General features: G+C 37.4%; 3 protein-coding genes across 11 annotated transcripts in view; 1 reads left to right on the forward strand and 2 right to left on the reverse strand.

Annotated features, from left to right (window-relative positions):
* The window catches only part of LOC132142252 (long-chain-fatty-acid--CoA ligase 1-like), a 15,949-nt gene extending 4,829 nt beyond the window's left edge, over window positions 1-11,120 (forward strand). The window contains exons 7-21 of one of the 2 annotated variants that reach the window (XM_059551980.1): window positions 1,901-2,076; window positions 2,217-2,249; window positions 2,381-2,432; window positions 2,840-2,913; window positions 3,425-3,502; window positions 4,031-4,165; window positions 4,272-4,406; window positions 6,466-6,561; window positions 6,655-6,727; window positions 6,826-6,914; window positions 7,056-7,172; window positions 8,169-8,312; window positions 8,524-8,625; window positions 8,805-8,876; window positions 9,706-11,120. In XM_059551980.1, the coding sequence (XP_059407963.1) occupies window positions 1,901-2,076; window positions 2,217-2,249; window positions 2,381-2,432; window positions 2,840-2,913; window positions 3,425-3,502; window positions 4,031-4,165; window positions 4,272-4,406; window positions 6,466-6,561; window positions 6,655-6,727; window positions 6,826-6,914; window positions 7,056-7,172; window positions 8,169-8,312; window positions 8,524-8,625; window positions 8,805-8,876; window positions 9,706-9,846 (1,517 nt within the window). In that variant the 3' untranslated portion in view covers window positions 9,847-11,120. Of the gene's footprint in view, window positions 1-1,900; window positions 2,077-2,216; window positions 2,250-2,380; window positions 2,433-2,839; window positions 2,914-3,294; window positions 3,373-3,424; window positions 3,503-4,030; window positions 4,166-4,271; window positions 4,407-6,465; window positions 6,562-6,654; window positions 6,728-6,825; window positions 6,915-7,055; window positions 7,173-8,168; window positions 8,313-8,523; window positions 8,626-8,804; window positions 8,877-9,705 lie in introns of both variants that reach the window. The other variant, XM_059551979.1, reaches the window with a different exon arrangement.
* A 3,117-nt stretch (window positions 11,121-14,237) lies between these two features.
* LOC132142253 (caspase-3-like) lies at window positions 14,238-18,377 on the reverse strand. Its single transcript, XM_059551981.1, has 8 exons — window positions 18,236-18,377; window positions 17,678-17,766; window positions 17,530-17,593; window positions 17,026-17,168; window positions 16,091-16,219; window positions 15,734-15,909; window positions 15,487-15,595; window positions 14,238-15,085 (listed from the first exon to the last, which is right to left on the reverse strand). Exons 3-8 carry the CDS (start codon window positions 17,571-17,573, stop codon window positions 14,856-14,858), a joined length of 831 nt encoding a protein of 276 aa, XP_059407964.1. The 5' UTR covers window positions 17,574-17,593; window positions 17,678-17,766; window positions 18,236-18,377; the 3' UTR covers window positions 14,238-14,855.
* A 4,343-nt stretch (window positions 18,378-22,720) lies between these two features.
* On the reverse strand, window positions 22,721-110,347 carry LOC132142254 (protocadherin Fat 1-like). Of its 8 annotated transcripts, XR_009434035.1 has the most exons (31): window positions 110,137-110,347; window positions 103,808-107,091; window positions 87,382-87,696; window positions 67,222-67,283; window positions 61,262-61,591; window positions 60,376-60,586; window positions 59,953-60,021; window positions 58,913-59,052; window positions 50,308-50,583; window positions 49,826-50,036; window positions 44,978-49,051; window positions 44,143-44,339; window positions 43,533-43,686; window positions 40,692-40,925; window positions 39,000-39,389; window positions 38,548-38,762; window positions 37,990-38,127; window positions 37,755-37,898; window positions 36,661-36,858; window positions 34,798-35,620; window positions 34,582-34,713; window positions 33,893-34,050; window positions 32,247-32,703; window positions 32,004-32,157; window positions 31,233-31,343; window positions 29,887-30,521; window positions 29,632-29,769; window positions 28,419-28,479; window positions 26,021-26,080; window positions 25,533-25,568; window positions 24,347-24,390 (listed from the first exon to the last, which is right to left on the reverse strand). XR_009434035.1 is itself a non-coding variant. In XM_059551988.1 (30 exons), the coding sequence occupies exons 2-30, from the start codon at window positions 107,064-107,066 to the stop codon at window positions 23,714-23,716; spliced, it is 13,998 nt and encodes a 4,665-aa protein (XP_059407971.1). In that variant the 5' UTR covers window positions 107,067-107,091; window positions 108,712-108,822; the 3' UTR covers window positions 22,721-23,713. The 8 variants fall into 8 exon arrangements, 6 of the variants coding, with proteins under 6 accessions (XP_059407971.1, XP_059407965.1, XP_059407966.1 ...); XM_059551988.1 differs by lacking the exons at window positions 28,419-28,479; window positions 110,137-110,347 and adding an exon at window positions 108,712-108,822 and having other exon boundaries at window positions 22,721-24,390; XR_009434036.1 differs by lacking the exon at window positions 25,533-25,568 and having other exon boundaries at window positions 24,313-24,390.
* Between the last annotated feature and the right edge of the window lie 33,832 nt (window positions 110,348-144,179).

Here is a 144,179-nt window from a genome sequence, read left to right on the forward strand (position 1 = left end):
TTTCAATTTTAACAACGTGTTATTAAATATTGGAATACCTAATGAAGCCCTAATTTAAAGTGCGAACGAACAATAAAGAATCAAAACACTTTCAAACAATATCTAGGCTATGTTGTCATCCAGATTGAAATGTAAAACATTTGTTTTGAAAATAAATAGCCTATTAAGTCTAAATATCTATGTATTTGGCACTGTGATGAACAACAACGCAAATCCTCAAATCTTAATGGCTATTTAAATACATTTTAGAACGTAGTGCAGCTGCTTTATTGATGGGTCTGCAAGGTAACGGCTACATTTTCTGCAGTTTAGCGCCGTCTCCTGTCAGAGAGTGAACGTGCTTTCATTCAGCGCATCTCACATGTTCCCTCGTGTGCTTCTCATGCATGCTTGTTTACATCAGAGTGCACACACTTCTTCAGCAATACAGTGGTATGAAAAAGTATTCTTAAAATGTATTCTAAATTCAAAATAATTAGTAATATATAATTATTCACAGTATTTAGAAGTGCCCACGATAACAATATTGTCCATATTCATTATCGTGATATATCGCATTACCGGCACATGTCTCATTGTTCCTGGTCTTGGTGGGCTAGGTCAACTGCACGCTGCTGCTGCTGTACATCAAGTATGGACTTTGCCAATAGCATGTATGATATGCTGCCCATAGCAGATCTAGACAGGTGGAGCTGGGGGAGGTGGAGGGTTTCAAAGGAACTAGCACGCTGCAGGACCAGCTAACAGCGAACACTGAACCAGACCTGTTTAAAGTGCCCCTATTATGCCATTTTTAAGGTTGTTAATATTTTTTTATGAATCTCCTAAAACTGGTTTTCATGCATGCAAGGTTAAAAACATGTTAGTTTTATAAAAAATAAATGATTTAATTTTACTGTGTGAAGCAGTTCAAAGAATCAGTCTCTCTAAATCCTTCCTTTCCGTGAGCCATCACTGCTGTGAATGGTCAGATGGTGCAGTCCTTTGTGATTGGTCTACTGTGTACACTGCACGTCGGATATGAAACGCTCATTGCCATGACGGAATGGAGACTTGTCAATACATAGAAAAGTTGGTATCGATGGTACCTTACCAATTTGAGCCGGAGTCTGATGATGACACGGTTGAACTGGCTGATCGACAAGAGACTGATTCGCAAGCACGACTTGAGCAGGATGTTTCTCAGTTGTAAGTGTCAAGTGTTAATAACTTTGTGGTAATACTAAGAAAAATTTACTCACAGTGTAGGATACAGCGTCTTCTCGAAATTATGTTAACCACACAGAAATTTGACTGTGTTTGTGAGCAGGCAAGATGGCAGCGTAGAACATGGGCAGACTTTATGCAAATATGTTACTTTGTGTTGTACAGACGTAACAGAATCAGAATTCCTGATGACCTGTGTAGGCGATTGCGAGCAGACCTTTTTTTTTTTTGATAGATGATAACTTTATTTACTGTGCACTGTGATGTCGGCTTCACAACTATCTGAACATAAACAGATAGTTTGTTCACATAAAGCTACATGACACACTTCATTTAAGGTTATATTCGAAAAGGCATAATGGGGCACTTTAAGTGATCTGATTTCAGAATCAGCAGAGGCCAATCGGCTTGAAATGTACAATCAATACACAATGTGATTGCAAGCCATTTGCATGTTAAGGACGTTTCAGTCTGCACCATTTAGGCTGAACTTTATATTACAGTTAAATGTAAAAACTTTGAATAAAATTAATTAAATAATTGTACAATACTTCATAATAAATCACATTAATTAATTAATTACCAAAACTATTTTTCATTTCACTTGAAGATTTGAATGAAGTTGAAAATTGTGTTGACTTTCGTGTTGTTGAAATTATGAGAAATTTGTTATGAGTAACAGCCTCTGTTGTAGCCACCATCTCCACTGTGATCTGTGACCTCCCGGAGAAGGCTCGTCTGATCCTGGACTGTGTGTCTGGCCGCAAGCACAGTGTCACAACCATAGTGATCATGGGGAACTTTGACAGTGAATTGACTGCACAAGCACAACAGAAAGGCATTGAGGTCCTAAGCCTCAAGGAGCTGGAGGTTTGATTACACACACACACACACACACACACACACACACACACACACACACACACACACACACTTAGACACCCTTGGTAAGCAGTGATCCCATTAATCTTGTATTTGTGCTGTACTAAATGAAGTCTTTGTTTTGGCAGGCTATTGGGAAAGCTAACCACCAGACTCCCATTGTGAGTAAAACTGAACAGTGTATTGATTTACAGACTTATAACTGTGAATAATGATTAATTTTATTTGAATGCTTTATTACTAGTTTTCTACTTCATGGCGACAAGTCCTCATTTTGATTTTTTATTTCTAGCCTCCTAAGCCAGAGGACCTGGCACTGATTTGCTTCACAAGTGGAACTACAGGTAAAAGTGTTTATATACTGTACATATTTAACTGTGATGAATCTCAGAACTATTTTGTAGTTAACACATTAATGCATTCTAATCCTTCTTAATGAAAGAACAAAACTATGCACAAATGTGGCTTCAATAATGATTGAGTGTTTGATTTGTTTTCGAGAAATGTATAAGTTTGATTCATGAACAAATCATTCAGACTGGTTTTATGAACTTGATCTACTGAATGTGCCAAGGAAAACTAGGGTGAATTTCAAGATTTTTTGTGAATAACTACTATTCCTTTATAAGAAATAGAATGCTTTAGATGACTTTTTTTGACAACCATAGTCTTGATTAATTATAATTTTTTTAACTTTCTTTCAGATGTCCAACTCAGAAAATAAATGTATAATTTCTTTTTTTTTCTACAGGATGTCCAAAGGGAGCAATGATCACACATGGAAACGTTGTTTCCAATTGTTCCGCTTTCATTAAAGTTACAGAGGTAAGTCAAGAGATTTTCACTTATTTATCCTTTAATATGTATTGTTGAAAATTTATTTTCTCGTTTGTTAGCCACTTTGGATAAAAGCATTTGCTAAATTAATATATGTAAAATGTACATGAACTATAATGTATAATTATAATGTCTTTCTTGGGAAACAAAAATCACAGCCAGTGAGATCTCAAATGGCAGATCAGATCTGTGCAGTGTTTAGGAGCATGTACCGTCATTTTGCCAGTTAATTAAGTGGATTTTTTTATTTTTGTCTTTCTGTTATGTTCACCTCTTATTGTGCCTCAATTTCTCATTTAATTGTCTGTTTCCTGTTCCTTCCTCCCTCGTTTCCTGTGTATTGATATGTTTGTATATATGTGTGATTAGGGGATGCTGAAACTTGGTCCTCAAGATGTTCTAATCTCCTTCTTACCGCTAGCACACATGTTTCAAAGGGTAGTAGAGGTACGCTGTGTTTCACACTGCACGTGTGTGTGTGTGTGTGTGTGTTTTACAGGTTCACTGCATGCTTAACCAGACAGACATTCACATTTCTTACCTACCACTAGCACACATGTTTGAGAGAGTGGTTGAGGTATGTATTATGCATGCACACTTTTACAGTCTTTAAAAAATAGTTTAATATATTTTCTATGCAGCTTGTAAAAAAGCTCATTTAGTTAATTTTTAACGGATGTTTTGGTTAAAGGAATAGTTCACCCATAAAATAATATTGGTTGAAAACTTACCCTCAGGCCATTCAAGATGTAGATGAGTTTGCTCAGTGGATCCTCTGCAGTGAATGGGTGCCGTCAGAACGAGAGTCCAAACAGCTGATAAAAACGTGTTTGCAATAAGCAAGTGCAAATTATTGTGATGTTTTTATCAGCTGTTTGACCTATTATTCTGACTGCACCCATACACTGCAGATGATCTACTGAGGAAGCGGTTTAATGCTAATTTCTCCAAATCTGTTCCGAAGAAGAAAAAAACTCTAAATTTGGATGGCCTGAGTGTGAATACATTTTCAGAATAGATTTCTTGACTGCATCTGTGGCTACAGAATATATATATTAATTTGCATTATATTCTTGTTGTATAAATGTGTTTGTTTTGTGTTTAGGGTGTGCTTCTGGTCCAGGGGGCCAGGATTGGATATTTTCAGGGTGATATCCGTCTACTGATGGATGATTTGAAGACTCTTAAGCCCACTGTATTCCCTGTAGTGCCCAGATTACTCAACCGCATGTTTGATAAGGTACTTCTGTTTATTTACACACACATAAACTGTTTGCATTTATGTTTCAGCTTAAATTCATTCAGTGACCTTTGCTCATTATACATTCATACATGTTTGCATTAAGATCTTTGGACAGGCGAACACTCCTCTCAAAAGATGGCTGCTGGATTTTGCGACCAGTAGGAAAGAGGCGGAGCTTAAAAGTGGAGTTGTGAGGAAGGATAGCATGTGGGATAAACTGATCTTCAGCAAAGTGCAGGTAACCAGATGAAACAGAGAAAGAGTGTGTTAGAGCTCAAGGACAGAACGATCAGACGAAACCATAGAGAACCTATAAAGACTATGTTGCCTAGCAACACACAAATTCAAAAATACTCCACATCCAACTATCTAACATTTATACAGCAAAGAATAAAAGCCTCATAAAGGCTCATTCACACCAAGGACGATAACTATAACTGTAGTTTTAATGATCATTCTGATTCTATGAGAAAATGGAAGTCCACACCACAGCCATAGCAATACTGATGCAAAGGAAAGATTTTGTTTGAATGATTTTTTAGCAAAATTTTACTTAAAGCATTTATTTATAATGCATTACAACACACATTATGAATACCTTTATAAAGCATTATACATAAAGGTTTTAAGTAAAATGTTTTAATGCATAATGTGTTTAAATGCATTATACTTTCTAACAATGAATAATAATCAATAGATAAGTATTATAATGTATTATAACTGTGGTTACAGTTATTGATCAGATCATACATGCATTTTAAGATGCATTACAAATCATAATTAATGCATTAAAAGTAATATTGTTTATAGTTATCTTTATAAATATTGTTAGTAATTGCAGTTTTTTCATTATTTTCAAAAAGGCTCCTATGCTCACTAAGGCTGCATTTATTTAATCAGGAATAAACTAATATTATGAAATATTACAAGTGAAAATAACTGTATGTATATATATATATATATATATATATACAGTGTTGGGGGTAATGCATTACAAGTAACGCGAGTTACGTAATCAGATTACTTTTTTCAAGTAACTAGTAAAGTAACGCATTACTTTTTAATTTACAAGAAAATATCTGAGTTACTTTTTCAAAAAAGTAACGCAGTTACTTTGTATTCCCATTTTTTGACTGACAAGCCTCCTGTTCCCATATTGGGAGAAATCGGAAGTATGGAGGCGTTGTGTGCGCTGTGTGAACATGTTACTGTAGTTCTAGACTAAATGTGAATGTGCATTAATTCATCCCACTCACAAAAAAACAAAAAACAAAACAGGTTTAGTATTCATCAAAATTAATCAAAACAGTGAAATGCAAACTCAGAATATGACGCAAACCTGCAAATAACTAAATATATTAAATAACACAAATGTATCTATTCCCATTTTATTAACAGTGTCTTGGCTGCTGACCTTTAATGATCCAGTTCAACCATACTAATAATTAAAAAATGACTTTAGATAAACTAACAATTGTGCTTCATTGTTTTTTTTTATTGCTGAAGAGTGTTGAACCTTCTTCTCCTGTGTTCTACTGTACAGACGTGAATTTACTTTTCCTTCAGCCTGAGGTTTATTCATTACACTTTTTGGTGTGAAAGGGCTTTTACATTTGCTATAAATAGAACTTCTTATATTAAAAACAATCAAGCCCTGCTCATATTTAAAAAGTAACTTGAAAGTAACGCAAAAGTAATGTAACACATTACTTTCCATTAAAAGTAACTAAGTAACGTATTTAGTTACTTTTTTAGGGAGTAACGCAATATTGTAAGGCATTACTTTTAAAAGTAACTTTCCCCAACACTGTATATATATATATATATATATATATATATATATATATATATATATATATATATATATATATATATATATATATATATATATATATATTCAGTGTCACGTGATCCTTCAGAAATCATTTTAACATACTATGGTGCTCAAATAATATTTCATATTACCAATGTTAAAAACCATTGTGCTGCTTATTATTTTTGTGAAAACTGATACATTGTTATGTAGTATTCTTTGATGAATAGAAAGTTCAATAGAACAACGTTTATTTGAAATACATTTAATAATTCCACAATATTGAGCCTTGTTATGAATAGACTGTATGAGTTCTTCTGCTTATGTCACATCTACAATGTTTGCTCAGAACTGTCTGCATATAAAATGCTGCTATTAAATAATTTAACTCTATAACCTTTTTTGTATCTAAACTGTGCATGTACATTCAAACTGCTACAGTACTATAACATAACTAAAGTGACTCCTGTGACTCCCCCTACAGGCCAGTTTGGGTGGACGTGTGAGGTTCATGATCACAGGAGCCGCTCCTGTCTCTCCCACCGTCCTCACCTTCCTGCGAGCAGCGCTGGGCTGCCAGGTACACAAATACACAGAGACCACCGTTCTACTGCTACCAGTATTCGCATAACTGGTTTTAAGGGTACTGTTTTTCATAATATATTTTTGGTAGTTTTATGAGGGTTATGGGCAGACAGAGTGTACGGCAGGCTGCACTATGTCACTTCCTGGAGATTGGACAGCAGGTAAGATGATGTGCAAGTGTTAACACATAGAACAAACAGATAGACCTTAAGTAATGTATAAACGTTCTGTAACAAACTCTCTTGGTCTCTGTACTCAGGTCATGTGGGAGCACCGCTGCCCTGTAACTTCGTTAAACTATTGGATGTGCCTGAGATGAATTATTTTGCAGCAAATGGAGAGGGAGAGGTGTGTCACCAGTTACATTATTAAATTTTGAAGGAGTGTTCTGGGTTTAAAACAAGTTGAGCTCTATTGACAGCATTTGTGGCGAATCTTAATGTTGTACCTCTCAGTTGACTGGTGTGGGGGTGTGTGTGTCTTTCACAGGTGTGTGTAAAAGGCTCAAATGTGTTTCAAGGTTACCTGAAGGACCCAGAGCAGACCTCAGAGGCCTTAGATAAAGATGGCTGGCTGCATACTGGAGACATCGGCAAATGGCTCCCGGTAAATTCCATATCTGCACATAGCACTTCTGTGCATTATTTATATATTATTTTTCAGAACAATTTGTCAGCTGATGAACAAACACACTGACAGCCATCTGCCTGAAGTATTTGAGATGCAATACTGCAATACTCTTTCTATGGCAGTTTTAAATGCCTCCACACTGCCCACAAGTTTGCTGCATTAGTGCGCACCTCTGTTTGATCGCGTCATGTCATTGCTCGGTACAATTTATTTAGTCTTTCTGCTTATTCGACCGAACACCGAAAGTTTTTTGTTGTTGTTGTTGCTATTTTCGGTCTAATAATTTCAGCTGCCCAATATTCGGCGCATCCCTAGTAGCCTAAATACATCAGTGCGTCGCTATATAATTGTCACAGTATAACACTTTTTTTTTATCATGGAAAAATGTATACCATTATTGTCGTGGATGGTATGATATGGCACACCCCTAGTACACAATCACCCTATAATGATAAAAATCCACCCAATGTTCTTAAGGGAATGCGTCCCTGATCTACCTAAATGCATTTATGTTCACGCAAATCATTCGTGGTCCAGCTTCACCAACAGAAAAAGTTAGTATGTTTTTTTTTTTAATCTTTGTAAATCGCCTTTCCTAATATTGTGCTAATAAGCAAGTTTCACGATGAATGCGGCTAAAGTAAACTGTCCCTCAGAGAGCTGCTCGGAAGAAAGGGGCGGGGTCAGCAGAGCTCATTAACATTTAAAGGAAAAGTCTACAAAACGGCTTGCTCTGAAAAGAGCTGTTTTTGACAGGGTAAAAAGTTTTTTTTTTACACTACCATTGAGAAATTTTAACCAAACTATGTGACAGACTTCATCAAGACTCTGAAGAATCATATCAACTTGTAGAAAATGGGCATCTGATGACCCCTTTAATATTTTGAAGTTAATTGCTTGTGTTTTAAGATAACCAAACCCTTGCACCTTCTTCTTTATTTAATCAGTGAAGTTGAGTATGTATTGTTTTAGAATGGGGCTCTGAAGATTATAGACAGGAAGAAACACATCTTCAAGCTGGCTCAGGGTGAATACATTGCTCCAGAGAAGATTGAGAACATCTACATCCGCAGTGACCCTGTGGCTCAGGTCTTTGTTCATGGAGACAGTCTGCAGGTGAGAGACAGGACTGAATGAGAGTCCTGCACGCCGGTGGGTGAACCATTAATATAAGATGTAATGGGTCAAACATTGCAGGACTCTGGCCTTATGTCACTTCTACACTGCAGTGAATCAGAGCGTGTGGATGTGGTTTGGTGGGTCAGAGGATAGTATATTTGTGCGTTTGTGTTATAAATGAGAGTTAACGTATCCTGTGTCTTTGTAGGCATGTTTAGTGGGTATTGTGGTTCCTGATCCAGACTTTCTGCCAGGATGGGCAAAGAGAAGAAGCATTGTGGGCTCCTACACTGAAATGTGCAAAAGCAAGGTAAAACACTTACACAGAAAAAAAAAATGAAAGCTCTGGATTCAAGCTGTTTTATAGTTGATGACAATGGTTCATTTTTTTATTTGTTGGTGAAAGCATTAGGACTATGAATGATCTGTAGTGTTTGAATGACATGTGCCATCCTTGAAGAACTGATGTCTGATTTTGTGTTTAAACAGGAACTGAAAAATGCCATCCTAGAGGATATCATTCAGCTGGGCAAGGAAGCCGGACTGAAGTCCTTTGAACAGGTGAATCCAATGAACACAATTCTTTTACACAAGGATTTTAACCAGGGTCTGGGAATCCTTGGTTGTCCATTAATTACTGTATGTCTGCTAACTCACAAATAACACACAACATTTTTATTTAGCATATATCAAAATGTATTTCTAAATATAAATAATAAGAAATAATTTCTAAATAATTTGTGCAATAACCTTTTTAAATAATTACATTACCAAAAATTAAAAATAAAAACCTTCATGCCATTTAGTTACTTTTATTACTTCTATACAGAATACAAATATTAAAAACATAAGTGTAGCATAATGTAAGTTATGTACATTATGTATTGTAATTGTTGCCGTTCATCAAATTTCTTTTTTAAATTAATTTTATTGTCGAAAAGAGATATTAACAAGCTTAAGAATGCACTCTTTAAAATAACGATTAAAATAATGTTACATGTAAACATATTACTATATTAATATAATAATATATTAATGTTAAATTGTCTCTGTTGGACTATAAAATTAAGTTAATTTAGAAATTGGGTCAACACTAGTTTAGCATAATGTAATACAAATATTATTTGTTTAATTTTATTTTAAAATTAATATTACTACTAATAGTATAATTGTCATAAATATATAATTATCTAATAGTATAACTTGAGATCTACAGAAAGATTAATTAAATATAATAGCATAATTATTATAAATATTTTGAGTACCGAAATAATATAGTTAATGTTAAAATTATTATTGTTCTAAATAGTTAATGTGAAAAGTTTTTTCCTGAGTCAGGACATTTTGATGACCTGTGTACAAGAATGACTGTGTGTGTGTGTGTGTGTAGGTGAGAGACATTGCCCTGCACGTGGAAATGTTCTCTGTTCAGAATGGACTCCTCACGCCAACACTGAAAGCAAAGAGAACCGAGCTGAGAAAACACTTCAGACAGCAGATAGACCAGCTCTACGCTAAAATCAAAATGTGATCTACTACAGAAAGAGTGTGAGAGAGAGACACCCTGTCTACACGGAGAGGGACCTAGAACACCCCAAACATGCATACTTAAAGTGTGGGTGATGATTATGAAGGACGTGCTCCGGTTCTGTCATGCTGTCCCATGGTGAGCTGAGGACCACTGCGGCTGGTACTTTTTTCATTTCTATCACTTGGAGGTGCTACAGTAGTCTCTCAGACAAGATGAAGTGCGGTCCCACCAGCGAAGCACATGCCAAACATTTCATGAGCCCTGCTATTCATATGTGCTGACAATTGGAAGTGAACCACACCAGTGCCTTAGGCCAGTGAATGCCTTGAGTGTAATAACCCAGAACACAACCTGCAAGATAATATAAAACAAAACGAAATATGCCAAAAAGGTTAATCATGTACAGATATTTTCCTTAACACTTATTTGAAATAGTGTGGTTTTCATTTAACTTCTGTAAATGGATATTTGTTAGTGGTCGACCAATATTGGGTTTTGACAGCCGATCCTGATGCCGATATCTTGGAAATCAGGGGGACCGATATAAAGCCGATATAATATATATATTTTTATTAATATTTAAGAAATGTGAAATAATTTGACAATGGATTAAAAAAATAAATGAGCAATATAAACATACTTTAGATGACAAAGTATTTTTCACAAATACATAAATATTTACTAAAAAAATATAATTAAAAAGGAAGTTAACACTGTAACCAACAGGACACTCAGTATTCTGGGAATTTGTGTGCATTGGGAATCATATTTTTCCAATAAAGCCAGGTTAACACTCATTTTACATACAGCACACAGAGATAATGATATGAATATGACAGTGGGCAAATGCATAAAGCGCAGCATAATTTAAAATCACGAGTTTAAAGTTTAAAGTATTCGATTCACACGGACCGACCATCACACAGATAACACGTGATCATGCTGGATAAATATACACACTTTACAAGATCTCACAGCTGGATTCGACTAAGTTTGCAAGGTTTGTGAAATTCTAATGTTCATTAAGCCATTCAAGATTTATTAAATTATATAAATGCGAATTTGCTTCCCAGCTAACAGGGAACGCTCCCAGAACATTCACTAACGTTCTTTAAAAGTTGTATAAATGTTAGTACAAAACGTTATTAAAATAATGTTTTTGGAACGTTCTTATAAGGTTGTTATTGTTCTTGTAACGTTGATAGAAAACTTTCTTAGAACAACGTTCTAGGAACATCTTTAGGACGTTATTTGTACTTGATGAATGTTCTTATAAGGTTGCTAGACAACGTTCTTAGAACAACGTTCTCGGAATGTCTGTAGGACGTTATTTGTACTTGATGAATGTTCTTATACGTTCTTATAACGTTGTTATTGTTCTTGTAAGGTTGATAGAAAATGTTCTTAGAACAATGTTCTCGGAACGTCTTAAGGACGTTATTTGTAGACCGGACAGTTCCCACAGTGTTTCACCCCACACACAAATTCATATAGAAGTTTTCAATAATAAAAAGTTCATATGATAGTTTATATTTAGCTATGAAGCTATAGTTTATTGTCTTAAATATGAAACAAAATATTAAAGTCCCTCTGTAGTGAAAATCAAGTTTTTATGCTGTTTATTTGTCTTTTTGGTTTTAAATATTGCTACGTCACAATCCAATAACCAATCACATCTAAGAATCAATTCCTATCATTAGCATGCCAATACCAGCATACAAGCACAAAACTAAAAATAAATTATAGCAAAAAAGAAAAAAAAAAACATTAAGCTGTTGTTTAATGTGAATTTGGATACAATATTTGACTATAGGGTTTTTTTTTTTTTTTTTTACATGATATGAAATTTTCACCAGTCTGTTCAATGTGTTAATGAGATTTTTGAGAGTGATTATCTTTAATAATTCAGATACCTGTTGAAATGCACGTGTAATTATATGCTTGCTCGGATCTGGAATGTTGTGTTAATAAACATTATGTTGAAAGAGAATGTTGCAACATTGCTAACCTGAAAATAACATTTTATTAAGCTACACTTTGTAATGTTCAAGTGAAAGTTTATACAATTTTATTTTTAATAAAAATTAAGTGGAAAGAACATTGTAGGAACATTATGCTAAGCATATGTAACAGGTCGAATATGTATTTCCACTTGCTAAAGTTATTTTCATGTATGGCCCTTTAATTGCACTCTCCGCCCAGATCTGGTAGAATTATGAACTGGTTCCGGTAGAGTCATTTAGACTCGCGCCAGTCGAGAGTAAGAATGGCCGCGGTGAGTGAGTGCTCCGTGTATTAAATATATTTGAGTAATTATATAACCATTTTAGGGGATAATACTGAGTTATACGTGTGTTTAGAAGTATGTTGTATGATTTGGGTTTGTGTCACTGTTATATGTATTGTAATATCAAGTTTAATGTTCACTTCCAATAGAATGCACGAGGGTGATTGCTGAAACTGATCACCGCTGTTGTATATTCACTGTCAACAGGTACAGACCAGTTTCAAATATGTTATTAATTGCTGTTTATTATGTAGTAGTTTATGTAAAAGAGTCATTTAGACTCGCGCCAGTCGAGAGTAAGAATGGCCGCGAATGCACGAGGGTGATTGCTGAAACTGATCACCGCTGTTGTATATTCACTGTCAACAGAATAAACATCTTAAAGTGCGATTTGCTGTCCATCTGATCTCAACACAACACAACGCAGAGACAACACTGTTACACATAAAATAAAGTTCCAACATGTTTAAATGAAAATTAGGTTGCAAATAGTTTGCAGGAAACTTATGCTGACCATACTGTAAAATAACGTTCTAGCAGTGTTAAGCAAACTGGATATTTTAACGTTATTGGAACATTCTAAATAAACGTTCATAGAATGTTATATTTTTTTATGAAATTTAGGTTTCAAGAATGTTGTAGGAACGTTATGCTGACCATATATTAACATTCTGGGAATGTTAAGCAAACTGGACATTTCAACATTTTGGGAACGTTCTAAATAAACATTCTTAGAACGTTATTTTTTTTTTTTAAATATAGGTTTCAGTTATGTTGGAATGTTGTAGGAACGTTATGCTGACCATAAAATAACGTTCTGGGGACGTTAAACAAACTGGACATTTCCACATTTTTGGAACGTTCAAAATAACGTTCCCACAACCAAAAGGGAACGTTTGGAAAATGTTCTCAGAACACAAATTTGTTAGCTGGGATTATTGCTGACGGCAAACAAGAAAGTATTATGTTTGCCTTTCTATTACTAATAATATAAAAGCAATCATTATAATAGTATAAATTTCAGTATAAATTAATTCCTTTGTTTACCATTCTATCTGTTTATTAGACTTCTATCTTCTATCCGTATTAGACAGAAATGTTAACGACTGTAAATGAATGAGAGTGTGAGTGTGTTCAGGCACTGCTGTTCTCGGAGTCGGCGCTGTCAAAATAAAAGTCCTTGAACACATCGGCCAAGCGGAAAAACTTATCGGTCGACCACTAATATTTATCAGTGTTTACTATTTAAATCTATATTCTTTATTGTGAGTCACGATGCTTTTGTCATGATAATATACAAATGGTATGGTTATGTTTGACATCTGGACTTTTTCTATATTTAAATAATTTATTTTCACTGAAATTGACAGGGGAATGAATCACAAATTGGTTCTTGTGATTACTCAGATTCTCCTAACAGCACTTAGAAATCTTGGTACATCTCAAATGTGCCTCTCTTCTGGAGATTAACGCTTGTATATAGATTATCTATTTATGTTTGTACATCTTTAATGTATTCATGTAAATTGTGCACACAATTTTTGTAGCATGTGGGTGTTGAAGAGAAAAATAAACTGATGGCATTGTCTTTTAATAGTATTCCTATTCATTAATGATCCTAATGTCATATATATATATATATATATATATAAATCTGGTTCATATACCACAGAATAGCCAAGACAGTGGGAATGATCTTGAAATGGGTTAGAACAGCGTAAAATCAAGTTGAGTTTGTAAGATAAAAACTAAAAAAAAATACAAAAGACATTAGTAATCTACAATTCACAAGAAAATTTTGAGTTGCTGTATAAAAAGGCTACTTTGTTGCCCAGTAATTCTGGAACAGTGTTGTAAATACAACTTAACCACTGATTTTGGCGGTGTTATGCAATTCTTCCCACATAAGGACATATAGATGTTTTGGTGGGTGAGGACGAGTCTTAACTTTTATAAAGAATATCTCTTTGGATTGGAGACTATAGTCTTTGGAACTATACAGATCTTCATTTTGCACCAAGAGATTGTAACACTCCAAAGAGAAAGGAAAACTTTGCATCATATGACCCCTTTAAACCCATAGACTTCAACTTCAATCCATAGCTGTCAATGCATATACAAGGTTTTATTTCAGTGGGAATGCACCAGATGCAACTGATACCGTCGACAGTTTAACTTGATTTAACCCCAAGTAGGTCTGTAAAAATGCATTATTTTGTCTTAATGAAAACCAACACATGACATTTCAGAATTGATATCAAAATCTGTTAACATAGTTCTGATTGTTGTTTTTTGCTTTTCATATTTAAATAGGCACACTGGCTCTTCCTCAGTTAGATGAATCTCAGATCTTACCGATTTAATGCCCAACTCTGATTCGCTTTCAACAGTCAGACTAGTGCAATAGCCTATTAAAGTCCCTGATTACTGTAATTCAAAAAATCCTAATTGGACTGCCACTGGTGATTGTTCATAATTAGATTTTGATTAGAAACCCAGACGCAAAAGACAAGAAAAACAGTATATAGTCACAATAACAAAAACCTGAGCACCTATATTCACATATAATGTTTAAAATGCCAATGAGAACTGCAGTAACAGTCCTGAGACTGAGCATGTCCAGCTAATGCTCCTGTGAAAAAAACTCAACCCTAGATCAGTACATTATAGCTGTGATATTTCCATAAAAAGCTGGAAAAGCTCTAACAGGTCCCTTGTCCCTTCAAGCAGTGAAGTACATCTCTTTGGTGAGCATTGAGACAATGCAGGGGATTTGTTTCTTGGCATCAAAGCCAGGCAGGTTGGAGGTCGACTCAAAGTCGAGTGCCACTTTATGATTGACCCTGGTCATGATCTGCATGAGCTCGAGTTCTTTGCCATACTTTGTTATCATTTCACAAAGAGACTGAATGAACCAAGATCCAGTCATGGTGTTTCTCCAAGAGTAGTAACCTGACAGAGGAAAAAAAAGCCATTAGGAAAAAGACTCCATGTACTGACAAATGAACTGACAGTCCTAAAAAATAAATACTATCAGTAGCCACATTTATACACAAAAATACACCTGTACAATTAATTTTATTTAATAATAAAAACAATATTATTACAATTTTAAATAACAGTTTTCTATGTCAGCAGATATTTCAAATGTAATTTATTCATTTCATGCGAAGCTGAATTTTCAGCATCTTTCATTTAATGAACGATTTTAATGTGTTCTTGACAATCAAAAATTGATTGCTTTCAAGAAAAAAAAAATCTTAGTGGCTTTAAACTTTTATTACATTCACTGTTTGTGAATATTGTATCCGATACTCACAGGAAGTGTTTGTCTGGTTAGTTTGTGTCTGTACCTGATACAGTAGAGTACGCATAGAGGAAGTCCGCCTCCACAGGGATCCTTATAGATTTATCCACGCTGTCAGTCTCCACACCAGGATCCAGTTCTGTACCTCTACAAGCCTAGAAAAAACCTAGCCTTCATAAATCTCGAGCGAAAACAAGTACTTCAAGTAACAAACCTCACACTCTCATCTGTTCACACACACACACACACACACACACACACACACAAGAGGACAGCAGACATTGGGGATGTACCTGTATGAAGAAAAGTTTAGGCTTTCCCACTAGTGATGGGCAGCGGTCTCCTCTGAACAGGCTAGTTAACTGTTTGAGCTCCACAGACGTATCAGTGCCGAAAAACACCCCCTCATCTCCATGACTGAGCATCACACACACTAATGAAGCACAGTGGCTGTGGTCACCACGGGCAACTGTGATCAAATAACAAACAGCCATGAATAAAAAAAAAACTGTATAATTCTGTAAAAAATGTATAATAACTCAGTGTCATTTTGTAATATTTCAGCTGCAACGCCAACAGGTCTGAGAGCTAAGAGATGGGATATAATGATTTGTTTTTGAAGAATCTGTGCAGAGTTGAATATGTCATACCTGCTGTTAAAACCTGTTTAATCTGCGCAACTGTCTGGTCATTGTAGACTTTCACAGTGTATCCGAGCTTTCCAAACACATTCATTACATTTCCTGCATCTACGTCAGTGCCATTGCGTTGGTTCATGCCTGAACGAGGTGAAGAACAAATAACCACATGAATGTACAAAGCATGATTTTTATTTTTGGTTCTTTTCAAAATTCTTTAAATATTTTCATATATATCATATACATATATAATATTCATATTATATATATCATATATATTATATACATATATAATATTTAGTAGAGTTATATAGCATTATTCTGTTTAACGTCACCAGTAGCATTTATTAATATCAATTTTATTTATTTTGTTTAACCCTCATATTGTTTTCTTGTCATTTTGACCCAGAGAGGATTTTCTTGCACCCACAAATGCTAGGTAATGTTAAAACTTACTGACTCACATATGGTATAATAACCTTTTTTGTCCGTCTTTGTACTTTTTCCCTCCACACTGTTACACTTGAGGTGTTCCCAGTCAAAAATTCTACAAAATTGTAACAATTTCTCATGCTACATTATGAATAAATCTTTGGATGCAATCTTTGTTTTATTAACTTGTTTTCTGTCAGTTAGCACAGGTTTTGTATAAAACTGAAAATGCTTAGATGCATAAGATCAGATCAGTGAGGTCTACCACCAATCAGTTCCAAAAAATACAAATAAAAACCTGTGCAGGAACACCAAATTAGGTAGAGGCTTTTCTGGCCACTGAACAATTATAGGCCATAACATCAAAATAAACAATCACCTTCATGTTTGTCAGTGAGATTTCCAATAACTGTACATTCCTACTAAAGAATCTATTCACGAGGTAAATGCATTTCAACAACTGCGAACTGACATTCTTCACAAAAACAACTCCAACAGCAAAAAACAAGTGTTACCTGTGCTCCGATCAAAGTTCTTGTTGTTAATGATGATGCAGTGGCCAATGCTGGGGTAGTTCAGGCTGTATCTGAAGGCATGTGACTGAGCTTTAGCATCAACCTCCATGCGCTGCAGTCCGGATGCCCCACCCTCAGCAGCACTGGACAAACATTACTGAACTCTGTTTAATACTGTTAATGCCATTACACAGATTCACGTAGGACTCTTCTCTTTAGTCCCATTTATACTTGATTCATTTAGAACCTGTAATGTTTATGAAAAATCATGGACTAAACACATAAATAATAATAATAATGATCATAGAAAAAATATAGGTTTAATTAAACCCTTCACGTTAATAAACATAAATGCTATAATAAAACAAGCAGCAACATGTAAGTCTATATATTTTAACACCATAGTAACAAAAAGAAAATAAAGTGTTAGTGAATTCAATGCTGTTTTTAAACTGTCAATCACTTCCTAAAGCTGCCCAGCAACAGTCGTCATGATCATCTTACTCTTGAGTCTCCTCGCGCCGCGCGTCCACGCAGTCTCCGTTCATCTCCAAACGTTTAAAGATCACTTTAAAGGATAAAAAAAAGGTTTCTTCTCCAAAGGGAGCGGATGGAAATCTAACTGGAGGCGTATAATGGGTTAGTTATTAACCGGCCCTCGGCAGAATGATCACTGCACTCGCAAGCCGGATGGATTTTCTTTGTTGAGTGTTGACTCGCACACGACCAGCCAATGAGAAGCTGCGCGAGATGGAGAAAAAAACACATGGAAAAAATGCATATCAACTTGCAAAGTCAAAACAAGCAAGATTTCTCTTACAGCGGTAGATAATTCACACAATGGCTGTGGGCCAAAACCTAGTGAACCGTCTTTCTAGACAGCGTGTTTCAAACGTGCGCGTTCACAAAGCGCCCAACTGGACTGTAACGTTATAACATTAGGTTTTAAAATACTGCCTTTTTGGTGAAGGTCAAGTTCCGTGTGCCCTCTAATAACAATACATTTGAGAAATTGCAATGTCTGTTTAATAGATTTAAACTACTCAGCTGCACATGGGAATCCCCCCAAAAAATTAAAGATATGAAGACGTGTTTGTATGTATGGGGTTTCTTTGTCTGCTTTTCAATGTTGAACGGATAACAAGTGAATATTGACTAAAACACAACAGCTAAAACTTAGATGTAAGAAAACAATAAAGTAGACGCTTACCAAAGTCCAGTGTTATTTGGAGCGTGTAATGTAGAAGATTCCGACGACCAAGCGGCTGCTCAGCATCTAGGTCTAGGAAGTGCGCTCAGACTACAGCTCTTTCTATGTGGGATTGAACTACACTTCCCAGAAGCCTTTGCGCTACAATATCTCCATCTGCTGGATAGATGGCTTCTTACACAAACATTCTGCCGCTTGAATACGTTCAGGATCCTCTGCGCTAAGAGTCAGCTCACAAGCCTTTATCAGCTATGTGCTAAACAACCATTTTAAATGTTTACATTATCTTTTTTTTAATAATATAAAATGTCATAAAACACAACCCTGACTTTTCATTTATATATATATATATATATATATATATATATATATATATATATATATATATATATATATATAGGCCTATATATACATGCCAAAGCCTTATGAGCATTGTCAAGCAAAATCAAGAATTTGAGTAAACTTCACAAGGAATGCACTGAGGCCGGGGTCAAGGCATCAAGAGCCACCACACACAGAAGTATCAAGGAATTTGGCTACAGTTGTCGTATTCCTCTTGTTACGCCACTCCTGAACCACAGACAACGTCAGAGGCGTCTTACCTGGGATAAGGAGAAGAAGAACTGGACTGTTACCCAGTGGTCCAAAGTCCTCTTTTCAGATGAGAGCAAGTTTTGTATTTTATTTGGAAACCAATGTCCTAGAGTCTGGAGGAAGTGTGGAGAAGCTCGTAGTCCAAGTTGCTTGAGGTCCAGTGTTAAGTTTCCACAGTCTGTGATGATTTGGGGTGCAATGTCATCTGCTGGTGTTGGTCACTGCAACCGTTTACCAAGAAATTTTGGAGCACTTCTTGCTTTCTTCTGCTGACCAGCTTTTTGAAGATGCTGATTTCATTTTCCAGCAGGATTTGTCACCTGCACACACTGCCAAAAGCACCAAAAGTTGGTTAAATGACCATGGTGTTGGTGTGCTTGACTGGCCAGTAAGCACCAGACCTGAACACCAGAGAGAATCTATGAGCTATTGTCAAGAGGAAAATGAGAAACAAGACCAAAAAATGCAGATGAGCTGAAGGCCATTGTCAAAGAAAGCTGGACTTCCAAACCACCTCAGCAGTGCCAAAAACTGATCACCTCCATGCCACGCTGAATTGAGGCAGTAATTAAAGCAAAAGGAGCCCTATACCAAGTATTGAGTACATGGACAGCAAATGAACATACTTTCCAGAAGGCCAACAATTCAATAAAAATGTTTAATTTTATTTATTTTTTTAATTCAGTGTATCAGTCACTCCTATCTTCCTTCTCTGCTAATGTCTCCACTGCTAAAATGACATACTACCATAACAAAATTAAACCTCAACCCATCTCTTTTAGAGAACTACAGACCAGTTTCCCTTCTTCCTTTCATTGCAAAAACACTTGAACGAGCTTTCAAGTTTTTTCAAGTTTTTCACAAGAACGAGTTTCATAAACATTTCTCACACACAACAACCTCCTTGACAGCAACCAATCTGGCTTCAGAAGTGGACATTCAACTGGGACTGCCTTGCTCTCAGTTGTTGAAGCTCTAAGACTGGCAAGAGCGGAATCCAAATCTTCAGTACTTATCCTGCTTGATCTGTCCGCTGCTTTTGACACGGTTAACCACCAGATCCTCCTATCAACCCCTACTGGCAAAAGTTATCTCAGGAACTACACTTCAATGGTTTGAGTCTTACCTATCAGATAGGTCCTTCAAAGTATCTTGGAGAGGTGAGGTGTCCAAGTCACAACATCTAACTACTGGGGTGCCTCAGGGCTCAGTTCTTGGACCACTTCTCTTCTCTGTCTACATGGCATCATTAGGTTCTGTCATTCAGAAACATGGCTTTTCATACCACTGCTATGCTGATGACACTCAACTCTTTCTCTCATTCCATCCTGATGATCCGACGGTAGCTATTTGCATCTCAGCTTGTCTAAAAGACATTTCTTCCTGGATGATGGACCATCACCTTCAACTCAACCTTGCCAAGACAGAACTGCTTGTGATTCCAGCAAACCCATCGTTTCATCACAATTTCACCATCAAGTTAGGCACATCAACCATAACTCCTTCAAAAACAGCTAGAAGCCTTGGAGTTATGATTGATGATCAGCTGACTTTCTCATTGCTAAAACTGTCCGATCCTGCAGATTTGCTTTATTCAACATCAAGAAGATCAAGCCCTTTCTTTCGGAACATGCTGCACAACTCCTTGTTCAAGCTCTTGTTCTGTCCAGGCTGGACTATTGCAATGCCCTCTTGGCAGGTCTTCCAGCCAATTCTATCAAACCTTTACAATTAATTCAGAACGCAGCAGCAAGATTAATTTTTAATGAGCCAATAAGAATACATGTCACACCTCTGTTTATCAATTTGCACTGGCTTCCAATAGCTGCTCGCATAAAATTAAAGGCATTGATGTTTGCCTACAAAACTACCACTGGCTCTGCACCCATTTACCTAAATTTGTTACTTCAGACTTATGTGCCCTCTAGAAGCTAGTGTTCTGCAAGTGAATGTCGCTTGATTGTGCCATCCCAAAGAAGCACAAAGTCACTGTTATTGACCTCCAGTGGCGGCTGGTGAAAAATATGTTAGGTGGGGCTGTCATATTCGGTTATTTTAAATAGCTTGGCCTTGGTAACCATGGGACACCAGGTCTTATAGCATTGTGGCTCCCAGGTTGTGGAATGCTTTTGCTCAAGACGTCTGTCAAGCATTCACCCTTTTCTCCTTCAAAACCTTTTTTTTTTTGTCTGAATATTACTCTTTAGCTCAGAATCTTTAAATTTTACCTTATTATTAATGTTTATGTTACTTGCTTGAATCTTTAACCTAACTTTGTAACTGAACTCTAGCGCCCTCTATTGGCCAGCCGCCCCTGATGACCTCCCCAACTCAATTCGAGTCCTTAGCCATCTTCAAGAATCGGCTTAAAACACATCTCTTCCATCTTTATTTTACCCTCTAACTTTAACACTCACTATTCTAATTCTATTCTTAAAAGAAAATCTAACTACCTTTCTAATCTTTTTGTATTCTATTTTCTTTTCATTTATTATGCAATTGTGTGTATATATGAATTTATGTACAGTATATATGTGTGTATACTATTCTTTTTCTATTCCATCTGTTTTCTTTTTATTTATTATATTATTATTTAAATCCCATGCTAGGTGTACTATGTGTTAACCTAACGGAGACTTGTTATAGCACTTATATAGCATTGCTCTTTTTGTTGATTTTGATTGCTTCCACTGTCCTCATTTGTAAGTAACTTTGGATAAAACCGTCTGCTAAATGAATAAATGTAAATGTAATGTAATGTAATTGATCTTATGAAGTATTCTAATTTGTGAGATCGTGAATTGGTGGGTTTTTGTTAAATGTGAGCCAAAATCATCACAATTAAAACAACCAAACACTTAAACTACTTCAGTCTGTGTGCATTGAATTTAATACACAAGTTTCACAATTTGAGTTGAATTACTGAAATGAACTTTTCCACTACATTCTAATTTATTAATATTCATCTGTATATGATTACAAAAAAATATTGAGCTTTGATTTCCTTTACCATTTGCAAAGCCTACAAGATATTGCTAATGTCAAACAAGCTTTTGTCTTATTTAGACAAAGAATAAGTCTCTTAAATAAGAACAGCACTTTTAATGTACTATAAGTTATGCTTATAGTAGGCTTAATGCAGTCTGTAGAGTATCATTGTAAAGAGATTTTTACCAACACTTCTTTATTTTCTGATATAGTGTATGATGGTTTTACAATTATAAACATTTTACTAATAATCAACAATTTATTAACTGTCCCCTTATCTCTAATAAACTATGGAGATCTGTTTAGATTTCATTTAATCAGTGGTCTGATTCTCTTGCTTATGTTCAGGCATTTTACTTGTGGTAAATTATTTTTTTGGGAAATGTGCCTAGACAATTTGTGCGACTAACACACTTTATAGGATTTTAGCATAGCAGTACAACTTGCAGAATGTTTCAGCATCTTAAAAAAAGCAGATTATTCATGGATCCTTTATATCATATATATATATATATATATATACATATATATATATATATATATATATATATATATATATATATATATATATATATATATATATATTTTTTTTTTTATGAAATTAAAACAATATCATCATGGAGCTGTTAAAATTCATAGAAAATTTAGTAATCCATGATTAAGGGTCCCTAAAGAACATTCAGACTGTTTGTATCTGTTGTTTCAGACGGTTGCTTTCACTTTCAGACAGGAATAATGCATCTAAACTGCTATCAACACAGCATTTACTCTAATCACAGATCAACACATTCAAGCATTGATCTCCCTTTATAAAAGTGAAGTATTTCAAGTTGAATATCTTAATTGTTCTGCCTAATTGTCTTTGTGTGTATGAAAAGTAAATAAATGCAAGCAAGACAAATACCCATTTTAGAGAATAATTTATTGCCAGTAGTAAAGCAGTTAAGCTAGTGGCAGTATTTAATAAAAATCATGAATCAAGACCATAGCATTGCTCACACACACACACAGACCCTGAAAAAGTCACATGTCTGTGAATAATCTCGCACTATAAATATATTGGGTCCCATTTTCATGGTCAAAAAATAAAGATGTTCCAAAGTCACAATTTACAATTAACAAAACAAAAAAAAGAAAAGAAAAGAAAACATAACACATTACAAGAATATGCAGACATCCTTTCAGAATTGATTACGTGTTGTGATAATCACACATTCACTTCCTTGACATTATTATTTTATTATTATTATTATTTTCTGCTCTTTTCTCTGCTTTTGAATGGACATACAGTAAGGCTGATAATGACACACCATTTGAGTTGGTATACTACTTTTTCCTGTCTTTCTTTTCTGAAAAAAAAGCAAAAAATATCTACAAAGACCTAGTAAAACCTTGAAATCAAAACTGTACATTAAAATTTACATTACAAATGAATGAGGATTTGTATAAAAAATCTGTTTGCATGGTTATATCTATACAAATACAGATCACCTTGATGCTTGAAATTATGCTTTTCTCCCATTATCCAGAACAATCTATCAGTTATATTTTTTGTGTAAATTGTACATCTCAGTATGATCTTGTGCATGATGATCAACATACTATTTAATGGCACAGCCAAGTCTAATGTTCTCCCCAATACTGTTAAATAATTATAATATTAATAACAGCCCACATGAGCTACTGGAGAGAACTCATGTTTAAGCACATCTTTTCAAAACCGCTCTTGAGTGAGATACAGATGTATACAATGTGTGCGTTTGGATGTTTGGCATTTACTTTAAGTGTAAGACTACGTTTGTGTACCGTGTGTGTGGTGTGGTTATGGTTTGAACACACAGTCAGTCTCCTGCAGCAGGGTTTCATTTAGGCACTTTTGATATTCTGGATCCAGTGTCAGACTTCAGTATGCTGCTGCTGCTGTTGAGAGTCCAGCGGCGGTATGATGAGCCTCTGAAACTGCGCTCTCTCCTCCTCTCCACCACTCTCATAATCGCTCATCATCACTTCTGACTCCTCGCAGCAGGCAGACATGTCCGAGCAGGACGCCGTGGACGTGTACAGCGAGAGCGACATGTTATCGGCAACGGGGAGATCGAAGTCGCGGCCATAGCCCAGCGGGAAGCCTCTGTGCCGGTATCCTCCGGTGGAGGATGATGTGATGGTGCTGGTGGGGTTGGTCTGAGGTTCGGTGTCTGATGAGTAATGGTGGTGGGGTAGGAACTGGGTGAGGCTGTAGAGTTGGGGTATGGGTGGGCGCTGGCGTACTCCAGATCCTCCAGGACTAGAGGAGGCGCTGTTTAGCGATCGCGTGGTGGGCTGCAATGTGTCATAGCGATCCCCGTACTCCGGCACGGGTGGAGGAGGGGGCAAGTCATCGTGGGAAGGAAAGTCATCGGGTGGAGGAGGGAAGTCACTTTCAATGTCGTATCCGCCGGGATAGTAGTCCGTGTCCAACAGGGCGGGGTCACTGTAAATGGTGGGTTGGGCCTTCACTACTTCATACAGAGGAAACTCCTGGATTCCAGGAAGCTGAACACTTGGCATCCAGTCAGATGTGTCCCAATGATAGCCTGTCGGACAAAAATAACAGTGAGCACCAGTGACAGGCCGCAATACAAAAAAAAAAAAAAGTTGGGGTGTACAAAATGTTGGGGTATACAAAAAAAATAAGAAGGGCTGGGGTCAATGTCAATTCAACTTCAGAGAGGTCCATTTTAGTAAAAAAAAAAAAAATGGCATTGATAACCCGCTATGCTTAACATTAATGCAGTATAGAAATTAGAAGTTCAGCAGGAAATTATTGAAATGTTGGCAGCCATAATTCCTTCTTATAACGCTTCTGTCATTATTTGCTATATTTGACAACTTTTATTACACTAACGTTAACTGACATTATGAAGACTTTTTTATTTACAATAACATGCACTGATGTATTACTGACAATACAATGAATTCACAATAAAATAAAAAATATTATTATTAATGATTAAATTCAATAAAATTGAAACATTGCTAATTGTTTTTTTTTGTTTGTTTGTTTTTTTGCGCAAGCTGGGATAATGTGCAGGGTTTTCTTGTTTCTGTATTAAATAATAATAATGAAATAATGAATATAACAAATACACTATAATGTTAATAATGTTGACTTCCAGATGAAAATCTTCCAATGCAAATGTTTTTCGTCAAATGTTAATTTCTTCTGTGCACTAACTGAAGTTGAATTGTCTTCTACCCTTCATAAACCACACAGTTAACACCAGCCAGGTCATTTAAAACCAGCATGCAATGTCAGTATCACACCAACACAATGCAGATCATTCAGAGTGCACACAAATACACACCACACGTGTAGATAAACAGTAACTCAGAATGTGTCTATTGTTTGTAGAATTTACAAAATATGACAATACATTCAAAGATTACGTTATATTATTAGGGAGGGTGTTTTAAGGTTATGTTTATTGTGTAGTATGAGGGAATTCCAGGGAGACAATACAAAGTTTAACTGGGACACCAAAAAACTTTTTGTGACAAAAAGTGCACAATATGCACTTATTTCTAACGCTACCAAAAGAAGTGAGTTGATTTGATACTCTTTTTGTCACAGATTTTGTGGACATGCAGAGTTTTGTTATATTGAAGGGGTAACCAAGCCAAAATGCAATCAAATGGAAAGGCATCAGACAAACTGTACAAAATAAAAATAAATCACCTCTTGGGTTCTTGTGTTCATGAGCCGAGAATGACTCTTTAGATAAAAAGCATACAGAATTGCATAGAAAAGAGAGAAAGAGAAAAAATGTCAAATAATAGGAGACCAAAGAACACTGAAATGAAAGAGTGCAGAACAAGATGGATACAAATGTAAGAGCCAAAAAGTTATGAGACGATTTTCATGCCATTTGCTTGCACAGAAACATTTCATATCGCAGCACAGTGGGAAGGTGAAATCAGTCTTGGTAAGACTACAATTTTCCATCTCAAATTAGCTGAACGATCATGTGCCACTGAAATCAAATGAAGCACCTGATTGGCTAATGAGGCATTTGATCGAATTTTTCAAGATGTGAACAGTCATTTTTAATTTCTTTGTCTTTCTAGATGAGATATGGGTGAAGAAAATGGCATTTTGCAGACCTAATAATTACCCAGCAAACACTAACGACACAGATAATCAGCAATGAAGCAGCAAAAGAATACCTTCTTTCTCCACCGAGTCAACAACAGAGCTGACAAGGTGGATAACTGTCACTAGGGAGGCTTGTAAGAAAGGCAGATAAGAGAAATCTAACATTAATTTTTCAAGTAAACATGACAGGAAAGAAACACTTGAAGTCAAGATTATAAGAGAGAGAAGAAACCGACAGCAGCGTTTCTCACGATGAGACATTGCATTCTGACATCTGACAAAACTGATGGATTGGAATTGATTTACTGGCACCATAAGAACAACAGATAATAACAGGTTTTATGGGGTTTTGGTTTCTGACAAGGGTGTGATCTGAGGGATGGGTTAATGGCAGGGGATTGGGTTGTGTCGGTAAGGCACACGTCTAGGTTGAGCTCTGGTGGAGGACGGTGGGAGTGACGCTGACGCTGTGCTCATGATTACACACATTCACAGAGAGATGGAAGGAAGGATCAGGAACATTCTCAAAGATAAAAGAGAACAAAGACACTCTCTAGCCCCAAACCAAAACGAGCAGGTGGAGAAAAATTAAAGAAGCTGAGGAATATGCGGATACATGGCCATAAGAAAATACGGAAAATCCATTTAAAATAATGCATTGGTGTTCAGAGGTTCAGTGGGGGAGTTGTTCGTTCAAGGTCAGGGGTTGAAAAGGTCAAATGAGGGTCAAGAGTCAATGGTTAGATGACTGTAGTCCCTTTCACATGACTTATGTCAGGATATTTTAAAAACTGGATAGCAAGATTAGACATTATGTGCTCTTGCATTCAAAAACAGTTGAATGAAGCACAGCAATAGAATTTTAGACAAGGTTTAAAAAGTAGATTTTTGAATTTGGACAGTTATTGTTTTTCTGATGGTTATAGTGGCAAGGCTTAAATATACTTAAAATATTCTTAAATATATTTCATTTAGGAAACGGATTATTATCATTTTTTGTAATTAAAATGAAGCTTAATTTTTTTTTATAATAATACTAATAATAATAATAATAATAAATATATAAATACTAAAACGAACATTAAATAATAATGCTAAATAGGAATATGCTACTTAAAAACTAAAATTAATGAATTTATTTTTTTTTTTTACTAAAATGAAACAAATATTCAAAATATTAAAGAAATGATATAAATAAAACTTAAATAAACACTGTCATCCTGAGGGATCACTAGTTTCATTGCATTTCTCAACGCAAGCATCATTTGTTGTTTTGTTCGGCCAATAACTAACAAACAATAACAAAATAACATTATATCGCATGAGTGATGTTATACACACATCGAGCGCAGCGTTAGTTCAGTCAGGCCACGGAGGCAAGGCTGTGAACAGCTGATGCGGTCAGCTGTCAAATCGCTCCAATCACCACCTCTCTTCTATTAGACACGGGACATATATATACGTGGCACTACAGCTCGGTAAGTATGCTCAATGGCTCGCAACCCTCCCTCTCCATTATAAGCATGAGCACACTACTGCGCACTTTCTGGCTGTCGTCTTGTTTGTTTCAGATCATTAAGGCTTCCAAAAATCTTAACTGGCATGGACCTCACTGCGGAGAGACACCCATCTTCATAACCAGGCTACAGGATAGACGTCCCACTGCCACATCTACATGATTATCACCGTTTGCTTTAAAGACTTTATTAAAAGTCTTAATTGTTATGTATTTCTAAATTCATGGTTCCAGGGGGTTAATGTTTAAGCTCTTGTATGTTAAATTAACCTGGGAGCAAGAACCCTCCATAAGGAACCACAACGCCAAAGATAAATTGTGTTCAATAAACTCGAGTAAACTTGACAAAGTGGTTCCTGTCTGAACTTTAACTAGATTCACACCGGATCAGATTCTCTTTTATCTTGTTTATATGCCTCAATAATGATATCATCCTACAAACTGTCCAGTAACCTTTTGCTTCAAAAGGTCAGCAGCAAAAGGTTCAAAGCTGAAACTGTAATTTAAGCACTCTTACAGGTTTTGAAAACGCTGCCACGAGTCATGTGAAAGGGCCTTCAGATACAGTAATCAGGATCAACAGAAATGTTGTGCTGCATGTGCTGGAGACCCATCATGTGTACTTCTCATACCCTGCTTTTACACTCTGAGCTGATGTCTTCAACCATCCATTGGCTTCATTAAGAGACACAAAGAAATGAAAAGGAAAAAAAGGAAGAGAAGAGATCCAAAATATGAATTTCACACAGAGAATTAATAAAGATACGATATAGGTCATTCTCAGATGTTGGCTTGAACTGATGAAAAACTTATGAGAAGCTGCTCTCAGCAAAGGCAAAAGAAAAAGACGAGGGGGCTTAGAGGGTAGACATGCTTCCTTCTTTTATGCATTGAGAATTTCACAGGGCCTTTAGTGATCGCTTCCTTCCACCAATTGGCGAGTGTTCACTTACGAGCAGGCCTCTATTTAAAACCTTGCTCTGTGTCTGTGGTGAGATTTGATCCAAATGGGTGCTGAAGCCCCAGTGCAGCAATAAGGAAGAGAGAGAGAAATGACATAACACATGACCCAAAAACATAACACCCTTTACACTTAGTTACATCAGTAAAATAAAAACAGAGTTAGCAGATCAGAAAAAAAACCCTTATGAAAACACAATAAATTATATAGGGGTCCTTCAACTGAAAAAGAGCATGCAAGACATTTAGACTATGTTTGGAATAGAATATTCCACACTATGTATACTGTGCAGTAGTATGTAGTATGCTAAATGAAAAGAAATAATATCAGATACTGTTTTTATCTATGAGATGATAACTGAACATCACTCTAACTTAAGAAAAAAACTCTGTCTTATGTTAACATCCTTGACTGTAAAAAGTGGCATAAAAAGAACGATTTAAACAGTTTTATAGTTCTGATAAGGTTGATAAGAGATCCATCTAAATATATTTCACGAGTTTGCACTTATATATAATCTGATTGAGCAAAAGGTATGCATATTTGGAGTGCTGTCTGAGGGGAGGGCTCTGAGCTCGGAATTTAGCTTGAACCCAGAGAACTCCCCATATGCCCAAGCTGGGATATGAATAGATAGGAATGAGGAGTAGGGGTGGAGGAGGGATGCCGGAAAACTGTAGTGGGACAGAGGTAAACTGGCTGTATATATATTTACTATTGTGATAATTTAGGTAATTATCTGAATGTGGTGTTCTTGATCTTTAATAAAACATTATTTGAATATACTGTATATACAGTATATATATATATATATGTTACATATTTATTGTTTGCAGTTGTAGCCGATACTGTCCATACTAATGCAGCACTCCTGTTTGATGTTTTCTTTTTTTGATCTATTTCTTCGCAATTATTGTTTTTTATTAATATAGACAGCATTTGTTGTCTACTGTCTGTGTGTATCACAGAATGCAGTACACTAGGTGGTTCCATTCCAAATATAGCCTTTTTTGTCTACTAAATAAGCTGTATTCTTTCCATAATATTTTTATTTATTTATTTGGTTTACAGAGAAACATACAGTATAAATAATTCTGAAATCTGAAAAAAAGCACAAGAATGTCTGACAAGTATATCTGGCTGGTTATGATCTTTGAGTCATTTATAAGATGAGTAAAAGCAAATGCATTCTGTTCCATACATACCATTGTCGTCACATGACTCGGACTGGAAGGAGCTGAGAGAGTGGACCTCAGACATGCTGCCTCTGGTGTTGTAAGGGTGACAGGCACTGTCCTCCACCGGCTTCTTATTTAGACACGGGTCCAAGTCCACCACTTTAGCTGTGAGGGGAAGAAAACAGTCACACAAACTTTCACTCACCCACAGAGCCCATTCAATATACTGTCTTAAAAGTCACACGCAGGAGACTTGGATTGCAGATGGGACTCTGTACATACCATCATAGTCGTAATCCCAGCTGGGCTTCTGTATGGAGTCGCTATCGGACACTGAGTTGGAGGGTGGGGGGGGAGGCAGGTTAGGTGCTACACTACAGACAGCCACTGTCTTCCTGTGCCCATGCACCGAATCAGGGTTGAACGTGCTGAATTCTGGGTGCTCTGGTATGGCTGAGCCCTCAAATGAGTTGCGGTCCAGATTGTTGCGGGAGTCGCTTGGAATGCTGGGAGTGTAGGAGATGGGCCGTACAGGGACCTGTGGTGGGATGTCAGAGTAGATGTTCTTGTTGAGTTTGGAGTCAAAGTACGGCCGCTGGAGGAAGGCATGCGGGGCTCCTGTGCTTATGCGGAACTTGTCGTCATCGTCAGATTTGGATTTTGAGCGCCGGCAAATGCGCTTGCGAACCACAATGAACAGTACGACGATAAAAAAGATGATGGCAACGAAGACGACGATTCCGATTACTTCCTCCAGGCCGATGTTCCAAGTGGTGGAGACAAGTTGGCTGGGAGGAAATTCACAATGCCGCCCGCTGTAGCCCATGGAGCAGTTACAGTTGAAGGAGCCGTACGTGTTCTGGCAGTGACCATTGACACAAGGGTTCTTCAGACACTCATCTACATCAATGAGGCACCTAAACTCACACACACACACACACACACACACACACACACACACACACACACACACACACACACACACACACACACACACACACACACACACACACACACACACACATAAACATGTACTGTAATTACAGAGCTGCACACTCAACCTACACTATCATTCAAAAGTTTGAAGCTTTTTCATGTTATTTGAAAGAAGTCTCTTTTGCTTGCCAAGGTTGCATTTACTTGACCATAAATTGAGTAGAAACAGTAATATTATGCATTATTGCATTATGACAATTCGAAATAAGTGTTTTCTTTTTTTATTGTAAAATGTGATTAATTGAATTTACTGCAAAAATTTCAGTAGCCCATAACACCTCAGAAATCATTCTAACATGCTGATTTGGTGCTCAAGAAACTTTTTTTTATACATATATACAATTATCAATATCGATGACATTGCTGCTTAACATTCTTAGGAAACGGTAGTTAATTTTTTTTTCAGGATTTTTCAATGAACAGAAAGTACAAAAGAACAGTATTTATTTGAGATGGAAATATTTTAATTACAATTGAATGCATCACTGCTGAATAGAAATCTTTCATTTAAAAAACCCTCATCTAGGTACATCTCAGTCGAAGTAGCCTCTCGTAAAGAAGCTCTTCATGATGCCCATTTGATGTATCTGATTGAGTCTCACGGGTTTATTAAGACGGGTCAAAAGATGTACCTGTCTCCTTGGAAACCTGGTTCACACTCACACACGGGACCATCCAGGCTATCAATGCACTTGCCACTGTTCTTACATGGGTTATCTGTGCAGTATGGACCCAGCTGACACCTGATAGAAAATTACAAAGAGCCAAAATGTCATTCAGAAACTTCACAAACACACAACTTCAGATAAACTTTAAATAAGACAAACTGTGTTTGGATAGTTTTTAATTGCAGTAGAAATTTCTCAAAGAGAATCTTACTGGATTAAATCTGATTATCAATCACATAATCTTCCAAAGCTTCTGATTAAATTTCCAATTTACTAGGAATTACTGAGAATGCCGCATGGATTTCTGAAGTATTTTTTTTTTTAGTTTGAGTCAGATCATGCATATTAATGGAGTTCAATTAAGGAAAATATTGACGGAGCTTGAATTTTGATTTGGCTACATATCTGGACTATACACGATGTCATTAAAATGGAGAAAGAACAAATTAAATTAAATATCAAACTTAAAAAAAAAAATCAGACAAACAGAGGAACAGGATGCAATGCTATGGGGTCAAAGAAAAAAAATCTATTTAATTAAAAGTATTAGGAACATTTAAAATGAAAATGAAGGAAAAGTAGACATTTATCTGCTAACAGAGTCAGCAAAAAAGAAAGCACAATCACAAGTTTAGAGCAAACAAATTTTCTAAATTTAAAGCAAAGTCTCTGAACACAATACAGGTTGGTCAAGTGTCCGATAATTTCTGTGGTCACATGCACATCTGTTCTCACCGTTGCCCAGAGTACTGTCCTCTGCACTGGCAGTAGAAGATTCCTCCTTGTGGGATACATGTGCCTCCATAGAGGCAGGGGTTAGAGGCACAGGGGCTGATCGTGACTTCACAGTGAGTGCCTATGAACGCAGCGGTGCACTTACAGAAATAGCCTACAACACACATTAAAGCACAGCACATCAGTCAGTCCTATATTTGAATAAACTACAATGACAAAATTCCTCAAAAACACCATGCATACCTCCATTAGGCAGTGGTGAACATGTGCCTCCATTAGTGCAGGGGTTACTGAAGCAACCCTGGACTGGAGGAGCCAAGCTGCATCCAGGAGTCGCCTCGACCAGCTCCTCCAGGACGGAGTGAACCCCTCGAACCTCATACAGAGGTAGCTCCCTCCCGTTAAACACGATCCCCTCCAGACAACCCCGCAGCCCATTTACCACAAGTCTTCCAGAGCCGGTCGCTGGCCGTGCATGACCTCCAAAGTACATGCTGGTGTCCAGGTTGAGTGTGCGCAGAGTTCCCGGAGCAGTGCCAGATGCAGCATGGACCTGATCTAGGACCAGTCTAGCGTAGTTGCCATCTACCTCGAGAGAGACAGTGTGCCACTCTCCATCATTGACCTGGGTACTGTGCACGGACACCACACCAGGACCACTGCCGCAGTCGAACTTGTACTGCAGGCGGCCGTTCACAATCTGAAACAAACACACACAGTCTTGTCTTTCATACTGACCTTAGATTAAAATCTCAAACATCTGGAGTCAATTAAAATATTTAGTATATTAAGTCAAATCCACCTTCCCCATAGACAGTCAAAGAATTATTTACATATTATTATAAAATTTCTTAAAAATAAAACTCATAATACTTCAAACATATGTTTAAACTAATCCTCGTAAATGAAGAATTTATTATCTTTATATACATGGGACGGGTAGGTCGACGGAGGCTTCCATGTAGTTCCACCATCTTGCAAAACTATAATAGCAGAGAGGGACAAAAAGTACTAAGCCAACGCGTTTTCGGTCAGAGCCAGAAACGCAGGTGCAGAGCAGTGAGAGGCGCTTGAAACTGCACCGGCAAGTTTAAAAGTCGGGATTGCATTCTTATTATGGACCATACATATGCCGCGCCACAGGAGAAGAAAACATCGTCGCCAAAACGAAGTGCTATTAGAAGACATCCTGTCAAATCTTTTTGGTACATATCGCCTACCGTAGATGCAACGCGCATTTGAAAAAGCGAGGCGCTGGAGAGCAAAATTAGTTTGAATGCAAAATACAATTTCACCACTAGATGGGAGTAATTCCTACTTACAGTCCCTTTAAGTTGCATGTTGTATGAACAAATATATCAATGGGTGTCTCTCAAAAACCTAGTAAGCCACCTAAAATGTCTACCAAGACCATTAAAGCACATGCGATGTTTTTACAATTTTTGCACATTTTGGGCATCACAGGCATATTCTATGTCAGCACCTTTTTTTGGACTGAAATCAAGCCAAAAATGTGTGCCTATAAAAGTTATTGTCTAAGTAGACAGTTTATTAGTTATTTATAAACAGCCCAAAATATGACTCTGTGAAGTACCTCAGGTGTGATATTGTAGTAGTTAAATTCCGATAGTTAAATTGTTTTAACAGATGAAATGAGGAATGATGGCTCAGGGATAAGCAGAAACAGATTATTATAATTATTATGTAACAGCAGGGAGATGACATTTCAGTCCCAGACTCCTTTGCTCTTTCTGTCAGTTGTGTGGTTTTCCCCCACCAAATTGGAATGCATGAGAAAGAGCTCCCCTCTCTTCTCCCAGCTCCAGAATAACTCTGTTTTCTCTTCTTTTTTTTTGGAGGGATTGAGGGGGTTAAGAGCACACACTCACCTCCAGAATGCTGTAGTCTGTGCCTTTGGCGTACATGACCGTGGCATGGTTGGAGAACGTTCTCAGTCTAAGGGACAGCTTCATTTCTTCCTTATTCTCGTTCTCCATTAGCCTGTACCGTGCGTATCCATTTCCGCTGAATGTTAAGGACTGACGCTCTAGAACACAGAGAGCAAAGCAAAACTAATTATAAGTGATGCTATGATGATGTCCACAGCCAACAATATGTTTTTAATGCAGAAATACTAAATGTCTACTTCATGCACAAAATGTTAGTGTGTTTTATATATATATATATATATATATATATATATATATATATTAGGGATGGGCAAGTTAACACGTTATTATTGCGTTAATTGAATAACGCCAATAATTATTTTATCACGAGTTGATGCAGGTTTTTTTTTTATTATCTGGCTCTGAATACACATACAGACAAACCATTGGTCACAGGACTAAAATAGCAAAATCGTATTAAAAACTGAAGTATTTAAAACAATAACCTGTAAATATGACAAAATACACAACAAAAACGTTAAAATAAAAATAAAAATGTAAATAAACAAAAATTTAGAAAGTTCTCTAATTCCAAATACAATGCTAAAATAAACCTGATCATTATACACGGCTCGTTCACCTAATTTAATATATTTTTTGTCCATTGCATCACAGATGTGTGTTCATACCTGAGCACTCTTCCTGTTTTCCCTCAGGACAGATGCATTTGGATTTGGTGTGTATGGGGTCTTCTACACACTCCATGCCATCAGGACAGGGGCTTCCCTCACAGAGTGTACTCAGGACAGGACACTCAGCTCCTATAGGGACACATGAAGGGTTAAAATCACTCTAGACTGGAAGTGAAATATCTGGAATATTTTTTAGTCGTATATTTGAGTTACCTTCACAGAGACATTTGGATGTGCGCACGTGACGTGGTGTAACAAAACTAATCCTAGCCGTGCTGTAGGCCGACACTGCTCCCGTCTCCAAGGAAACTGTCTCTTGGCAGTAACTAAGAGGACAGTCCAAACCGGCACAGAGTTTCTTTACAACTCGTACAATACGGACTCCAGTCATCTCTTCGATTACCCCAACTGAGGCATTCAGCTTCCTGTACACCACTTCCTGGGGCTGGAATGGACTTCCTGACCTTTCTAAAGCTAGAAGTACTTCCAGGTCACCGGAGGCATCAGCAGCAGGTTGCAAGCTGACTAACTGCACGTCTCCGCGTCTGACTCCGGCGATATTCCGCAAAGCCCGCAAAAAGTTACGCCAATAATCTCCGATAAATTCTTCCGGCGCTATAGCAGAGAAACGCACAGCGATGGAGTTATCGAGAGCTTGTGCTGTTGCCTGCCGTATGTGAATATTGACTCGGGCATCTGCGGTAAAGCGACCATCTGTCACTGTGATGTTAAGGACGTATTGACCGGCATCCAGATTCCCACGGGCCACTAGTTTCCCATCAGCAGGGGAGACGGAGAAGAGGCCAGAGTTTTCAGAGGCGGAGGAACTTTCAGGTGCGAGGCTGTAGGTTAGAGTGTCGTAAACATCCTGATCGGTGGCGTGGATTTTACCCAGTACCCCACCTGAATATTCGTCTGTTGCTGTGGTGATAAATATGTCCAGGGGAAGAATGACAGGAGGGTAGATGCTCTCTTCGATCAAATGTACACTCACAAACGCAGTGGAGACCAATGGTGGGCGACCACTGTCTGTTACCTAGAGCAAAGGAGACAAGAGATTTAGGATTCAGAACAATTAGAAATCATTAGTTTATGATGATTTGGGGTTTGGACGTCAAATCCTCAAAGCTAATTTTAAACAATATTAATTATGATGTTTGCCTTAGCAAGCACTAGTATTCACAGAGGGAAGAATTTGAAAAAGGAGTCTTATTTGAAAACACAACTGTTTTCACACCTCTTTTGGTATATCTCACTTTACACAGAACAGCAAGCCATCATAAATGTTGTTAACTAAAACAACAGATTATTAGTCTTCTAACATATGGTGCCACATTATCAAGTCAGCTGTTTGAAGTGTAATGGAGTATTAAGGGCAGAATGTCTTTGCACGTGTTGTATGGAAAGGCTGATGATAAGTGCCAGTCACAGTCAGTAGAGAGAGCACTTGAGCCTGGATTTACTCTTGTAGCAATAGACAACTGCACAAGTTTGAGACTGGCTCATGTCGTTTACTCACTCAGTTCCTTCCTCTTTTACCAATAACTTTGCCTCCCATTTCACTAACCCTGTTGATTTCCCTGAGTTATTCTAGAAAACGGGTGTCATTTGTAGCCCTTACAAAAACACAGAAAAGTTTAGCAGTGAACAGCCTATGACTTTCTTTTGTTCTAAATGAATCAATAAGAAATTAGCTACAAAATAAATGTATTTCATTGATGATAACTCAATATATGGAAATAATAAATAATAACATGCATTTAGAGAACCACCTTATCAAAATGGAAAAGAGACCCATAGAATGACCTTCTCCTAAATAAAGGAAATTGTACACCTAAAAGAAGAGGAGACTGGGAAAGAGACTGCTGTAATTATTTTCTTAGAGTTCCTCTCCTCTGCTAAGGTTTTCATGGCTGCTCCTTCACAGTCTATTGTACATGCCAGGCCCATGTGGGGAATACTGAGCAAGCAATGCTTCACCTCAGCTCAGCTCTTCATACCTCCAGTGAAAATGGAACAAAGCTCCTACAGCTTCAGTGAGAGCTGGAGAATCAGAGGGAGAGACTGAGGTCTCACCTGAGCCTGTAGGAGGTACAACTCTTGAGTCTGGCGGCTCAGAGTTGACGCGGAGACCAGCACGCCCTGAGGACTGATTTGGAAGGCTTCGCCCTCGTTCCCACTGATGATAGAAAATGTGAAAGGAGGTCCATTGTGGGAGGCATCACGGTCAGACACGGTCAGCTGGAGAACACTGGTACCGACAGGCTGGTTCTCCTATACAACATATGCAGAACACATCAAAGGTTAATTTAGACCTACAAAATTCACACTTTTTTAACATCTTAAGGCAAATTTGGCATGTTACGCATTTTACGACAAAAACTGAGAAGCTATGATTATATTTTAGTGCCAGCAAGCACAGGCATATCTAGTGACTAATAATGAGTTTTCCTTAGAGCAATGTTTCAAAAGCCAAATGGAAACAATAATGATGGATTTCAGCGTGAAACAGTCTTTATTTCCCCTTTTACTAAGACATTTATCTATTGGTATTTGTTTGCATCATGAAACGTAGACTATAATGTTATTGCTTAATGTTGTTTTTATGCTGTTTTTGGTCAAGATAGTTGATTAGTAAACTTATGTACATTTTTCTTTAACCTTTTTATTTTTAATTTTTTACCAAATTTAGATTTTTTTTTTACACTGTTTACGTGTTATTTTTGTATTATTTATATACTATTAGGGTCTTAACTGATATTTTGAATTAGCTTATATTCTTAAATCTTCAGTTTCACTTTACTTTAAGTTTTGCTAATTGTATGTGCTTTATGTGCGTATGAATTTTATTTAAATTTTAATTTCAGTTTTGCAAACTAATTTAATGAACTAAAAAACTAAAGATTTTAAAGCTTAAGTGTTTCATGTTATTTGAGCTTTTTTCATTTAATTTTTAGTTTATTTTTAACTAACAATAACAAGACTGTCAGGCACTGTCAGTGTTTTTAAATATAAAGAATTCTGTTACTCTACGCAGCTATTTTTTAATGCAAAAAACGTGTTTTGAAATGCATCTGACTGGTGTCTAATGACCCTAAATTCCTTCGAATCAACAGGCATTGGATTATTGACAGAGAAAACACTGAATCGTCTCCTCTGAGGACTCAGACCTGTATAATGATGCTGTAGTTGGCCTGAGAGAAGAGAGGTGAGTTATCGTTTATGTCCGAGACGTCTATGTTGACTGTAGAGCTGCTGGATCGAGCCGGGCTTCCGTTGTCAGAGGCCAACACAGTCAGCGTGTAACCTGAAGTCTAAAAAAACAAACAAAACAAAATGCCATTATTAGGTTTCAGCAACAGACTACCAACGCACCTGCTACTGAGACACCTGAGTGTTTTGTACCTTCTCTCTATCGAGCTGGCGGGCCACCTTGACCTCTCCTCTAATGGGGTCGATGGTGAAAGGACTGCCTTGATTGCCATCAATGATGGAGAAGCGCACCTGATTACTGGATGGACCATCTGCATCATCAGCCATGACCTTCACACACAGAGAAACACACACCTGGTTAAGATAAAGATTGCCACGGACTCAGGTATGCAACACCCCCGCCTTTCGTCCTTCTTGCCTCGCCAGTCAGTAACTATTGGCTGAGACCCTCGTGGGAAATCAGAAGGCATGCAAGTGAAACAGAGCTGGGTATCAAAGCCTCGCTTTCACACTGACAGTTTATATTCAGCATGATAAGACATGAACATCTCTAATAAATGAGCAGAGTGTGAGCGAGATAGAAGACTGCAGATTGCTGTGGGTCGCTGAGCTTTAGTTTGACATTGGACTGTGCTTGTTTAGTGTGTGTGTTCTTTGATCTGTGTTGAAATAGGAGATGATGTAACCCAGAGACCTAAGCAGGGCACAATCAAATCAGAAGTGCTTGAGAAAGAGAAGCCGATGACTCACAGTGAGCACGGTCTTTCCCAGTTCTGCGTCTTCGCTGATCACAGTAGAGTAAATATCTTGGCTGAAGACGGGGCTGTTGTCGTTTACATCCGTCAGGTTGATGTTCACTGTGGCCATGTCGCTCAGCGGCGGCGTGCCTCCATCTGTAGCCTCCACTGTTAGATAATACTCATGGGCTGTTTCGTAGTCCAAAGGCTCGATCACGAAGACACCACCTGGGAAGAAAACGACAAAGTACTCTCTAAGAAATGAAATATTTATTTTCCAAATTATTAAATAAATATTTGGACGAACAGATAAATAAATAAATGAATGAATGAATGTATACAGTGTTAAAAGATGAGACAGGCCATGAAGTGTCTAATATGTATCCAACAGAAGTCCACTTGTAATTTAACTGGAAGTCAGTGCTGCAGGGCTCTCAATCGGTTCGTCTAAGCTGCTGTGTTTACCTGTATGGGGGTCGACGCGGAACGCTCCTCTCTCATTGCCACTGATAATTGTGTATGTAATCTCTGCTCCTGCTTCTGTGTCTCGGCTGGCTGCGTGTACCCGTAACAGCTGGGTGCCCACCGGAATGTCTTCAGTGACTGTGGCAGTGTACTCGCGGCGCTCAAACACTGGAGGGTTGTCGTTGATGTCCAAGATGGAAACACTGATGGTGGTGATGGAAGAGAGAGGCTGCGGGGACCCACGGTCTGTGGCAAAGGCACGGAGGGTGTAGAGTGACTGGAGTTCACGGTCCAGAGGACGATCCAGATGCACGATGCCGGTTTCCTCATCGATCGAGAACACACCATCAGCAGAGTCCAGCAGTGAATAGAGGATCTCTGCATTAGAACCTAAACACACACACAAAGCACAATGAGACTAATAAAGACATTTAAGATGTTATAAGTGTACACATTTATGGTCAACCCATTCCTGAAAATCTTACTGCCCCCAATTTTCTGAACAGTAGTGCAGTTATACAGTAACTGTCCTTAATTTAATGCATAACTGAAATTCTAAAACAATTTTGACCAGCTGTTGCTGTCATTCATATTACAAAAGGACAACCAATTAATAATGACTGACAACAAATCAATACATTTTGCAGATTAAGAAGCTTTCAGATCAATGGCAAAGCCTCAAACAGTTAAAATTATTTGTAAGAACTTATTATGTCTTCGTCTCATTTGCTTAACTATGACTTATAAATTCATCCTGCAAAAGATTCAATGGTGAAACCTCTGGTCCTGAGCTGCATATTAAGAAATGTGAGTGAGTGGCACTTATTGTATTGAGGAAAGCATGCGCGCACACACACACACACACACACACACACACACACACACACACACACACACACACACACACACACACACACACACACACACACACACACACACACACAACAAGATGAAGATAGAGTACACTAATCCCTCTAATGAATTTTTGAGTAAGCCTCATTTGTGGCTTGCTAGTACAATCACTCTCTCATTATAGCCAGTTAACACAATCTCTTGTGTTCTACAAAGTTTCAGTCAGACTAAATTACTGGAATGCAGCAGCTTTATGACAGTTCAGTATTATGCAAGTCTACTGATCACTGAATAAACACTTTCATATGATTATTACTCAATTAAAAAAGTGCTTTGTAAGTGCAAGTAAAAGCACGTCATAGGTGACGTTTATAGATTTTAACTAGTATTTTACCACATCAGGGATCTTCAGAAAAGCAACCAATGATCTGAAGGTTGTGACATTGATGTTGAGAAATGAGGGAAGAAGAGATTGCTTGTGTTTAGGCTAGACGGTAAGTGAAACACAATGTGTCTATTTGAGGATACAGAGTACAAAAGGATGATAAGACAGGAATCCATACAAATGGAAATCAGAGAAATTGAGTGGAAGCGAGTGAGAGAGAAAGACAGAGAGGTTTGTGTTCTTAGAACGCCATATTTGACTGATATTTGACTGTTTGACTGAGAACGCCATATGTGTGTGTTGGTTTCATCTCTAAAGTAATAACAGCACAGATGGACACGGACAGGCCATACTGTTGCAAAATTGGAGAAAATATTGGGAAACACGCTTATATGCAAATATTTGAATATATATTTAAATAAATATATCTTTGTTCTGGATACTGGAGATCTTACCTGTGTCCAGGTCTGTGGCGTACAGGCGAGCCACAGGTGTGTTTATCTCTGTGTTTTCGAACACAGTGAAAGTGTAGGGGTCAGAGGTGAATTGTGGAGCGTTGTCATTGACATCTTCGACTGTGATTTCAACCTCGGCTTCACAAAAGCGTCCGCCTCCATCCAGAGCACGCACCTTCATCTTGTGAACCTCCTCTTCTTCACGGTCCAGAGGGAGCAATGTTTTCAATTCACCTGATGAAATCAACCAATAATGAGTGTTCAAATCAATATGACTTTCCTTCATCTTTGATGACGCAAATAAAAGATATGAAACCAGAGAGATTTCTGATTTAATTTAATCCTTAATTAAATCTTTTCATCACAGTTTTTACAAGGTCTTTATGAACATTTTAAAGTGTCAAAGTTTTAGTTACATGGACTTTTTTAATTAGTGCTGCACGATTATGACAAAAATCATAATTGTCGATTATTCCCTTGAAATTTTAATTATTAATTACTATTATCACAATTTACATTGAATGATGTTTATAGCATTATTTGATGCAACTAAATGCCATATTTTTATATGAAAATAAACAAGCTGAAAACACTTAACTGAAAAACCTTTCTATAGTATTAAGCATCAAATGTTAATTATACATCGGATTGGTTTCTTTAAATTATTGAAAAAACTAAAAATATAAATGGTATCATAATGCTATACTAAAACTAAAAAAATGGAAAAACCCATGAGATAACATGTAGAAAGAAAAAAAAAACATATCTTAGGTGTGCAGAATAACATAAGCGGACTCTGAACGATTAATTGCCGCTTTGAACGATTATGTAATTGTGGGATCCATAATTGCAGTAAGTGTGCAGCCCTACTTTCAATGGATGGACAGAAATTTCTCAGGTTCCAATAAAAAAATCACTAAAAAATTTCTTGGAACAACATGAGAGTGAGTAAATAATCACAGACCTTTCATTTTTGGGTGAACAAATTATATGAATTTGTGTAAACACTAGTTTGTAGGCACACTGATGCTGCTTCCACACACACAAACAGTTCTGCTCTCTCATTCGTCATGTCTGCAAGGCTGCTTTGTATATTTATTATAGTTGTGGCTTGCTAAAACCCCCAAAATTCACTCCCCATCAATCACTCTGAACATCAGCTGGCACTGCACTAATGAACAAGACACAATCCAATTCCACTTCAAACTTATCTCATCTGTTAAATCAAGAGGACACTCTAAGAATGAGAGCAAGGGAGACAGCTCTCTTTCACGAGGAAGTGATCTGACCTAATAATTTCAGCAAGCGTAAGATATGTTCCATTGGAGTGGTCATTTTGTGTGCCAGCTGTTTGCTGTCGACCTTTGAGCTGGAGCGCATCTCAAGGAGGATGAATGCAGGGTGTCCAAAAGTTCCCCCTCGAGGAAAGCTAAAATCATCCTTGCGCTGAGAGGCTTTAAGAAATAGAAAAGATTAAAGAGGAGAGGGATGGTGAGAAATGAGAGAAATGGCAAGGGAGAAGAAAGTGCAGTCAGCATGTGGGCTGCTTGGAGAGTGAGCTGAGAAAAGAAGCAAAGGGAAAGTCACCCTCGGCACAGCAGCCGCCAGCTTTCAGGGGTCTGTTGGCTCGCATGAGAGCACACTTGGCATTGCTAACTTGCAATAATGCTCCTCTTCTTTTTCTCGATGAAACGAAGAGGAAAAAAAGTGAAGAAAATTCTCAGTGCACACCAAACCCACACAGAAGAACAGTAGCACTTCTTCAGTTTGCGAGCCAGCATTCCCTGCCTTCACACTCAACCTTATCAAAGAGCCAGTGAGTAGCGCCTTTACAATAGCTTTTGTGTTGTAGCAGTGTGACGCTGCCACAAACCCACTGTTTATTTCTGCTCTCTTTCCGCCTGGAACCAATGTTTAATTCACACAGTTGAGAGACAGTTGATTTGAGTTAATAGCTGAAGTGGGGCAACACTTGAAATGTTTTAGGGAAAAAAATTGTGTGAATGTGTTTGTGTGAATAACACAGGCAAGTAAAAAGAAAAAAGGAAAAGTACAATATTGGGAAAAGATTTCCATGGTATTCACTGTAAAACAGTCATGAAAGCCTAAGGGTGTACATCCTTCCCTGGAATTACACAAGTAATTAAATTAGAATGTATTATGGTTTTAAATAGGATGTGTGTTTGACTGTAGGCAAAAGCAAATGATGTTTTAAATGTTCAGTGTGTATGTGGCATTTATTTGTCTGGCTGTCTGGGGTGCGAAAGATTTTGGAATGTTTTAGAAATAAGTCTCTTATGCTCATCAAGGTTGCACTTATTTGATTAAAAATCTAGTAACAGCAGTAATATTAATGTGAATAAAGTGAAATAGTTTATTGAAGGAATAAAAACATTGTAATAGTAATATTAATAAAAATAGTAATAGTAAAGAGAAACATTAACAAATTTAAAATAACAGTTTTCTATGTTGTTATATTTTAAAATGTAATTTATTCCTGTGATGGCAAACCAAAATTTTCAATAGCCATTACTCTAGCCATTTTAATATGAAGATTTGGTGCTCTAAAACATTTCATATCACACATTTTCTTTCAGGATTCTTTAATGAATATAACATTCAAAAGAACCGCATTATTTGAAGTAGAAATTTACTGTTACATTCTAATTGTAGTTACTGTCACTTTTGATCAATTTAATGCTTCCTTTCTACACAGCATTCATTTCTTTACAAAAATTTTACTAACTGCAAACTTCTAAACAGTGTGTGTGTGTGTACACAGTATTTTACAACAAGTTGAATTGGCCTCTTTGACATGCACATCCAAATAGTGATGATTACCTGTCTCAGAGTCAATGCTAAAGTGCTCTGATCCGGGCCCTAGTAGCTCGTACGAGATTTGTGCATTGGAACGGATGTCGTCATCTGTGGCGGAGACCTGCAGGATCAGCCTACCAGCAGGGGAGTCCTCCGAGATGCTTTCCATATAGAATGACTGCAAAGAACAGAAAGGGAGACACGTGAAAAGCAGAAGTGACTTCACAAATGGGAAGATAAGGCCCAAAAAGAAGAGGGAAAGAAAAGTAAAGAGAAACAGTTTGGTGGTAATTGTGAAGCCAAATTGAAAAGAGGGCTAAAAGATTTTCCCTGCAGGAGTACTATTAAATTAACATTATTCAAAAAGGAACACAATAACTAAAAGAAGCACATTAGCCCTTACAAAACCCTCTCACAGTGCTAAATCACTCTCTTTGTTTCTTAAATGCTGCATTTCACATAAGGACCTTTTCAAATCCCTCCTGACATTCTCTCTTTCTCTCTAAGTCTCGTCCCATTTAGCATGCACAACGGGTAGGCAGCGCCCTCCCCTTAACTGACAAAATCAGACTACATGACATTTTGCTGCAATGCACTGCCCACACTCCCATACACACAAAACTAACATTCATACCTTCTCACAAATTGGGCTATTGTCATTGGCATCTAAGACCTTGACTTCAACCACAGCCTTGGTTGTGAAGGTCCCGTCAGTGGCCGTAATGTTCAGCAAGTAATTGTCCTTCTCCTCCCTGTCGAGAGGCTTCCGCACAGAGACCTTCCACTCGCCTTGAGTATGCTCAATGCCAAACTGTCCCAAGGGGTCTCCACCTTACGCAAGAAACGTCAGTCAAACTAATGAATGTGAACAGCAGTTGAAATTATTATTTATTTGTGTGGTTTCCTGCTGTATGTCTAGTAGCTATAGTAATGGCTCAATTTATAACTGCTTATATTTCACAAGTTATTGTGAAATATATGTGCAATGAGTACTCCACAGCATTCATGAAGTTTATCTTCTTGTTTGCTTGGACTTCCCAACATTATCACAAAGCGCCTGTGTAATTAAGTGGCAGTGTGACTTGTTATGCCAATTTCTGTCATCACTCTACGATCAGGCAAATACGAAGGGATGTAATGAGACCGTTTTCTCTGCCAGGAAGTGCTCATCTCATCTCACACTTGGCATCGTTGTTCACGTTAATTATCCCCAGAGCTGAAACATTCCCGCTTTGTTTCAAAAGCATTGTTGGGAAAATGATCCAGTTGTCTATTTATAATCTCATAGTGATATAAGTATTCTTTACATAGAAATCCTTCAGAATGTGACAATTTGATCACGTCAAGGGATATTTTGCTTTAGCTGTGAGTGGATTCCCAAAGATTATTAATTGCATGTACTATAAATTATTCCATCATAAATGAGTGAAAATAAACTGCTAAAATTAAACTGGAGGTATTAGACCTACCTGTGATAAAGTAATTGATTTGCTTGTTATTGTCCTCTGTGTCCAGGTCTGTAGTGCTAAGAATGGCTATGACTCCACCAGGTGGGTCATCTTCGCTTACTGTGCCCTTATAGATCTCTGCTGTGAACCTTGGTGGGTTGTCATTCACATCTACCACTGTGACATCCACCTTGGCTTTGGCCATCAGCTGTACTTTGTCTCCACGGTCGGTGGCTAAGACTGAAACTGTGTACTTGCTTTTCTTCTCACGGTCAAGCTCCTTTAATGTGGTAATCCATCCTGTTTCACTGTTGATGGCAAACAATTCTGCAATGTCCCTTGCCTCTTGGTTGGAATCTAGATTGTAAATCATATGACCATTAGTGCCAGAGTCCAGGTCAGTTGCCTTCACCTGTATAACAGAGGTGCCACCTGGAAGATTCTCCACAATGAAAGCTTCATAAGGGTTTGACTCAAAGAGCGGTGGATTATCATTGACGTCCTTGACCTGGATACTAATGTCCACAGAGGAGACAACTTTGTTACCATCATATTCGCTTTGTGCTTGTAGGGTTAGCAGATACCATTTGGTGCTCTCGTGGTCAAGCTTCTTCTCCAGCTTCAAAGATCCTGAGGTGGGGTCAACTACAAATACCTCATCTTGGTTGCTCTCAGGAGTATTCCCTTCCACCAGGCTGTAAAAGACTGGCTGATCACTTTCAGCTTGAATGACATCTATTTCTGAACCAAGAGGAAGATCTTCATCTATGGCAAACCTGTAGTGGGACTCTATGAACTTTGGCACTGGGACCTCAGGAGCAAGAATCCTGACATAGACTGGAATAACAGAGGACTTAGTAGGATTTCCGCCATCTTTTGCTCTTACAAGAAATGTGTAGAGTTGGTTCTCCAATCCAATGAGGCTTTCCTTTGTTACAATGACACCACTAAACTGGTGGATTTCAAAATTCTCCTCAACATTGTCTGCGTCTCCTTCAATAGAATAGGTGATGTCTGCATTACTACCTTCATCCATGTCGGACGCTGCAATCTTAAGTATGGTTGTTCCTCTTGGCATGTCGGAAGCAACATTAACTTTGTAATCAGCAGCTCTGAACTGCGGGACATTATCATTGATATCTGTTAAAATCACATTTACAGTGCAGAAGCCAACTTTTCCACCACCATCTTTAGCGATTAAAGAAATCGGAATCACTTTCTCCAGTGGGTTCTCTCGGTCAAGACTCTCCAAAGTGAAGATCTCTCCATCTTCAGAGATTGAGAACTTGTCTTTAGCAATGTCATTGACTATATGATAGGTGAGTCTTCCATATGTACCTGAGTCCTCATCTATCGCTTGAGCCTCAGCGACTAATGTTCCAACTGGTGAGTTCTCAAGAAGCTCAACCACATAATCCACCTGGTTGAAAGTAGGATTGTGAAAGTTAGCACTAATAACATTGACCTTCACAATGGCTGAACTTCTGAATACACCATCTGATACAGACACATTGATGTTGTAGAGAGACTCCATATGGGGTTTCCGGTGGTTTGATATGACTATAGCCCCATTGTTTGGATCTATAGCAAAGTTTTGTCCTTCATTTCCTGATATAATTGAGAATTCAAGTTTACCACTATCTGAGTTGTCAGCATCGGAAGCCTGAACCTGGGTGACAAAGTGGCCACGGGGTGCCAGTTCACTGACCGTAGCCTCATAGACATTCTGTGAGAACACTGGAGTGTTGTCGTTAAGGTCCGTTACATCAATTAACACCATGACCTCACTGGAAAGGGCAGGTACTCCACCATCAACTGCTCTAATCATCAGCTTATGTGAGCGTTTTCCTTCATGGTCAAGCATTTGAGTTGTCCAGATTGTGCCTGTGTCACGATCAATGCTAAAGCAATCAGAGCTCTTGTCTTTATCTTCAACAATCTGATAAAAGAGCACTTGGTTGTTACCTTTATCAGCATCTGTAGCTGAGACTTGTAATACAGATGTCCCGATTACTGACGCTTCTGAAAGACTTGCATTGTACAATTTGCTATGGAAAACAGGTGGGTTGTCATTAACATCTTCCAAGATTATGTCGACAAAGACTTCAGCTTTGGCACTGGTTAGCGAGTCGGTTGCCCTTACGCTGAGTTTATAGGCTGGGTGGGTCTCGAAATCCAAAGGCTTTACAACCTGAATGACGCCAGTATTAAAGTTGATGGAGAACTGATTGAGAGGGTCCCCTTCTGTAATTGTGTACACTATTTTAGGGCCTTCAGAGTCATTAGCCTGAATGTGTACAACAGGCATTAGTAATGGTATGTTCTCTGGGATCTCCAGACTGTAGAAGGTTTTCTCAAACACAGGCACTGCTTTGTTTACAACCATTATTGGCACTTCAACAGATGAGGAAAGAGCTGGTTCACCTCCATCTCTGGCTACAGCGGTTACTACAAATTCAGGGAAGTTAAGGGAGTCCTTCTCAAGCTTCTTTGTTAGTGAGATTTCACCATCCATGCTGATCTGAACAAACTCATTTAGCTCCTGAAGATGGTAGCTGATCTCAGCATTTCTGTCGATATCTGCATCAACCGCAGTCACTTTTGTGATGATGTGACCCACCTCAGTGTCAACTAGCACCAGTGCCTGATAGGGTAAATTGACAAACACAGGTGGGTTGTCATTAACATCCTCTATTATTACAGTCACAAGGACATGGGCTACATCAGATGACTTGTCTTCTCTGGTCACCTCCACCACAATATCAAATACAGCTTGCTCTTCTCGATCAAAGGGTGTGCCTGTAGAGGAGACTACTCCCGAAGTATGGCTTATTGTGAATCTCTTATCAGGGTTCAGAATTGTATAAAACAAAGGTTCATTGACTTGGTTTCCCACTGCAGCAATTACAGCTAAAATCTTCTTCTCTAAGGAATTTTCTGGTACAAAGACCTTGTATGATTCTTGGGTGAACCTCAGAGTACTTTCCTTATTCTCTCTGACATTTATTTTTACCAAAGCTGTTTTAGAAAACCTGCCATCAGAAACCCTTACTTTGAGCTCATACCTGCTTCTAAGCTGAGTGACATTTTGAATAGTGATAACCCCTGTGACCGGGTCCATTTTAAACTTCTCTCCAATATTGCCTTCGACAGTAGAGTAAAACAGCCTTGAATTTGGACCAGAGTCTGTATCTGTGGCATTGACAGTGATCACTTCCACTCCTTTGTAAGTTGGCACTAAGACTGTGGTTTCATATAGATCTTGGCTGAACTGAGGCGGGCAGTCATTGACATCCAGGATCTCAATAGTCACGTTAGCAGCCTTCTCTGAAAAATGACGGGGGATTCCCATGTCGTGGACTTGAACAGAAAAGCGAAACACAGATCTTTGCTCATAATCCAATTCGCTGATGGTTCTGATTGCACCAGTGCTAGAGTCGATGGCAAAGTAATTATGGGCAAAGGGCTCAACAATCTGATAGACCAGCCTAGAGTTCGCATCATGGTCAGTGTCTACAGCACGGATGACAAGTGGTGTGTTGTCTTTGGTGAGGACTACACTGTTGACTGGAGAAGACTCGCTGACCATTCCAGTGAACTCATCTTGAATAAATACAGGTGCATTATCATTCTCATCCTTCAAGTGAATCAGCAGAGTAGTGTTACTAGCCAGACCAGCCATGTTGGTTCCCTGAATGGTTAGTTTGTATGATGGAATATTCTCATAATCCAAAACCGAATGGGTCACAACGACTCCAGAGTTGGGGTTGATGTCAAATGCTCCATTCACATTTCCGTCTTTGATCTGATAGAACACTGATGATTGGCTGTTGGCTGTAACCAGACTCACAAATGCTCCAGGCCGAGCGGTTTCGCTGACTTCAGCAGAAAACTCCTTCCCTGCAAATTTAGGGATGGCATTGTCGGAAATAGTGACAGTTAAGTCAACAGAAGCAGTAGCACTAAGTGGTGGTGTGCCTTTGTCAGAAGCTTTCACAGTTAGCTCAAATCGGTTCCTGTTGCTACGGTCCAGCTCCTTTGCCACAGTGATAGTACCCAGGATAGGATCAATAGCAAATGAATTGCCCAAGTTTCCTAGGAAGGAATATGCCAAAGATGCATTAAACACTTGCTAAAAGGTTTAGATTTTACTTTCGTGAACTCTTTAGAACTCATTAATTTACACTTTCGGTTTCAAACTGCTTTAAAGACTAAATAAAAGAATAAAGGAATAAAATGGATGCACTGATTTAAAGTTAAAAATTTAATATTTTTCTTAGTATAAATGTTTGTTTTGCTTTATCTATAATGAATATTTGAGTTTGTCAATCTATATTTGACCAATCAGCTGCCTGCACGTCAATCAATCAGTATGTGATCTGAACAATGTTTGCTGTCTCGTGCCAACAAATACACACACACAGTACATTTCAATTAGCTTCTGTAATCTCAGACATTACAAATATGTGCATTCTCAAAAGGACACTTGGCGTCATATCTGTGCTATGCTCTGCTCTGTATCAAAACGCTCACACTTCAGTGGACTGAAGGACCCTTGGCTGCCACATTCAATATCTCCCACATTTTTGACTGAAGTGGCCAGCAGGGGCAGCTCCTGTGGATCTCCTAGCAATATCCCAATTAAAACAAAGATATGATAGGCTTAGAAACTTTGCCTGTTTCTACTTAGTTGCCTTTTCAATGTTTAGGCATTTCATACATCATACTGCATTTCGTTGCCTTGTGCCCACATGTGCAATGACAATAAAGTTGAATCTAATCTAATCTAATCTAATATGTATAAAATATGTAGTTTCCTGGACAAATTGGATAAAAGTCAAGAGCAATGAAATCAATCAGACGGATTACCTGACTCAATGCTATAGATGATCTCAGCATTCTGCCCTTTGTCTTTGTCAAGAGCAGAGACCTGAAGCACTGCAGAGCCGATTGCAGCAGACTCAAATACACGGCCCACATATGGTGCACCAGAGAACCAAGGTGCATTGTCATTGGTGTCCTGCACATTTATAATCACACGCACCAGGTTCCGCTTCACAGGAATGTCCTGATCTCGTACCTGCAGTGATGAGAGGATAGGAAAGGGCATATAATAAAGCAATTCTCCATAATTTCAACACTTTGATTACAAGCTTGTGTGAAACACATCCAACATTTTACATGCAAGTCCTTAGGAGATTCACCTCCATGTCTACTAAATTAAAGGGAGAACAAACTGCCAGGATAGTTTATAGTAAATGATGGCTGTCTGGCTAACATTTGTAAATCAGACAGAAAAATTGATTATACAGATGATGTTGTAAATTAGGTTGCAGACCGCATTATCTCACCATGACAGTTAAAGTATGTTGGTGCATGGTTTCGTGGTCTAGTTTCTCTGCAGTGTACAACACGCCGGTTCCAGGATCTAGTCTGAACTTGCGTAGACTGAATGGGTCAGTGCTGCTGAGGAGCGTGTAGGTTAGCTTGTTCTTCTCATCCTGGTCTGTAGCTGAAACCTGTAACACCTCTGTGTCAGGTGAGGTATCTTCAGGGACATTCACTTCATACTTGGACTTAGAGAACTGGGGACGATGATTGTTGGTGTCGATCACTTTAATAAGAACCTGTAAATACAAACAAAAATAAACAGTTTAGAAACTGCATGTGTCAGGTTAAATTTTAAGTATATTACTATAATCAGTGATAACATCATTAGTATTCCATGATGAATGAATAAAAAACCATAACATACACTAAACAAGTAAAATATCTGTCTAACAGAGATCATTGTAAATGGGGTAAGATAAACCAAGCAAGAGACTGTGTCCTAAATGTATCAATGCTCTTAAAAGATCCATTACAACACCCATAAACAAATTGACCAAGGCATGTTAAAACTCTGGAATATAACTGTTAATTTATGAAACAGAGCGGAAGATCAGTGAGACAGTTAGGACAGGCCAGTCTAACATCCATCTAGCTGTTTAATGAGGTTGGCAGGTGAGTTTATCTTTTGTTACGGTTTAGTGCAACTGATTTCCAAAAGGATGAATTAAAAACAAAACCTCACATCTCTGTATCTGTCAGATCAAATGTGTCTAAATTCATTCTCTTTAAGAAACCCCGTCCAAAGCCATCAAAGCACCGCTTTTGCAACAAACGAATCACTTTCAACAATATTTCTACACAATTACTACTATACATCAAAGGACCTGCTGTGAGCAAGGTTATGCAGAATCTGTAGGTCTCTGCTTGTTCGGGAGGACTGTAATGGCTGTGTGCAACGTTGAATGAAGTGTAATAGTTATCTATAAGTCTTGACGGAATTAATTTTTTTATGGAGATAAAGTTTAGCTTAGGATTTATGTTTTCGGGATAGGGACTCATTTGGACCCAATAATGGTGATGTGTGACATCAGATTTAACATCCAAATTCAGTCTATTTGCTGAATATCTGTCAGTTCCCACATTAAATATAATGCTGTGCTGTCTGATCAACATGATTCACCAGGCTAATTAAAAAGTACTTCTTTTAGACAGATTAGTCAATTACTAGTTGTTCAGACTACACACAGACAAGCCGATTAAAAAAATGTGCACATCATGACATTGAATTTAATTTATGCTTGCTGTCTCATACCTCAGGGGATCAGAACTCTTCTCACAGCTGCTTTGATATTGTCCTGATCAATACCAGTAATAACTCAGGCAATAATTTAAATGTCGGGTTACTTATGACTTGCATTCACCAATTAATGTTATAAAACCAACATGAATTCAAATTCATTTGAGTTGTGGCTGGTTGTGATAACATTCCATGTTGACATTTTCTTTGGTTAGGAATGATTGTATCGGGAATGCAGAAGGATGTGTTTCATTAACAGATTAAAGTCCTACAGCGAATGAAATGCCAAAGTTATTCCACTGCATACTTATGAGTGTTTTGACTTTTTAGCAATTCTCAATACACACACTTCCTGTACATAGGCTAATGCAGTAATTTAATTTATAAGCTGTCATTCTGAGACACATAAATTGTGCTCACACATTTATTGTCATCCTTTTTCCCAGGGTTGTTTTCAATATATATATATATATATATATATATATATATATATTATTTTTTTTTTTATCAAAGTAAACCATCTGTCTATTTGACTTCTGGGTGAGGATTAGTGAATAGCCAGGAAGCTCAACACTCAACACAACCAGAGCAATTGAACAGAAGTGTATAATGTGTGTGAGCATACATAAACTGGGCTCATACAATCAAACAGTTTTATAAAGCTAGGATGTAGAACAAAGAAGGTGAAATGCACTGTCTAGTTAGAGTTAGGCATGCGTGCCAGACATCAGGGGGCGCTGTTTTACATAAAACAAATAAAAGCATAGAGAAGTGGATCCACTGATTCAAAGCAGAATCCTCACAAATGGATTGGCCACATATGTGCTCCACTAGTCACATATGTTTTCAAATGACTGGTTGGGAGTGAAAGTTGGAGTATGTGGGAGGGTTTTGGTATATCACAGAGTGATAACTGAAGGAATTTATCTAGCAGCAAATGTACAAAAGTGCATTAACTAGAAAGCCTGATGCTTGGTTTCAAGAATCATTTTTGCGTACAAACATTTGAGATTCTCATATACCTTACTATATCTTTTGGCTGAGTGGCTATGCTAAGAAAGTCATATATCAATATATATCAATACATTAGAACCTTAATAATATTTCATTTCTGTGCACATAATCCTAATAGAGTTCTATTACTGAAGAAGAAGCATGTCATCTATACTGGAACTGATGATTGGTTCTTTTGCACTTTATCCACAGTTTCAGTTACAATCGTTATATGATATAGTGATACATCACTATGTGCTGAATCACAGTGTGACTATGTTTTAATATATTTTGGAATGTAATTTATTCCTGTGATGATAATGCTGAATTTTCAGTATCATTACTCCAGGCTTAAGTGTCACATAATCATTCCAATATGCAGATTTGGTGCTCAAGAAACATTTCTTATTACCACAATAGCTGAAAGGAGATTTAAAATAGATTTTTTTTAACAATGTAAAAGTCTTTACTGTCACTTTCGATCAATGTAATGCATCCTTGCGGAATAAAAGTTTTAAATTCTTACTGACCTAAAACTTACATATAAAATGTAATTCATAATAAAATAAGAAAAAAAAAAATAATAAAAAAAAAAGATGTGTTAAAATGCTGATTCACTGTAAGCTTTTGCAAAGGGTTTGAACACTTCATAAGGCATAATCACTCTCAAATTTGTTGTTTTTCACTTTGGAACATATATCTCTCAACCATGTTAGACGAATATAGCCAAAAATAACAATTTAAAACATAGCTGTTATCTACTACTTGCTCTCAGCTCAAGATTAGCCCATGTGGGTGTGAGTGTGGGTAACTGACAGCATCAGCACATCCCCTGTCCCTGAAGAACATACTTGGTTTTATAGAATGTCAAAGGTCAGAGAAGAGTAATCTTTTTTCCTTTTTTTCTCTTCTCTTGCCTACTTTCTCACACCTTACCCTGGAAACATGCCACCTGGCCCTGGCAGCCTGGCTCTTTTTTGTGTAATTGATGCCAGCACAGACAGTCAGCTGAAAGCACTGGTGTAAACAGATGAAGCTTGTAGCTTGTATTTGTTTATATCCTGCCTGCTTTTCACGATGTTTAGAAGCTTCACGACTGGGATGTAAATGTATGGGGAAAAACTCAAAGGAGCTCCACTAATGTATAACACACAGAGAAAGAAGGACAGATGGAGGGATTCGAAAGAAAGTGGTGAGTGAGGGAGTGATTATAGAAAAAAAGACCAGAGAGTGTGAATGACAGATGAAGAAGGATGCGCGTGTGAAAGACAGAAAAGGAGAAAGATGTGGAACAGAAGTGAGGCACAATAAGAGCGAGAAAAGCAGAAAGGACTCGAACACTATATGAAAATGAATCTGTGGGTGTGAATGAGATAAACATACACATACATCAGATGATCCCTAAGGGGGGCTATTCCAGAAGCTAGCAGCCTATTATTGAAGAGAAATTCCTGTTACAAACTCCAACCTCTTAGACTATGCATGCAAACGCATTTCCTCCCACACATGTACATGTGATAGACTGGTTTAAAGCATCTCAGATGCAACAACATATATATTAGTGTTGGGCGATATGGTCATTTTGCAAATCGTCATATCGTCAGCCAGTGAGATCGACGACACACGATATTATCGTGCATGGGTGTAGCAAGAGACGAGAGAGACTCTTAAGTCTCGTCATAGAATAACTATTTTGTGTTTTAAACCATGCAGGTGCACGAGAGAGAGCCTGTGGAATCACCAATAATCGAAAATATATTGCGCCTCATGACGAGACCGACGCACCGCCACAGAAACAAGAATGAGATGCATTCTAACATAACTGTGCCATTAAACTCAGTTAGTGAGGGCTCGTTTAAAATATATAGGCCATTCAGATTACTTGTTAAAGTGCAATGAAATACCTTACATCTGCAGACGATGTACGTCTGTTTGTGGATGGAGATCAGTCGATCTCTAATGCTTGACCCTAGTGGTCACCCCAATGCCTTGTTTTTCTCAATGAAGGTGGTACTTAATCACAAGCATGCACATACCTAGAAAACTCTCTTATGCAATTATGAATGCTATTTATTGGAATTAACATAATTCTTGTACCAAGTTTTGTGGCATGCATAGTTATATTACACTACTGTTCAAAGGTTTGAGGTCAGTACTGAGACTTTTATTCAGTAAAGATGCATTAAATAAAGTGTCACAGTAACATGTCACATGGGCACTGTCCACCCAGATCCCCATATTTCTTTGTATGTGACTTGTCTTAGAGAAAATAACTTTGGCACATTCGCAAACACACAAGAGTTGCCACACATTCTCTCAGAAGGCCTAAAATAGGATTACACCCAGCATACACTTTCATCACCCACTGCATTCTTTTCTTCGCTTCCAAAATAATCATAATCCCTCATTGCCTGTCTCAAATGTGGTGCTTTTGTAGAGATTGGGGTGAAAGAGAGATAAAAAAAGAGTGGAGATAAATGAAAAAAACATTGAAAATAGAGCATGGAGAAGGTCTAGCAAGCCCATGTGGAATACACATGACTTTGATTTAAACAAAGATATGCTGCTCCACAAGGAGGAGATAGCTAATCACTTCAGGAGAGGGTCACTAGACATACAAAGGCAAAAGCAGAGCCTGAATGCAGATTTGTGATTAAAAATGTGTGTTTGGTGAGTTGCAAGGGCAAACAAATTCATACAAATAAATCAAACAAATAAATAAAATCCTCTCCTTGTCAGCTGTAATCTGTTTAAGATTGTGTTTTCTTTCAAACACAACTTGATATAGTTGCAGATGTACTGGCTGGGTGACACACTGAAATTGACTTTGGCTATGAGAAGCACTTGTTAGCATCCAAATACAACAAGGTTCCAAACTCATTGGTTGGTCAATGAAGAAATCAAAGATGAAACAAGCATCAAATGGGTTGTATTACCCATCCATCTTTCTCTTGATTTGTAAAGCGAGATGAAAACCTGCAGGCGTGCATTTAATATTGTCTCTTTAATTTTAGGAGCAAATATTTGCCTGATTTGTTCGTTTGTCCTTGTTTTTTTTTTCCAGCACCTGCCTGAGAGTTTACAGAGATATTTGGAAGTGTTGAGTATAAACTGTCTTATGTCATTACTAATTAGCCAGCAAACTGAAAACTCCTGTCAGGGTGGTCTAATGTACGGAGGATGTCTGCAAAGGAAAAACAAACTGTCTCTTCCCTATTCTAGTACAGTCAGACCTGTACTGAGACACAAGCTATAGGTTCCAAAATTTAATAGGAGTTTCAGTTAGAAGGCTAGTTATATATCCATGTCATATTTCAACACAAAAAAGGAAAAATAAAGTAAGAAATTATATTTTTATTCTACTTCTATTTACTATTTTAGGATCAGATTTTTGCTCTCTGACATAATTTTAAAGGGGTCATATAATACAATTTCAATGATCCCTTTCTCTTTAGTGTGTTACAAGCTGTTTGTGAATAGACAAGATTCCTAATTTTGCAAAGACTAAAGTCTCAAACCCAAAGAGATATTCTTTATAAAAGTTAAAGACTCGTTCCCGCACTCCTAAAATGCTTCATTTAAACACGCCCCCACATGTCTATGTCACTGTGTGGGAAGATTTGCATAACACTGCCCAAATGTTCACACAAAGAAAGAAGCAGTAACTTTTATTCTTGCTGTAGCATTGTTGCTGCTGCCGCCATGTTGTGGAGATGCTGTGTGTTTCATTGTGAAAGCGAAACTACTTCATTTGGTCTTCCAAAAGAGAAATCAGTGGTTAAGTTGTATCTACAAAACTGTTCCAGAAAAGTTCAACTCAAATATTCAGATGTGTGCAATGCATTTTTCAGAAGACAAGGACTGATTAATGGGAGAGTAGCCTATAATGCTGACTAACAGCCTGTAAGTATGTTTTCATATTTAAAGGATTTGCCACTGATGATTCAAACGCAAGTTTTGAGCAGTGTAGAGTAGCGCATGTTGTTTGCAATTTCTCTGATCACAAATGCAGACATGGTTTTATGTTTACACGGCGCAATGCAACGCAACACATAAAAGACAACATGTCATAAGTTATTATAATCCATAATTATGTCCCGACTGGATGCTACAAATGCCTAGTTTGTAATGGGTTTTATTGTTTTTGTCTCGTTGCACAGGGACATGGCATTACAGTATGGTCAGTGGCGTAAAATTTCTGTCACATGCTTGAGGTATTTGGCCAAACACAAAGCACTTGATAGCTGACCAATCAGAGCAAACCTCACTTTTCAGAACGATGAGCTTTGTAAAAATCGACGCGTTTCAGAAAGACGGGGCATAGAGGAGAAACAATAATGTACAGTATGTGGAAAATAGTGAGTTTTTTTCAACCTTAAACTGCATAAACACATTTCATTACACCAAATACCCAATAGAATGTTCTTTTGGGGCGAAAAGAACCCCAAAAACTATAGGGCAAAACATGAACCACATTAGTTGTGAGAATCACCCAGAAGCTCTTGTCTGTTGTTGATTTTCAGTCTTACAAAAGATTTTAATATCAGTTTTTATTACAGGGGACGCGATCACTGATCTAGAGCCAGTTTCATGTTTCCCATCAAAGCCTCAATCGTCATAGGTCAACAAATTCAACTGAACCTCAAGCTGTTATGATTATTACAACATCAACAGGATAAACCCAACAGCAAAAGAGTCATAAACCCCAAAAATCTGTTCACAAGCAGGTCCAGACAAAACCAGGCGCAGGGCACTGAAATCTGCACTCTGTGACCCTTGAATGTGACAAATGTAACTGATTCGACTTGAAAGGTTTTAAGGCCCAACAATGGCTTCAGATTAAGCAGGGCCGGTTGAGAGACGCTTTGAAGGGCTGCAGTGCAAAGGCTCACAGTGTCATGTCACTGTCTTTATGTTTGGAAATTTCATCAATAAGAAGGAGAGTTAGTCAGATTGTGGGGGCTTCGGTTCAGGATATTCGTGGCAGTTAATTTTGCGTGCAGGAATGTACATATGTGGTGGAATCATTGGCCATAGTGGTCTGCTTGATTACAAGAGAGTTCTGACAGTGTTGCCTAAACATATCCTGGGAAGGAGGCTGGGGAGCAGGTCACAATGCGGGCTCTGTTCAAAAGAGTGAGTGCACAAACACAGCCCTCAATCAGACAGCCTCAGTGACCTCTTTAGGACCATATGCAAAGATTTACTCATGATCCAACAGGAAATCAGCACATAAACGGTGCAAGCTGTTTGGAGGCGATATAATTGATGTAGGAAAGACCAGTGGCAATGTGTTTTACAGACTACTACAAACCTACCTGCTAATTTTTCTAGTAGAAAAATAAAAAATGACATGTGCCAGAAGTAACTTTACTATTAACAAACTTATAATGACAAAGATGAGGTCATACTATTAAAGTACTATTAAATTAGAGTGTTTAGGGCAAAAGTCTAGTGATATATATGCTGTGATGTTTTAAATGGTTTAAATATTAGTTTAATCATATATAATGATCATCTGATTTATTAATAATGGTGTTCGTTTGATTTTGATAAAAAATATTTATATTTTCCATTACATTTCCGGCAACTTTAGAAAGTAGAAAAAAAAGAGCAAGTGTCATCATCTTATTTGTATCAAAAGCGAAGGTTCAAGTAAACTGACAGCGAGATTGTCAGAGAAAGAGAAAAATGAAAAAGCAGGAAGCCAGACAGCTTCATCCTCCTCAAACACTCCAGGAATGAGACAATGGAAGATTCCAGGAACCCTGGCCAAAAACTCTCTGTCCGCCAGGCCAACGAATGTCTGCCAGCATGTTGTGACGTGAGGCATTTGAAGAACATTTAGGGAACCTTCACACATTAAAAATGTCCACAATAACTGACCTAAATCTAACCAGAAAAACTTAAATCAGGTACTTTGAACAATTTTTTTTTAGAACAGCTTATGACCTGGCCCACACTGATCTTGAAAAGAATGTATCTCTAAATACCTCAAAAAAAATCATTGCAAAACATGTATTTGGATTAGGTTTAATAACTGTATTCTGTGCTCTCCCTGGACTTATCTACATCCGCATCAATAGCAAGATGTTCTGCTCCTTTTTTAATCCTAAAGGCTGTTATGAGCTTATTCAGGGAAGACCTTTGGGACCTTCAGTGCCAGTGCAGCCAAAGAAGGAAACTCAATTTGGAAAGCTGGAAATGCTTGGGTTGCTTTTCCTTGGGTTGAGACATTTTTTGCCCTTTGTAGTGATCTCAAAAAAGAAGCCCAGGCCTCTATGGTGAGCGCAGAATGCTCTGCTTCCATAACACTTCATTAGCGATTCAATTACCTGCGTGCTGACAGATCTGTTGCCATCTGTTGCGTCCACCGTCAGGTTGTAATGGGATTTCTGCTCTGCATCCAGCGCTTGGGCCACAATCACCGTCCCACTCGCCTTCCCCACCTCAAATCGACTGTCAGAATTACCACCTGTTGAGAGGAGGTTTTCACCACAACCAAAATGGACAGGAAATTAGATGGCCATCATCACAAGTTGGGCAGTTGAAGACAGGAGAGATAGAAAAAGAACTGCACAGGTGGCAAAATTTCCTCTGCTTCACACTTTTTGACAATGCCACAATAATGGCTGTCTGACATACATTCTGCCATTTCGCTGCCTTAGTGGAGGAAAATCCACAAGATTTTGTGTTCTTATGAATAAAAATATGAATTAATGACAAAATAAGAGGTTCCACAATAAAAAGAAAAAACGAAAAAGCTTTAAAAAATAAATAAATATTTGTCTGAAAAAGTATGCCAAACTACTGAGGGTTTAATTTCAAGAATTACATTCTTTTTTCTTTATTTTAGGACTTCTTTTTTTCTTTATTTTAGAATTTTAGGATATCTTGAAAGCTAATAGCTATGATTTCAGCAATTTTATGTGCATTTCATTGACTTTCATTAATTTTTGTTACACAAATGTTTCAGTCATCCTGCTCTTTTGATCTCGCCAGCAACCATTGACCAGCAAAAAAAAAAAAAAAAAAAAAAATATATATATATATATATATATATATTTATGATTATATGACCAGACATAAATATAACAATCATAAAAACACCATACATGAAAGAAAATAAGAGCACTGGGTCTTCAAAGTAAACAACACTGAGTGCATAGGCTGGCAAGGAAAACAAGCTACTCTTTATGGATCTCATTGGTTGGATGGAGACTAATTTTGAATTAACGATCTCAATGTAACTCTTTCATTGCCAGCTCATAAGCACTTAGGGAAAGAGGTTCAACACTTGGGACCTGGTGCAAACAATGTGAAACAGTCACAACAGCACGAGTACAAAAGCACATGACAGATCTGCGGCAGATACCTTCTGCGGTGCATTTCAGGTCGCAAGCCATCTGAACGATGTAAAACAGCTCTTTAGCCACCATGTCCTCTTCCAAAGCCAAGAAGAGGATCAAGGAGACAAACAAGAGGAGGAAAGCAGGAGGAGAGAAGCAGAAGAAACCAAACCATTCCAAAACCAGGAAGAGAGAAAGTAAAAGCTGTCAGTGGTTAAAAGATAAAGGGACAGGAAGAAGACGCAAACTATTAAGTCATATTATGAGAGTTCTATTGAGAAGATAAAGACAAAGATAGAGGTTATTTCATGCAAACAAACTTCCTCTAAAGAGAAAATTTCATCATCTTAGTTTGTTACAAAGACACTTTTTAGAAAGCTTCATTATTGTCAAGGCCAAACAGGTCAAACCAACACACAATAAACTCTTAAAACCTACATCCACCATACCTGTTATTTCAAACCAGACTGGTGTATCCACAGACTCTATAGTGATAACCCCGACCATGTGTGACACGGGGTCACTCTCCATGACTGAAAAGGTGTAAAATGCCTCGTCAAATGCCAGAGGGACCTCGCTCGGCTCCGGCTTGGGGATCCATTCGATATGTAGACGGCAGGTGGACGATTTCTGGGGTCGGCCATTATCTACTGCTTTAATCTGGTGGATAAATGTTGAACAGAAGACTAAGAAGATGTGTGTACAATTAAATAATACAACTGCAATATATATTACAGTGTTATTTATTAACATACCAGAATTATAATGTTTAAAAATGTATGGAACAAATCAGAGGCCATAAAATAGTAAGAACAATGGATTTAGGATCCATATGTTTGGGAACTATAATCATTTTTGCAATTCTCTTAGTGGTGCTGTTAGTGGTACCAAAATGGCAATACTCGAAGCTCAATCAGGGAGAGATACAACTGTCTGAAAACTAATAAATGTGAGAAAGACAGAACGGTACCAGAACACCTGTCACTGTGACTTTAGAAAGCGACAGATGTTAGGTGATGAAACAATGGGAGGTCTGGCAAAAAATGTCACGGGCCACATGGGCCGGTAGGAAGTTCACTTTACACTCATAAAACTCAAAGGGACATTCAGGAAAAATGTAGTGTGTGTCAAATCTGAGAGCTCAGGTTTCTACATTCCAAATCATAAAAACGGCCTCCTTAAATGCTGTAACTCAAGAAAGCAAGCAAATACATTCCCAATGAAAAGGATCCTGTTTTTCATATCTTGATATTTGCACATTTCTAATTTTTCCAAGAGTGCAATTACAAAATGACAATGACAGAATATGTGTTACAGAAATGGCTAGGTCCTCACCGTTAAGATATCATAATCTCCGGCTGAAGAAAACTTTTTAAAGGAAACCATGCCAGTTTTGGGCTCAATGAAAAACTTTCCCTGTTCATCTCCATCCTCGATGCTGTAGGAAATCTCAGCGTTTGGCCCTTCGTCTCGATCTGAGGCGATGACGCGGTACACGGGATCTCTCCTGAGGGCACGCTCTTTCTCCTGCTTTTCACGCTCTGGGAGTTTGATTTTGTAGACTTTCTCCATAAATTGTGGTTTGTTGTCATTCTCATCCAGGACTTTGACGATGACACGAACAGTGGCGGACTTCACAGGAACACCCTGATCAGATACTGTGATCTGTAAATAAGAATGCAGAATGCTAAATATTTTGTTATAAATTTGTTAATAAAAGATTACAGTTTTTTTTATAACAAACTATTATTTCACAGTTTTATACTTGAACATTTTCACTCAGAAATTGTCACAGATACAAAGTATATCCTACACCAGATGGATGGATAGATGGATAGACAGATAAATCGATTATAGTGAATTCTTCAGACCAATTAGTTGACTAGATGTTCAAACAACCCACTGAGTAGATGGTTTTGAAAATATGTACTTTTGCGCATCCCTTCTTTAAAGTTTGATTTGTTTGGATAGAAATCTTCGGGGGGCTGATAGAAAAGCATGCAATTGAGGGGGCGGAAAGATTCATTCACTCAGTTCTAGTTTTCTTCTTTCCTTTCATGTCGAATAATCCCAAAACCCAAGAGAGCTGGTGTCATAATGAACATTTTCAATTAGAGTGACAAAACGAGCGGTACTAAGAGAGGTGCACAGGACAATAATAGAACACACTCAAGAATATCTGACACAAGTGATTGAAAACCTTCATTATAGGGAGAGCTTCAATCAATCGCCATCCAGAGGTAAAGAAAAATCTCCTGTTCAGAACATGAGGGCAAGTGTTCTTATCTAAGTCAATTGGCTGACAAGACTGAAGTAATTCCCTGTGCACTCAGCTGTCAAGCAATCTTTTCAGATCCGTGCGGCAAGGTGGGAAGGGTTTCCGGAGGTGAGAACAGACTGTTATGCTTTTCTCTGTATGATTACAGATTTACATTTTTCCTAGTTAATTTTTTAATGACTTTACAACAACAAAAATATTATATTGAATGTAATAGTTAGACATTACTTGGCATCACAATGGATATGCTTTTTATATTTAAAAAAGCTATCCAATCAGATTGTGTTGCTTGCAGACTTAGAAATGAATACTTCACACATTATTCAAAAAGAACGGTAGATCAGCTTAGTTCAATTGTATTGCAAGCGCACTACAGTGACAAAAAAGAGAAGTTCACACATATGCACCAGTTCTAACAGCAAAGCACTTTTATCAACAATATGAACAGTAATAGGTACAGGAGCTGTTCCAAACGAGAAGAGACGGCAGCATTAAGCAGAGGCTGGTGGTTTGTTAAGCATATACTCATGCTCAGAAAGCTGTATCCAATCTCAGCTGGTATTCGTTAACCAGCTCATTAATTCCTCTGGATATCTTCAGTTAAATCTCTGAAAATGCCCATTAGAGGCAGCTTAATTGTACGCTGGTGCAGAAGCTGATGAATGCAAACACACACAGAGATGCAGACACACACACACGATTTCCTAATAATGAACTCAGCAGACAAGAGCAGATGAATAACAGGCCAGCACAGCATCTGTTCAACACTCTGTAAAAGCAGTCCAGCTTTTGGTGTCAACAGCGAGTAGACCTATAATGTGTATTCGTTTTCAAATCTGTCCAGTGCCATCCAACTGTTTTGGCCAAATAGATTTAACTGAACAGCTCCAACAGACCACTCTCCTGAGTTAAGCATGTTTGCATGCCTGCAGTGCACGTTTTTTTTTTAAACCTCTACCGGCCAATGGAAATAATTTAAGAAAGTTGAAATTGAATTTCCAGTTCGGTAAAAAATAGACCATGTCTGCTTTGAACATCAATTACATAACTACCCTGAGTAAAACTGTCCACAGGGTAAAAATCTAATTTGATTGCTTAAAGTTAGAGCATACCTCTCTTCAACAAGATGAAAGATTTGCAGACATTATATATTTATGCCTTGACATTGCACTAATGGTACATTTTTTATCAGTTTACGCATCTCCTGAGAAGTGAACCCATGAATTTGGGTTTGCTAGCTTCATACACTACTGCTTGAGCTACCATGATGCTAACAATCATGTTAGCAGCAGGACGAATTATAAATCATGCGGGTATGAGCAATAGTCGAGTCTCATTTGTAAATACATTTGTGCTTTTGAACAAATCTTTTATAGGAATGTTGATTTTTTATTGACTCTGAACATTTCACCATATCATTCAATAAATAGAACTGAATGAACTTGGTAACCAAATTAATTCTCATTGAACAAATGAACAAAAAAAAACAGAGGTATTTTGGACATGTTATTGGATGAGAACTGAACTGAGCTGGATGAAGATGACATCACTGAATCAATGATGAACTGACTTAAACTGAAAAATTGACTGTTTGCTATTGTCCTCTTTCTAGAGGTTAGAGAATTGAATTTAGTTTGTATTAGTTAAAAATGATGTTCCTGTTTAACACTGTTAAGCTTCTTTGACAATCTATATTCTATAAAGTGCTATATAAATAAAGGTGACTTGGCGTGTAGTTTGTTGTTAAAAACACAAGGGTCGACTGAATGATTCAGTGACTCATTACAAGCATAAAGTCTGGCTCCACATAGCAATATAACCTGCAAAAAGGCAAAGCATCGCCCTACATCCTCAGACGCTCCGGGTGTATTCCCAGAAATAAATGTAATTTCTTTGCAATTTAACATAAGTGAATCATGGACATTATTTTTCTGTTTGGTTTTGGAAGTTCAAAGAGCAACAGAACGGACTCTCCGACGTTCTGTGCATGCCTCAACATGTTCCAGATTAGCTCTCTCTCTCTGTTCTTTATTTTCTCAAATTTCACTCCCTTCCCCCTCTAGGAGCATTTGCACCCTACACCTTCCTTCCCTCCCAGCTCTTAAGTGTGTGTGAAAGTTTGCAGGGTGCTCTCCCATATATCTCTCTCACACACACACATACACACTCAAATGCCCTCACCCTGGCCCCGTATAACTGCCTCTCCCTCCCCCCAAGCATGTGCTGCCTCCAACTAACCTCTGCGAGCCCCTGAGCACCAGCTCATTCCCCTGTCTCCTGCGGTGCTATGCTCAGCAGGATTGTACTGCCCCTGGTAGAGAGACAGCCAGACTCCTGGGCAGGAGGCTGGGTGAGACAAGACCCCTGGAGGGAAGATGTCAATAAAGAACTTCCTGTTGCTGGACCCCTGACTAAACGCTGGCCAAAAACCAAAATTGCTGGGGTTGTCATGACTACTGCAGTGGGCCACCGGTGCCGTGCAGGAAAAAAAACAGTGACTGGACTGATGGTCATTTGTTTATTAGTCTTTCGCTCAGCCGGTCTATAGCTGTGCGGTAATCAAATTAAGCATGAGATCATAACAGTCCCAGAAGGTATTTAAACAGAGAAGAAGACAGTTGCTTTGAACAAGTTATGAGAAATGTATCCAAAATTCTCATTACGATCCTTCTGTTTCTATGGACTAGATATCTAACCGACTAGAGTCTGTCGAGTTTTTTCTTTTACATTTATTTTCAAATTCTTTTCGTGTTAATGTTAAATTTAGGACCGCTATAATGAACAATTTAGTGTGCCTATTGAGTTTGCCTAGGTCCTCAAAGCGATTCTATTGGCAAAAAGAATCTTTAATAAGTAGCATATTCAGTGGTTGATAACAAAATTGCTTCATGGTGCATGCCATCTGAACCGTTAACAGAATCATTAATAGTTTTTGTTGCATAGTATATAAGCAAAACTATAGAATTTGAAACAAAACATTTTGTTTATACATTTTCTTTCTGTTAGTAATCTTATGTTTCATAGGCTAACCAGTTAACACACTAGCACAACATATCGTCTGCAAACAAATCCTCTCTATCTTAATTTGAAACTAAAAGCAGACGAGGCTTTCGGTGTTAGTTGCTTATGATATGCAAACTGCTACCATATTTCTATTTATCACAAATAGTTTTACTGTCTACTGCACGGGTACTTTAATAATGAATGAATTAGAAGTCCTGCACATTCTCAGGAAATAGCTTACTTCCGCATTGAAAAAATAAGGTTAATATGCTAATGTTGAATGATACATATATATATATATATATATATATATATATTTCTTTTTTTTTGGATCAACATTATAAACAAGCAGGTCCTGGGCAGACTAAACAGGTGTACTGTAGTGTCCCCGACATCAAACTTCTTGGAAGTACTCAAGGCGAAAGTATGCATTCAGCATCATGCTATCAAGAAGCATAACAGACTGTTTCTGTACGGGTAAATTAAATGGAAACTTTGGAAGGTTTAAATGTGGTTTCAATTCAGGGCTGCCTACCAACTTTAACAAACTTTTCAAATTTTCGCTTTTCTATTTAAAAGTGCAATTAAAAGGGTAAAAGACAATGTCAGGTGAAAAGCATTCCTTGCAGCTCCTTACTCTTAATACAGCTAACATATGGCATTCAAGTCAAATGAAACTACACGCGCCACCAAACTCCAATCTCAACAGTTAAAAAAACAAAACAAACAAAAAAAGCTTTGTTAATTAAAACCCAGAGGAACAGATTTAACCTTGAGGGGCTCTTGGCACTACTGATATTTAGCTGAAATGCTGGCATTAGCTAATTACAAGCATACTGTCTATCGGTCAGCAGGCTTTGCTTTGAAGTCAAGGAGAGCTCTTCACATCACTGAGGCATGGAGAGAAGAAGAGAGGACAGACACTGGATGAGCCTATGCTGCAGGGTATACTATCCTCCCTGGTTTTATTTCCTGTCTGCACCCCTCTTGCTATCTACAATGCAATTAGTCACAGACATGGGTATGAAAGCACTGGTAAGGGCTGGTGCAAATTCAGCAAATGAAACGACATGCCACAGGCTTTGAATTGCACAATCTATAACGATAATTAAAGGAGCATTGGGGAAGAAAGGGAGCGGGTGGTAAAGAGTTATTGAGAAAGAGAAGGAGAGATTGAGAGAATCTTGCAGCTCAATTAAAATCCACAAGTATAAACTTTGGCTAGGCATGGGGATGCTTCCTGTTCTAGCCTGCCTAATCCTGAGACGGTACACTGAGAGAGAACAAAGGCAAACTCCTACATGCATATATACACACACACCTACCCTCCACACACACCGGATATCTAAATCCCCTCAGAAGCATTCTGGAGAGAATGGAGGGGGAAGAATGCAGTCCGCTCACGTGCGCAGTTTAGTTTCATGGCTTATGCCTTGGGTCTAAGCAGTCAAAGCTAAAAGTTTTTTACTCATCTGTTTTCCCCATTTTTAGGATTTTTGTCCCTTTTCTTCCAAGTAATTCCATTTAAAATAATATTCTAGGTTAAAGTTGAAACCAGAAAACAACAATAACAAAAATCGTTCAAATTACATTATATTTTACAGTATTTTATTATACACTACAGTTTGAAAATTTGGGGTCAGATGCATTAAACTGAATAAAAGTGACAGTAAATGCATTTGGAATGTTATAAAAAAAAATGTATTTCAAATGTTGTTCTTTTAAACTTTCATCAAAAATTTCTGAAAAAATGTACCATGATTTCCACAAATATTCCACAAAGTAGCACAACTGATGTCAACATTGATAAAATTATGAAATGGTTCTTGAGCATCAATATTATATTAGATTGAAAAAAGCTCAACTTTAAACCAGAACACTCCTTAGGAGTAAAAAAAAAAAAAGAACAGAAGAAAAAAATTGACCTTTTAGGACTTCTCTAAATATGAGTTTGAAGAATTGTCTGCTCTAAGGAGTGAACATGTGATCAGTGGATGCATCTGGCTGTTTTTACCTCTAGAATATGTTCATCCTGTTGTTCTCTATCCAGCTTCCGAGACGTGGTGGTGACCAAACCTGCAAACACATGAACAAAATTTAATAACCACATTAAAACTCATTACTTTAACCAAATAAAATCAAATTTCACTGCAATGGTTTGACTTGGCTAAACTAAAACTTGCAATTATAATAATTATAAAAACATTTCTTTTTAAAGACACATTTTTAGAATGTATCACACACACACACACACACATTCAGACAGACAAACACAAACAAACGTTAAATACCACAGATCCAGCTGCACAGAACTGCAGAAAAGGGCACTGTGATCGTGTCAGGACTGCTGAACAAACAACCACGCTTTAAACACACACACACACTGCTTGAAAACAGACAACACAATCCTCACACACTACCTTCAACCAAACACACAACACTCATCATAAACAGCTCCAAGCTCAGAAATGATGAGTGAAATGTCAATGCAGCCATCACTGTGTTTACTCCATATATGATTCTGTTAGTAGGTGTGTTTTTCTATGGTGGGTTTTATAAGATTTCTCTCAAGGGCTTTACATTACAGGAAAATAAGATCTGAGCACAACGGAAATCCAATTGGAAGTGAATTCAAGTGCCGAACCCAGTGAAGAGAGAATAAACAGGCAGACAGAGATCGAACAACAATGCAAATGAGCACATGTTTCTGTAAAGAGCGTCTTGATTGCAGATAATAAGCAGACTTGTGTTCCTCTGTCAGTATAATTGTACATTAGATGGGGCAGAGAGCGCAGTGGACGCTGCCAGCCCCGGCCACACGAGAGATGCCTGCCGACCGCACTGCGTCTGATTAGTGCAGAAAAAGGATTTCCGAAACCAGAAGCCATCAATGGCGCACATGCAGGCAGCAGAAATAGCCCGGCCGCAACACGCCTCCTGCTCCAGCTCAAAACTGTGTTAGGCTGCTAACCATCTCTCTCTCCTTTGCTCTTGAAGTCATACATGGGAATGAAAATAAACTCTGAATATGGGCAGACATCAAAATCTATGCACTTTACAACATTATATTAAAGGCAAAGCTACATTTATAGACCAAGAACTTGACTGGAATGGAAAAGAGCATTAAATCGGGACATTTAAAAAGGTTTTATAAGAGTTTGCAGGCATATTATGTATAGGCAACCCTCTACAGTAAATCACTTGCATATGTGACTAAATCTTCACTAAATCTTCACTCTGGGTGACTAAATGTTGATTAACATTAGCCATTGGCTTATAAATTCTTAGATTTTACCCACCAGTGTGTGTTAGAGCCAATTACAAGTTTACCACAGATATGTTTTCACTCACCGAACACTATGACTGTGTGCTTCAGAGTTTCATTCTCTGTCAAGCAATCCATATTATTTCAATTCATCTCAATGAACATGCAGCGCACATGTATTTGACATACCGTAAACCCTAGTGTGAAGGTGCATGACTTGCTGTCACTTTGCTGAGAGCACTGTTTCTCACACACACACAAAGAAGAGAGAAAGAACGACCTTACCAAGTACACTGACGTGCTACATGTAAACAATAATCTTTGTGGTGTTTTTCTGTCAAAATGACGGAGTTCATTTGGAATTCTTCAGCTTTTAAGAACAACCATAAGATACTGCTGGTTTCTCTGGTAGTAGGCGGAACTAATGAGCAAACTGAAATCTCATTGGCTGGCGCTCATCTATTATCGTCCTGTCTTGACTGCCATTTTACAGACAAAAGCGCTCTCTCTCTCTCTCTCTCTCTCTATATATATATATATATATATATATATATATATATATAAATAGAATATCATTCTGGTGAGTAAACAAAAAAATTTACTAGCCAGTGGCGATTCTATTACAATTGGTGTGTATAGAGGGTTAAGAAGAATTTTTTTCACCATAGGCTGAAATGTAATAATATGCATCTGATATTCTGAATTAATCTCAGTTAGGCAGCTTTTAAATGTCTCACAGAAGTTTTGGTGCTCAGAATAGGCAGATATGACTGTGATGCTTTCCTCTACTGAATACGATTTCATGAGTTCATATTAATATATTGCATATGAGGGATGCATATTGAGCTAAAAAATCTCTCAGCTGAAATGACCCTCTATCCCCTAGATATTGCTAAACATGAGCGTATGCGTGTAATGCTGAGGTGTATGGTTGCTGGATAGACTTTAAGAACACGCTGCTAAAAAGACGCCCGTGTTCGTACCCACAATCCATTTCTTCCCTGGCCAAAAAAACAGTGGTCTCCTGCATTGTGGGCTAAGCATGGCCAAAGAAAATTACAGTTCAGCCATTTTTGGAAAAAATAAAAATAAAAACGTTGAAGCTAGGAAATTGGAAAGCAAATGGAAAGAACTCTTGTGTATTTCGATGCAGATTCAAAATGGTTTACGTTCTTACTAATAAATGTTCCCTGGATGTTAAAGGCTCTTCACGGAATTGTCACAAATACCAATAAAAAAACCTAAGAAGTTAGTTGACCAGTGAACTCTAGTTAAGCTACTTAAGAAACCTAGTGAGTACACCAGCAGACTGGGATGAATCATGTCCTGTTTGCAGAAATCTCATTTCATTAGCCGTCAGATGATGTTTAACCTCATTGTTTCCAAGAAAGCAAATGCATCTTCTTTCCAAAGATTTCATTATTTGATCTGCCAGCATAGTCAGAGGTACTTACAGCCTGCACTTGTCTCACTGAGCGCAAGAGTGTGATCCTCAGCTAAAATCGCCTCTGCTAACCACTGACCTCCTACAGTAAACACAGTGAAATCTCACATATAATGATAGTGCCACTACAATCCCTCTAGAGAAAATGATAAAATAAGAAAACAGCAAAAAATAAAATAAAAAAGAGCATCTAAGTGTCTGGGTAAATGAAACTCTGCCCTTTCCTCTAAAACACTTGGGAGAAAAAAAAGAAGAGCTATTTTCTCTTCCTGGCTCTCTAGAACTCTCGCTCAGAATCGCTTAGATTTACCATCAGTTCAGGCCAGAAAGAGGAACAGAGTGGCATGACAGACACAGTGATGAAGCTCGTATGTGTTTGCAGTACACAAGCCACGGACGGTTAAGACAGCTGATTCTTTCTTTCTCTCTCTCTCTCTCTCTCTCTCACACACACACACACACACACACGCGCGTGCGTGCAAATGCACACACACACACATGCGATGCACAAAACTCTGCATCTGAACATTTAATTCAGCATCTCCCTGACAGTGCTTCAACACTAACTGTGGTTATTGAAACCACGCCTTCTTTCTTTGCATGAACATTTGGGTGGCATTACGCAAATATTTCCACATTGTGACGTAGATATGTGGGGGGTGTGTTTAAACAAGGCATTATAGGGGGGCTTGGCAGAGTCTTAACATTGATAAAGAATATCTCGTTGGATTTGAGACTTAAGTCTTTGGAACTTTACAGATCTTCTTCATGTACCAAGAGCTTGTAACACTCCAAAGAGAAAGGAAAAATTTAAATCGCATCATATGACCCCTTTAATAGAACACAACTCTATACGATACAACTCAACTCAATACAACACAAATCAAATCAACAAAGTGAAGTTTATGAGTCATTCAATGTCAAACTTAGAAAGAAATGACATGAGGACAGGAACAACATTACACAACACATGATCAGTGAAAAACATATCTGTGTTAACTGGTGTTCAATTTACGCAAACAGATGTATGCATGTATGTTCACAGTCCCTTATCAAAGTAAGAGTCCTTTTCATTATAATAATCTGTAGTCACAGAGCCTCACTGTGACAAACACTATGTGTGAATGTTATAATAAATGTATTAATAGAACTGTTGTAGGGTCATTATTATTATCATTATTAATTGTCTTACTTTTTATTTTTATTTTACAGAACGACAGTAAAATGACAATACTATCATTATGAATGTCGATAGAGTTGTTGCTTTTTCTCTGTTTTTATTTTGGCAGAAACCCGCAGGAAGATCTCAGTGCTTCTCAGCACTCACAGCATGCAGATTTATAAATGATTCTCATTACAAATTTGGAAAGATGTTTGTCGCACATATCACATTGTCACATGCCTTTAAAAAAATTCACAAAAATGTTACTGAGCAGCTGACAAGTAACAGTTTCAGTGCAGATTTCCTAGTGCCGCGAGCTTGTGCAGCGCTGTCAGAATACATGGATTTCGTGCCTGCATTAGAAAATATTACATTCTGAAATCTATTTACTAATCATTTGAGGTAATTTCGCAATTTCAATCATCATACTGTAACCTAACCACCAGCAACAGCCACCTCTTCTTCTTATCAGGACATGTAATGCAGCACTAAACAGTCTCTCGCTATCGGTGCTTCGTGCTTAAAATGATTTCTACTTCTTTCTCTGATAGTTTGAAATACTTTCACACTGCCGACATGTTTGCATTAGTGCGTGCCTCTATTTGATTGTGTTAGTCATTGTTCGCTACATATTATTAGGCTGAACACCGAAAGAGATTTTTTTGCTATTTTCGGCAGAAAAATTTTGGTTGCCGAATATTCAGTGGATCCCTATAAGGAATTTAAACACCTATGCCACATTCCTCATTAAGGGTTTCGAACACATGTTAAAGTGCACACACACTTACAGAAACACATGCGCCACTCTTGAGCACAGATGAATGTACATACAAAACACTCTCAAGGCCCACTAACAAGCACAAAACAGTCCACGCCACAGCTACATAGATAAATGACACACACACAAAGATGTGCACTACAGTGGGCAGACCTGGGCAATGTTCCAAATGCACCCTAACCCTCCTCCTCATTTTAACACATACTGTGTGTGTGAATGGCAGCCATTAAAGAGTGGAGAGAGAGAGAGAGAGAGAGGGCAACACTTGAGGCTGAGAAAGGAGTCTTTGCTGGGTTTGTGTCTATCAGAAAAAGACTCACATTAGCCTTACACCATTAACCTCCTGCAGAACACTCAATAGAGCCTATCTTAGAGACACTCTGCCACACTCGCACACACAAATATGTAGACAAGCCAAAAGCATGCAAATGCTGTATGATTTCAGATTATTCTATTCATAAATTTGTTACTAATACTATACTAACTAATGAGTATATTCACATGAAATAGTATATGAAGGACCTGTTAAAGGCCTTTACATGGACAGTGTTTTGTAGTAAAAGTGACCTAAAGTAAGTTTACAATTGAAGATGACATAAGCAACAGTGGCAAGTACTAGGGATGTAGCAATATTACAATTCAAGGTTCCCAATTCTGTTTGGGCAGTCTTACCAGTGGCCTTGAACAGAACTGAACATGTAATTTCCCCAAAAACATTGTTTTTGCAAGTGTTCGGTATGTATTCTGTAATTATAGAGTCCATTAAATGATGACGTCTCAAGACATTTCACAAACTAGGACCTCTCAAACACATTGACGGATAAAGCAGACATCATCTGAATAAATCCCATCAGTCTTGTCAAGTGGATTCAGCTGAGTCTCCGCATTTAGCAACCGAAGGCCCCTGGAAATGGGGCAGCTGATGGCAGGAAATTCCTAACTGAGAGTGACTGAGATTACCAACACTGAGCTTTCAGACCTCCACTTTATTCGGTGTACTAACTCCATTTAGAGCGTGGTTCAGGAAGAGAGAGACAAATCCCTGGCAGATAGAGAAGTCTCTTTCAAAACATTCTTTCTGGTTTGAGTATTCAGAGCTCACGGCTCACTCATACATTGGGACGATCTTGATTTATATCACCAAATCACTGCATTCCCACCTCTGTGTAAGCATGTGTGTTCAAAGTCATGTTCGCATTAAGACTGCAGCATTGATTTGTATTTTTTTTTCTACATCTGTCCTGTCCTTTAAGGATGAAGTGCTTTTGTGCAACTAGTTGCACCAAAAGCAATTGCAAAAAACAATGTTCGAGTCCTAAAACTGAAAATCAGGAATAAGTCCCAAAACAAAAATAAGTTAGTATTTTGACCTTCTGCTTCCATTAGGACTGGGCGATGAAATCATATCTTGATATTTTTTGGCTGATTTGCGATTTGATCTGATTTGCTGATTTGCGATATCGGATATATTAAATTTAAAATTAAATTAAAAATTAAATAAAAAAATAAAAAAATGTAAAATTAAATTTTTAATTTACATTTTTTAAATTTATTTAATATCTTGATATTTTTTGGCTGATTTGCGATTTGAACTGATTTGCGATATCGGATATATATCTCTGTATTTTCGTTTTTGTATTTGTATTTAACAAGTCTGTATTTAATATCTATTTATTTCACTTACCACCCAATATTGTCCAACAAAACAATACATATCAAGGGCTATGAAAACAAATAAAGTTAATTTTATTTTTATTTATTTATTTATTTAGTTTGACAGGGACATTGTACATTAATAAAAACATTCCTGTAAATGTACCAGAATTAGCCAAGGGCTATTTTTCATCCGTAGTCCCTGGACAAGATGTTACAAGTCAACCTAAACAAAATATGATTAAGAATACATAATAGAAATTTTAATAATTACACAATACAATAAAAAAATCTATTTAAACAATTTAAGATCAATTAAAAACAATGCAACAAAATACAAACAATAAGAGGATGTAATAATATTTTAAGCAATATTATATCTAATACGCAGATATAAGATTCTAGTGATGACAGATCTGAGTACTGATTAACCAATTCTTCAATTGAGCCCTAAATAAAGCATAAGTTTCTAGATCTCTTATAGTTGTTGGAATAGTGTTCCATTCTTTTGCAGCTTTAACAGAAAAAGCAGATTGACTAAATTTACTTCGTCTAAGTGGTATGATACAGTCTTGTCTTAATGCACCTCTTGTAGAGCGATAATCAGTTGTTCTAATACGAACTAGCTGACCAAGAGGGGGAGAAGATAAACCATAAATAATTTTATACATCAAGCATACATTTGCATACTTAATCGTGTTTTCCCAACTCAATAAATTATATTTTTCCAGTATTGGACAATGATGAGAATATACCGATTTCTTATCAAGGACCTTGAGTGTACGTTTGTATAAGGACTCCAATGGTTTTAAAGTCACTGAACTCGCCTGAGACCAAGTGGATAAACAGAAAGTCATGTGAGAGAGAACCATAGAGTACATAAACATCTTAGCTGCTTCTAATGACATGTTATCTCTAGTAATCTTAAAATTATAGAGATTAAACTTAACCTGCTTGCAAACCTTTTTTACGTGAGCTTTAAATGTAAGTTTAGAATCAATCAGTATTCCCAGATATTTATATTGTGGCACTACCTGCAGCCTCACCCCTGACACATAAACATCCGGCTCTTTAATAATACTGTTAGACTTAGAGAAAAACATACACACTGTTTTGGACACATTTAGTTGCAAGCAATTCTCTTTTAGCCATGCCGACACATTAACCATAGAATTCGTAAGTTCATTTGCAACTTGTGTCAGACTATTACCATGTATATAAATCACTGTATCGTCTGCATACATTTGTATATTAGTGCCAGGACATGAAAGATGAAAATCATTTATATACATAGCAAAAAGCATTGGACCCAAGATAGATCCTTGCGGAACACCAGTTGATATACCTAAATCATTAGATAGGTGATTGTGTAGTCTAACACATTGAGATCTATCTGATAGATATGACTCTATCCAATTAAGTGTATGTGATGAGAAATTAAAACAAGCTAACTTAGACATAAGGATTCTATGATTAACGGTGTCAAAGGCTTTCTTTAAATCAAGGAACACTGCTCCAACTACACCACCTTTGTCTAATAGAGTTTTAATATTTTCTATAAAAAAACAATTTGCGGTTTCCGTGGAATATTTTGCTCTAAAACCGAACTGCATTGGATGCATTGAAAATGAACTACTACTCAAATAACTGCTAATCTGTTCTGCAACTAGTTTCTCCATAATTTTAGAAACGGTGGGTAATATACTAATTGGCCTATAATTATCAATAGAAAGGGGGTCTCCACTTTTGAATATTGGAACAACAATTGCTGACTTCCAAACACTTGGGAATTTTCCCTGTGAAATTGAAAGATTAATAACTTTACTGATAGGTTTAATTAGAGTCCAACTAGATTCTTTGAGCATAATAGCATCCATACCATATTTATCTTTTGCTCTAGATGACTTAAGAGATCTAATTGTTCTCATAACATCAGAGTCACTAACAGACCTTATTGTAAAAACAGGCTCCACTGTTGTAACTGGACAGACATTAGTATACGCAGGCGGAAAACAACGAGTAATAGTTTCCACGGAATCAACAAAATGATAATTAAAAATCTCTACCATTTCAGCTGTATTATTTACTAATTTTCCTTGTACTTTAAGTTCTAAAATTTTCTTATCTTTATTTTGTTGGCCTGTTATTTTTTTTAACTGATTCCAAATAATTCTAGGATTGCCTCTTGCTTTTTCTATCATAGTGAGAAAGAAATCGGCTTTAGCTTTTTAAAATTTCTTTACCACAGAGTTCCTCAACATAGTAAATCGATATCTATCACTACTCAATTTAGTTTTAAGTGAGGTTTTCAAAGCATGATCCCTGTCTTTCATCACATTCAGAATATCTACATTTATCCACGGGACCATATTCTTTTTCTTTCTATGATTAAATTTACAGGTATAATCAGTAATAATATTTCCTAATCTTTTTGTAAAAATCTCACTATCTTCCTCACAATCAATACCCAATAATAGATTACCCGATTCTATCTGCTGAATAGCACCTTTAAAATTTTCTTGTTTATACTTTGGTATCCCAAAGAATTCACATTTTTTAACAAATGGGCTAAACCTCTTCTTAGTTAATTTCCTAGTTACCAGAATCATATTATGGTCAGACAGACCAGTTAACATATTAAAAGATTTCAGAATTCGCTCAGGTCTATTAGTAAATATCAGATCAATTTGACTTTTAGAAGAATTAGTTATTCGTGTAGGTCCACTAATTAATTGTTTAAGATCAGAACTGTCAGTAATCTGCTTAAGATTTTTCCTGGTAGATTTATCTTCCCAATTAATGTTAAAATCACCCATAATTATTACCTCCTTGTTGAAATTACATTCTTTCAGTAAAGTATCAAAATTTTCATAGAAACTGCAATTAGAAGAGGGGGGACGATCGATTACAATGAGAGTAAATGACATTTGTGGAGATAAGACAATGTTCAAACCAATACATTCCAATTCCTCACAATTCACCCACTTGATATCGTTACACTGAATACTATCCTTTATATATATCATTACTCCACCACCCTTGGAACCTTCTCGATCCTTTCTAAAAACATTAAAACCAGGCACCTGAATTAATGCAGTAGAAACATTTTCGTTAAGCCAAGTCTCTGATAAACAAAGGAAATCTAAATTTGAGTTTAGTAAGAGATGATGAACTTGATCAATTTTCGATCTAATACTTCTTATGTTTAGATGACCACCTAAGAGACCCTTCATTTTAGCTTTAGGATCCCAAACTATTCTAGATTGATTAAGGGTTCGGAATATTTTCCATTTTCTATTTTTTAAGATTGCTGGATTAATAACTCTCTTATTTACACTTTTTATCTTTGTCCCGACTCCACGTATTTTATCTAATGTTAAGTTCAAATCAATGAGATCAGAAGTCCTCCGCGGATCGGCATCTCCTCCACTCCTGCACTCAGCCGACACGAGCGAGCCCACCGACAACCCCGCCGAGCCAAAGATCCCCACAGGAGCATCTGAGCCCAACTCCGCTCCCTGCAGCCCCCGAAGACCACAAGGCGGGCCACAGAACCGGCCATCAGCGGGCCGCCCGAACTCCACACACCCCACATCAGCAGCGACGTCCCGGGCAAGCCCGACATCCACAGCAGCACCCTCCGAGACGCGATCCTCCCGGTCCGCCCCAACACAGCACGGACCAGAACACAGACAGGCACCCCCAGGCGACAGCCCAGCCGGACCAACACCAGAACCCGCGGCCCCGACACCAGCGCCAACGCTCCGAACAAACACGGCAACGCCAGCCGCGCCAGAAAAGGGAGGTTAGTTGGTTGGGTGTAATCACGCAATAACTCGCCACAACAAGTGCGTACCTGTGAGACAGTTGAAGTGTGTATCGTATCCACCATGATGGAAATGTCCTGTTCCATTTTAGTGTGAAAAGGACCGGGACACGGATGAATATCTCCGGATAATAGTAGACAGAATATAATAATTAACGCATCACTATGTCGAAGCCGAGCAGGCGGATTTGAGTGTTTCTTCACCCGATAGTATAAGGATGGAAAAATAAAAGTCACTGCTAAAACATGCCTCCCGTATCCAAAGTCGATGTTGTTCGGGAGTAATTTCCCATAGTGATGTTGAGGATTAAATTTAACACAATTTAAAAATGTATTGGTACTAATTGGTCTTAGGAAAGTTAAAACTAATCCATATGCTAAGAGAGCTATAGCTGCACCTGCTCTACCTGACGCCATCTTTACTGCACACCACCATGTGGTGTGCAGTGGAACCATGTAAGCATTGGAACCATGTAAGCATTTATATTATGTGCAAAAAAGAGTTAAAATCACATTTCATTCTAAAATTGTAACATTACAATCTAAAAACAAAAATAAGGCTTTTAAAGCAGAAGTTAAATTCACTAAACTAAAAAAAAAAAAAGAGTTGTGTTAGGCTATTTTGATTATTCCATTGCAGTCTCTTTACAGTCAGTGCTATCATAAAAATAGACTTGCTTATGTGATTATAATTATAGTGCTCCTATTTAAATGAAGCTCTGTCTGTTTGGCGCGCATGTGTGAGGCGTTGCTCGTTCACTGAAGTTTATCGAAGAATCCCAAAGCAGAAAGCTCACGCACTTGATTTTACATGACTTTCTAACATTTACAATTGGAGGATATACCTGTGCTATGTAAGTTATGCATTCAGGAAGACAGCACATATCAAGCACATTAAACAGAGTGAGTAGACTGAGTAGTGAGTAGACTGTCTCAGTCAGAGGCACACGCAGCCTTTCTGTCTGAGAGTCTGATGGGCCAAGCCGCTTAAACTACTGCGAAACAAAACTATAAACTATGTCTTACGAGTTTTTAAAGGACTTAATATGAAGCTTGTCACATGTTAAGAACAAATTGGATTAGGCACTTCCTCCGCAGCAGCTAAGTCTGTGTCCTCGCTATATTTTCAGAAGCGCTCGTATTAAACTACTGTATATCGTTATAAACGGTATTGCCTCATATCGAATCGCTTATAAAGAAAACTCAATATACCGCCCAGCCCCAGCTTCCATTGTCCTGAAGTCATCTAATCACTAGTACTCACTTGCTTTTATCTTGTTGTTTTGCAAACTATTTTAACTCAAACTTTTGTAATTTTTAGATTTTAAAAAACTGAAAGAGCTATTGGAAGCTTAGTGATGGTTATGCTAAAGTCATTTGACCATGGTGAAGTTTGTTTATAGATTTAGCTTTTTACTTTTGATTATATTTGGGCTTCAAAAGTCATAAAAGTTGTGTTTATGCATATTATCCTGATTAACACAGTATGTGAGAATCATACATTTATAAAGCTTATTTTCCCCATTGATCCAAAATAGTGTTCCAAAATAATCCACTAGCTAAAAATTCACAAAATCAAAGGACCAGGGTGATTCCGGGTTGTCTTATATGTCCATATGTCATCTCTTTACCCCTCAATTGTTCTGGCAGTTAGTCCCGCCCCAAACATACCATTGGTTGATTTAGAGGTTGACATGTAGGGTCATTCAATCAAATAGTCAAGTGCTATTTTAGAATTGGGGGGAAAACATTAATATTCTCAAGATTCTCTATACAATGGCAAATCACATTCTTTATTATACACCCATGTTACATATGCAAAGATTCTGTCAGAGGTCAAACGTTTTCATGGATGTGTGCTCACTGGGCAGGCTTGAATATCAAGGAGATTTCTGTTGTGTGAAATCTGTAAACAAACAGGACAGGTGTGTCAGTGGATATGCTTCACAAGCCTCTAAAACACTGCAACTTTATCCAAAGGAATGTGTGAGAGGGAGGGGGATTGATTTGTGTTGTTTTTTTCCCTCTGCACCTTGCTCTATCCTTAATAACCTTTTGTGCGTCGTGCCAACCATGGGAGCCTAAAAGCCAGGAAACGACAGGAAGTCGTTGGACATAGTATCCATTTCCTTTCATGCTTTCCCTGCTTTGGGTTGAACCCTTTGAAAAGAGCACATGGTATTGTTGTATAACAACCCACATTTTTTTTCTCCTTTATTCTTCTCTCTCTCAAAAAAAACAGGGGCTTGCTGAAAGTTGATAAGATGTGGAAAGGAGTAGAGAGGAGAGGAAAGCAGGTCTTGTGAATCATTGCAGCTATATCCTCCTTTCACTCCAATTAAACAAGCAGAGCAGAGCTCAAAGGCACAGAGGTGGCTCGTAGACTTCTAATTACCTGAGCTGATTTCTATCCCAGCAGCCAGTGCTATTGATATTGTCAGTAGAGTGAGCTTAAACTACTCTGGTAAGAGGACAAAGAGAGAGCTAATGCAGATATCAGGTATTAAACCAGAGATCTGAGATTTCCAGAAATGTGTGTGTAGTTTGTACACCAGAACAAGAGCTGTCAGCATTGTACTGAGCACAATTCTTTCTGCCTGCCAGCTAAAGAAATAACTCCCATACTCACATACCAGCACACTCAAGGTCCACAATGAACACTGTTATTTTAATATTGTTTATATAATATTATATATAGTATATTTAAATTAGCTTTTATATTTTCAGCTAAAAATGTATAAAAAATAATTTACATTTTATTTTGTTTTAATTCTATGTTTTGACATTTTAATTAATTTATTTAATTTTTTTATATTGCTTTAATTCATTTTGTTTTACATTTAATAATTTTAGAACATCAACTTATTCATTATTTATGTTCTATTTATATTTATTTTCTATATTATATTCTATTTCACATTACTGAAAACTATTTTTTTTTATAGTTTTAGTTAACAAAAACAGCACTGACCACATGGCAAAAGTAAGTAAAAATTGTTTTTGGTAAAGTTTAATGGAGTTACTAAATATCAGCTCTAACCTAGTCAACAAAATTACATCGTTTTTTTGACTAAATTATTTTGTTCATGATAGCGAATGAGACAAAAAAAAAAAACAGAATTAACATATATAGTTTCTCATGACTTGTTCATGTACGAGAAGCATAATGTTCTCCCAAAAATCATTAACTCACTCTCATGTCATTCTCATGTCATTCCAAACCTGTATGACTTTCTCTCTCCTGCAAACACAAATGACATTAATACAAATTTTGAGAATCGGAGCTATTGACTTCCAGTGTTACATAGTGACATCACTCAAAATATCTTTTATGTTCCACAAAAGAAAGAAAGTCAAACACAATGACTTTTATGTTTTTATGTTCCACAATAACACAAGGGTGAGTAAAAGAAGACAGAATTTCAATTTTTGGGTGAACTATACATTTAAGCTGAAAATGCTGTTGTCATGAAGAATATACTGATATCTGATCCCTGTCTCTCTACACATGTGCTTCCGCTCTAAAAAAAAAAACCGAGTAGTCACATTCACTTGTACAAATACATCCGCTCACAAAAAGCCTTTTCCTTTATCACATCATTCGAAGTCCAACTCACTTGGGTGCTTTCGAAAACCAGGATGAACACAGCTTTCAAGGCAGACAGGTTAATTTCACCGACAGGTAGAGCACAAAAATAATCTTTCTTGCATATTTGGTTGAGCTAAAAAAAAATCGTTGTGCAGTCATTGAGAGAAAGCATTTCACAAGGGCAAAGGAAAAGACAGAGACTAGGGAACCACCCATACTCCTCACACAAAGCAAAGGCCTCTGGGAAAGGCCTTAAAGATACAGAGAAAGTGAAAAAATTAAGTTGTGACAGATTGATGAATGTGCAAGCTAATGCATGAACTCTTATGCTGTAACAAACACGTTCATGTACATACACACCATATTTATGCAAGATCATGCCCACACACTCACTTTAACTGAGCTGTGCAGAAGGGATTGAGGTCAGTATGAGCAGGTTAACCTTTTGCATGACCTGACTCAAAGACGGGAACAATCCGTTCACCAGCAGTGTGTTATTATCCTCAGCTACAGTCGCTCAACATATCTGTGAATGCAGCTCTAGGACAAAACACTAATTCAACAGGGATCTTTGTTTCTCCGCCAAGTATCTCCCTGGAAAATTCTAGTGCTTCTTGTTTAGTGTGGCTGTGGAACACAGGTGTCAGAGAAAATTACAGTCTTCAGATGTTATAAGTTTTAAGGCAGCTATTCTTTAATGCTTGACTGTCTTTTACCAAAGTCCTTTATTTTTGTCTGTTTTCAGAAAATATTTAATAAATGATCTCTTTCATTCATCCTAAAGTTAAAGAGATAAATAAAAGGACAGGTAAACAAATATAAAGACAAAAAAATTATTAATTAATCTAATCTAATCTATCTATCTATCTATCTATCTATCTATCTATCTATCTATCTATCTATCTATAAATTGTGAGGTAAATTAATAAACAGACATTTAAATAAATTAACTAGTTAACTAATATAGATATTGATTTATTTACCTTTTCCATCCAGCCACATATAATACACAAACAGAGATAAGTAAGTATATAAATAAACAGAGAGGCATATAAATTAATATAGGTATTACATTGATTTAAGTGGTCAACCGATATATCGCCAAGTTCGATATATATCGGCCGATATTTGGCATTTTTCTAATGTCGGCATTGGCCGATAAGTTTTTCTACTTGGCCGATGTGTTCGAGGCGGGACTTTTATTTTGATGCTCAGTGCCTGAGCACACAGTGCTCACACTCTCCCTCTTGTTTACTGTCGTTGTTAACAGTTTTATCTAATACGGGTAGAAGTCTGTCTAATAATCAGATAGAACGGTTAAACAAAGGAATTAATGTATACAGAAATTATTATAACGACTGCTTTTTATATATTATTAGGAATAGAAAGGCAAACATAATACTTTCCCGTTTGCCATCAGCATTAAGAAAATACGCATTTATATAATTTAAACAAATTTTTGAAAGACTAATTTAATTTAATTTACATTTAATTTCACAAACCTTGCAAACTCCAGCTGTGAGATTTTGTGAAGTGTGCATTTTTATCTAGCATCGTGTGTGATGGTGTCCGTGTTAACTGAATGCTTTAAACTTTAAACTCATGATATCAAATTATGCTGTGCTTTATGCATTTGCCCGCTGCCATATTCATGATATTTTCACTGTGTGTTGTATGTAAAATGAGTGTTACCCTGGCTGTATTTGAAAAATGTGATTCCTAATGCACACAAACTTCCCAGAATACTGAGTGCCCTGTTGGGTACAGTGGTTACTTCCTTTTTAATTATATTTTTATTAAATATGTATTTATTTATGAAAAATACTTTGTCATCTAAAGTATAAGTGTGTTTATTTTACACATTTATTTTTTAATCCATTGTCAAATGATTTCAAATTCCTTAAATATTAATAACAATAATACAAAAAATTATATCGGCTTTACAGTATATCGGCTATCGCTTTCTAATATCGGTTGACCACTACTTGATTTATTTACCTCTCTATTGTCTATCTATAGAAATAGACTAATAAATAAATAGCATATATCAAATGTCAAGATAATAATTATGCCTGTTTTTGAAAGAGTCGTTTTATATATTATTTTCTATAATTGGGTGTACTGAACTGATGTGGAGGCTTTGTGTTGTGCACATTCAAGTGTGTCTACACAGTACAATAAATGCTTTTCAAAAGATAAAGGAAAATCCTGTTTTCCATGACATGTTCCCTTCAGTGAAACACAAAAGCAGCACTAAGTCCTGTTTACTGTTGCCAAAAGAAAAAAAGGAAACTCATCAAAGCCCACACAACTAAAAAACCAACAATAAATCAACCAACAAACCATCAATATCGGCTAAGGTGCTTTTGTGACCAAGCAGACAAAAATGTCAGCTGACAAATAAACAATCAAACTCCAAGACTGCAGATGTGCTCTTCACCGATCTACCAGCGAACCAACAAACAAGTTTATTCTGCCTCTTCCCACAGGTCCTATTTTTTGCAGGGCAGCTTTGTAGACACGCCAGTGCAGGGCTCTGCTGTTTCTGAGCATGTAATTACTGAGGTTTGGCCTGCTGTATATTTAACTGCTTTATCGTCAGGCGTGACGTTTTGGGCATGAAAATTAAATACTAATAATAGAGGTCAGTGGTGATAACAATTAACTCCAGATTCAATGGAGTATTCAAACCTTGTTTCTGAAAAAATATAAAAACGCAGGTAGCTATTATGTTATTGCAACCTGTGATAAAGTTTATGAGGTAATTGCTTGATTGCTTTGAGCCATATCGCATGAAGTACTTTTAAGTGTTCCAAGAAAGTTATTAATTGTTGAAATAGCTATTAAAGTATCATAGTCTGCAATACTGTTTTCTATCTGCACACTCTTTCTCTCTCACACAAGTACACACAAAAGGGCTGCTGGTACTCGTGTATAAAGATTTAGTGGGGATCTCTTACTGGAGCTCTGCTTCAGAAAATTCTCATAGATGAAAGGTCACCAGGATTTGGTATGCTGGTAGCTTGTCTGCTACCTTACCTTAACTTTATAAAAAAGGGGCGGTCACACAATACTTTTCCTTCCATTGACTTCCATTCATACAAAAGCTCATGCAAGTGTCATCTATGTTCCAAAGTTGAAGTCTAGTGAACTCTGACCTGTGATTCACATCATGATATTTTGGATTTACTATTTCCTGTATTTGCTAAATTCATATGTTGATTTTTTTTAAAGGAGACAAAGAGAGTGATTTAGATAATACATTTTGTACACTCAAAGCCTAGTGTAGAATTGTCTCCCACATTTTTGAAACAGCCACTGAATTCCGAACCAAACTTTTCATTTATTAGAGGTAGCAGCTATTTTGTTTATTTCTTAAAAAGCAGTGACTGAAACATTTCATTTTCTTTCTGAGACTGTTTAGTGTCTGTTTTTTCTCATTTTCATTAGCGTTAGTACATGGAATATTTCATTTTCCCTCTGAGCTCAAACAAACAGTACTGCAAGTCATCCTGATTAAATGGCTTATACTCCCAGTTATTGTGAAATGCTTAGTAAAGCAGGGATAGCATCATCTTGTTCATTCATCACCCACGATAAGCCTGTGTAAATCTGCAATAAAGTAAATTCAAGCACCCAAACCAATCAACCTTTAGACAGTACTAATTTAATATAATTTGAATACTATAATAGTTTAAGTTTCACTAATTCTTATGTGGCTAATTTACATTTGCTTTTTTAAGCTTTAATTTATTTAGTTTCAGTTTTTGTTTTAATTCTTTTAGTATTTTAACTAAAACTTATTTTATTTGAGTTAGTTGCCAAGACAACATTTCTAATGTAGGTTGATCTTATATGTTATTTTATTACAGCTTTATTACAATTAATGACAAATATAATAGTTTTAGTTGTTGTTAATAATAGCAACAGTTCCTTGAGGCTGAACTTTAATATTTTCATAGACTTTTTTTGTAACTGGCTGAATAAATGGAACATCTCAGTTAAAAAAGATCTCCTCCAATGAACTTTCTTCATTTACAGACATGCTGTGCAGCTGTATGTTATCTGAAGAGACAGGCCCATCCCGGTTTACTTCCAGTTATATTATATTATGTCTCTAAGTGTTTGGGTGGGTGAGAACCCTGTGCTTTTGAAAAACTATGTACCGTCTACATTGCATACCAATATGGTTGAACAAGATCAGTTGTGCTTAGCAGAGCCCTTCCTCGTGAGATCTGATATGCACTTGCAAGATGACAAAATATTTCAGGACCTTCTCTGAACCATCTCTGTTGAACACTAGGAATTAAAACTAGCAGTGCTGCAAAAACATGCTTTCTTGAGTACAAGTCTTATCTCTTTTTCATGGTAAATCCACACATCCATCCTCCACTCCCGGAATGGTTAATATTCTACTAAAAAAGTCAGACTGCCTCAATTTTCCTCTCTTTTTTGTTTCTTTCTTTCTATCACAACCCCCCCACCCCCCCCCCACCCTCTTTCTTTCCCTGGAGCAAATCCAAATGTGGAACCGTTACTGAGAGAACTTAGTCTGCTGGAGGACAAACCCTTATTTGGTCTAAAAACTCTCATTGGCCACTGCTAGCAAAAATAACCTTCACATTTGTGTATGTAACTGCATGGGGAAAAAAGACCACACAAGTCAGTAAAACACTGTGTGAGAGGATGGCTACCAACTTTCACAGACTAGCCACAAAACCTTCAACTCAAATAAAACTTCAGGGCCAGTTTCTCAGACTGATTGCTTTCAGGTTCAGTGGGCTTTTTTTGATGCACATACTCACTCCATCCATATAAAGCTTGTGGATTTCCAAGAAATCTACCCATAGGAAAGATCATTCATAAATGATATCTCTTTAAAATCTTAACAAGATCTCCAAGGAAATAATGAGATTGAATGTAGAGCAAATGGTCCATAAATATTTTTTCCAAGAAACATCACAAATAGTAGTTTCAAAGGCTCCTAAATACCTTTTCACAGTCGCATGCAGTCGTTTTGTAGTATTGTAGAGCCCTGGCAGTCTTTTTCAGTTAAAAGTTATTTGTTCTTAGCACTAAAACAAGTTCAGACAGCAATGAAGATATTGCAGACTCTAGGTAATGTGACCTAACATGTTTCTGAAAAGTCCTGAACTTGAAGTTTGAATCATTTCAAGCCAAGGTCTTCTACCGCTGCCCGGCCTCTGGGTCTGCTGTCTGCACCTTTTTATACCTATTTTCCTCTGTATGCTTGCAAAATCATGTTCTTCTCTATGGGGGAGGGGAGCACCAGGAGGGGGAACCAAAGCTGTATAAAATATTCAGTGTGGGTCCATTTAGCAAACCCCATATGCGTACACAGTGATCCATGAAGAGAGTGAGAAAGAGAGAAAAGCGACAGAGAGAGAGACATGGTGAGAAAACAAGAACATGGAGTAGATCTGAGAGCAGGCGAGTGTGCCTTCGTAAACTTATTCACTGAGCCTTATGCTTCAGTAGATTTACATAAAAAACAGAGGTTTGGGACTGATGGCATGCAAAGAATCTCAGAAGAGCATTAGGATGTACAGTACCTAACCTATCTCTTACTGTATGAATGCATCCTGTTGATGGATGAATGCTCTGATGGACCATTTTCACTGTACTGATGTAGGTCAATATGACATAAAAATGGCCCTTTTGAACAGAATATGCTCTGCAAACCATGCTTGACTAGGAAATCAATCGCTGAGTTGTTTGTCAGCTGAATAAATGATTAACAGAACTACTGTTAGTTGCCATACTGTTCACTAATTGGCTCAATAAGACTTTAAGATTACCAAGATCACCAAGGATGCATTTCTTTGATCAAAAATACAGTAAAAACAGTAATACTGTGAAATGTTATTACAATTTAAAATAACAGTTTTCCATTTATTTCCAACATATTTTAAAACAGAAATTATTCCTTAAATGGCAAAGCTGAATTTTGAACAGCCTGAATATTTTTAGCTGCTTAACCTTTTTTCCAGGATTTTTTGAGAAACAGAAGGTTAAAAAAAACATTTATAAAAAAAAAAATTAAATAAATATATATATATATATATATATATATATTTCTTTTTTTTTAATTTTTTTTAATTAGAAATGTCTTTACTGTATAAAAAGTCTCAATTTCTTTAAAAAAGTTACTTTTGAACCTGAAATTTCAGCATTCAAGTTAATCATGAATTAATGCAAAATGTTATCTGGTATGTAATCATTTTAATTTAGTGTAGTAGTTGATCAATATGTGTGGCAAATCATTTAAAATAGTCGACAATTAAGTAATAGTCGACAATTATTTATATGTCGACTAAATCTGCCTTAATTCTGATTTGAGCCCATTTTTTATAAATTCTGTCAACCTTAGTGTCTTCAAATCGACTGCTAGAAGGACTGTAAGATGAAAAGATGAAAAGCTCTTTGAAACACTCACCAGTCTTAGGGTTGATGCTGAAGAAACCCTGGGGGTTCCCGCTAGTGATCTTGTAGGACAGCTTTTCACTGGACTTGGTGTCTGGGTCAAACGCCTCAATCTGGATGATGGAGACATCTTTAGGCGAGTTCTCCATGACGGACGGATAATAGACAGGTTCAGAGGTCTGTGGGGCATTATCATTGACATCCTGTACTTCGATGTAGACCTCCACGAAGGAAGACAGTGGGACCACACCATGGTCAGTGGCGTAGACTGTCAGCCAGTAGTGAGGTACGGTCTCATGGTCCAGCAGTTCCTGTGTTCGGATCACACCTGAGAATAACAAAAGAAAATCTTAAAGAAACTCTGCAAGACACATAAAAATGAAGAAACTAATTATCAATATATATTTATTTAATAAAATAAGGTAACACTTAATTTTATGGTGTGTTTGTTACACTTTACCGTATTTTCCGGACTATAAGTCGCACTTTTTTTCATAGTTTGGCTGGTCCTGCGACTTACAGTCAGGTGCGACTTATTTATCAAAATTAATTTGACATGAACCAAGAGAAATGAACTAAGAGAAAACATTACCATCTACAGCCGCGAGAGTGCTCCTGTAGTCTACACTGAGCAGCATAGAGCGCCCTCTCGCGGCTGTAGACGGTAATGTTTTCTCTTGATTCTTGGGTCTAAATAAATGCGACTTATAGTCCGGTGCGACTTATATATGTTTTTTTCCTCGTCATGACGTATTTTTGGACTGATGCGACTTATACTCAGGTGCGACTTATAGTCCGACAAATACGGTACATGTACTTACTATAGTATTAACAATAAATTATGCATGATTGCATTCATATTACTCACTATTTAAATGTATAATTACACTGTAATAAGGACACTGTAAAACAAAGTATAACCTAAAATAAAGAAATGATTTAAAAAAAAATTTGAGTGCAATTCACTTTTCTTTCTCTAGGTGTAAAACCTAAAGTAGAACTTTAAATAGCCTTTCTACATTTCACAGCCACAACATCCTATACCCATCATGCATTGCCTATGATAATGGTAGCCTTAGAAACAGGTAAGTGGCTTTGATAGATTTAAGTGGGAATCTAATACCTCCTATATAGGTGTCTTGGTGCTCTAAGTGTACAAGGCCTTTATTAAACTTGCTTGCTTTGAGCCAGAGTCACCTGTTCGGCTCTCTGCCTAGCAATCACAAAACATTAGAGACGTTTCACATGTGTGCTGCATTGCACTCAGCTGTGTCAACAGTCTGCCTATTCAGATGGGCAAGACTCTGTTTCACTGCCATAAAGGAATGAGATGGGGGAGGAAGAAGAGGTGGAGGCCATCAAAGAGCAAACAGCAGGTCTGCATACAAAGAGCAGTTGAATCTATCACATATGATGGCAAGAGAGTAAGAAAGCAAAAGAAGCACTTGGACTGTGATCTCTACAATCATCCAGGCCATGCATGCTAGTGTGAAAAGGTGTGGCATAATTTATGCTGCAGAATGATTCATTACATTTTATTGTATCTTACTTATATTTTATTGCATCACACTGAATAAAGTGTAGGCTTGGTCAAGGTCAATAAAGATTGGCTTGCCTGAAAAGACATGTAATGTTATCAGTAGCCGAGTGATCTCATCGTTACTGAGGGCAGGCAGGTGGGGTGTGTGAATGACACTCCCTGGCCAAAGTTTGCTCCTGACAGAACAGGGAGGCTCCTGGCGTTGAAAACTCGATCCGAATAAACTTGAGCCCTAGAACTTTTAGATTATACCTAGCTGGTTAAGAAATCTAAAGATCCGGTGTTTATTCAGGTTGCAAACATTTCAAGAATAGTCTCATTCACTCCAACTTCATTTGAGCCAACTCAGAATTCATGTTTAGTTACAAAGTACAAGTATGTTGCACAAGGACATACGAATAGTGCATAGTGCCAGTTCTGGTTCCTTGTCTTTTTAACTTGTTCTGCTGGGCTTTAACAAACTCGAGAGGACTAGATGGAGCCTCAACAGGGTTACGTGAGAAAAAGGAGACTTACTCTTTTAAACACAGACAAAGAAAAAACTAGTGCTTTTCACAGACTCAGGCTGTTTTATTTGACCTTCTTGGCCTTATTTTTCATTCATCATTAATCTGTTACACCTGAATCTAGCTGGATAGCTTAAGGCTCTAATATAGGAGGTGAGAGAAAGGAAAAACTGATAGCTCTCTTCATCTTGCCCGGGGCTGTCGGTGTAGAGTGGCCCATAGATCAGCATTGATATCTCTCACCACAAGTATGAGCAATAATAATTGCAATTCTTGTCTTGGCAACCTAATAAATTATATTTAAGGTTGTTAAACTGAACTTTGCAAAGGATTAATTTAGCGCTGAAGACTAACTCGTACACTTGTACAGGTTTAAGATTACTAAACTGAGGGTGAGTGCAGAAATTGTTTGGTGAATGTTGGACATCTATAAAAATAAAACTTTTCTTTGTAGATATTTGGCTGAGAAGAAAGAACGACAAAGACAAACGTGTGTGTGTGTGTGTGCAAGCGGCTAGCAGGGTATGAAGTTGAATCAAATAGAGTCAGAGGAGCTTAACGATAGATGTGGAAGAGAGAAAGGGTGAGACAGAAAATGAGCTTTGTCTCTGCCAAACGACTGTCCATGCTTGAGTGCTCATTTGGATGACCATGGAACACACACAAAAGAAAGCAACTCCTTCAAGCTCTGCTGAAAAAGCAGTCAACAGGATGATGACTTTACCAACACACAAGCACACTCCCACTAAAGCTCATCACTTCCACTAATGATCATACTACGCGAAAATATACTTCATATTTATTGTATACTTACGGCATTTTTACACTTATTAAGAGTATGAACTGATAAGGAAGATTGCAAGCCAGACTCAAATTCACTCAAATTTGACTTGGTCTGAATAGACTTTAAATCCAACAGCATGGATTTCCCACCCACACTACCCACAATCAGTCATCTTCTAGATGCCCAGCTGAGTGAAATAGATCCGAATTGACATGCAAGGACATTTACCTAACAATTAACATTCCCCACAGGATTCTGATTCATACACACGAGTCCTTTACAATTCTAACCAACCCTGATTGAGAAGAAGCTTCAGGCATTATTCAGCATTAAAGCTCAAGCTTAATTGCTGGTATAATCTTCAACAAGTGAGTGCAACAAGAAGTTTGTACCTTAAAAAATAGATATTTGCACAAAGTTGAATCCTTTATTTAAAAACTTGCAATAGATGTAGCTTGGTTCAGTTCAAACAAGACTTGGAATTGGGAAATTCCACACAAACGTCTTGGCGCACGCATTCAAACACAATCTGGACGATCTGTAATTGTAATGATTCACTCAGGTTGTTTCATAGGTATTCTGCCACACCTTTGAATCAACTGTGGTTGAGGATGTTGTAAAACCCTGAAGCTATAAAATATGATGACAGAAATACAGAAGGTCTTTCTTTCTGGCTGCTTTGTCTGTTTATTTCTTCACCCTGAAGCGAGATATTTCACAGCAACCTGACTGCCTCGATGAACAATGAGAATCACTTGCACTGACTCATGGCTGACCTTACACGAAGGTGTGTGTCCATATTTGTGTGTGCAAAGACAGACAGAAAGGAAGCCAATTTCATTCTCAGACTGGGTCAACATCTCCACTGACTGATTAGATCATGAGAAGGCCACGACTACACCATCACCACACTGAGTTAACAAGCATTTCTTGGATTCTGATCTTGGCATGTTAAGGTTTGGTCCTGGTTGAGAGTTATAAAGACCATAATGATGGCAATGTTAAGTGGATTGGGGAATAGCATAGCCTCCATGCTGCATTCCCTCGTCTAATGTTTCTCAACTTTCCAAAAGTGAGGGTCAGAGAGAGGGTCTCACTGAATACATGGCTTGTTGGCTAGTACGAGTGGATTGATGGTCATGTGACCGAATCCAGCTTAGGTCATTGTCGGTTCCTCTCCCAATTGTCTACTCTTTCACAGTTATTTGGAATATTAAAATATTATCTGATCTTCTCATGACCTCAGTACATCCACTGTTGGACATTGTTGGACGGTAGGGTTGGGTATCGATTGGGTTTTATCCGATAACGGTGCCATTTCGATACTTTTAAAATGGTACCAGTGCCTAAACCGATACTTCAAAAAAAACAAAAAATTATTAATTAAAAAAAGCCTAAAAAGAATAACATTAAAGAACATTAAAAAGATTTTAAATAAATCCATAGCATTCACACGCTCCTTTGAGGCTTTCATTTCCCAAGCTTCCCTTACTCTAAGGCTAATAAATGTATTTCACGATCTGGGTCATTATTTAATACAAAACCACACATAATGTTTCTACTGTATCTCTGTCAATCACTCTGCTATTTAGTTCAAATGAGTGCTGTCTGTGCCTGTCTTTAATCAGTTCTGTGAATGATTGGATGGTTATTCTTTATGAAGTACTAACAATGTCGTTTGTAAAGTACAGTCTTAGGCATATTAGTATTTTCACCCCAAAAAAGAGTTTTAAGCAAGTTATTTTTATATTTTGCTGTAGTATGTCAGTAGGAAATATCAGTTTACATTTCCAAACATTGTTTGGTGTACATTTCAGAGAACCAGGACAAGTATTTCAATCGATCGCTCAGGCATTTAAGTAAATCTGCGTTCTTATTCAGTTCGGTGCATACCAGTTCCATATTGTCACCGGGTTTCAGTCCCCAACCCTATTGGTCGGCAAACTAAACTAGAGAGAGAGTGTAAAAAGAGTGTTTTCAGAGATTTTACTTTTGAATAGCCAACAGGGCTAAAAGCAGCCCCTCGTTTCTCCTTTCTACACAAAAACAAAAACATGACACAGCTTCATTTTGAGAAATCGCTAATTGTATGTGTACGGAAAGCTGGCAATTTCACCAAATTAGAAAGCTAGAAAAATATTACCAAGGATGTCAAACAGAGGATTAAGATATGCCAAACACTGTATATCCCTAGTAGGCTACTCATTTTCCTAAAGAGACAAGTTGCCTTCAAAAATCTGTCAATATCATCTTTTTTTTAAGGATGCGTAATAAGTCACAAGACTTCATTCAGCTCCTCTAAGCACACTTGACGTTAGCAGAAATGCTATGAATATCATCAAAGCAAAGTCTGACTAACTCTGAGCAATTCTCTGACCTTCAGAGAGTGACTCTACATGGTTTCACATATGTAGTGGAGGCGTTGGAAGCAGAAGGATAAGTTAGGGCAGCTTGTATTCTCCTGGCCTGCACTTTAAAAACGTGGTCCGTTTCTCTTTGAACTGGCTTGGTTAATTCTGTTTGCCGGGCTCCTGCATTCCTCAAACATCTTGGGCCTCCTGCTCACATGCTTACATAAACTTTCTCAGCGATTTTCTCTCCACCTCCCGCTTCACTCTATTTTCATTCTTTTTCTTTCCTGAGACTCCAGAGAAATAGTTTAGATTCCAGTGTCAGAATCAAAAGTACTATGAGGGAACCCTCGGCTAAGCTCCCATCACCCCACCTTCCCCCTCCTTTCCCAACTTTAATCATATCATGCTCTTGGTTCCCAGAGTTTTTTAAGGGGCTTTAAAAGGGCTCTACCGCATTACTTTCACTTTAGGGATGCAGGATGTCTAATTTGTACTTTTGAATGATATGTTGTTGTTGTTTATTTTTAACTTCACATTTATAATAATAATAATAATAATAATTCACATATAGGTTGTTTACACATGATGTCATTGCTGTGGCGCGAAATGCAGCTGCAGGCCAGGAGGTGACTTTTCTATATCGCTAGCAGAAACTCAAAATGCCTGTGTTTTGCCTTGTTTATGGATGCTCAAATTGGTCAATCCAAGAAACCACAAGGAGCTTTTATCGTGCCCGAAAATTAGTTGTACATACGGGTGGAAAATGCAAGAAATTGACTAAAAAATGCTGGAAAAAGTGGCATATATCCTGGATCCATCATGGGATTCACTTTTGAAATAGCTTGTTTGCAATTATGGTTAGTTGCTTAGACTATATCCCTTTCTCAATTGCAGGCAGGTATTTCATTTTAATTGAAAAATCGCTCCTCTTCCTAACATAAGGATCACATTCAACATATGTTGTAATTTTCTGTTTATACCTTTCTCTTGTAATAGTGTCAAAACCAGAACAGTATCTCATCCATTCTGCTTTTTACTTCCTGATATCCATCTGAATTTCGCACTTCATCAGAATCAGGTGACTGCAAACAAGCTATTTGGCCATGCCTACATCATCACTTGCCCCAACACAAAAATATAAATAATCCAAACTTTTTATTTTACTTTTATGTCGACATTCATAATTCTTCTTTTTTCTTTGTACAATTATTTTTATATTCATTTTTAATTTCACATAAAAATAATAATAATAATAGAAATAATAAACATGATTTATAACACTTTTTAAAAATCATCATTTATTTATTTACTTACCACATTAGTGTTTGCTGACCACCCCCCAAAAAAATATTGATTTATACATTTTATGCTGCCATTAATAACTTTCTGATACTATTAGCATTTTTATATGCTAATAGTATAGCGTATATTTTTTTTTTATAATTTGTAATATTATTAATTATTTATAATATTTCTTAAAAATTATCAAATATACTTTATTATTTACCTAGCTGACTTTGGATAGCAAGTAGAAGCTATAACCACAAAGAAAACCAAATATTTAAGTTTACAAGGCAAAGGTAAATATTTAGAGTATTGAATAAACTTTATAACTTTAAAAAAGCTATTAATGTATGTATGGGAAAAGATGCATTATAGACTAAAATTCTCTTGGAAACCAACACAAATCTAGTTTAGGAAAAAAGGGACTTCCACTGCCATGGTAATCGGCCTCTAATAGCAGATTGAGGAAGCAATTAAAGAATGAGTGCTTGATGACTTTAACAAACACTCTGGCACACAAAAGCCATCTTATCTGCAGGGCATCCTGGACAAGTGATTACTGGCTTGTAGAGCCTCTTGAGCCTCTTGTTACGCATCATTGCATCTTCACTATATCGTTCCGACTAACAAAGCAACTACCAACCTGACTACCAAAAACAGCTTGGAACATCTGGCTGGAGGGAAAAATCATACTTAGGAGGAACAGAATGATTTGACCGACTTAATATAGTAGACTTACATTATGTCATTGTGTCTCGCTCTACATATCACACTAATCTTATCATCTTAAAAGCAGAGAGTAAGTGGAAATCTTGCAATATTGAGGGAAAAAATTACTATGCTGACAAATTCTAACCTGGCACAAAAAAGGAGCATAAAAAAGAAGAGGAAATTTGAAAAAGAAAAAAGAAAGTTTTTTTCCTCCCGTCATTTTCCTGCTTGCTTTAGCCTATTAATTCCAGTTGAGAGCTTCTTTTGACACATGCCCAAACAGATCCCATTGTCCAGAAGACCTTGTGTTTTTGCAGAGAACTGGCAGTGAGGCCGGCCTGTTTGTTTAAATATCATGTCTGTACTTTATCCATGCTCTTTCCCCCATGAATTGCCTCCAATCTTTGAGCCCTTCCTGATAGCAAGTATCTGTCCTCCATTGTAACAACATTTTTTCAAAGCATGAAATAGCTGCTTAGTGACATAGTCGGCACTGGCATTATCACTAGTCCGCCGCATTACTGTCCTAGTTCATGCCGGAGTGCTCTTTTGGGAAAGCTGATAAGACTATGAAGTGAGAGTATGTTTCATACAGAGTGCTGCGTTCACATTTTGAAAGCCTCACATCTTTTTTCTCTAACTTTTCTATTTATAAACGTGCGCTCCTTGAAGTGTTTCAGTGTGGTGAGGATCAAAGGTGTTTAAAATATTGCAGGGAGGAGTCTGGCGAGGCAGTAAAACACGGGGAATAGAAAAGTCATTTGGTTCAAACCCCAGATGTCTGACTCTTAACTAGGCTCCTAATTACACTTTTACATATCATTATGAACCCAAATTTATACCTAACCGTTATCTAGGGGCAAAGCTGTGAAAAACCAACATTCCAAAACAAACACAGACACTGTGATATCGGGTTACATACATTAAAGTGTTCATAACACACAAACCAGTCTAAATGAAGGCATAGGCCTATGCTCCTTCTTTAATTGTTTCTGAGGGAGTTTACATGGACAGTCTTGTGACTACAAACCTGAAAACATGCAAAGCCTTAAAGATGGGCAAGACTGACTGCAGAAAAGACTACATGACAAATGCCAATTTACATTATACTTATTGCTGTTTTTAACTGCTATTTTTTCATATATATATTAACACCACCACAATGTGGGCTGCATAAAAAATCTGGTAACACTTTAGAATAAGGTTCATTGGTTCACATTAGTAAACTACTTTAGTTAACATGAACTAAGCAGGAACAATTCTTCTAGTGTTTATTAATCTTAGTTAATGTTAATTTCAACATTTACTACCACATTATTAAATAATTTTATTTTTGCTTTTTAACATTAGTTAACACACTGTGATTTAACAAAACTAACGATGAACAACTGTATTTTCATTAACTAACATTTACAAAGATTAATAAATACTGTATCGTTCATTGTTTGTTCATGGTACCTATTTGTAAAGTGTTACCAATAACTAAATTAGGGCTGCACGATGTGTTGTTTAAGCATCGATATCTCGATGTACGAATCCACGATAGTCACATCGCAGGATGTGCAATGTAGGCTGTCGTAGTTGATCCGTTATTCATTAACTGTACGGGCCAGCTGCTCCCCGGCCCTTGACGAATGTGATTTGCGGATTAATTGCACAGCTTAACCATCATAGAGTGAAAGTTTATCATTTGCATGTGTTTTTAAGTCCTGTCAGTTTAACAGGGCAGAGAGAGAGAGAGAGCGCAAGAGAGAGAGAGAGCGCGAGAGAGAGTGCGCGCGAGAGAGAGAGAGAGAGAGAGCGCGGGAGAGAGAGACAGAGCGAGAGAGAGAGACAGAGCGAGAGAAAGAGAGCACGAGAGAGAGAGAGAGAGCGAGCCCCGGCCGCACGCTCACCATCTTCAAACAACACGAACTAAATCAGCAACATCACTGTAATAGGACTATGCAATTATTTGTTATGCCTTTGTATGAATGTTGGTTTGTGTTTGTCAAAATTCAAACAAAACACAAAATTTGTCTAAATGGAGGTATTTCAAAAACAGGTGCAAGATTTTTGTGAAAAACACTGCATTTTTGCTAAACAGTACATGATGCAATCATTTGTTGTGCCTTTGTGACAAGCTTGTTGTGATTATCTGTCGAGCACAGAAGCCCAACAGTGAAATAAAAAGCATTCATCTTCATTTCTCATTTCTAAACTCTGAGAGGGAAAGCTGTGGGTGTGACATACATAGTCCCAAGATGTGCAATGCTAAAATGTCAGTTAACTTTGACGCACAGTCAGATATAGTTTGGGAGCAGATGTATCATACAGTTTGTCTCGCGTCGGTGGTTAGCGTCTCTGGATTCGCACTCTGCTTCCACCAGCGCCATGTTTACATCTGCTGTCACTCGCCTTAGATTCTCGTTAAAAAATCTGTTACATCACAGGGGAACAGTGAACACTGCAACATCGCCCACCGTAATGGGAATTGGCATGTCTGAGAGCTGGACCATGGCATATGGAATTTGAGTATGAAACACTGGGCTTGACGTCAAACCATCAATCCTGTAGCGCACACGTCTAAGACCAAAAACACTCCACTGCTGGTTTGTCTTTGGCATAAACAGCCTTCTTTTGCTCAACTGGCTTTTATTTAGGGAACATTAAAATTACAAGAGTTAACATCAGCACTAGTTCCCAAAAATGGGACCTGATAGTTGGGGAAGGCAGTTGACTTTAACGAGGGAAAGTGTGCTTTTCATTTAGCACCCTACAATCAACTCCTGATCCTGCATTCCAGAATCCGGTTGCTCCAGCAACACGGCTCAAGCAGAGACTACACAGAGTCAGCCAGTCACAGTCATTTGCCCTCTACAAAAAGTGGAAATGAAGTAGTCACACTCCTGAGAGACAGAAAAAGACAAATGAGATTGCGAGACTGGTAAGAGAGTTGTCGCATAATAGGCTTAATATTTTGACACTTGGTGGAAAATGTGATGGTACCAGGTATGGCAAAAGAACCATGAAAGGAGAGAAAACTAATTCCTGACCCCTTTCATTTAGATGACACCTTCCCTTTCTTTCTGCCTGGGCCAACTGAAAGGTAGCCAAACATGAGAAGACAAAGCCGTCAGTACATTCCTCTGTTATCTGGCATCAAAGCAAATCAGCCAACCTTTCTCCCCATTGGAAGGGCATATAGGGGATACGGCACAATAAGCAGCACATGCACACTCTCATACTAGTGCTTTGTACATCATACTAATTCATGTCTTCAATAAGTACCATTTCACTAGTCAGAGGAACAAAAGTCAATATCTGTTGCAAAGCAAAGATAAAGCATTTTTGATAAAGGATGGGAACTAGTTTTGAACATACTAGAACTAAACTACTCTGATAGTGTTTTCCTTTTTAGTATTCATTAAAGCCACAAAACCTCTACAGAATCTAAAAAGCACAAAAAATGACCAGTAAGGTACGAGTCATAAACCACTGAGTTATGATCCAGTTATTTTTAGGGAAATCAAAAACAGGCAGATCAGTGTAGTCAGATTACAAATCAATGAATCTTACTGGTTCTTTTTAGGGAAATCAAAAACATACGGCTCAACCACTGCTGTCTTGACAATTACACTTATGTGCCAGTTCATAGAAGTACAATTCCGTTCTCCGAATATCTTCCCCAAAAATGCTAAAAGAATTGTTAATGAACAGAGGACTTAATTTGTGTCAGCATGTATCAAGTGGACTGAGTTTTCAAAAACACTGCATTGGTTTCCACTACAAAAATGCATTTTTAAAAGTTCTAAAAATATAGTTGGGTTGTAATTCTTCAAAGAGAATTCAAAAAAGGCTTGCCAGAGCATATGGACTTAAGAGAGAAAGATGTTAACAGTTATGTTAATAAAACGAAGGACCGAGAACATAAATTAAAATGCATTTAGAGACCGTGTTTGAAGATTTTGGCCTTGCCTAGTGAATAATCAATCTTTGAAACTTCTTAACCAGAAGTTTTAAATGTTTCTTATTAAAAGAATAGTTATATCACAAGTCAGTCTACATTTTCTTATCATCAGTCACATGGGGAACAGCAATGTGGAAGAAATCATGGCTTTCTATGCTGCCTCATGCACAGACAGATATTTTTGTGCAGTGAATCAAGGATTAGACATGGTTGCATGCTCGGCATTATGGGGCACTCTCTGACCTAATGGTGTCTGGCTCAAGCAGGTATGTCTGTATGCTGATTTCTGAGTAGGTAGGTGCATCCGAATTTGCATGCTTATGCACTATTCCATGCCATTTTAGTCTTTTTGCAATGAAAATTCCAACAGGAAATGCACTTCAAATATCTGGATGATTTTTTTAAGCAAAAAAAAAACTAAAAACAAGTGTAGTGTATGTCACTTGTTACATCAGTAAGTGATCATGGCCTCAACCTGTGGTGAGTTTTTTCATCAAAACTACAACTTTTTTTCGCATTGTTGAGAAATTGTAATCTCAGTGGCTTTAACAAAAATGTATCCAAATGTTTGAAGGCTATTTAGATTTTACCTTCGGATATTAAATACCAACACAAACTAAATGTACTTCAGAGTCATTTTCATAAATTTAATGAGATGAAATGTGTGGCTACTCAGCATCTCAATGTAGGTGACACCTGCAAACTTTCACAGGAGGTGGAGATTGCTATATCAAATCTTGCGTGGTCACCTGGGCAAAAAATCTGAGCTGACTTCATTATAGAGCAAATTAATAAAATGAAGCAGAAATTTACTATTCTCAGAACCCAAATGAGAAAACTGTCTGGCAGACGTGGTTCTTTAAAATGAGCTCTAGTAGGAGCAGGTGTTAGGATTAAAATGAAAGGTTAAACCTAATTAAGCATTCAATGTCAAAATTTGAGCTCCTTTGCATCACCTTTAATGTTTTGCTTCTTAAAAGAAGTTTTTAACTTATCCCATTAAAGATAGTAAAGCAAGACTTCCCAATTTAAGATAAAACCTAACTAGATTTTTACTTTTTTCTGGGTGGTTGCTAGGAAGTTTGGTAGGTTGCCTACTAACCAGGTCTCGCTGATTTTCTCAGATATATATGTGTCTCTGTGTGTGGTGTTGTTGTTGTTTTTCACTCACAGTGTCCCTAGAGAAAACTCAGCATCAGCAACCATCTATTTCTAAGACTTAATATAAGAATAAATATCAAAGTCTAAGGTCCTTGACCTGTGACTTTGCTCTCCAGCTTTACTCCTTCCCATTTACCATGGGCGGATTCTTAAATAAAGGCACTAGACTCTTTGCACAGCTCTGGTGACATCAATCAATTTAGTGGCATACCTCATTAACGTGTGTGTGTTTGTGTGTTCGTGTGTTCGTGTGTGTGTGTGTGTGTGTCATCTTGACAAACACACACACACACACACATGGCAGAATTTCCCTGGCTTAAGCACTAAGGTCTCACCAGGGTCCATTTTAGCCCTCTGCTCTTGACATATTTGTGGAAATCGCATAAATAAACACGGCAGGAGGTACTAGAAACAGATTTCTAGTTTTGCAATATAAAGAGACACAATCTCAAGTAACCATTCTGTGTTCAAGCATTAATCGGGTCAAGTTCCATTGTGTCAGTAATAGTTTAACTCATACTATGTTTCTCAGAACTGAGGTTTTTGAGGGAAGCTTTTGCTCTGCTCAGGCAAACAAAAATACATCTATGGGAAGACGGGATATAAATGACGGAATCCTAACATTCCTACGAGGCAGAACTACTGAAGTCAAACATGTAGGGCTGAGGAGAACAAAATGGGGGGGGGGGGGTAGAAATGAACGATGGAAAACATTTAATTTGCACATTCCTCGGCCCCCTGTGGGGTCTGCAGAAGTAGAGAATAAAATGGGTAAACAACACATACGCATGGAAAATATAGTCCAAAGCACCAAATCTGGCCCAGATGTGTCTCAGTCTTTCTTTTGGTGTTCATTCTCATAAAAAATGACTAAAGGTACATCCATAGCCTTCAGCAACGGTGACCCCTCGTTCTTAAAATACCCATTTAGTGCAGAACAACAAATGGCTCTTTATTACTATTCTCTAACCTGAGTTAAAGATTGATTCCTTGCTTAAAACGTGATATTCATCCCACATGTAGTGACCTCAAACCCGAACACCTCCTACCCATCACTCTTTTAATCTTTCCATTCCCAAGAGAGCTGCTGTTACCTCAGGCATATTTGCACTACTACCAGTCCTGGCTATGATCCTTAACAATAGGACCCAGAAAAAGACAATGGTATGGTTGCCAGAACAGACAGATCAATTTGGGGGTCAAAGATCAGGGGAAAAGGTCAGAGACTCCCGGTGACCTGCATCTCTAGTTAGAGGTGGTGCAGAGTGGACTCAATTGACAACATTCGGAACCACAAAACATCATGGTAACTATTGCATTAAAACTTTGATATGGAGATTATACTGCACCAAGAAAAGGATAGAGGCCTGTAATATCAATTAATGTAAAACTGAAAGTTCTGTTAACTTGATCAAAACTTTCTCACAATGGCCCTAGGTCAGCAGACCATCCTTACTGTTGAGCCCTGCAAAGTACTTTTTAACTTTAGAGGTATTATATCTGCAGTGGTGACAAACTCATTCAGGTTTCATTCATTTAACTATTTTCTGTTTCCGAATCAACTTGGAAAAAACCTTTAAGTAAGCTTCCATCCATTGGAACTGCAGCAAAGCTCAATCTCCATAAGACTGGGCAGGAACAATGGCCAACAGATGGTCTTGTTGGGGGGGATATCCCCATGCCAGCACATCCTGTCATGCTAAATTTACCACCCAAGAAAGCAAGATTTCTTAAAAGGGATTCAAAGGAGATACTGCTAGTTTACTTTCTTAAGCCCCTTTCACATTGCACATTGGTCCTGGAAAATTGCCGGAACACTACCATATAGCCTTCTGCGTGAACACAAACACGTCCTGGGATTGATTCCGGGATCGATCCCGGGTTGGGGATCTAATAACATAACCAGATTCAGTCCCGAAACGAGCGCTGTGTGAACAAAAGCTGTGGCCTAATGGTTAGAGAGTTGGACTTGTAACCTGAAGGTCGCAGGTTCAAGTCTTGGTCTTGGCAGGAGTTGTAGGTGGGAGTGAATGAACAGCACTCTCTTCCACCCTCAATACCCATGGCTGAAGTGCCCTTGAGCAAGGCACTGAACCCCCAGTTGCTCCCTGGGTGCTGGGTTAAATGAAGAGCACCAATTCTGAGTATGGGCTACCATAGTTGGCAAATGTCATGACTTTATTTAAAAGGTGTGTTGTAGTGATGACACATGTTATCGTTTATCACAGCTTAACCATCATATAGTGAAAGTTTATCATTTGCATGTGTTTTTAAGTCCTGTCAGTTTAACAGGGCAGAGAGAGAGCGCGCGAGAGAGAGCGTGCGCGAGAGAGAGAGAGAGAGAGAGAGAGAGAGCGCGAGAGAGAAAGAGCGAGAGAGCGAGAGAGAGAGAGAGAGAGCGCGAGAGAGAGAGCACGCGAGAGAGAAAGAGCGAGAGAGAGTGCGCGCGAGAGAGAGAGAGCGTGAGAGAGAGAGACAGAGGGTGAGAGAGGGAGGGAGGGAGAGAGAGAGAGAGAGAGAGCGAGCGAGCCCCGGCCGCACGCTCACCGTCTTCAAACAACACGAGCAATGTCTTTCTCTCTCTTGCTCGCGCATGTTAATCAATTGACACGATGGTGTCGACGTTTTAATCATGTAAAATGAGAATGTAAGTGTGCTCACCCCATTTTTGTTTGTATGAAAAAATTTGATTAGATTTCATATTGCAATATATATCACAGAAAAATAAAATATCGCAATGTCATTTTTTCCCAATATCGTGCAGCCCTACTCCTTACTATCCGCGCTAAATCTGAGATTGTTCGCCAGTTTAAGTGAAAGTTAACGTGCCTAACATTTTCGACTCGTATATTACACGTCACATCCTGATGTCACGTGTCATTATGGGACCTTTACGGGTTGTTTGTGAACGCACGCACATAATCCGGGAAATCATTGGCAATGTGAATGAAGTGTGAAAGGGGCTTTAGGTAGACGTGCATGTCTTCCTTAAAACAAATATCATAACAATTACACTCAAAAAAATATTTTAGTGCGTGTATGACAGCTATTGACAACCTAAGCACAAGCTCTACTCAGTACATTTAACTTAATTTAAGTCCAAATAAATCAGTTTAAATGCGTGGAAATTTGCATCATAATTTTATTAAGTTAGACCAACAAGATTTTTTTTTGAGTGTACTAATACAATTCCACCTTGAATAATCTAGTGAAAGTCCAGACTTTGGCTGCATGCATGCACAAAAACATATTTTAGGCATGACGTTTCACTGGTCTGTTTGTACATTTATCATCTAGCTCGGCATAAAAAATAAATAAATAAAAAAACACACACACTTAATATTCACAGTCTTGGGATCTTTGGGTGTATAAGGCTTTCATTTTTTACCGGGTGGCCAATAGTTTCTCTGTGTCAAAGACCGTTGGAATTCCAGACTGCTTATTTTAAGCTTTTGGCACAGGTGCTTTGAGTGGTCAGGGCAGCTGAGAGAGGTATTAATACATTCTTTGTATAAAGATAATGAGTCCAGATGTTGACTTTTGAAATGTGTTTGCTTCAAAAAGCACCATTCTCTAACTCTCAACGGCTCACATTAATACAGGTTAGTACCATAAGTACCCTATGGCCTACATAACAAAATAATCTATAAATGAGAAATGACCAGTGCTTGATTTGATTATTTTAAAAGAAAATAGACAGAGAGAAAGAATGAAGTAGAAAAATATGTGTGCACGGAAGTAGGGAGTGGGGAGGGCGAGCAATACTCTTAATACCACGGCAACTAGTGTGGAATGTCTAGAGCAGGTCCAAGAGACAGCTGCTCCATCTGTTCCTGCCATCAATTCTCTCTCCTCCGGCTGAAAAATGAAAAGAATCAGGATGCTCTTCATCAGCTCTCTCAAAGACATCCAACTGCTTCCACCAACCTGTGCAAGTATCCAACTGATGCCACACAAAAAATGAATCCCTGCTTCTGTACAAAAAAACCACCTCTACTACAGCAAGCCCTTTCACGTTGGCATCGTTCATATCACCGCCCACTTTCATGCGTATGAGATTTGTTTCTTGAATAATTCATGACCCGAACAAATATCCCCCACAACTCTGTCCCAGTCATGAATGGATAAAAGAGAAAGGAAGATAACTTACCAGTTTCTTCATCGATAGTAAAGATCCCCAGACCCGACCCATCCCGAATGGAGTAACGGATTTCTCCGTCTCTTCCTTTATCCTCATCCTGAGCTTTGATTTTCATCACTGATGTTCCAATGGGCACATCCTCTTTTATAAATCCCTTATCCACAAATGATGGGAACAATGGCCTGTACAGATTCTCGTTCACGTCCACAACCTCCACCTCAATGTGACAACTCGAGGACAAAGATATCGGCTTCCCTTTGTCCTTTGCCCTTGCTGTGAGACTGTACACTTGCTTTTTCTCATAATCCAGATTCTGCACGATTCGTACGGCACCACTCAATTTGTCTACTTCAAATTTCCCGTCCCCATTGTCAATGAGGCTGTATCGTACCTGGCTAGATGGCCCAACATCAGGGTCGTGAGCTTCAAGCCACATTATAACAGTACCAATGGGTAGATCCTCACGTACTCTCACCTGATAGTTTGGAGGAATAAATTTTGGGGGGTTGTCATTTACATCCTCCAGTGTGATTTTAAGCAACACAGTAGAGACAAGTTGAGGTTCAGCAGTGGCCTGATCATGAGCTGCTATCTTGAGCACAAAACTGGCTTGCAATTCATGGTCTAGAGGCTTCTTCACCATAACGATCCCGGTTTTTGGATCAATAGAAAATTGATCCATGTCTGCCAATATGGAGTATGTGACCACACCATTATCACCAAGATCTTTATCTTTTGCTTCAACTTGAATGATCTCAGTGCCCACCGCAGTGCCCTCGCTGATGTCCACAGAGTATGTGTCCTGTAAAAACTGTGGACTGTTGTCATTAGCATCCAGGATCTTTACATCCAGCAGACGTGAAGATGACTTCTGGGGTATTCCAAGGTCATACACTGTAATGTTCAATGTGTAGTGATCGGTTGTTTCTCTGTCAAGAGGTGCATACACTTTGAGCCACCCGCTGTCCATGTCAAGTACGAAACGACTCTCAGCATCACCCCCAGAGATAACGTAAACAAGTTTTCCATTAAAACCGCTGTCAGAATCCGTGGCACTAAGATGGACAATCCTGGCCCCAACAGGCAAATCTTCCTTGACCTCAATCGCACTGGGAAATGTTTCTGCAAACTGGGGTGCAATGCGATTCACAGAGTGAAAGTCTTGGAAGTGGTCTTCAGGTTCACTTTGGCTGTGGATCTTGCTTCCTTGCAGCAGCTTTTCTGCCAGCATGCTGGCAACTCCAGTATCAACACATTTCACTTGGACTGGTTTACGTGCTGTAATGACCGTAATGTTCAAAAACATGGGCTGAGTTTCTTGTTCTCCATCACTGGCTATGATCTGCAAGCTGTGATAAGACACTTTTGCTGCCTCACCCTCACTCAATAGCTGCTTTAAAGACAGAACGCCTGAGTTTGGATTAATTTCAAAAAGTTTCAAGTCATTCCCAGCTTTCATTCTGTACCTCACCAACTGCAACTCATCAGCATCAATAGCAGACACCGTTGTGATCTGTTCACCAAGGCCATGGTCTCTTGGCACAATTATGTCGCAATCCACATTCTCAAAAAGTGGCTTGTTGTCATTCAAGTTGTTAAGTGTGACTGTAACCTGAGTTTCCAGCTCACGTCGAAAAGGGGAACCCCAGTCTGACGCCCGCACTTTCAAGGTATAAATCCTTGGCATCAGTTCATAATCCAAAATCTCGGAACTACTGATGACACCAGAGAAGTAGTCAATGACAAACGGTTGGGGATTCACATTGGCAATGCTGTAAGTGACATATCCATTTTCCCCACTGTCTAAATCAGTGGCTTTTACTGTTAGTACACTAGTACCTATGGGCATATTTTCATCAATGCTAGCTTTGTAAGATGTCTGTTTGAATTCTGGTGCGTTGTTGTTCACGTCGATCACATTGATGATTACTTTTGCAGCTGCTTTTTTGTCGCTGGTCACAACTTCTAATTCATACATGTTCACAGAGTCTGCATGAAGGGGCCCAGCTGTTGTGATCAAGCCTGTATCCGCATTAATGGTAAAATGATTTTTATCCAATTTGTGTCTGAATGCATACTTAAGCTGAGGATACTTTGGCACAGCTGTTACCATTACAACAGGTGTGTGCAGTGGTGCAAATTCACTTACATTGACTCTGTAAATAGCTTGATTGAACTTAGGAGGCCCTACTTTAAAGTGGGGGGACGTGACATGGATGACCTTTGCAGATGAAAACTGGGGTGGACTTCCTTTGTCTTTGGCTTGGAGTGTAAGGTTGTATCCAAAGGGCTGACTATCCCAATCAACCTGCTTAACTGCTTTGATTTTATATTCCTTACTGCCTGGACTTGTCCGCATGGCTTTAAACTGCTGAAGAGGGTCGCCTGCAACCACGCTGAGAGATGCTATCTCACCGTTAGCACCTTGGTCATTGTCTTCGACAGTCACAACAGCATAATTAGGGTCCTTGTCTGTGTCTGAGGGCGCTAGGGTTACAGCAGTGATGATCGGTGCATGCTCGTTGGCCTGCTCTACTCGTACCGTTAACTTAGCCATGCTGCTAAATCCACTGCTACCATACAGTTTCATGCCCCGATCCACTGCTAAAATCTCTAATTCATACTGCTTTGTCTCAGAGTAGTCCAGCTTTCCAGTTAGAGTGACTACACCACTTGTGGGGTGGACCGAAAACATTTCCGTCCATTCCCTGAAGCTGTAGTAGTACTCTCCGTTCGTGCCGATATCTGCATCCGTCGCCATCACTTTGGCTATGCTTGTGCGAATAGCTGTGTTTTCCGGTATAGATATGCTATAAGCGGTTGGAGAGAACAGTGGTCGAAGATCATTTGTGTCCAGTACCTGAATCCTGACTTGTGTTCGAGCCTCAGCATTTGAATTCCTTTCCATGGCTTTGACTGTGAGAATATAGTGGTCTCTAACCTCCCGGTTAAGAATAGCACTGCTACCTCCTTTGGTCCTTATTCGCAAAAAACTAAAGTCTCCCAATTGATAGTCCTCAGCTTTGAACAGGTTCTCATTGTCTCCCAACACGATTTTGTACCGTATTTCCCAGGTAGGGTCTGTGATGTAAATTCCCATTTTGACAGGACTTTCCACATAGGTCTTAGCAGCTGAGTTCTCATAAATGGTTGCATTGTAAACAGACTGGGTAAACAGAGGGATGTGCGCAGTGTCGAGGCATTGGATCCCAGTGCAGCCGCACAGGAGCAGCAGAACCACCAGCAGTGAAGTCACGTGGTTCTGCATGTTTGCAGCGCACTCCTCACTGAAACTGTGGAGTTTAAAGAGAAAAAAGTTTAGAGATAATGCAGCTCCAATTTTAATAGATTTAGTACATTTGGGACGTATTTGCATGGTTTGAGTATTCTATCTGAAAATTAATATCTATCACTTCTTATATTATCATTACGATCTGGGTTGCAGCAGAAAATAAACTGACAGGCAACTTTTAAATATCTGTTTATGGTATATCATCACTCAAAACAAATACGATAAGTGCATCAGCATCCACAGACACAGCCACTGACTATTTGTCTATATTTCCAACTTCACCGCAGACACCAAGACAGCAGATAGGCCAAATGATGAATCGTCATGAACACTGTGTGGATGGAAGTGCCTTTTGTGTATACATATAGTCACATTCCACTGCTTCTTGAATAAATTATACATTATTCTCACTGCTTCCTGCCATAATCTTCTTTAGCTAAAAAAAATTCAACGTGTACAGAGATGTATTCAATATTATGTTCATAAATAAGAAAACATTAACAATTGTATTAATCAATATGACAAATTGATCAAATACGAAAACTTTATTTTACTTTGATTTACCAGAACTCACTAATACACTACAAAGAAGAGCTTATTACATATGTATTCATTTATGCTTTGTATTAGCTTATGCTATTCATTTATGATTTGCTTTGTATTGTATTATATTTGTATTATTGTATTAATGTAAGAAAGGCATTACATGATGGTTAGTAGTATACTTAATTGTTTTGTTTATTTTCTGATATGCTGCACATCAGGAAAGTGTAATTTGCATGGCTAACCAAAATCTCTAGAAAACTTTCAGAATTCGTTTCATCTGTTCGCATTTATCATTCGCTAAAAGTATGGAGCAATGTAGACATTCTTAACATTAATACAGCATTTAACATTTAATAAGTGGTTTTGTGTGTGAAGCAGTTTACAGCAGAGAACTCCGCGAGCGCGTGCTCGAGATTTCCAAATGTCCTTACTACTATTCGTGCCCTCCAGCGTATAAAAAGGCAAAAGACTCACAACCGTAAGTATGTCGTTAGTTCAGAAATTAAATAAATATGACTGAACTTTCTCAGCGATACCAAAGAACCTTACAACCTTTTGGTTTTTAGCACACTAAAAAACATAGCCTCCTATTTGAATGCTTTCACAGGAACCTCGCTGTTAACTCTCCTAAATATACGGCAATTTAGCCTTTGGAATGGAAACAAAATGACAAAGTAACAAAAGACGGGCTTCTGCTCCGTTGTTAAAGTGTATCCCCATCCCCCAGTCCGTCAGTTCCTATTCATTTCACGTCGCCACACTGATGCCTTCATGCGCTGGCCAGATGTAGCCTATCAACTGTTCCGATTCGAAAACAATTAGCTGACCACTCTGGACCGCTTACCTTAAATAATTAAACTACAACTGAACACATGAAGTATTCCAACAGTTTTGCCCACCCACGGTTAACTTCATAGCTGCCCTATTTCCACTACGGAGAGCAGTGGAGGACTCCCAACGGGAACTTTACACCGCGAGCTGACTGAAACTTTTACGCATTTCTGAAAATAGCACAAAACTAGAACACGTCCAATAAGTCCTCGCGCAATATTAAGACTTCCTTAATCGTACATACCTATTTCAGTACTAACGTCCTTTGCTTGGTGGCTTTTCATGAAGTTTGTAATTTCCGAATCTCTGCATGGTACCGACACTCTCAGCCGCTCTCTCTGCTCACTGACTGAACTCTCTCCGATCTGCACACACAAAGCGCTCTTGATATCTCTCCGCGCTCCTTGCACAGCGCACGGATCTACTTCCTCTTGGCATGAAGATGAAACGGCTGTCGCTCTCCCCTCACAGGGGGACATGAGAAAATCTTTGATGTTTTATTTTATGTGCCAAACCTCTCTCTAATGAAGAAATATGCTGCATCATGCGTTTTTCGAACTAAGCAGAAAAATTATCTCCATGGCTGCATTTGAGATACTTCACATGATAAAAGACGATGCGCAAGGTATATGGTACATTAAGCTACATATTTCTAAGGATATCAAAGTAGGCTGACACCTGCACTTTGGTACCAAGTTCAAAGATTTATCAATACCAGTTTTTCTACAGCATTATTGCGTTTTATGACACATATGCGGCTGTGCTCTGTGAAAATCGTTCGCAACTGACCGGATATAAGCTACAACATTTATTCAAATACTATATTGGTGATTATAAGTGTGAACAAAGTTGTTTATGTTAATATAAATATAAGAGCTGAATATATGTATAAAGAATAACATTTATAGATTAGGTCGTGTATACACTATAGTGTAAACGCAAGCGAATAATATAACATATATAATATAACAATATAGCCTAATGAAAAGAGAAAGCCAACCCTTCTTGTCATTTTTTTCTTCTTATATTATTATTGTTTTTCTGCCTTTAATTGTTTGAGAACTTAAGGTAATGTTTGCTTAATTAAGAAGTAATTGCTAATCTTTGCTGTGGTGTTGTGAATCCTAATATCCCGGGCTGGTGCCTGGTATAGTGAAATATAAAATGCAATAGTTATATTTTGAGGTATATTTAAAGAAACACACAAACACTTGAACAATTCAAAGCAACGTTTCATACCATATGGAAACCGCGGAAAAAGTATCGTCAGACGGAAAACCTTTTCAACCCGTCGCTCTAGCACGGCACATGCAGACTGTTGCACGCGAATGATGGCGCTGTCTCACTGCTGACTGTACCAGAGAGCGCGAGCGATCCGCGAGGCTGTGCGCTCTTATAGCCCACCTCAGTCTGTGCAACTCACTTTACTAATGCTTACATCCATTTGCGTGTGCACATTGCCTATGCATGAGCATGCAATGTTATGCATAATGACAATGTTAATAATTATGGTATTTATTACTGGTTAAGTACCACAAGTAAAGGATTGGTTGTTGTAGTAACAGTAGTAGATACTGTAATTCTGTTTTGCCCTTTTTTCTGTAATGCATTTTGTAGTAAAAGTAGCCGCATTCGGCAAAGTTGAAAAGCTATTGTGAAGGAGGCTCACCACAGATAAAGCGGGGAAAAGCCGCCGCTCCAAAGTTGCGTCTAAATGATCTCCGGTATGTGTTGGCAAAAAGAGTATGTAGGCATATCTTCGAACGGAGATTCAGGCAAAACTCGTAATAAATCCGGCTCGTGGTGTAGTAGCCCCTACATTTCCCCTACACATCCAAAATCCTCGTGAACAGGATACCACGCGTGCAGAGACTATCCACAATACTCACTCAGAGCTCGTGCGCTCAGGCAGTGGAGGGGCGCGCGGATCCTCCGGGATGCCTGGCAGACTTTCCGCCGCTGTGACGTCACCGCTCTCCCGGGCGTGTCGATCATTTGAGTCAGTGATCTCACCTCTACCGTACGCTTTGACGTTTCGCACTGCTTTTTGAGTTATAATGGAACTTTGTAACTTTAGACTTCAGCTGTCTGTGGTGATCCATTACATCAGAATCAATAAAATAGAGCATCCTGCCCCTCAAATAGACTTTTTATTCAGTTTAATAGTTTAATTCTGAAAAAAAACCTAATCTGAGAGATTGAAACTTCTTGATTTTATAAAGGGACTATATTGACCTGGTTAAATCTTTATTATAGCCGGACTGTGGCGTGTTGCTTAAATAAGAGCACCTGATGTTCATTAAGTTTAGACTCATAAAACCTTTGCCCTGGGGACTCTGTCAATGAGATGCATCAGGTCCCTTGTGTGTGTGTGTGCCCCCAACTCCACCTCTTACCATTTATCGAGATGCAACATTGTTCAGTCACCCCCACCGTTTCTTTACACACTCATGCAAACACACTGCATCACTCTGATCCCTCAATAAAGATTTAATTGGATTCCGGTCAGGTGACGTGAGGGAGCCGGCCAATGCTTTTGATCCTGCCAGTGCCGAGACATTCTATTGCTGATCTGGAGTTTGTGGAGTGGCAGCCCTAAGAGAGAACAGCCGGCATGGATGAGGTGCATCCAAGTGTGTGTGTGTGTGTAGGAATGAGAACTTCACAACTGGTTGTTTCTGCACAGACAGGGAGTCATTTTTTTACCTTGACATCTCAGAATAGTGGGCATGGAGGGTTTATATATTTCTGTGCATTTTTACATTCAGATTTTATTACATATAAAGGCTAGTTGGTTTCTGTAGTGCAATTCTTATCCATAACAATTAACTGTCAACAATGATAAAAGGGATAGTCCAGCCAAAAGTATGAGTACCAGTATGACTTTCTTGCTTCTGTTGAACACAAAAGAAGATACAGTACAGAATGTTGGTAATGCAAATGTTTTGCTTCCGATTGACTTCTACTACGTAGACTAATGCTGCGTTTCCACCAGAATTACCCGAAACAATTGTACCAGGAACTTTTTCCCCCAGGAACTACATTTTCCCCCCAGACCTGTTGCTTTCTGCATTTCCACTGTGGTCAAAAGTACCGTGAAGATTAGGCAAATAGTTTAGTCTCGCGTAGCCAGACCTTCAGGCTGAAGGTCTGGAATTCATGGCAGCTTTCATCGGCCAAGGCCAGCCAATGAGGTCGTTTGACCGACATGTTTAACAACCAATCACAGTTTGTTTTTTTCAGTTGTAAACATGACGGCTTTCTACTTTCTTGAGGGGGTTTGGCGCCACGGTATCTTTGTTTCCAGGTGGAACGTTAAAGAACATGACACACACGTCTTGCGGAAATCCTGTAGAATTCAACCAATCCGATAACAACTTCGACATTCCTGAAGCGTTTCCACTTTTGTGTCCCATATGCATCAGACATTAGCTTGTTAGCCAACGGTCCGTGGGCGTAACGTCTCAGGCTGAGACTACAAATAGTCTGGTGACGTCTGAGCGCATGTCTGAATAGCAAGTACACAAATTTCGGACTTGCATCTTCGATAGTTCGGACTTTGCGAGTTCATCTCGGGAGTGTGATCTCCCGCAGACTGGAGGACGCAAGTCCAGTAATTCTGCAAACAGCAGCGTGCTTGATAACATCAGTCAGCTTGCCTTGGCTACTGCTATTGTCCTCACTGTATATTTACAATAAGATGAAATAGGATATCAAATACCACTGCCTCCTTTCGTTTTCACTTAAACATAATAATAGCCGCATAAATGTACTTAGTTCAGGGAAATGTTTATACAGCCTACATTACAATAAAAAAAATATATTATATCAATTCTTTGACTAAATCTAACAAAATTACCCAAAACGAATTATATTTTATGTTTAACCACTAAAGAGACGTCAGAGCCAGTGGCAAATGTCAGAACATGAGGACTGAGCTCCTGCTGATCGCACATTTTTAAACAGGCCCTGTCTTTATAAATAAACCGCAGATTTGAGTTTTAAACAACTACTTCTCACCTGAAATGGTTTTAAAACTACATTTCATGACACAATAACAGTAATATTTTGAAAATTAGCAGAATACATGTTGGTTGAAATCACAATGCTGCATGAACTCAACCAATCAGCATGTTTAGTGCCAAGTCCCACCCCCAAAAGTTCCGGACCTTTGAAAAAGTACTCCCTCACCAGTAGGGACTTTCCGAGGGGCAATATTTTACCTGGAACTTTATTTAGAGCCTGGTCCTGCTGTGGAAACACACCGAGTACCAGCCCAAAGTCACTTTTCCTGAGTAAAGTTTACAATAAAGATACAAGATACAATAGAAGTCAAAGGGAAACAGAACAGTATGGTTACTAACATTCCTCTTTCATTTTACTTTTTCTTTTTCTTTTTTTTTCAAAAATTTTCTTTTGTGATATGTAGAAGTAAATCAGACGTAGGTTTGGTCAGGGGCCGCTAGACCTATTTTACTGGTGAATAAATCACTGTGCCTCAGTATAATATTTCTGATAAATCCTTGTATGTCAATAGAGATTACAATATAACAACCTGAGAATCAATTTCCCTGAAAATATTTCAGCAATACTTCAATTATCGATGCCAGATTTGCAAATGAATCACTTTTGAATTGGTCAACCGACTTTCAAAATATAAGGAAAATTTCAAGATTTAAATATTTATTTGATAGAAGTGTGTAAAGGCTAGAAATGCTACAGGGTTTGGAACGTCATGAGGGTCAGTAAACTATGACAGAATTAAAATTTTAGGGTTGAACTATCTTACCGCTTTCATATTACTCCTTAAAGACACATTGTAGCCAACATGATCACAGCCAAATTTGATCACTAAACGAAATCTAAAAAATAAAAGCTAACTGAAGTTCCATTTAAAAGACAAGTGGACACACAGTTACACTTCCCAAGTGTTTATGTGAAAGTAACTTTAATACAAAGTAGATTATGTATGAGGTTGACAGATGTTTTTATCGAAACCGACTTTATGTAATTGCATATAGCAAAGAAAAAGCTCTGTCCCTTCAAACATTTAAAAAAGCAAATCTTACCATATTTAGAGAATGTGGCATTTTATTTTTAACTGCACCTCTTTTGCATTTCTCCAGAGAACTGCAGATTATCTCTGTAAATCTTTCAAGCTAAAAGAGTCATAATTGCCAATTACCAGTATCACACCCCACTAATACACCACTGAAAATGATCATGGGTGATCTTTAGTACACTTGGTTTGCTGCATTGCCATTCTACTGAACAGGGCAGATTTCAAAGATGGGTTTCTATAGAAATAGAGAGCTCTTTCTCATTCAGTATTAGAAGCACTTTTTTGCTTCTGATGGCAGTATAATGTATCTCTAATATATTGCTGCAGGGTGCTAGCATTTGCAGTGGTACTGCATGAAATGCTATCATCTTACATTCGACTGCCTACAGAGCTAGTTTGGCTAGTGTTCATATGAGACATTTGTGGACCGATACCCACAAACAAATATGGCACACGGTCTGCCTATATTCTTGTATGGAGCACATCACAATCCAATTGATTCACATGTTATATAATTTTCTAATTAAATAATCAGTTTTACTCGTAAATGCCACTCAAAAATATGTAACATTACATTGCTGTAATATTGGTAATATGGGCTGGGAAGAGCGAGATGAATAAGAAAATCAATGGACTAAGTCAAATATGTAAAACATTTATAAACTATTTTAAGACAGACAGGGAATGTCAAGTGTCTGAAATAGCTTTGTAGTGTGACAAAACTACAGAATGCGCCACATCAGGCAGTGAGTGTAGACGGCTTAGTTGATTAAAACTGAAGCAATCTAACTGTTGTTGTTCTGAAGATGTTCTTGGTGAGGACATTATCTCATTCCTCGGGCTACTCATGTTGTGCAGTTCCTGGTTTGAGAGCATCGGCATCCTGTCAGTGGAGAAGGGGTAATGGTGCGAGAGGCTTTTAGAAAGTACTGCGAGAAAAGTGAGACAATAGACCATGTCAAAATATATAAATGTTGCAGAGAGAATTATGAACAGATACAAACTCTAAGAAAACACAGAATGCACAATATGAGGCCTGATGGTCTAATTGAGCACTAAAGCAGATCGCATGCAAATATGGGATTAGGAAACAAGGATTGATTTAGGAGATATAAAACAGACAAAAGAGATGTGTAATCTAATCTCTGTTGTTTGATATAAGACATCTTGCAAGTGAATGCCCTGGCTTAAACTGATGTAATACCTTGCAACATCAAGTCCATCAATCCTTTAACACGAGAGAGCAGACTTTTTATTTATCACAGTAGTTTTCACTGCAAGTCTGTTTCCTCAGCTGACACACTGTAATTATAATTGTAATTATGTCATATTCAAAAATGACATGTTTTCCTGGTTGAATGTCTGAGAAAAATTGCGATTTCTGTTTTGCTGTTTATGACAGGAACAATAACTATGATCTGAACAGGCTGGTTTGTTCTTAAAAATCAATGTCATGTATTTTTTTCACACAGCTAGGTGTAAACGAAACAACCTACCTATCAGTTGAATTTCACTTAATGCAACATCAGTTTGTCAAGTAACAATTATTTATATAAGCATGAAAGCATTTCTGATGAAAAATGAAATCATAATCTTTACACCACAGGAGGAAAATAGTCAGAGAAAATAGTAAACTGTAGAAAATATTTGTAATTTTAAAGGTAAAAGACTGTAAGAATGCTATGGTAAAAACGTAGTAATCGGTTAATGACAAGTTCCCTTACAATTGAAATTTTTTTATAGATCTAACGGGTAATTTTATATAATTTTATACAGTACAATAATGTCAAATGCACAGAATTTAGCAGTACAAATGAACAGTTGTTAAGTTACATAGAAACTTTACATTTGATGGCATTTTTAAAAATATTTTTTCTTGTTTTTGTAATCAGTTATGCACATTATTATTTTAATACTTTTTTATTGCATTATTTTAAGTTTGTGTTACTATTTGATGGTGTTTAGACTGTTCAGCTTATATTATAAAATATCTACTGGCTACTTATGATGAACTCTAATTCATCATTATCTGTCTCTTTTACCACGTCTAGTGTTATGGTGGTCATCAGTATACTGGACTGGTTCAAATGAGACTTTGTATGGAATATTGATATTAGTGAAATATACTAAATTATACTAAACTTAAATAAATTCCCATAAAAATGTAAGTGTTACGAACATATTTTTAATGGTAAATTTCTGCCAAACACATCTTTTATTATTTATTTATTATAATTTTCTTTGTGTGTGTGTGTGTGTGTGTGTGTAAGTTTTTGTATAAATTCGTGACAAAGAACCCAAAAACTTGTCAAATCAAATATTGTGAAAGGGACACAAAAATGAAAATGCTATCATCATTTACACACCCTCATGTTTTTACAAAAAATAAATAAATAAATAAATACATAATGTCAATAATAATAATAACTTTAACCCCTGAATTCCCCCGAAACCCCTGGACTCCTCTACAATATTAAATACATTTAAATTTGTATATGCATCTGAAATGTTGCGCATTTACAAGTCAGAGTCTTATTTTGAAAGGCTTGTGTTTCCCTTGTCATGCTGGTTTGCTGTTCCTCACCAGCCGCATTGCCCCTCAGTCATAATCTCATGGAAATTGTGTTGGATTACACACAAAATAAGTATTTCCTACATAGATTTGCATGCTTGGATTAAGTACTGTCAGGTACTTGAGGCACAAGTTTGTGGAGATTCTTTGTAAACCATCACTGTCTTTTTGTCTGTCACTCTAAAGTTATGCTCTGAATTATCTTTAAGTGTGTAGCTGTTGCTTTCTCTGATGCATTCTCAAGCAGCCGATTTTCCGACGTGTTCCTGCCATGGAAAGTGCTCAAAGCCTTTATAGCAAACAGGAAATGGATCAGCATCAGAGGGCAACATACCCAGCCTAAGATTTTGTGGGATTGAACTCATATTTGATCTTTTCATCCCTGTGACCTCTCTGGATTTTTGTGCATACACATCTGAGTTGAGTTTCACCATAGGATTGTTGTACGAAGACCACATGTATGGCCTACAAACACATCATTCAAGGTGTTTTTAAGGTCTAAGACTCATTGTAGTAAATTTGAGCCGAGGTCACTGCTATAAAATAGAAATGTGGTATTAGTATTCAGAATTGTATAAAATAAAAGTAGCCCCAACCACTTTTCAGAGCATTTTACACATGAAGTTGGCAGTCCATATGAAGTCCTACTTAAAATAAATATCAATATATAAGTGTTTTTTATAAAAGCAATATAAAACATCTAACATCTACTAGATCTTTTCACAGAATCAAATAAACTTTTTCAGTTACAGTTAAAGTTGGGGGAAAACCATCGAAGCATCATAAGTCTTTCTATAAGGATTGTGAATCTATCCATATAAATGTAATATTTACTATATATGAAGCACTCTATGTTTGTGAATAAAAGCCTAAATGAAATCTGTTCATCAAATAAAACAATCACATTTCTTGACAAGTCTTCAATTAAACCACTTAATTCATATGGATACATTTTACAATTCCTTTATAACATATTTTGTATCTTCTAAGTTTCGGTTTCCTGGACTTTCAGTGGAGAGACAAAAACCTCTCAGGTTTTATTTAAAAAAAAAATACTAATTTATGTTTCAAAGATCAATAACCTAATGGGTTTGGTGCGACATGATATCAGAATTTTTATTTTTGGGTAACTATCCCTTTCAAACCAACAAACTATTTTTTTGTGAAATGGTTTGTATGAAAACTATGCTTGTGCCGTGTTTATTTAAAAATAATGAATGTTAATGGTATACTGTATATATATTTAGCTTGTTTTGTTCAAATACTTTGGGATCACTTTAAAAAGTATTTGTACAAATACAGAGCATAAAAAGCACACACACACAAATGCTCTCATGTGTGCACCCTTGGCCTGTGTAAGAAGATCATATATTCTATCAGATTTATCAGGTTTACAGAATGCCCTGGGGTTACATGTTTCTAATCCCCCATCTCTCAGCAGTGATACTGCTTTTTGACTGAAATAAGCTCCATTCTACTGAGCTAGACGGAGCACATCTACACTCAACTGGAGTTGTGCTATTCTCTTCATGCTAATTTGGATAAAATCTAAAATGCAGTCTGAAACTTTTCAATCCAATTCATGGTAATGAGAGCTTGACGATTTCTTATCCAGGTCTCTTATCCAAACTCTGTAACATTCTCCCTGTAAATTGAGTTTTGCTAAGGCTTGTTTAAAGAACTGCTAGGTGCTACATTTCCGATTTTTGCATCCCATAGAACATTCCATACTACCCTTATGCCTCTGCTGTTTACTTTCAAAAGCAGGTGGAGACCAGTGGCATTTTTATGCTCCAAAAAGCATGGAGCATGCTAAATTCCAGGTCTGCCAAAATCATACGATAGCTTTCTGTGTTATTATTTCATTATGTAGCTGCAAATAGACCCAGAAGCTCTCAAATCCCATTCACACTTGAGTGCATTCAAACCTGGCACATCACGATCAGTCAGGAGACTTCCGAGATTCAATGGCGTCTGACGTCACTGATGTAAAACCTGGTACAACATGTCTTGAAGGGGCAGGTCTGAATATGCTTAAGTGCCAAAGCCACATAGCAGTTCTATGGCTTCTGAAGGTATGGAATATAGCGCACAACTAATCAAATGGACTATTTTGAGAGGAGAGGAGTCACAATACAATAATATAAGAAGTCATTACCATTACTACTTATACAAAAAAAAAAAAAAAATTCTATATACCTATACATATTCTATAAAAATAAACTAATAACAAGTGATAGAACAAATAAAAACATATAAGTTATATATAAATGACATTATAATCAAGTATTTGGCTTGATTCCTGGGTTAAAAAGGATACATTTTCTGTGAAGCAAAATGTACTGTATTGAGAAAACTGCAATGCGAATGAACTAACTTCAATTCAACAATGACATTTCTCATTTGTACGTGACCTATCCTAGTACCGCATACAATTAAAACTAAATTAATATACAACTTTGGCATTGCACACAATTGCAATTTAAACATATTTTGGGAAAATTATATTACTGAGTTGGTTGGCATTACTATTTAATACATCGTTGTTTCTTGCACCAGTACTAAAATAATAATAAAACAACAACAGCAAAAAAGAACAAACACTGTTTCAGGCAAAATCATAAAGCATTCAATCTTGTTAGATATTCAGCTAATGTATGTGCAATCCCACAGATCAAAAGAAACAGAAGGATGACTCGTCTTCCCTATGGAGGACCTCGAAGACGCTTTTAAGTGTTTGACATTGAGGATCCTGTTAACATTCTGAAAAATACGCACATTCACACCACTCTCATTTACATTCCTCTTCTAATTCTGTTGTGACAAAGAATAAAAACAGTCCACTGTGTCCACAACTTTTACTTCCCTGTAACCAAGAGTCACCTGTAACATTTCCTACCTGTAATTGTCTCTCTTTTGACCCCCTTCTTCTCTCTCTCTCTCTGTCTCTCTCTCTCTCTTTATTTTCGATAACATTCAGAGGGAAAAATGCAGGGACACTTAAGTAACCAAAGTCTTTATCTATTTAGACAAAATGCTTCTAAGCTATTCTAGAAGCATCCACTGGGCCTCCAAACGTTCATCTCTGAACAGCTCTTTGATACGTACACACACCAACAGACTCTCAAGCAAACTCCACACTGGCGACTTTTACTCTGCACCACTCCGTCAGACTGGTGCCAAATGCATAGGGAGGATAGTTGAAATAGGAAAACGTACATGGACATTTTTATGAATTTCAAGAATGTATTTGTTTCACTGCATTGTTTCCGGAAAAATGAAAAAGGTCTTTTGAATTTCTGACTGTTTGAAGACATAGTTAAGTCACTGCACATTTTAAAGCCAAATCAAAATCATTACTGTTATGACCAGGTCATTTCATATAGCCGCCGGTCATCCTGGGTTTTCTAAAAGTGCCCTGGAGCAGCGTAATTATTATTTCTGCTGTGGACGATTCAGGGAGCAGTGAAGATCAGCGTGAATGTGCAGCCATTAGCATGTCAGCGCGCTGAGCCAATTAAGAGCCAGTCAGCTGCTACGGCTCTTCAAAAGCCTCTATGCTCATCATTAGTTGTAGATTTTCTTTCATAAAATGTCTGTTCTTCAATGTGCTGAGATTTTGATCAGTTTTAGAATCACACATTGTATTCCAAGTTTTAATATTTATCTGAATTGCATAAGATATCCTTCCACTTGGATGACAGAGTTTTATCATAAAAAAAACTAATAAATGTAATATTATGAATATTTGCTTGTCATGCATAAATGAAAAGGTAAGATTTCTGCACTACAAAAAAAAGGCATCGTTTATTAGCTATTTGCATACATTTTTTTTTTGCACTTTATTTATTATTTTTCCAAACATGTTTAAACAAAAAAGTTCAAACTATTACAGAATTATGTATTTTCTTTCCCCATCCAGTTCCAGAACCCCGAATTAACAGAAAATTGAAAAACAATAAATGAATAAGTAACCAAACGTCCAAATAATAATTATATGAATAAATGAGCTATTTACATTGATTTTATTCTATTTAAATAATCACAATTTGAACACATAAATCTATTTATGGTGAAAATGTATTCAGTTAAAAGGTAACATGGTAGGGGAAATATAGCTAGGTTTTGGGGAAAGAAATAATCAATAGTTAACATAAGATTGAAACACATTGGATTTATTGATATTTAAATGAATATTTAAACCTGGTTATTGTTTATTTTAAACACAAATCACATTAAGTTTATTTGTTTGCTTATGTTAAAACAATGTGATCTAAATGGATGGAATTTTTATGCATTTCAAATTCATAAATGTAACATTTAGGACATTTCTTTTTTCTCTTTGTGTGTCTGTATATAACTTTATCCACTGAGTACTTAAGAACTGTTAATGCCACTTATTTTCTTTTTAGCTATGTACCAAGGCCAATACCATTTGTTAAATGGAATGGTTTTGTGGTTTCAATAGGCATAATTATAGCCATGACGTCATTCATATTTGTAACAATTAAAAGGCTAAAATGCAAATGGTCTGAATTCTGTTTTTGTTAAAATATAAGTTTTATTAATTTGTAATTATTAACAACAATTTAAGAAAAAAGTTGCATAAACTTTCATAAAATAGTATTGTTATTTAAATGTTTTTTTTCATAATTAAGGTAAAAGTAGTAGAAGAAAAAGAAGAAGAAGAAGAAGAAGAACTTTGAACCGTGTTACTGCAACAAGGCTTTTTCCTACCATTGTTGCAACTGTGCGGTTTAGTCATGATATCAATTTGTAGGCCAACCTGGAAGAGTAATTTCCATGTTCTCCTTCTGAAGTATGTTTTAAAGATAGTGGTTTTAAATTTATGAGCACGTAAGGTCTGTGGTTAACATTCCTTAAAGACACTTTCACGTTTTGTTCTTCAACCTAAATTACATCCAGTCATACTTCAAAGTGAATTTTGTGCTCTAAATGAGTAAATACCTGTGAACAAAGACAGAAAATGTAGGCTACGCTCATTTGATATTTTAGAGGCTGTGTTAGTTTCCAGCCATCTCCCATTTCAGAAGACAGACTGCAATCTTTATAGGATGGCAAACAAGAAAAAACACCAGAGTACGACTGTCTCCTTCGCTCTGTATTTCTATATCTGTCTGTGTTTTGATACACTTAAATGGTGTGTCCTCTCAGGATATTCATGGCAGTTTGACTGACAGCTGAACAGAAAAGCTATTTGCTTGAATAAAGGACAAACACACAAAAAGCGTTAGGAGGTCTGTTATTTTTGACATTGAGCTGTGTCCGAGAGACAAGGATAGCAGGTACCAATAAGAAAAGTGTAACTGAGAACGAGTGAGTGGGGAGAAAGAGAGAGAGGGATCGAGTGAAATTAAAATATCCCACCTATCCTCTCCAGTGGTTTTACAGTGTTTCCAGTCTCCCTGTGCCTTGTCAAAAGATTTCAATCAATATCGCTCCATCCCAACAACATAACAAACCGCTGTCTGCTTTATGATGGGCCATCACTCGCCCATTTTAAAAGGTCACTGAGACTGCACAAGTCACAAGTGGACAGGTTCAAAAGGACTCGTTGATATTAAAAATGAGAATCAATATAACTGTCATAAGGAATTTTGCAGTGTGGTATCTTCATGCACAGCTATGTCGCATGGTGAGAAATAATAAATTGAGCACTGATGGAAAGTGGGTTTTAGGGACAGTCCTTTAAGAATAACATTCCTAGATAGGCTATTTGTGAAAAATCCAGTCTAGTAACCCTGCATGAGGTGATCCTTGAGTCATCACCTCTGTAACTTTGAACACTTGACACCTAACCTCAGGTCATTCTAAAATGAATGTAAGTTGAGTTGATCCTCTCGCGGTACCCTTAAAATATAAATACAGCTACATGTTTTTTCATCTACAGTATGAAGACCCATTTATACTTATGTGAGAGATTATATTAGATAGAACTGGGATATTATGCTAAATTAAATAATTGGCATGCAGTATAACAATAACAATATATATTATAAAAATATTGTAAAGACTTTTTAGTGCTTTTGAAAGAATAACCAATCACCAATTTGATTTTGTAAAAAAATAAAAAATAATAATGTGATGATTTTTCAGCAGCCATTACTCCAGTTTTCATTTTCACATAATCCTTAAGAATTTGTTTTTCATATGCTGAATAGAAAATTCATCTATATACATTTCTTTACTTTCACTTCAATTTAATCCATTCTTTGTGAATAGAATTATTATTATTATTATTTAGTTTGAATGGTAATGCATGTTTTTGTGTAGCATAAATACAGATATACATATTTGTGCTAAACCCTATTGCTGAAGATTACATTTATGACACATGCACTGTACACATATGCATCTAAAAACTGAAGAATACTTAGTGTGGACACATTAGTGAATTGTCAGCAAAATTTTGCAAGCAGGTCTGTTGTCCCTCATAATCAGTGTAGCGATGTACGGAGCACTGATCACACAGAAGTCACTTTCATACCAAACAGCTTTCTTTTGGTCAGAATGGCAAATTTGTGGGACCAACTTGAACATGAGCAAAATCTGCCGATCATGTGAATTCCTCTTGAAATGACTGGATTTGACCAGATTTTACTGGATTTTGCACAATTGTAAATGTGACTGAAACTTTAAGGGGAGTCTTCACTCAGAATAGCAGGTTGATAGCATCATTTACTTGCTTACTCCCACAGCATTAGTCTTAGAGCCCGGTTCATGAGGATGTAGCAGACTACCATAATCCATCACACTACGCTGGGGTCCTTTTATTAATGCCATTATATAATCCTCAAAATCCACAAAGCCCTGTTTGTATACATCATTCTAATGGCGGAGCTCAAATGTTTACCTTTGCTGTGTTAAACCAATGTCCCTCTTAGCTCTGACTTTACTGAGAATGTGTCCAAAACAGGAAAACAGTAACAGCCATTAAAGAGCTAGAAAGATGAAAGTGATAAACGTGAAGTATTTATCACTTTAAATGGCACAGATGTGTGGGAAAGAGCAAGAGCGAGGCTTTTAACCTTTTAAAATCAAATTAGAAAGGTTTGGAAATGCTTTGGCTCAGCAGATGGTGTGCATATAAAGTCACAGAAAGTATGCAATATTTCCTGTAAAAGTGTCCAAATACATTTATTTTCATTTGTCTTTTTTTTTTCTTCTTCATTTTAAAGAACTATTTTATATTCACTACATATTATGTGAGTGATCAGATCAGCTTTTTTGGCTGCATTATATGCATGAATGAATAAATGGTTTCCAGTTTTCTGTTTTCTCTTTCCAGGCTGATATCTACTCTTAGTTGTTGTGTGAGAAAGTCTCTTAGCATCATGCTAAGACTACGTAGAGAGATCAGATTTCATAATTTGCAACATGATTTTTTTTTTCATATACTGTAATTTCAGAAACATTAACACTGGGATCATGTCAATTACGAAAAATCAACTATGGATTTTTTTTTTTTACTGGGCCACTCAGGCTAGTAATTTACTTGCCCTGCCAAAATTTTCACTGTCCAGAGTGTATCCTAACCCAGGGCCATTGGGTAGACCTTATTGTTGAGACCTGCACACTCTTATTACACAGTTTCACAAGTGCAGTTCTTTTATTTTCATATCTGCCATCTTTGCAGAATATTACATCCCTGTATTTTGAGAGTAAATCCTTTCTTAGTGCTGCATGCTGTACACATTAAGATTCTGTGAGACACACGCACAGACTTAAGAAGACAGGTATGCGGTCTTTTCTGTTCCTGTGACAAAACGTCTCTTTGTTTTTCTCTTCCAGACAGCAGCAGATAACAGCGATGAATCTCTGCCTGTGCTCTTCTCAGGTGTATAGCTTTGAGTGCTCCCTAAAAGAAAGGAAATGTCAACAAAGGGACATAAAACCCAGTCCAAAGTGGCATGGAATGGTGTATTTATTTACAAGAGCTTCCCAGAAAGACTGAGGGGGAAAGTAGTAAATGACAATGCAGTTGTAAATATCCCAGTAGATGCAGAGGAGAAAGTCACTGCGTCTCAGCAGAATCTCTGCTGATGTTACTGTTTTCTGGAGGTGCGCTGCAACAAAACGGGGTTTCTGACTCAGAAGTCATCAGAACTGTCACACCTCAGAGAAGCTGTCAGTCTACAGAAAGCATGTTATGGGCTCCGTTCCAAAACATTGTGAGCTGTCTACTACATATAGCAGCGAATTCTAAGGCAACATAAGTTTTGTTTGATTTGGAACACTGCATATGCAGCCATTCTGCACACACACACACACACACACACACACACACACACACACACACACACACACACACACACACACACACACACACACACACACACACACACACACACACACACACACACACACAAACCGTTCTTTTGTGACGTAAAGCAATGAATTTCCATTGAAAACAATTAAGCTTTCTGTTTGCATATTGCTATGCTAACAGTGGGATACTGTATCAAAAAACATCACAAACACAAATATTGGGTTATACAGCCAATTTGTAATCTGGATTAAATATGAAATTAAATATATTTATGTACATTTTTATAAAATTTTTAAGTAAGCCATTTTTTTGCAGTATTTTAGGATGCAGCCTAATTATATACAGTACAGACCAAAAGTTTGGACACACCTTCTCATTCAAAGAGTTTTCTTTATTTTCATGACTATGAAAATTGTAGAGTCACACTGAAGGCATCAAGGACTATTTGACCAAGAAGGAGAGTTATGGGGTGCTGCGCCAGATGACCTGGCCTCCAAAGTCACCGGACCTGAACCCAATCGAGATGGTTTAGGGGTGAGCTGGACCGCAGACAGAAGGCAAAAGGGCAAACAAGTGCTAAGCATCTCTCGGGGAACTCCTTCAAGACTGTTGGAAGACCATTTCAGGTGACTACCTCTTGAAGCTCATCAAGAGAATGCCAAGAGTGTGCAAAGCAGTAATCAAAGCAAAAGGTGGCTACTTTGAAGAACCTACAATATGACATATTTTCAGTTGTTTCACACTTTTTTGTTATGTATATAATTCCATATATAATTCCACATGTGTTCATTCATAGTTTTGATGCCTTCAGTGTGACTCTACAATTTTCATAGTCATGAAAATAAAGAAAACTCTTTGGTCTGTACTGTATACCATGGTAAAATGAGGTCATCAAATTGAATTACTGTGGTACTTTGATATACTGTATACTGTGATACTAAGTGATTAGTAAATTGATGTATCATGGTATCTTGCTCCAATGTGCTTCAGAGAATACCAGGGTAATACCATGTCAAAAAAGCCATTAAAATCGGTTTGATGCTATTACGCGACACAGCTTATATGGTGTTTCATTTGACTTTTTAATGCCTGAAGTGCCAAAATGTGTTGCTTGTATTCAAACATGAAATCAACTTGAATCCAGTAATGAAAATTGAACTGAACTCATAAAATTTAAATTCCAGTGTATTCTTTCTGCCATGTCTCTCCATTTTCATTTAAGCATGCAAAATTCAAACTAGGACTGGTGTTATTAAGACTTGTCACATCTTCACAGATCAAGTTTGAATATGCGCATGAGTAAAAGAGATTACTTTTTTCAGTTTGTTTCTAACATGCTTCAGAAGACTTGGAATATAGCACACAATCTGCATAGAATTGTTTTTTTTTTTTTTTGTGACTGTACGTGTTCATTATATGCAGAAGAGCAGCATGAACAGTCTTCAGAACATCTCCTTTTGTGTTCCAAAGAAGATATTCTGAAGATCTGGGTTTGGAATGGCATGACCGTGATTAAAAGAAAGCCACGGTTCTTTAAAAAAAAACAGTTAACAGCTTTTGTTGTGTATAGGCGGCAATACTTTGACTGGCTTGACTTGCCTCTGCTGCAGCATTGCTCTGATACTCACTTTAGCTCTGTGTGATAGTAATAGGATTCCATGACCCCAGTCTGCAGGTCAGTGGGCTCGCTGCTCTCCTCTTTTCCTTGTTCCTGTCACTCTGACTGTTGGTGTGTGTCTGAGATCAGTATTGGGTAAAGAGCCTTTTTCCCAGGATGACATGCTGCACTGTAGGATTTAGAGAAGGATTCTTGACTACACTTTCAATAGAGTTTACTATATTGCAACAACTGCTTTTATAAGTTACAACAATGATGTACAAATTATTAGTACCATTTATAAATATTTTAATAAAATAGACAAGACCTAGCCAGTCAGATTGCCAGCTTGTCAGATCATGAAAATGGATTCCAGTTTTGTGTGCAATATCCATCCCTATGAATGGATTGTGATGGTATGTGCCAGACTATTCTCTCATTGACATACAGTGTGTGCAGCATATTGGGGGCAGAAAATGATTAAGATTGCTGTTATCCTTTCTTCAATAATTGCCACTGAATCCATGAAGACAAATGAAGAAGCATATAAATCAAACGTAGATATGAAGCTTTGTACTTGGACCAGTCATCCCAGACCCATCGCCTACAAACAGCTTCATTTGCTGCCATTGCCGGTCATCCATTTAGAGGGCAAGGTCAATCTAGATTACTTCCCTTAAACGTTCAGGCCACTTTGTCTTCTGTGTGTGAGAGAAAGCAGGCTATTATGAGACCGTTCCAGCAGAACTGATAACAATCTGAAATTAAAACTGCCACTTTCTCAGATCTGGTCTTTCCTCCTCAGTCCACTCCCAGAGATTACTCTTGTTTGTACTCAATTGAAATTGGCTGCTAGCGCCTCCAAACAATTATACTGTCAGAGAGACGTATGCACTGACTTTGCCTGGTCAAGAACAATAATTGAGATATTGCAGTGTAATGATGTGGCCTTTTCTGGTCTCATCCTCTCTCGTATACTTGCACATGTATGCTTTTTAATTTCAAAGATTTATTTATTTATTTATCTACAGATTACTGATCAATGCTTGGGTTAATTCAGCAGTATTACACAGACAAGAGTGCCATAATCCCTTTTCAATAAGAAAGCACTTGATAACACTTTTATAGCAGTTCAATAAACAATTAGTTAAATATTGAGTAGCTTACAACACTTGGAATTTTTGCTTCACAAAGTAGATTATACACACCCATACTGAAAATGTGAATTCTGAAGCAGTTATGTTTATTTTTAAAACATATGTTTGTAATTAGTAACTAAGAATGATTGCATTGTATAGCAAAGAACTGTTATTTTACTCATGATTTGAAAAACCCCATTATAAAAATAAATAAATAAATAAAAACACAGGAAAATCTCAAGGGATCCCATGGCTAATAATTCTTCTGGGTTTTAAAATCACGATTGCAGAACTCTTTTGTAGTAATATTTTACAATATTACTGTTGTTACTGAATCAAATATTTGCAGCCTGGGTGAGCATAAGAGACTACTTGTAAAAGCATATTGACCTTTTTTTTTAATAGTAGAAAAGACAATAGTGAATTGAAAAAAGACACAAAAATGTTTATGGACATCATCTTAAATGTGACAAATTATTATTAAAACTTCAATAGACTGTTTAGTAACATTATTGAAATATCATTATGCATTACACATTTTAATCTAAGTTGACCAGTAGATTTTTAGTGTACATTTTGTCATAAATTAAATCATTTGAGTTTATGGACATGGGGAACAGGGAATGAATATTTAAATCTTATCTTTGTTAATTTTGTTTCTGGGAGTAATTCCACAATCGTTTACACACCGGGAGGGTCTGGGGGCAAATCACCTCAGCCTCACATCAGGATTTTCTTTAAACATTTTAAACAAAATCCTCATATGAGGCTGAGGTGATTTGTCTCCCTTAAACCCTAATTATTATAAGAAAGGGAAAGCAGATTGAATTAAGGCCATCAAAATTAATTTTAATCTTTTAATTAACTCAGATAAAAGGGCATAATATTTTCTAATTATGTAACAAGATTCAGACCACTGTTCCTAGTAATATTACATTTTCTTATATTTAAGTTAAATGGAAACACTGCATGGGGAAGCTGAATTGTAAAGAACTTGTAAACATGGAGTCACAATTTTTGTAAAACTATTTTCACTGCACATTTATCTGCCTGTTATCTGTTTTCTACTGCTAAGAAGTGTTTTGGTTTAGAGGTGAGTTTAAAGACTCAAAAATATCTATATAGTAAAATGTAATATATTTTTAAAGTGCAGGAAATTTATAACAAAGTAATTCATAAAGATTTTTAAATGTGTCTAGCTGTGCACATTCAAATGCTTTTGTGTTTTAGATTGTTATGTACATGTACATTTCATCATATGTAAGTTTAACCTACGAATACCAATGAGATCAGGTTTTTCTTCTGCCCCAGACTCAGGGAATCCTTTTGACATCTTCTGACAATGGCACACTTTAGCACACTCCATTCTAGTGAAAATGTTTACCTAAAGGAATTGCATGACTTTAAGCTTGATTTTATGTACCTGTTAGTAATGGTGTAGCTGATCCCGGGGAAGTTATCATGAATGGTATCATCTTCTTAGCTTATAATGGTAACTTGAATCATTAGCAAGTTGCATTATTTACAAATACACACACAGTCTAAAGAAATAGCTGAGCTTCGATGATCCGCACTTGATGCGACCTTTCTCCTAAATATTTTGTATTCTTGGTCTGAGTCACTTTGTCCTTTACACAACTTAATCAGCATGGGAAGTCAAGAGACAACAGGCGGTCTGATCACACTGAGAGGACAGAGAGAAAGAAGGCAACATGCCTCATGGCCTTCATTTGTTAGTCTGTGTTTAAATGTAGAAAAGGTTCAAATGCGCTGCAGTCAGATTGATGTGGTAGACCACCCAGATGACCTTCCTCTTGCTATTCCTTTAAAAGTCACACACACACACACACACACACACACACACACACACACACACACACACACACACACACACACACACACACGCACACATGATGCATCATCAATGAGTGTGAGTGATCTGTCTCAGGGTAAATAAGCGTGCACTTCTGCCACCTCAGGCTGAGAGAAAACAGCGCAGATGTCAGAAGTAAGTGTCATAAATTCTGCCGCTGTGTGTGTGTGTGTGTAGGTGATCTGATAGTCCCACAGCTGGAGAGTTCTGCCACCTGCTTTAAAATACCACCAGGATAGTGTTCAATCAGACTTGTTTACAATTACCCACAATCCACCACTTCTGTGATAATTAAAGAAAATGCAGTGGTAATTTACCAATAAAGAACCCTTTAATCCATACAGAACCATATTAAGTTATTTTATGATTAACATTAGTAGGATGTGTATAATGGGCAGATATTTGGCAGTTAGGATCACACAAAAGCATAAAAAAAATCTGCCATCCTTTAGTCTCATTCATGTCAACTTAAACGTGATTTTTCTTTCTTCCAGCACAAAGGAGATATTTTGCATGTCATAGCTGTTCTCATTCATACAAAGTAAATGGTGTTACTCAGAAACTCCACAAAAAATATAAAATGTTAAGCTATTATTCACAGATTTTCTTAATCTCCATTGTAGCTCTGAAATCTCATAGCCATACAGTACATACAGTATATAAACTACCAGTCAAAGGTTCGTAATAAACTCTCTCTGTCTATATATTTTGACTTTTTATTTTTGATCATTTACTTTATATGATTTGATTTACTTGAATTTGGAGGATGTTTAAGGAGATGTGTGTGTGTGTGTATGTGTGTGTGTTTGTGTAAGTATGTGTATGCATATTTTTGTATATGAGAACATAAAAAAACATCATATGCAATAGAGCAGCTTTGACATTCTGCAAAATATTTGCTTTTTTGTTTCACGGAACAAAGTTAGTCATATAGTGTAGAATGAAATGATCAATTTCTATTTTTGGGTGAACCTTTGGAGCCACTGAGTAGGATGATAACACTGGCTGACAGGGAATGAGGACAGGAGAGGAGAACAGGACCTTATGGATGTGTCAAACCTTTAAATAAAAGACTTTATGCCAACACAAAAAACACTGGAACATCATGAAATACACTACTGTGTTATTATGGTTACAAACCTTTATTTACACCAACAATTTTGATGTAACTGATTAGTGTGCATGCATCATTCAACCACATTTGGTTAGCAGTTATCATTTCTGTGTATTTTTATATTAAACGGGGGAGCAGGTGCATTTTAAAATTCTATTTTAAACTCCTCATAAAAATATCACTCAGAGTTAATCTCTTGGCAAATTATGGGCAACGACATGCCAATAATAAAGAAATAACAGGATGTTCTTGCCCATTTTAAAGTGTCCTTTTTGAGAAGAAAGTTTGTGTATATATAAGGGCATAAGCCAGGTTAACAGTTTGAAATTAGCCCAATCGACAATTCGCAAAGAACCTGATTGACGATCTGACCAATCGTAACTCCGAATACATCATTTTGTCAGACAAACAAATCGAGTATATTAAATGCAGAAATCTGTCTTGACAAATCAAAGAGCCACAAAACCAGGCTTTTGAATGCGCCTTCAAAGGGCTCTACATGATCTCATGTCTGAAAAAAAAAAAAAAGGATTGCCGGTTAAGGTGCATAGAGGGATTCAATGTGTTGTCGTTTGTCATTTATCAATAATTTAAGTGGAAAATATTTAATGTATGCCTATTTATTTTATTCTTTTTATTTAGCCTTTGATAATTGTATTCTGTTTATCTCTTTTCTCAAAAGCGCTGCAGGTGTGTGATAATTTGGCAATGTGTGAATCCAGGTTCTTTTTTTACACCATTGTTCTGTGTGCTGCTGTTTGCATTTTTTTTTTATAAACCCGTCAAATTGTTTTTATATTTTTAATGTGTCACATACACTTGTCCATTCTATTTTAAGGCAAATTTTGTATTATTATACTATCAGTTAACAGGTGAATGTTCGAATAAGCAGCAGTTGTTGGTCAGGACAATTAACCAAAATGAGCATCTCTGCAAAAATAAAAACATCTCGAACAATAAGAATATTTAAAGCAGCATTCTGCCAAGTCCATCTATACACCCCACCTTTCTCCTAAGCGTAAAGTGCAACTGCTGAACCAGATGGGAGAGAAATACTGTATATGGTTATCTGCTTCCTGGATGGTATGCCCATTTAGGCATTGTGGGATACTGGTTCACAAGTTTGACTTATTAATGAAAAGTGGTGCAAGGAACATCTGACTCACACAATGGTAAGAGACAGAGGAGAAATTGGGATCTGGTACATTGACTTGAAGGGCTGTAAATCCCTTTCAGTGGATGAAGTAAAGTTCCAGCTTAAGCCCTCTGGTGTATACAGCTCAGAGCTGCTTGTGGCAAACCACCTCTGGATTGGCAGAAGAGCAAATTATTGGATACAATGTGATCGAACATCTTCTGCAGCAGGAGAAAAAATATATAATCTCAAGCTATCATTAAAACACTGATGGCAGGCTTCTCTGTGTATTGCAAAAGAGCAGAGGGGCTTATGCGATTTGTCCAACAGGGAAATTCCAACCCTACCGTGAACCATGAGAGGGAGCAGGCTGAGCACAAAAATATTACCTGGTGAGACAAAAGTAGTGAAGTGTTCAGTGGCGACTGTTCCCCTGTCATGTAACCAGGAAATGCTTTTTATTACAGTTGAGAGTCCTGACTGTCCCAAAGGACTGACAGTAACTGAGAATGTGGTCAAGCTCCAGATGGGCACCTGATCAAAGGTCTTCATCCCTGTAAGTAATGACACATGCCATGACATTACATTTTCACCATGTACAAAGTGTTAAAGCTGTCTACCTCATCGTTGCACAACCGGTGGATTTTGATGGTGCAATAAGTCATAGTGAGGAAACATCAGGAGTAGAAAAACCTGTGGTGGCAAAATAAATAGATTCAGACTCCATAGTGCAGTCTGATGGAGACCTATGGGACTCACCTGTTCCTGTTGATCATTTGTTGCCTCAACATCAGGAGGAGGTGAGAAAGTTGCTTAGGGAGAAATACAGTATAATGCCTTCTCCAGAAATGTAAAAGACATAGGGTGTATCCCATCACTGGAGTTGAGAATCAGATGGAAAGACACAACACCAGTGAGGCAAAAGTACATGTCAATACCAAAATCACTTCATGAAGAAGTCAAAGAGTACATAGAATATATCTTAAATTGTGGCTGGATCAAAAAGTCAAGGTCTAAGAAAGATGAGAGTCTGCAATTGTGCTGTGACTATCGTGAACTTAACCAGAAATCTGACTGCTATCCAATTCCCCGCACCTAGGACATGCTGGACAGACTCAGTGAAAGTGCTTGGTTTTCCATCTTAGACCAGGGAAAAGCTTACCTCCATGGATTTTTAGAGGAAAATAGCAGACCATTGACAGGTTTTATAACACCTTGGGGGCTGTACAAATGGCTCCGCATTCCATTTGGTCTGTCTTCAGTGCCAGTAGAATTCCAACGCTGCATGGAGGAGTGTTTAATAGGGCTGAGAGATGATGGTAAATGTCAGCTGTATTTGGATGACAATCTGGTGTACAGCAAAGTCCATCTCAGGGACTTATCAGTCCTATCAAAATGTGGGATAAAGCTGATGGCAATAAAGTGTGAAGTCTTGACGAATCGTGAAAGGTTCCTGGGAAAGCTTGTGTCCAAGTATGGTCAGACAATGAACCCTGCAGACTTGGCACTGGTACAGGCTTTGCATGAGAGGAATTGGGCAACACTAGGGGACCTTCAGAAGTTGTTGGGATTTATATCATATTATCGCTCATACATACCAAATTTCTCCAGGATAGCTTCCCTGTTCTTTGATCTTTTAAGCCTGGGAAAGGGTGAACGTCAGACAGCTCCAAAATGAGGAAAGAAATCTGTTAAGAAAGGAAAACGTAAGGGACAGCTCCGCTCAAACCACCCAATTGTCTGGATGCCAAAACACCAGAAGGTGCTCTACCAATTGATTGATCTTCTTCCATTACCCACTGTTTTGGGTTAACCCAACTTTGAAGAGCCATTCATCCTCCACTGTGATGCATCTCTAGAAAAGCTGGATGCGGTTCTGTATCAAACACAGGAAGGTAAGGACCGGGTTTCCTTATGGATACAGAAAATTGACTGCCTAAGAAAAGAACTAACATCTGCATTCAGGGAAGCATGAAGTGGGAAATATGTGAACATTTCAGACATTATGTCGACTAGTGATGCCACAATTCTCAATATAATATTGAACTGTTCGGTATGACATCCATGGTTCAGTACATGTTTGTGGATCTTTTTTTTTGGTTTTTCATTGAAACACTTTCCATTTGTTTTCTTTCTCTCTGAATTGGTTCACAGCAATGTACAGATGTTTCAGAAACAATGACAAGACAGAGGATGTAGTGACAACATCATTTTTGAAGGGGAGAGTGTAAAGTTTCATTTAATCATAGTATGTTTATATAGTTTGCATTTTACATGTATTTGATGGATTGTTATTTAGATCTATATATTTTTTTATTATTGTTTTTCATGCCTTGCATGAAGACATTCATTTAGGATCAGTGTCAGAGACTTTTATGCTGACATTTGGCAGATGAGATAAGTCTAGGAGTGTTGCGAAATTGGGGCAGATTGCAGAAGAGCATTGGTCAGATAAGCACAGGTGTTCTCCTGTTGTGGCCTCACATCCATTCTTACTTTTTGTCAAATTCCTTCATGTGTTATTTGAGAAAGGTTTGACTAATTTACCTGAATTACATAACATTTTGCTAGCATGGTCTGAGATGATTTGAGCCAGTTATGGTGAAAATCAGACGAACCGACTAGGAAAAAAGAAAAAGAAAAAAGGAGGTTTTTCAAACTATTAAAATTTGCAAACAAATCCTGACCCATATTTTTCTTACATTTTGGTGTCCATTTGACTGATCATGAACCATGTATTCGGAGGAATAAAAATATTTTGCTTCTAGAATGTACTGTTCAAAATTTATTAGCATAAACGTGTGCAAATTTTAACTCTTGGTGACACTAGAGGGTTTTAGTTAAGACACTCCAAACTTGTTATGGTAAATTGTGAGACTGTCATCTATCTGTTTGCCAAATTTCATAACTTTTCCAAAAGTGGTCCTATGGGCTGCCATAGACTCCCAAAGAGGAAGAAGAAGAATAAGCACGCCAATGGATACAATAGGTACCACTGCACCTTCAGTGCTTGGACCCTAATTACTAACCGGTTACTAGAGTTTCATCTGTCATCTGAGCTCTGATTGGCCAAAGCATCATTGTGCTGAGTACTGGGTCAGAAGGTCAGAAGGCAAGTGCCCTGAGGAGAAGATAAGGTAGAGGTCAGTCAAGATGCATGCTGGGCGAAGACAATTCAACATCTAATGCCCAGGGAATAGAGACTCCTCCTCGTCACACATACCTGCCTGAGTGCTCACAAATCCTCCTTCGGCTAACAAGATAATTGCGAAAAACATGGCAGTTGACTGAAAAATAAATTGCACTATTGTCTTCGCTGGCTGTATGTTTATTTTTCAGAATCTTTGTGTTACCAATACAGAGGTTAAACTGCAGAACAAAAGGGAGGGAGAAGGTTCCTTTACAGTAAACATATAGACACGAAAGGTTAGGCTAAGAATCCTATAACAGATTGTCTGTTGGTGTTAGTAAGAAAACAGGCCAATGAAAATGCTCTGTTGGATTGAATCAACACTGGGAAAATGAATCTGAGCTATGAACATCAAATAGCTAATGCAATAGATTTGTACTTAGTAGAAATATATGAATAAAATGTCTACAAATTGAACAATAAACCACAAATTAATAATACAATTAAACAATTAATATATATGCATTTTATAGTTGATAAAAAAAAAATTCTTTTTTTTTTTTTTTTTTTAGCTCTAATCATCTTTTCAAAATTTGAAGAAAAAATGTTTTGGACAGCTGCTATTTTTCTTTTTTTATATATATAAAACAAGCTATACAGCTGCACAATTCGAGTGGTGTAGCATCTTCTTACATTAGGCTCTGATAACAAGTAATCTAATATATATTTTGGGACAAATGATGCTGTTTTTAAATTGAAATGATCAAGTCTGCTCTTAGGTGCACATTATCAGGCTTTTGTGATGTCTTTTTTGGACATGCAGCATTTGAATTACTAGACACATAGGAAAGACCTTTAAAGCTGTGTAAAGATGTACAATGTGAGAATCAACCAAGGAAAGATCTTTAAAACTGTGTAAAGATGTACATTGTGAGAATCAATCAGCATTTGTACTCAAAACCACATATTTCAAGATTCAAGGTTCAAGATTTTTATTTGTCACATACATGGTTATATGGAGAGTATATGACCAGCAGTGAAATGTAAGTCAGGTCCGCTCCATGGACAGTGTATTTATTAAAGAATACAAACACAAGAAAATTATATATACATATAGTATGGAAAAAGTAAGATAAAAAAACAAACAAAAAAAAAATCTGCAGGACAGTATACTGTAGACTTAATAAATATTATTAGATAATATTATTAATAAATATTATTAGATAATATTATTAATAATATTATTATTATAATATTTAATGATAATATCAAATATTATTAATAAATATTATTTTATCCATTAATGTATTTCAGCTATGGAAAGTATTCTCCATAGATCTATACACCAGACTTGAACTCTTTAGCATATATTGTCATATTGAGTTTATGCGTAATTTGACCTCACTTCCTGCCCTAGTACAAACAGTCAGTGACTGCTGGACTGACCTTTCTCTCACACAGCTGACCACAGGACGACAAACAGAACTCAAGGATGAAAGGGTCAAGGGTTCATAAAGAGACCCTTGAATACATTTCGGTCAGTTTGTGTTTTTCTCTGGCATGGTCCCTGTTTCTTCTACATCAAGCATCTTAAAGTGCCTTCTAAAATTTATGGATTAAGCACACTTTTTAACTTTTGTGGATACTGAAATATATGAAAACAGTTTAAATGAGAATTAAACTAATAATAATAATAACAAAAAAACATTTGTTTTTGACATTTTGGGGGGTTTTTAAGCATTAATTAGTGCAACAGACCACCACAGATAACTGACTCTGTCAGTAACAATGGGAAGTGGAATGTAACCATTCTGGTTCTGATTCCTCAACAAGGATTCCTTAAGGATTCCATCAAATGTTCTTTTGTCAGTTTTGGAAGAATGGCTCAGTAGCCTGTTGTGGTTCACAGCATGTGAAGGAGGGGTCACTGGGCTTCAAATCACTGACCTCGTTTGGTCCCAAAAGCACTGATATGTCATTTGTGATGATAGACAAACAAGACTATCTGTTTATTCTCATTTAGCAACTGTAAAGAAACAATGAATTGACTTAAGTGTGTTTGTGTGTATTTATAACTTTGTGTGTGTATAGATGCAATTGCAGTTTACAAACAAACAAATCATCTGCAACACGTCCATTTGTGATAGCAGCTTGGAAAAGAGCTGTTTTACATTATGGCTTCTGTCAAATTGAGCTTGATAAATAAATAAATAAATAAATAAAAACTGTGTGCGGGTCTGAAATACCCATTTCCAAAAGTTTATTGGATATTTGGGCCTTTAGGTTTCCATCAGAACTGGCAGACTGCAAAAACTGTCATAGTACTATAGTAAATGTGATGCCACCAAAAATGAATGTCCATAATGGAATTTTTGGGTTTCGCCGAATGCTACTGTTCAGAATTTATTTTGTGCACCTTAGTTCAAGATACTATAGTTATATGATGAAATAACCATGAATGAACATTTGAAGGTATGTTTAATGATACAGAATAACTTTCTGAAATGTATAATGTCTCATGTAATCATTCAGTTAATGTTTCAGCCTGGAAAGATGTCAGTAAATGTTTGTAATAAGTGTTGGACATTCAATGTCCAAATATTTAGTTTATTTAAATATTTACTGTATGTGCATATATGTACTATATTAAATATTCATTATATTTTACTTAACCTGTTGTGTTCATTATGTAATGTATGCTTGATAACTTGAACAGGTTCATTACAGATGCCTTTTAAATGTTTAGATTTCAACAAACAAATTAGAGTAGTTACAATTATATAATTAAAAACTTAATATCAAAATTGTTGTATGTGCCTTTTGTTTAATTAATTGGCTAAAATAATTGATTGTTAAATAAACTTTGTTTTTGGTTTTGGAGATGAAATTTGGTGCATCAAGGCATTGCAAGAGCACAGTTGTGTTTGGTCTTCCCGCTGATGAATTGTCTGTAATGTTACAACTCTAAAGCCTATTCCAATTGTCTCTAATAGCAAGCTCCAGAATTTGTCCTTTAAATTAATCACCGGCTAATGAAAAAGTTGCTGCCTGATCTAACGATGCATCAGTCACAGCATTACTAAAGACATTAAATAAGCATCTTTAATGCAGTTAAAAGCTGATTAGCTCTATTTACATGTGACACTGGTGAATAACACTGGGGAATGAAGCTAGTGTCTGTACAACTGCCTTCACCAAGATTAATATACAAGTCTTTTCTAATATTAGGTTATGTCATTAAAAAAACAACTTAACAATTTCTGTCAACAAACAGATGGTTTGAACTAAAGATATGGTTACTTAATTGCATTAAGCAAATATCTTTCTAATAATGAACTATGTGTCACGATCATTAGATGGAGTGCCCATGAGCTTCAGTATAGGGCACTCCAGTCAGGACCATTCCACCCATTCACCACCAGTTGTCACTTGGACACTAGCACCTCTCAAACTGTTGCACCACACCCGAACTACATTACCCATGAGTCACTGCATCACAATCACCCTGCCACACCTGCACCTCATTCATCAGCCAATTTCCTTGCCACACCTGCACCTCATTTACACACACACATAAAAGCAGCACACTCACTCTCACTCACTGTGAAGTCTTGTTTAGCCAGTCTGACATTTCTGAGCGTTTTCCCTGTGTTTATTATTCCTGTGTTTTGACCTTTGGACTGTTTATTCCGACTCTGATTCTCCGCTGCCTGTCCCGATCCCTGCTTGTTTCTGATTACGATTCTGGTTATCCCTGACACACCTGACGCCATTCCTGATATCTGCCTGTATGACTATTCTGTTTAATAAATGCTGCATATGGATCCAAACGCCTCCGACTCCTTGTTACACTATGAGACCACAACTATAAAATATAGGAGGATTTTATCTATTAAGTCATGGTCCTTAAAATCCTTAAAATGTTGTGGTTTAGACTTGCCATAAGGAAATTACGTCTCCTAGCAGCATTTGATGAGCAAAGCTAGTATGCTGCCTAATACTTGTCTGCACTAATAACCACAAAAATATAATACTTGCTATTATATAATTATCATCAGGGTCAAATAAGAGTTTGGTACAGTCGTATAATGATTTGACAATTCTGGTAAATAGTAGAGCTTTACAGAGGGCCTTCTGCCAGCTCTTCACCAGAACAGTGTAAATGTGCTCTAGACTGTCAACATAAGACCATTGGATCATCTGGTATTCAAGCTGTTTTGTAAAACAATTATCCTGTCAGTGTCTTTAGAGCTCCAAAAGAAAAGCTTCATTTAGTTGACAAAGCTGTGTATCTGTGGCAAAACAATGACCGTCTCTTAAGATCTTTAAATCGACTGAAATTCATTTTGCAAAACAACAAACAAAACAAAGATAATAAAATGTACGCATACATATTGAATAAGAATATCACTTATAATAATAATACATTTATTATTACTATTATTATCGATAAATTTTTTGATTCATAGTGATTTTTTCTGAAATATTTATATATGTAAATTGAACACACACAGACACACACACACACACACACACACACACACACACACACACACACACACACACACACACACACACACACACACACACACGTTTGTTTTTGTGAAAAGTGGGGACATCCCATAGGCGTAATGGTTTTTATACTGTACAAACTGTATATTCTATGGCCCTACACTAACCCTACACCTAACCCTAACCCTCACAGGAAACTTTGTGCATTTTTACTTTCTCAAAAAAACTCATTCTGTATGATTTATAAGCGTTTTTAAAAATGGAGACATGGGTTATGTCCTCATAAGTCACCCTCTCCTTGTAATACCTGTGTCATACCCATGTCATTATACAGAGTTGTGTCCTGATATGTCACAAAAACAAGAGCACACCCCCCCACACACACACACATAGTATCATATCACCACTAACAATTATTACAATGTGATACTTTCAAATATGTAAATTAAATTAAAATATGTCTTAAATCATCATTAATTATGATTATAATACTACAAATAAATATTTCACATAGGTTAAAACATAATTTATAGAATCATTTATAATTATAATATATAAAAAAGATTGCTTTTCGGGATATATTTTGCTTGCAATCATCTACTGACAACAAATGTTTATTCAGCATGCAGGTTTGTAACTGATTGAAACATGTTCTCTTTAAGGCTTTACTTGTATAAGGCTTTCTGTCCATGCCAACGAGCTTTCCATTTGCTCCTGCTGAAAAGAAATGTCCGAACATAATGCTGCCATTCACCACGCTTGATAGAAGAGATGGTGTTACCTGGGTGTTGGGCTGTATTTGGCTTGCACCCAAACACAGTGCTGTGCTTTCAGGCCAAAGACCTCAACTTCTATCTCTCTAGAACACAATCTTTTTATCCAAATGTTTTCAGCTTGGTCATGTGGCTTCCAGCATTGCCCAATGTGACTTAATGCTGTTTTTTTTTTAATAGCCATTTTCCCAGAGGCAAATCTGTAAAGTGTTATAAAGATTGTTGGTGTCTAGACAGTTTCTGTAATTTCAGCCAAATGCTCAAACTCTATTTGTGTAATAGCTGGTCTCTTGGTCAATTTTCAGACAATTCCCCTTCTTGTCTCAGTGCTTGTTTTGTTAAAAAGGCCAGACAGTCTCTGGGTTCTGTAGTTTTCATTCCATTTTGAGCTCCAAGTAAGGTTTTTTTCCACTTTGCAACATCTTAATGTTTCACAGACAGCTCCTTAGACTTTATGTGAGTGTGATTGATCTGATCTTAAATTAGAAGGCGAATGTGCAGTATTAGCTTATATTGTAGATAGGCATGATGTACTTATGTAGTCCATGTAGTCAGTTTTTTTGTTAAATCAGATGACATTTATATAAGGGGATTTTAAGCAGTCATATGGTCATGTTATAAAAAAAGAAAAAAAAAACACATGCACTTCACTTTGCTTCTTTCTAAAATGACAGTGAAAAAAAAATGCTCTGAAACAAGACCACATATTTGTACCAGGCATGTGTAAAATTAATGTGAAAAATAGGAAATTACTTCTTACCCCAAGTGAAATTACACAAACTTGAGAAAACCAAAAAGTGTTAGTTTCTGCCTCTTTCCTAATGGTGTAGCTGATATATCAGCTTTGCACAGAGTGTGTGAAATGTGTGGAAAAAAGACTGGAAGGTGAAGTACACTTTTAGCCAATAGTTATAATAACATTTCCTTTGGCTTATCTTATGTTGGCATTGTGCCTGTGCTTGACTGACAGCTGATATGAGAACAGTTTGTTGTGGCAGTGAATATGTTTGACTGACTGCAGCTCAATGCCGCTGTTATGTTAATGAATTGATTTGCTGCCACTGAAGAATTTCAAGCCAAAAGTTCAACCCTGACACAACAACCTAGATTAAACTCATTACACCACATTTCTCATATTTTAATTCAGATTTTATATGTTCCAATAGAATGTTTTGGTGTTAATCTGAAACTATATAAATACTAGATGAAGATGAACACATAGACCTTGCAAAAGTGAAGTTTTCATCTGATTTGCGTTAGTTAAATATTCTGCCGTTGACAGAAGTATGTGAGCTTTCAGATGCGAGCAATGACTTAATTCATCCTGCACATTTGTTTGATGATATTTTGGCTTATTTCTCTTGCATCAAGCATACAACACACAAAAACACACCACCCTCGGTAAGAATCTGACAGCGCATTATAAATTAGGTTACATCAACATCTCTGCCTAATTCATAGACTTGTAATTAATTATACATACAGATGTGCAATACTTTGTTATTCATAGACACTAATGTTTATATATAAATATATATATATAATTATGCATATAAGAAAATATTTATTTATCTATTGCTCTAACTCATGCTATTACACTTCATGTACATATATACACTATATTCCATATATAATAATGTTAATTAGAACACACTTATTTAACTGTCACTACAAATTTTCCAAAGTCCTGTTATTGACCTTTAACTACCTATTGTTCATATTAAGTACCTATTTTACGGTTTTCTTTTTTCTTTTTCTTTTTCTTAAGTATATTTGTATATATGTGTCACTGTTGCTTCCTGAATGAACTATGTTTAGCTTTTAACCATTGCCATGCAATATGCTAAAAATGACAATAAAGATGAGTTTGACTTTGATACAATGCTCGCTCGTCATATGTTCACATTTCAGCTCACTGATGGTCTATTCCATTTGCGTTTAGGGTCATCGTGATATTCCATTACCCATTTTCAGCTTGCAGAGACCCTTTAAGATTTGTCAGTTTTGTCCAGAAATCCATAAGAAGTCCACTCCTTGGTTCCTGGCTCCAATGCACAACGTTCCTTAGATTAGAAACCCTTTAAACTACTAAAACTACCCACCTTTCACTTTCACAAAGAACTTTTTGTTCTCTAGTTCTTTAGAAATCCATCTAGAAACCAACTCCAGACACATTATAAGGTAGAAAAATGAAAAGGAGAAATTGCATTGCTCTAGTATGAGAGATATAGGAATGGAAGTCCTGCATTTTTAAGGTAAAAGGGGCAACTGCAATTTGATAGTTGCTAGCAAAGAAACAAAAGATCCTTCCACCATAGATATGTCCTTTATATGTCTGTCTATTAGCTGTCAAAGATGCCCACTGAGAGTACTTTGGCAATACATGGATCTGAAGAGCCGGTAATGCAAAGTCAAAGAACACTTTCAATCTCTAAAGATTCATATAGTCAAGTCAAAAACTCTATACTGTTATATATATATATATATATATATATATATATATATATATATATATATATATATATATATATATATATATAAATAACTGCAAAAGCCATTGAGGAAGCTTTAAGTTGGTATGAAATTTCAATCTGTTTTCTTAATGCATGCTATTGATCTTTTTGTGAATGATGCATGATGAATTTTTTTTTTGACCTTGTAGCTTTTAATCAAAATGTCTCACAACTCAATCTTCAAGTGAAGCTACATACTTCTGTCTGGTGACGTACTGTATGCTGGACTTCTCCAGTCATTTCACTCTGTTTCACTCATTTGAATGTCCATCACAAAATGGAAGAAAAGTTCATATGCACTAATGTATCATTGAAACTTTACGAATAAATGTGTCTATATTTTCTTCTTTTAATTGAGTATGATCATCAAATGGCTAGGTCCAATTTCTGCAGAACTGCACAACTGTAATTTTAAAGCAATTTAAAGTCATTTTTGTCCTTTCAGGTCAGCAGGGAAGAAATCTGTCTTTAACAGAGATAATAGAACGTGGTCAGTGAGTCCAGCTGATTGGATGGTGACTGGTCTTAATGCAGGTGTGACCGCTGGCCGCTCATAGAGTCCCAGCAAGGGGTCAGAGTTTCACAGAGCTCAAAGCTGCAGTGACTGGGCCATTCAATATTTTCTCTATTCTTTAAACTGGACAATAGAGCATTCATGGTAGCCATTAAGAGAAATATGGAACACCATACTTTAGTTCTGAATCAAATAACTATAGTCTATATTTTCTGTTGAATGGTGCTTTAATTGCAAGGCAACTCAAAATATAAAAAGTCTCCCTTATTTCCCTCTTTTTAACAAACAATCCTGAGAAGCCCTAGGGTCTTTTCATTAGTTCAGTGTGTTGTGCTTACTAATTTCAAAGAACCGCCTGTCTTATTTAAATGTCTCAATGCATTTTATAGTCTAGGGTGCTGCACAATCTCCTGCTTGGTCATCCGTTGTGAAATATTGCACCATTATGGAACAGAGAAAATCACTGTCTTATTCAAAGACACTATTAGAATGCTGAGGAGTTGCGTTAATGCTGTAGCTGATATGCATATGAGATTAGAGCAAGCAGCACTAAGGACAGACTGCTCTTTTGAACTCTTTATCCTGCTGATAAAGCCTGTTATAATCCCCCAAAGCAATCGCAGTGCCTTTCAGCCTCAACAGACCTATGAAGACACACACACAGACTCCTGAGAACCACATACCTAGAACTTCAACTAAAAACAATACACTTGTGCCTGCTCCGTTTTGAAGTCTTATATTTCTTTGACTATTAGGAACTCATACACTTACTCTCTCTCTCCTTTAGACGTATTACTCAGAAAGCTGCTAAAAGCCTTTAGCGAACACATGTGCACCTATAATATGTTCTTTATTTTCATGACTATGAAAATTGTAGAGTCACACTGAAGGCATCAAGGACTATTTGACCAAGAAGGAGAGTGATGGGGTGCTGCGCCAGATGACCTGGCCTCCACAGTCACCGGACCTGAACCCAATCAAGATGGTTTAGGGGTAAGCTGGACCGCAGACAGAAGGCAAAAGGCCAACAAGTGCTAAGCATCTCTCGGGGAACTCCTTCAAGACTGTTGGAAGACCATTTCAGGTGACTACCTCTTGAAGCTCATCAAGAGAATGCCAAGAGTGTGCAAAGCAGTAATCAAAGCAAAAGGTGGCTACTTTGAAGAACCTAGAATATGACATATTTTCAGTTGTTTCACACTTTTTTGTTATGTATATAATTCCATATATAATTCCACATGTGTTAATTCATAGTTTTGATGCCTTCAGTGTGAATCTACAATTTTCATAGTCATGAAAATAAAGAAAACACTTTGAATGAGAAGGTGAGAAGACCAAACTTTTGGTCTGTACGGTATATATATATATATATATATATATATATATATATATATATATATTTTTTTTTTTTTTTTTTAACATTGAAATTCATAATTTTTATAATGGACTTTTTATATTTTAGTTTGACAAGGGTAAGAATGTATATAT

Source organism: Carassius carassius, chromosome 6 (assembly GCF_963082965.1).
Source record: "Carassius carassius chromosome 6, fCarCar2.1, whole genome shotgun sequence".
Taxonomy (NCBI): Eukaryota; Metazoa; Chordata; class Actinopteri; order Cypriniformes; family Cyprinidae; genus Carassius; species Carassius carassius.

What these genes read in the sequence shown, in the direction of transcription:
- LOC132142253 (XM_059551981.1), bottom strand. Translation starts at nt 17,573, where the DNA reads ATGAACGGAGACTGCGTGGACGCGCGGCGCGAGGAGACTCAAGA. An exon ending in CGGCGCGAGGAGACTCAAGA is followed by an intron (nt 17,169 to 17,529) that starts GTAAGATGATCA and finishes ATGTTTGTCCAG; the next exon opens with TGCTGCTGAGGGTGGGGCAT. An exon ending in GAACTTTGATCGGAGCACAG is followed by an intron (nt 16,220 to 17,025) that starts GTAACACTTGTT and finishes CACCTCGTTCAG; the next exon opens with GCATGAACCAACGCAATGGC.
- LOC132142254 (XM_059551988.1), bottom strand. Translation starts at nt 107,066, where the DNA reads ATGCAGAACCACGTGACTTCACTGCTGGTGGTTCTGCTGCTCCTGTGC. An exon ending in ATCCAAATGTCTCTGTGAAG is followed by an intron (nt 34,714 to 34,797) that starts GTAACTCAAATA and finishes GTGTCCCTATAG; the next exon opens with GAGCTGAGTGTCCTGTCCTG. An exon ending in TGAACACAAGAACCCAAGAG is followed by an intron (nt 24,391 to 25,532) that starts GTGATTTATTTT and finishes TTTGTCCGACAG; the next exon opens with GCTATCATTGGGACACATCT.